This window comes from Chelon labrosus, assembly GCF_963514085.1.
Source record: "Chelon labrosus genome assembly, chromosome: 5".
Classification (NCBI taxonomy): domain Eukaryota; kingdom Metazoa; phylum Chordata; class Actinopteri; order Mugiliformes; family Mugilidae; genus Chelon; species Chelon labrosus.
In genome coordinates this window covers 14,026,745-14,153,330 of record NC_140341.1, presented here as the reverse complement: position 1 = coordinate 14,153,330, position 126,586 = coordinate 14,026,745, and the positions used below count along the sequence as shown (strand labels likewise).

Here is a 126,586-nt window from a genome sequence, read left to right as displayed (position 1 = left end):
ATATAGTCATTAAGATTCATTGATCCGGCCCAGCTGATACGCAATAAAAAGCTGTGCCATATGCCAAAACACATACTGTTAATCCTCAAGCGCTCTGTCTTGCCAAGAGGATATGCAGGTGAGATTATTATTAAAAAAACAAAAAAAAAAACAGCTTTGACTACACTGCTGAAAACTAGTCAGGCTTGTGCCTCTGAATGAGTGGAAAGCAGCTGAACTAGCATGAGCTCTGTGTTTGCAGGTTTAACAATATTATCTTCATCCTGCAAGTGCCTCCTGTCTTATCAGCTGTGTTGTGTTTGGTCAGTGGGTTTAAAACAGGCACATGACTCGCAGTATGGCTCTATAGGCAACGACAAGGGGGGGGATCATGGCGAGATAGTTGCTCTTATGGTGCTGAAAGCAAATTACAGTATTTATCCTCATTCGTGAAGCTACTAATCATTGTCAGCATGCATGGCTGAGGGGTGATATAAAAGAGACAAGAGAGTGTTGCTTAATGTTAATGGGCTGTATATGGAGGGGAAGGCAAGAGATGATTACCTGATTAATTCGTGCTTAAGGCAGTGCGGGAGGCAGCTTACTCTACGACTGATTGTTGTTGAGCGTGGAAAAGTGCTGATCTGAGATAAATGTAATTATATTTAGTGCGGCTAGCGTCCTTCTGCCAGGGATAAATCAATTTTTTCAAAAAATGCTGTTGATTTTGTTTATTGTTGGACAACTTTCAGCATCGGATTTCAGCACCGTGGACAGCTCATGACTGTGGAAGCTGCAGTGTTTTTTTTTAAAGCTCAGATCTGTAGCATCTGAACCTAACAAACAAAACTGCATCCCCAGAGCTGTTTTTGTGTGTTAAGCAGCTTGACAAGTCAGCAGGAAGGGGCAGAACTTGTCAATAGCAGCTGATTTATTAACAAAGTGTCCCACAGAAGGATTCAATTTGCGTGATGTTTTTGAACCCCTGCTCTGTGATTCACCGCCTGATTGTAATGGCGGCTGAAAGTTCACGACGCAGAGGGCCCCCGGGTTTTGGTAGGAGCAATAACTAGGACTGAAATCCTGCGTGGTGGTATTGCAAACATCGGTTGAGTCGTTGCTAGGCGTGCTCAAATGCTCATTCATCACTCGCCGCTCTCGCATATTATGTCACTGCAGGATGTTGTGATCGTGCCTTGAGGGGATAGGTGTCCTACTTCAGCTGGGATTGTCTACTCTGCCTTTAACCGCGGCCGCTCGGTTCCGTGCTCCGGCTTTGACCCCGGCTGTGGCGCGCGGATCTGATTTCCCCTACTCCGCTGGACACGGGGACACGGGCGGGAGTCTCAGAATACCATTTTCGTATCTTCGCCGGTTTGAGCGGTTCAAGCGGATTGTACGTCGGCTCATGAGAGGGGATCAATCAGCAACATACGGAGCGTGTGCCTGGCACAGCAGAGAGTTGTCAGCTTCACACCACCCCCAATATTTTCCTACCTGTGTGTTTGTGTGTGTGTGGGTGAGGGAAGCAGAAGTAGTGTGAGGGCAAGTGAGAGAAAGAGAGAGAGAGAGAGAGAGAAAGGAGAGAGACTGTGAGATGAATGCAGATTACTGGCCCTTAAATCTGGAGCCATCACAGTAACAGTAAGGGCTGGCAGACATGACTCATCCACTATCCGTGCTGGGGAATGTGTATGTGTGTGTGTGTCCTCGCTGAAACAACTGTAGCCTAGATACACGCGTAGAGTTGATTGTATTGTCTCACTGTACTGACGGCTCTTGTCAAATCAAAGGTAATTTGTACGTTTCGTTTCTTGAGTTTCTAGGAATACAAACGCAGGATTTCAATATTTAAAAAAAAAAGAAAAAAGAAAAGAAAAGCCTTTTGTTTCTATTTTTATATCCGTGTCCTGTCTGGCTTCTCAAAGGCACTTGTATTTGTGCCATCCAGACAAAGCTTGAAAAACCTATCTATAAAAAGATTAGCACAATCAAAAATAACCAGGTGGAAGTTGAGTGCCTTTTTTAGTGCTCTCTGAGATGCAGTTTACGTCACTGTCATTCTGATTGAGTATAAAAAGTAACCTCGCTCCAGATTGTTTTCTTGAGATGTGCCAAGAACTGAAGCCCATGCACCCTTGTGTCCATTCTCTCATCAGTGCGGCGTGCTCCCCACCTGTCGGCATTCCTCATGGAGGGAGACGGGGAGGAGGCGAGAGGTGGATGCTTACATTGGACCTGCTGGCAAACAGAGGAGGATGAGAACGGTGACGTGATCTGACCGAGCGCATGGCCGTTCGCCAAACTGTGTCAAACCGACAACCTTCACACCTCCTACACAGCCTGTCAGTGTGTGGAAATGGACATCTGTAAGTGATCCTGTCAGTTAAAGAGGTCCATTTCTTTCTTTCTATCCCTTGTTTGCTCTTCACACCAGACCACAGAAGATGTTCTTCTCGTTGTCTCCTCCTCACCTATTCAGTTTTCCACTTCTTTCTTATCTCCTCTCAGGCATCTATCAGCATTCTGTTCATCTTTTCCACCGCCCTGTCTCTCTCTCCCTTACTATTACCCTATACACAGCTCTTCTGATGTAACCCTTTCGCTCTCTGTTCTCATTTGCCATCGAGCTGTCTTCCTCTTTTCTCCTTTCTCTTTCCGGGCTTTCATCTGTATGACGTCAGAGGGCATTAAGACACAGGCTCAGCATCTCTGATTGGTTGAAGAAGACAACACCCTCCGCATGGGCCGACGATCCTGAGTGGATGTTACGAACTGACAAGAGAACCGTGATACAAGGTAAGCTCAGGAACCTTTGTCTCTAGTCACATACAGTTTGAGATTTTTGAGTTGTTTTCCTGGCAGCCGTTGATTTCCATTCATTTCTGCAGAGTGTGAAAATCAATCAAAGTATTTTTGAAATTTAATTGGCTTAATTCAGTGACAGCCATTGCACACATATGTTAAAAAAAAGCTGTAAATCTGTTTTGCCAGAGCCTTCGAATAGTCTGCACTGCACTTTTCTGGGAAGTATACTACACTGACGAAAATAAAAAAATAAAACGGGCATATGTGCTGTACGCACAACCTCTTTGCACAACCAAAGAAACATTATCAGATGAACAAATACATGGGGAAAAATATCTATTTAAAAATCTGCAACACGGCAGGAGCGCTAGTAAAATATTCCACAGTGATTCCATGGTATTAAATATACTACCTGTATGGGTACACTGGTGTTTATGGAGATCTGTTTCATGATAATCTGATCTGTCACAATAGGGAAAGCACATTTCATTTATGGGTGGTAATGTAATGTAATGGCTTATGACATTTAATGTAACTGAGGCATCAATAATTGCACCCCTTGCTCTCCCTCCTCGGACAAGTCAAAAGCCAAAAAGGTCCGTTGGTGAAACAGATGTACATTGTTCAGCGCACAAGTCGCCAGTGGACTGGAGGGGAGTTTGGACAGTGATGGAGATGCAATCGTGCCGTTTGAGCTCCCGCCCCCGCCCAACACCACCTCCGCCCGGCCGCAGGGTTTCACTCCGGTGATCGATTGGCTCACCCCGATTTCCATTCCAGGAATCCCTAAGCAGCTTATCAACGCCGCTCACTTTCCCAAGGACACTGGCCATTCCCATATCCACAATCCTGAATTCCTGGCCTATGTTCCCACCGTGCAATCTGGATCTCTGCATTCGCTCAGCCCCCAGCTTCAAAAGAAATGTGCCTGTCAGGGAAGACAGCTTTTACCCCGGCAAGGAAACATACAGAATACAAATACATCGTAGAGGAGACTTGTTTGTGTTCACCTTTGAATTCTGTGTAATATCAGCACTATGTGACTAGGTACACAAATCGCTTATTTATACCCCCTTTATGCTTTATGTTATATGTTTTATTTTGACAGACTTCATCCAAGAAGATCATCCAGTGGCATCCTAATAACCATTATGTGCATAAAAACACGGTTAAATATGTGCATAGTGTAGTTAAATGAACTTCTGCGTTAGGGTGTGTGTTAGTCTCCCCCCTCTATTACCCTGATGTTACATCACTGATGGCCTGAGACTGTATCCTCATGCTCTCAGAGTCTCTACACACACTTTTACATGATGATTGCTCTCTCTGGGAAAGGAAAGGAACAGAAGGCGAAAGAAAATGATAATCACACAGTGGATTTAACACTTCTTACTTTAGTTCTAAGAGCATCACAAGACCTTGACTCTTTTTAGCAGAGAGTGAGATATGTATTACAACTTGTAATGTGAAATATTTTTAAACGCTTAGCTGGAATGTACTTCAAGGCTGTGATGCCCAGGATGAATGTGTTGTTCTGTAGTTTCCTTAAAATGTTGGATGTGCACAGATGTTTTAATGTTTTAAGGATGGCAGTGTCTGTGTTGTCAGTAAACCACTTGGTCCAGACTGAATTATTGCTTCTTAATAGAACGGAGTCATCAACTATACACCAATCAGGCATGACATTATTTTCACCCTCCTAATATTGTGTAGGTCTCCCTTGTGCCAAAACATCCCTTGTGCCACAACTATCAGCTGCCGTTATCTAGCAGCTGATAGTTGTTATGGGTTGAGGGGAGGGGTCTCTGTGGATCAGGCTTGTTCCAGTGCATCCCACAGATACTTGATCAGTTTGGGATCTAGTGAATTTGGAGGCCAGGTCAACACCCTGTGCTGTTTTTCATGTTTTTTTTTAGTTGTTCCTAAACCGTTTGTGTGTGTGTGTGTGACTGTGTCAGACTGCATCCTGCTGGGGATGGCTGCTGCCATCAAGGAGTGTCATTGCTACAGGGTGGGGGTGCCTGGTCTGGTCTAGGTGGGTGCTACATGTCTAAGTAACATCCACATGAATGCCAGGTCCAAAAGTGTCCCAGCAGAACATTGTATTGTCACAAGATGGTCAATGTTATTTACTTCTCCTGTCATTGGTTTTAATGTTGTGGCTGATCACTGTATGCTCATCTATATAGTATAGGTAGTCTATTCTATATCCTCTGTATATGCAACAGTTTGTCTGTCTGTTTACTATTGGGTGTGTTGTCTTTCTATTTACGTACACTGGAAAACAAACTGAACCGAAATAAAGATTATAGATTTTATTATACAATTGAATTAAAGTCAACATAAAGGGGATTTACATAAAGTTGTTTTGCAAAGCGCTTCCACTTCCTCCTCCAGATGGGCAGAGCGCGCCCCTGCAACATCAACTTTAGCCTAATTGTAAACAACAGAAGGCAGGGTTTACAGGAACTCCAGGGCTGAGGCGGCGGCTCCACACTCCAGCTGAGAAAGCCGAGGCCCAGCCCAAAGTGTTTATGTCACCAGGCGTCCGCGTGTAATCAACAACCTGCGCTAGACCCTGGAGTGCCTAATTTGTTCTCCATCTTTCTATCAATTCTCACCTGCCAGTCTTTTCTCTTCATATTAAATTCAGCGTACTCAATGGAGATCAAACTGATCTGGAGTGGCTTTTCTCCTGCACCTGCATAGAGGCGTTCATTTTAAATTCACTACTCCTTGTGTGATGTGCGTTTGCATCCATTTTTTATGCGCCGGATTTAATAGGACAACAGACAGAGGACCTCAGATGAACCGTTTATTAATGCAAACCATGCTAAAGGCTCAGCGTGTGAGCAAGGAAACTGAGCCTGACATTTCTTAATGCATTTGCCTCTCACTAATCTGTGCTGTCAGAGAAAAGCACCTTCTGATGAAAGGGATACGTCTGCCCCTGGATCCAACAGGAAAGTGGAAAAAAAATAAATAAATTAATGCATTTCAGCCTTTGAAGACCTGGGAGTGAAGTCAAATCCTGGCTAACGTGGAATCTGCGAAGCAGCCAGTGCCGAGATCCAGTCACCTCTCATCCTGCACGAGATGTTTGTTCACTGGAATGAGCATACAGCCACTACCCAGATTGCGCTTGGGATGGAGCTGGAGGAAGGCCAGTTTAGCTCTGCTCCAATCCCCCTGCTTCATCTCTCTTTCCCTTTCCTCCTCTCTCTCTCTGTTTGGAGTGTTTAGCAAGCTGAGCCTTTGAACATCGCTAGGCAGCCGCTGTTAAAACACAGCTTACAGGGCTAATCACGCTCGTCCATACCAATTTCTTCTTTCAACGTGTCTCCCTCGTGTCATCAGTGTCTTACTGTCTAATTGCGTCACTGCCAGTGTGCCTGTCAGTTGGTGTTCCACCCTTTTAGCCCAAAATGAAAAATAAAACTATTCAGCAGTTGCAGCCCTTATCAATGTTGCTGTAGCCCCAGTGAGAATCAGCTGTAGCATAGCAAATGTTGTAAGCTGACACTCTTAGCCATCAAAGTACAACATAGCCCTAAATGCAGGGGTATAAATACAACTTGAGTTCCTTCCTTAACACTCTCTGTGTGTTTCTTGTTTGTAAATGAAGCCACGGATCAATCGTTATCTCATCTGCTATGCAAAGTCCAAAGCCTGGGCCCGTGTGGCGCTGCACTGTACTCAGCTCCCGCGCCTTCATTCTGCATCATCCATCTCATCACACAGACTGACCGACCTCAGATGACTTTGCAGACACACTCTGCAGTCTACCAGTCACGTGCAAATCTCTCCCTCTCTCCCTCTCTCTCCCTGTGGTGACTTGCTCTACTTCTGATCACAGCACACATCTGTGCCTCTCCTGGCAATCTGCGATCTAAGCCCAAACGAGACAATCAAAGGAGGAATGCCGTCCATTAGCGACAGTTCACAGGTTGCTCTTTTTAGATGCACCCCCGTGGAATCAGTCAGCCCCGCGGCCATGTTAAATGCAAAGAATTTGTCACTGCGAATCGCGTTACTGGCCCATTTGCAGCTCTGCAAACTGCCCCCTAAAAGCAGCTAAGATGCGAAGGAGGCTTGGCTTTCCCACAGCAGCGAGACACAGACACTTCCCTCTTCCTAAACTACCATCTCCCTTTCTCTCTCAGACACTTATTCCTCTCTCTCTCCATCTGTCATGCTCCCCTTTGAGAGAGACTCTGCAAATATCCGTCACAGACAGAGTAAAGTTCAAGAAAAGGTCAAACGTGATCAATTCTGTGCTTTCTTGATCTATCGCTTTTTCAGTGTAAAACCAGGTTTTAAGAACGTGACCGTGTGCTATGGCCTCCGTAGCTTAGACTGTAAGACAGCGGTAAACATGATCTGCCCACGTTTTCCACACCTTTCTGTCAAGCATGTAAACCATTACTGTAGCCATTAAACAGCCCCTCACAGCAATGATGCACGGAAGAACATCAATCCTTCTCGCCGCGGCCCTCTAGGCTCACCGGAGCTGGTGATGCATTGCGCCACCGAGATGTGCGATTTGAAGGAAGAATCCCATAAATGATATGCTGAAATTGTGTCCGTAGTTAAATCAATCAGCTCAAGCAGATCGGCATCATCTGATTTTGTGAGCTCCCATCATACAGCGGGGCAAATTTATGTGGTCAAAGAGGGGGGTGGGGTCATGGCTATAGCTGCAGTGACACACTGTAATCAAGCTGGGGTCCAAAGAGCTGAGGCATGGGGGACATAAATCAACCGGATTAACTGCAGCTAGTGTACAGCCCTGGCTGGTGAGCTAGCACACACACACGCACGCGCAATATGAGACAAATAAGCCATGACTCATTTCACCAGGTAACGTACACTGTCATCAGGATTCGCATGTTCACACACGGTTACGGAACAGCCTGCTCTCTGGTAATTCCTCCCATTAACAGTGACATTTAAGGATATCTCCCCAGTGCACAGCTGCCAGTGTAAAGTACCTTTTCATTAAGCTCTTACTGTGTTGGCCTCGGGGGTGAGGAGGTGCCTGGAGTGTGTACCTGTGACTGTGCGTGTGAGGGAGACAAAGGCAGAGAAACGGCCTGAAACAGACAACAACTAAGAGCCCAGTGTGGAGATATAGAGAGGGGGGGGGAGGAGGAGGGGAGGCAGTAATATATTGCCCGGATTCACAGGTTGAAAGTCTTGTCTTTAAATCAAAAGACTCCCCGAGCAAAGGCTATTCCAGGGTCATATAACTGCAAGGGGTGAGCTATAGGATGCTGGATACGTGCAGTGAATCACTGCACGGACTTGTTTGTCCTGTCCCTTCACTCAATCATTCATGCCCCCGCTTTCTTCATGCAGCCCTTTCCACATAAACGACTGACATGTGCATGAGTAAATATGTCATGTTGCAGTCTGCAATTGCATTTCTCCTGTAATCATGCAGCCACGTTATGTAACTTCTTGTGCACTCTTCTGTTGCACTGAGCCAAGTGATTGTTAAGCATGGGACGAAGGAGGTAATGTTGTTACTACTCTTACTTGCCCCCAGCTGGGCTATTAGTCTGTATTTGCAACACTGTGCTGCAGGATCTCTTTGGAGCGTGACCTGCTGACACACGCTGATGAATAAGTGCCCTCTTCTTGCACTTGCAGCACATAAATCCATTACTTTCAAGGCAATATGATACTTTAGTAAATGTATACTACTCGCACAAGCTCTCATTCTGCTGCAATGCGTGTACAGATGCAGTCTTTGAGAGCCTGTGAGCCCCGATGCCAAGGGAGTCGCTTACGTAATTCTTCTTTCTAAGTTAATCTTTCACTAAACATCTATTGTTTGAATTTGTGAATTTGAGTTGCCAGGTTTCATTTAATAAAATGATCTATTTCACATAATGCCATTCTTCAGCCTTATTTATCTGTTTCATAAAACATCAAAGGCCGCTATCTTCTTGTTCAGTCCATGTAAACTCACACACTCGAACCCGTGCAAACCCACACTCCTGTGCACAAACACACACACACACACACACACACACACACACACACTTATTAAATGAGAAATGAAAGATGGCCTTTCCGTCCCCACAGGATAAAACAGTAACCTTTAATCTGGACCGCAACCCTGTCTGTTTCTACTGGCGACCAGACTCTACATGTCCTCTGGTATCAGCTTAGTCAGGAGTGATCTCCCCAAACAACTCAATCACTTATTACGGGTCTGACTGACCTTCACAAAGTGACTGAGCCTTCTCTAAATTGAGTGAATTTGCTCTTTAAACAGATAGTGGTTACCAACATGACCCCGCATGCACCCAGATTCCTACAGTTTGGCCCACCTTTAGGGACCTCTCCACTTCAGTCAGACAATGCGGTTTCATTTTTCAAGGACAAAGGGTTCTACTTCCCTGCAGAGGCTGAAGTCTCCACAGGCTAAATCGAACACATTGTAATTACAGAATGCCCTTGATATTGCTGCTGACTTTATTTCATGGTTGCGGCTCCTTCACAAAAAGGATGTCCTTCACAGGGAGACATGCTTTGGTTTCCCCCAATGTGAGGAGCTCTGGACACAAGGTAGCTCTTAACGTATTGTACCGTGTCTGGGATTAATAATGATGAAGATGATTACTGTGGTTATGGCGGCTAAGGTGGTGATTGCCTCAGAGGGCTAGTAGTGACATTTCATGAAATATGATTATTCGCTTTCTAGCTGAGACTTGGAAGGGAACATCAATAGCACTCTCGTGACTGTTGTTGCAGCCGGTGATTAGCTTAGCATGAGGTCTATCTAGAGTTCAAACACCTGTCTACTCAGGGGCGCGCCGGCAGGACGGAAAACCCGAGAAATTGTGGGGGGTGGGTGTCCTGTGGGAAAATAAATGAGAAAGGGAGCCCCCAGATTTTGCTAGTTTGGATAAGGGGGATATCAAATGTGAACGTGCCACTGTGTCTACCAGTATTTCTGGAGCTCTGTATATGAGACCTGATGCCATTCTTTTCCGGAAACAGTTAAAGCACCTACTGTCATTGTAACATATATATTTTTAGTATTTTTGTGTTGAATTAAAGCCCTGGTTTGGATAGAGCCAAACCAGCCGCTGCCCCCTGTGACCAGTCTTCACGCCAAGATAGACAAATTGCCTTTAGCTTCATGCACAGGCACAACAGAGGCATGGTTTTAATCTACCAAGACAATTTAAAAGTTATATTTTCCACAAGTTGGGACTATTCTTTTAACTTTAACTGCAATGAAAACTCCAAGACAAAAGCTGGCATTTTTGCTTGCTTGCCTCAAATAAATGGGAAACACATTCTTGGATGAACTGAATTAACAGATCCTCTTGAAGGCTGCTTGATTTAGCAGCTCTGGCAAGTAATGCTACAACTGTGGAGGCTTTTCAAGGATCTGGAGAGCCAAAGAAAGCTTTCTCTGCAAGTCATCTATTCCTCTTTACTTTTGACATAGTGGATAAATGTGCTAATTATCTACTTCCGCCATCAGATGAAGTTGGGAAAACACCAGAAGAAGAGTGATGATGGCTTCAGTACCATCATTCGCGCTCTAAAGATGCTGACGATGTGACAGGAGCCTTTTAGGGGGAAATGGGGACCGCGCTTCCTTAATGCTCTGCTTGTCATTGTGAGCGTAGGGTACACACAGTGAGGGATAAGGAGCTGCAGGTTCTGGACTCCATCGCCTCACATTAAAACATGCATTGCCGTTACACCTTTATTACGTCACTCAGTTTTAAATCTTCGACTCATCACTACTCCCCGCACTTCAGCAACTTGGGAGTGATACATATTACGGTAGTTGTGAGTGAAGGTTTATTTGCAGGAGAAGCAAGGGAAATGTAGACTTCATTACTACCTCTTTTCCACAGGGGTCTCCTAATTGCTGCCTTACACCTACAATATTTTCCGCCCAGTTTATTCCTGGCAGGTGTAGTGCATAGGGCTCTCTATAAGGTCACTATACAACGCAGTCTCATTAAATACTGACAATATATACAACAGATAAATAAGAGCACAGTAGCTCCTACTGTACTCGCTAATGTTTAATGTTGCCCTCCACTGCCATGCAACCTGCATTTGCCCCCTCTTCCGTGTTGTGTCTAAAATGAAGAGTTGCCATTGTGTAGCTGTCCTCGCTGACTCAAACCAGTGCACTGTCTCCAAGGTGACAACACATTTACATTGTAGCCATGGACACCACCATCTATCACCTTATGCATGGCATTCAGCGACTTGCAAATCAAAGGGGCATCACTCCTGATAATGTCAAACGGGCGCAACTACGTCTCCCATGAACCCGGCGTAAAATGCGATGACGGCAGCTCTTACACGTGAAGATTTAAAGCCACAGCGTCGGACGTGAAAAAGATGCTGACTGCTGGAATTATTAACCGGCATCAGTAGCTTGGCTTCTGCATGAACGCCGAGTGCAGTTTCTCATTTTATCAACGGGGAACCATGGCGGCCTTGTTGAATCGTATTCTACTTCTGTGGCGTCCCTTGAAGGCCATCTGGGTGCATGGTGTGAGGTGAATGATAAGCATGTCCCTTGGCCTGATGTTATGATATTCCCAGCCGGGTCATCACAGTCACTCCTCGTCCTATAGCCGCTCTGACTTTGTGTTATTGAGCTTGGGCCCTCCAGCTGTTTAGAGTGCTATATTTCAAGTAATTGAGTCATGGGATACGAGGGCAGCACAGTCAGTGTGTATGAGAGTTTGTGTGTGTGTGTGCGTGCGCGCGTGTGTGTGTAATAGATGTTTTGACTGACATGTCAAAGGTAATTGAGTCGTAGGTGAAGGAGAGCGAACTTGCCAGCTGTCAGTCTCTTGGAAGCTGAATCCGTCAGAATGCAGCGCTCCCTATAACCTAAAGAGACAAGTGTGAGCTCGCCCACCTTGCACTCTGTGAAATGGCCACGGTACTACGATTCAGTTTGTGTTTTTTTTTTTCTCCTTTTTTACTACACAATCTGAATAATGAATGGCTCAGGACACACAAATATTCTTTAAGTCAATCCGTTCAAGCTGAAAAAAAATAGAGTTCTTTGTCCCTATTACTAGCGGTGGCACAGGCACAGTGGTGTAGCTGTTAGCAGTGATGCCTCACAGCAAGAAAGTTCTGGCTTTGAACCTTTCCGTGCAGAGTTTGCGTGTCCTCCTTGTGCCTGCGTGGGTGTTCTCCAGGTCTGAAGGAGTGCTAGTTAGGTTGACTGGTGATTCTAAAGGTGTGCATGTGAGCGTGATTGGTTGTTTGTCTGTTTGTGTTAAAAACCTGTCCTCGGTGTACCTTGCCTCTTGCCCAATGACAGCTGGGATACGCTCCAGCCCGCCACCCCCCGTCCCCCGCTCCTGTACGTTAACAGGAAGACTGTTTGTAGAGCCACTAAACTGTCCTGATGATTTGTAACACAAATGCTACACAAATCGTTTGTGTTGAGCCTTGCTGTGATGCAACCAACAGTGCAACAACTGCCTTCGGCTGGATCAGCTATATTTCTTTGGTGTTCATCCATGTCAAATTGTAACTACACAACTATTTGTCTCAACAATAATTAATATAAATAATCCAAAGGCTTTAATGTGCTGCTTATATTTCTGATAGCTTATGATGTTTGTATCTAACCGAGTAGAAGAGCGTGCTTCATCCGCGGGTGCTGATGCTCTCTTGGACAACACTGTAGCAAATCAACAAACCTCAAGGACAGAGCTGAAGAGCCAACAGCTGTGCAAGTCACCACATAATCTGTCTGTTTCCTCCAAGGTCACGCTAAGTGTGAGCAACATGTAAAGTACAGAAATGCCAATGGACAACCCAGAAAGAGGGAAACTATCAACATATGCTGGTCAAATGAGTGATTAGCAGTGATTTTTCATCGAATTCCCCGTGACAGTTTCCGATTCATTTAATAAATTAGCACGTAATTGGCTGCCAGTTTGACTACATCCAAAATCCTCATTTACCTCACCTTGTAAAAGCGGCTGACGAAGCCTAGATTAAATTGTTGTCCCAGGTAAATAAGAGCTGAAGTGAACATTTTTTGCAGGTTGCCATGCTTTCTTTCATTGAGGGGCATTTTATATAAGGCCGTTTCTGTCAGCGCCTAACCCTACCAGAGTCACAGCTTCCACAAATACACACACTTTGACAGGCCAGGCGACGTGTGTGACAATTCTCTATATAGACAAGACACACAAAAAACACAGTTTTTAAAGTCAGCTGTTCAGGTCACATCAGTAAACACAATAATAATAATAAATATAATAATACTTTGTGTGGGGATCATCCTTTCGGAAGCAAACGTGTTAAAACAATGTTCACCTTTGAGCCCTTTTCCAGGAATGTAGCTCAAAATACAACTAGACCTAAAGCCTATTTGACTTTGTGTAGTGAGTGAAGCAGCCTACAACTCTCTGTTTATTTGAGTACTACAACACCTCACCTGTCATTGCTCAGAAGGCATCCTTATGCCAGTAAATTTGATCTGATCCATTCACCTTTAACCCTGCAAAATTCATCCAGTCTGACTTATAATCGTCCTAAGAGCAGCCCCTGGTGGAGGGAAATAGAGCAGCATGTGCAGTGGGGAACTTTAGATTAAATACCTTTAATACCTAGTCTGGCATGCTGTGCAACACGTTTTAAGTACAATTAGATTTATATCGACATTAGTGGCTACTGCTGCTCTTTAAGTATTTCAACGCGCTGCAACGCTGTTTAAACTGACTGGGGCGGCCCATATGTTTACCCGGAACTATTGTCCTTGTGCTGAGCTCTACACGGAACACAGGAAAGCGACACCGGTAATGCTAGCCAGCTGTTTAGCTAGCCTCGCCGGTTGTTGCTGACAGTCTGCCATTTCCCCTTGCTGTACCTATTTTTTTTTTTTTTGTTGTTGTTATCTGATAAAGAGCTGTATGACGTGGCCGTGTTGTTTCTGCGTCACTGTTTTGCAAAAACAAAAACTAAAAAAAATCTTCCAGCTGAGGACCTAAAAATGAGAGAAGGGTGAGTAGGTGGCTGCCTTGCTAACACTGGTTAGCTAGCAACGGGGGCTAACTTAAAAAGCTACATTAAACAGTGCTAACGGCTACGGCGGGGAGCGAAGGGTAGCTTAACAGTTAGCACGCCCGTTACTAAGCTAGCTCGACTGTGGCTAGCGTGGATTAAAACGGGGGTTTAGATCTGTTTCATGTTCAGCAGCTTCAAAGCTTGGGTTTGGCGTCGTGTCTCGACTTGACAGCTTATTTTGACAGATCAGAAACGGTGTGCGAGTGATGACCCGCCGCTAACGTTTGACGTCGGTTAGCATCATTTAGCTAAGTGTTAAAGCTCTCCAAATGTTAGTGACGGGGATTTTTTATTTATTTTTTTTTCCATCAGGCTGACAGCAGCCATCTCTACATTGTGGGTGGGGTCGAGGCAGATAAGGAGCTAATATTTACTCGTGTGTCTACAGTTTGTACCCAGCAGTGTTAGTTGCTCCTGGAGGAACCTCGTCATTGCATATTCATGCACACACTGTCTACACCCAGTTGAGCCAGGGTTTATGTGTTTAGTGGAGAAGATCAAGGGCTCCCCGGGATCAACAGTGAGCGCCACTGGTTGATTGTTTAATTTGCAGATGCAGAAAAGGTGGTCACAGTTGCAACTGTGCCTGTAAGTCACATGGTGTTTTACTAGTGCTCTTATTGTGGAAATGGACAGTGATGTTTTAAGTGGCTCAGCGGCTGTAAGCACAAAATATTTAGCTCATAGTTTATGGTTATAAGTGTAAAATCATCCATATTTAATAGCTATAAGGGTTTCTGCTTTGATTGGGTTGTTTTATCTGCTGCTTCTTTAATGCCTCAGTGTCAAAATAGAGACTTAAATCAACCTGACTGCATGCATCCCATTATTAAATTAACATTGTCAGTCTTTCTGTTTTAGGACTGACTGGTACATGTTTGTAGCCGGCAAACAGTTTTACTCATGGGTAATAAACATGATGTGCAGCACTGATGCTGAAGAGGTCTTCAGATTCACGAAAGCATTACCTCTTCTTTCTCTTACGCCGTCTCTCTGGTTCTGTTTGCAGAGTGTGCATCTTGTGACTCAGCTCTTGCATAGCCATGGAGAAGCCCTGGAGGCTGTGGGGGGCGATGGAGCGCTGCACCCTGGCTCTGGCCTCCTGGTCCTGGGGTGCCTGCCGAGTCTCCCTTCTGGCCCTCATCCTCACCTTCCACCTGTATGGAGGGTTTTTTCTCCTCGCGCTCATCCTGGCGTCTGTGGCTGGCATCCTGTACAAATTTCAGGACGTTCTCCTGTACTTCCCGGACCAGCCTTCCTCCTCCCGCCTCTACGTCCCCGTGCCCACAGGAATCCCGCATGAGAATGTGTACATCCGCACCAAGGACGGTGTGAAGCTCAACCTCATCCTGCTCCGTTACACGGGCGGCGACACGCCTCCCGGGGTCGCCTCTGGCAATCAAAGCAGCCCCGCGTCCTCTGCCCCACCTACCATCCTTTATTTCCACGGTAATGCAGGTAATATTGGACACAGGGTGCCAAACGCCCTTCTGATGCTGGTCAATCTAAAAGCTAATGTGGTGCTGGTGGACTACCGTGGCTATGGAAAAAGCGAGGGTGAGCCCAGTGAGGACGGGCTGTACCTGGATGCTGAGGCCACACTGGACTATGTCATGACCCGGCCTGATCTTGACAAGACGAAGGTGGTGCTGTTTGGTCGCTCGTTAGGAGGTGCTGTGGCTGTGCGCTTGGCGTCGGCCAACCCTCACCGCGTAGCAGCCATCATCGTCGAAAACACCTTCCTCAGCATCCCGCACATGGCGGCGACGCTCTTCTCCTTCCTGCCCATGCGCCTGCTGCCTTCATGGTGCTATAGGAATCAGTTCCTCTCCTATCGGCAAGTGGCCCTGTGCCGCATGCCTTCTCTGTTTGTGTCCGGTCTGTCGGACCAGCTCATCCCGCCGGTTATGATGAAGCAACTGTACGAGCTGTCTCCCGCGCGGACTAAACGCCTGGCCATCTTTCCGGAGGGCACGCACAATGACACGTGGCAGTGTCAGGGCTACTTTGCTGCTTTGGAGCAGTTCATGAAAGACCTGCTGAAGAGCCATGCCCACGAGGAGAGCGCTCAGCCGTCAGCGAGCGTCACCATCATCTGAGAAAACAGTCGGGGTCTGACTGTTGACTGCAGATCACGGCTGGATCAAGTCGGTTCATTGGATGGACTTGACTGATTTTTTGGAAAGAATGTACATTTTTTTTTTAATGCTTTTGTCTGGGTTTTTATTTTATTTCACTCTTTTTACCTTTCTGTAAATTTAACACGTTAAGATATTTTCACTATTTCAAGGTTTTAATAGAGGGTAACGGTGTCCTCTTGGGTTTTTTTTTTTTTTTTGTGTGTTGCAGCTATGAATGCATGTATTTATGACCTTTTCTGATTGAAGCCAGGGCATTCATGCCCGCCCCACAAGAAATGTCGCAACCACAGAAGAATTTGCTGTAACGAGTCAGTTGAAATGAATTAAAATCAGTTAAGTAGTATTCAGATCATACGAAGGTACGCGGTGCTTTCGGTGAAAATTTATTGTTACTGGAATTTAAAAGGAACTCCTGATTGATAAAATTAGACACTGATGACGTGGGATTACACTGTAAATATATACATCTTTGTTAATAAATTGCACTTTTCTGTTCAGATGTGCCCATCTGTTCGAATGGGCTTTCTTCTTCTGAGCAATACATTGCATACAGACGCTTATATTTTTCTCTTCTTCTCCCCTTTAGGCAAGGAACATGAATATGTATGTGCAGCATGGCATATCATGACATTATAGTGATTAATATTTATACATACCCCTGAAAAGTTTGTCTGCCTCAGTGGCATAAAGCTCACTGTTGAATTATTCTAATCGGCCTCAGAAGGGTTCGCTGAGATGAAGTGGTCGTGGAGATAAGGTGACGTGCTTGATACGTCTGCCTGTCAAAAATGACTTCCCGTGATCTTATTTCCTGCCTGTTTCATTGTGATTAGGATGAGCTGCACACTTTCGCACTGTGTCTTGTTAAAACGCAAGTAGCACACGGAGAAGTCTGTATTTTTGAATCGGTTAGTGATGTTACCGAGTGACTTTGGCCTCTACAGTTTGGTAAGGAGCGCTCTGCTCTGCGTGGTTTATTATTACAGATGAGTTCAGATAAAGTCTATCCGTGTAATAATAAATGCCAGTTCACTGGAAAAGGCGAAGATTGCTGCAATCCACTTGACACTTGAGATGCATTCTTTAACTAAAAACATTGGAAGAGATCAGGGACAAAATACACAGTCCTCTTCTTGTGTATCAACATTGAGCCATTGAGATCATAGGAGTGTTCGTGATTCAGTGGTCCGGGTATGACCAATACACCAATCAGCCGCAACATTAAAGTCACTGACAGAAGAAGTAAATAGGGTTAGGGTAACACTAACCATCTTTAGACAATTCAGTGTTCTGCTGGGAAGCTGTTGGACCTGGCATTCATGAGAATGTTACTTAGAGATGCACCACCCACCTAGACCAGACGTTCAGCAGACATTTGGCAGCAGACATTTCCAGCAGGATGCAGCCTGACACACACACACACACACACACACACACACACACACACACAAAAAACGGTTTAGGAACAACTTAAAAAAAAAAAAAAAACATGAGAAACAGCACAAGGTGTTGACCTGGCCTCCAAATTCACTAGATCCCAAACTGATCAAGTATCTGTGGGATGAACCACAGAGGCCTCAACCCACAGGATCCAAAGGGCCCCACCAACAATATTCTGTTGCCAGACACCACAGGTCACCCTCAGAAGGCCCATGCCCATTCTCAAATGAGTCACAACTGTTTTGGAGGCACAAGGGAGACCTACACAATACTAGGAAGGTGGTTTTAATGTTGTGGCTGATCTGTGTATAATTCAGAGGTATTTTCCAAGATACTGTCTACTGAGTGCGATTGACAAAAGAACACTGTTACCATCTGTTGCAGATGAACAAGGAACTGCACCCTGGCAAATTCCAGAAGTGGAAATATTTCTTTTTATTATTTTTAAAAAAAGAAAGAACTGAACTGAACTTTGTGAAGACGTTTGTGTGAGTGAGACTGCTGAAGCCTCGTGTTGACTGGGTGGATTTTTCACACATTAGTCACACTTGAGTGGGATTTTTGAATGGCCAGTGCAAACGGGAAGTGAGTACTGTAATAACATCGTTTAGGATGGGAAATAAAAAAACAAAAAAAAAACCTGAAGCGCTCCTTTAAGAACTGGGAATAAAGTGTGAACAATCCGAATCAAACGTTGTGATTATTTGTTAGCTTTAATCGTCGGCGTTGTAATTGTTAATTGGGAGATTCACTCGAGCCCACTCTTACGTGGCGTAATGGCTTTAGTCACTCGGAGGGCTTTTAATGAGCTAATTAACCTTTCCTGCATGTCTTCCATGGGGTGGAGCGGAGCATGATGATTAAAACACTATTATCTGCTCTTGCTTTCTAAATGCAGCACGCTGCACTGCAGTGGTATCGAAGCCATTTGAATACACTCAACAGATCTCCTCAGCCATACTTGATACTGTTGTGCAAACAGTGCGCTAAAGTAAATTTGGTCAGACCAAATTTTCTGTGTTACTGTGATGACAACTTCGGAGGGTTGGAGGGAGGGTCTAAAGGCTACGGTGGTCTGAAATGAACTTGTGTAATGATAGTCCCTTTTTTGCCCTTTTTGTGTGTGACACTGAACAGTCTCGGACGTTTTTCTATTAAATCAAATCCATATGCTGAGTACGAATTCAACCCGTGTGACCACACAATCCTTCTGTTCCACCCGCTTTGTTTTACTCCACACTGCTGCTGTTTAATTGTACCGCACCGTCTCCTCATTCGAGGAAAGATCTGGGAACTTGTTGGCGTTCGCTTGATTTATTTGTTGCCTGGCTTGGCCTGAAGCAAGCTAAATAATGAACAGAATATTGAGTTTCGATCAAAGCCAGACGTACTGTTGCCGTCCGACACCCTGTTGATGAAAAGAATCAAACTGAATGTCTTTTAATATTTCATAGAAAACCATTAGCCGGGTATTGTGCGAATGGAAAGTGTTTTCTAAGTTCATGTGGTGAAGAGACAGGAAAAAGCATGTTTCGGATTTTCGATTGCATCGGCACATTTCTGTAATGAACCTGCGCATTGTTGACATGCTTTGTGTACATCTAACACGACTTAGTTGAAGAAACGCTGATAGAGTGACTCATCTCCAGTCATCTCAGCCGGTCCGTTTGAGAGATCTTTTTCCATTTCAGACTTTCTTTTCTATTTCAAGACAATGTCAACGACTTCTTTTGTAAGCACACATTTTCACTTTCTATTTTCTGTACTGTAACATGCAATAAATTGATACATTAAAAACTGGTTTCGTGTTGGACATTTTTACTAAGAACACCCGTTTTTGTTTTGTTTTGTTTTGTTTTCTGACTGTAAGAATCTTGGAATCGCTTCAGCGTTTTGTTTTTCTTATTTCTGGGAATCACAGTTGATTTGTTTTGCGACTTTTATGTTGCCGTTCAAAGTTGAAGAAATTTCTCCACTTCCCTTTTTTCAGTGCATGTCACGGTGTCATTAATTACTTCTTTTTCTCTTTCTCAGTATGAGATCTCTGAGTCTGTCCTCTGCCCACACACTTGCTTTGTTTGCTAGAATGTGGAGAATCCGAGATGTGTTTTTTTTTTTCTTCCTTTTTTAGTTTTTTTTTTCATCGTGATGAAGGGAAAAGGGGAGAGAGATTCAGTGCTGCTGGTCAGGCAGGAAGCAGTGAGTGTGGTTAGCTGAGCGGAACAATAGAGGGGAAGCTGTTTTGCCCTTTTTTGTACAGTATTTGTTCTGCGTAGTCCCCCAGACTACACTCGATCTGGCTGCTGAAGGACAAAAGCGAGACTTAAGGAAGTTAGTCTTGCTTATAGACGGACTTATGGTAATGCTATAGGCTCTTTGAAAACGTATAGCATTCCTGACTCGAGTTAACGAACTTCAGGCGTGAGACAGGTCATGCTGCCAGTGTGAGCTCTTTGTAGACTGGGCCCTGCGATGGCGGTTTTGACAGGTGTGAAGCCCGTGACTGGACCAAGGGCAGGTGATGGAAGGCTCTCCTGGCCGGTTTTCCTGCTGACGCTCGCTGCAGTCACCTCCTCCTCTCTTTCAGCTTTATCACTGTACCAACTTGTGGCTCTCAGAGCCGAAGTAGAGGGACTCAAATCAGAATGTCGCAAGAGAGAAGAGGGGCAAGAGGCCTGGCACAGAGAACAGGTGAGCGAACGAGCTCTACTCCACAGAGACGTGAAAACCCATCTGATTGAGGTGAGGGCATACGACGTTCTAAATGCATGTAATGTGTTTTTCAAGGACAATTCAATGCATGTGCAGACTGAGAATGTCGACAGCAGGAGAAGCAACCAGGAGGTTGTGCACGAACCTGGGCCTGGACATGCATACAGCCTCACGAGAAAGAAAAGAATGACTTCTGGAGCAGAGATGTTAGGTAAGGGTGCACTTGGGCTTGTATAATTTTCTGCACCTTTGTCAAGTCAGCTTTATGTATACAGCTGAAAATCACAAGATTGTATCAGAACTGTTTGGAATCTGTCCACACCATCTGCACTCAGACTAACAGCCAATTGTTAATAGTGCATCAGCTTTAAATACTAATAATGATAATTTTGATATTGTGTGTTGAACAGTGATGCAAATTAGCACAATTTAGCAATCCACAACAGTTTCCCATACACCATACTGCTGAGTTTTGGTCAAAATTAAAGGAGCAATAAGAGCATGTCTAACTTTCTCTTGTCTTGTATCCAAGTTTCTCAGCCTTGCCTGCAGTTGTTGGCAAACAATAGCAGAAAAACCTTCAGCAAAGGTACAGTAAACCTGATCTAAATTATAATCATTTTTATTTGAATTTAGTTTATATGCATTCTTCCATTTCTGTTAAGTTTTCTTGGTTTTTATTAGCTTATCCCAAACAGCAACTGCAACGAACGGCAGCATTTCTGATGCGATGTTATGTCTTGTATCAGAACTTTACCAAGAGCAATACACAGGTATCCCATGGCAGGCTGGGCTGAAGAGAGGCACTGCCCTGGAGGAAGACGGTGACCGCATTTTAGTCAGAGAGGAAGGCTTCTACTTTGTGTACAGTCAGGTGAGCCCGTTTGTTGTCATTTCATTGTTTTTCCATAAGGGGGTGCTGCTAGTCTGCTATCACCAGATTATTATTATTTATTTTTTTCCGCACAGTGCAGAAAAAAAGGGTGGGCATGCACTTACTTAAGAGACCTTGAAGAAAGGTCAGGTATAGAAAAGGGAAATGCAAATCACGCGTGCATGCATAATGAGCCAGGTAGAAAATGCTAACCCAGTGACTCTGTTGTGTACAGGTCTACTACTGGGACAGCACATTTGCCATGGGCCATGTGGTGATCCGGTCGAAGAAGACTGTTGTGGGAGACGAGTCTAAGCATGTGTTTCTGTTCCGCTGCATCCAGAGCATGAACCCTGTTTACCCGTTCAACACCTGCTACACAGGAGGTGAGCATATCCAGCCGTGTTCACCCTTTCATCAGAAGGTCAATGCGTGTCTTCCTCTTCAGTCAGACCAGTGAGCGTGCGAGTGTGTGTGTGTGCGACTGCGCATGTGCGTCTGTGGCTGGGTAATGGTGATCGATGTGTGTGGCAAAGAAAAAGGAAAATGTCAGTTCAAGGTCTGAAGTGGACGTTTGAATCCCCCAGGTATTGTGAAGCTGGCGGTCGGGGACTATTTGGAGCTTCTCATCCCCCGGGCCTCGGCCAACGTGTCCCTACATGGAGATTCCACCTTCCTGGGTGCTGTCAAACTGGCTTAAAGTGTGTCACCTCACACTGAACCCAAGGGACACTGTATAAGAAAGAGGTACCATAGTTGGAGGAGAGGCAGCAACACGACACCATTCTGGTGACCTTGCCCGACTTCTTGTGTGAGAAAAATAAAGGAAGCAGCTATTTCTGCTCTAGCTAAGTGATAGACTGTTTTCTAGACTGTTCACCCTGTGCTGACATGAAGGGGACAATGACTTTAGGTCTTTACTCTTTAACTTCATTATCTTCATTTGTATCACACATGGAGACAAAATATTGCAAAAGTGTTTTTTTTTCTTTTTTCTTCAGATAATCACAAACATATCAAGATCCAGCTTGCAAGAGACGTGCTGCTTGTGTGAAATCCTTCTTTTACCGCGTGCATTAATAACATAAGCTTTCCTTCTGCAGCTGCAGCATTACTCTGCCATTAAAATGGTTCCTCTTATATGCTTTATTTTTCATTAGAACATAGCCAAGAGCGGTCGATCTGATCTGATTGCCATCCTTTGAGTTGTTTCATCTACACATGTCTAACCGGTGTGAAATTTCAGTTGCAATAAAGTGACGGTTCTTGCTCAAGAGATTGTGCTTGGAGGTTGTTGTTCCATTATTGGCCACAAGGTGGAAAGGGTTTTGTGTTGCAGAACGAAAGCAGAGAGAAATCAAGCAAAGGTTGAGCGGGAACAGTGACAGTCAAGCATAACGGCATATTTTTAGCTCGAGGCAAAACTGCAGACACAGGATGTTTTCACTTTTAAAGGAGCCCATCAATGAAACTGTCGTGTAGAGTATTCTGGGGAAATAGGGAAAAGGTCTTCACTGAGTAAATCTTTGGTTTTTAATATGCAAAGATAGAGGGAGGGGGATAGTTTCAACTGAGTCTGGGCATTTATACATTTGTTTTTCCATTGAACATTACATTACATAGCGTAACATTCTGCAAATTCTCTCTATACCATTAAAAATGAATATCAGCTATGTTGCGTGGCGTCAAAAATGAAACACAATCACTTATTTTTCAGGCGGATTCCTTTATGACGAGTCATATCATAAATCAAATACTAATAATTGTAACTTAAACTATAATATAAATTCAAAAATTTGAAAAATTTTCTCCAAAGAATGGCACCAACACTTCAATCATGATGGTTTTTTTCGCATGCTTTACCGTGAATGTGGCAGAATATTAATCTGATGTTTTTTTGTTTTTGTTTTTTTTTAATCTTAACTATTTGGTCCGGTTCTTTCCACATATTATTGACAGGAAAATGTGGTTGCTATTTGGCCGCCAGGGAACAATTATAACCGCGAACACGCGACCGGAAAACCCAAGAGTTCCGCTTTGAGCACAGACTTTTTCTTTGTCGGTAAAATGTCGACATAGTGACCAAGATGGAATGCTAAACCTCAGTTATATTTAAATCGGTTCGTTCAATTCTATTTAAATACAGTGAGACAGTACTCATTTTGTAATTAATAGATAATTCACTTTTGATCATTAGATATCTTAAACCCAATTTGCTCTGAATATTGTGACATTTTTCAGGCAGACAGTGTCTAACTTGTCACTTCAAAGACACAAATCTTTTATCGACATTCTTTTTTCATAATGAATAATGAATATTGTGCATTTTTGTAGAAGCTCCTACTCGCTTGTATCTATCCTGTCTTTTTACATTTTCTCTCTCACAACCAGGCTTTCAGTCAGTTTCGGTTGGGCAAAGAGTTAGACAAAGCCCAGTGGGTGGTCACTCCTTCACCAGGCACTTTGCCCTTGGAGTCATGACTCCATTTGACAAGAAGAGAAATCAAAAGAGGGGGAGGGAAGTAGGACGTCTAAAATAGAAGTCTGAGAAGAAAGATTTCAAATGGAGCTAATGGATGGCAGTAACTATTAGTGGAAGAGAGGAGAAAGCCTATGCGGCTGAAATGCATGGGGAGAGGAAGCCAGGCTCAGGGAACTACAACCATAGGAGTCAGAGAAGCTCTTTGATGATCTGGTAAACAGAGCAGGCGGCTGGACAAACAGCAATTGACAAAAAAGAAGGAGAGGGAGGAGGCTATAAGAGAAGAGGGGAATGCAGCGGAGACCTCTCCTATAAATGTGTCAAGCATGATGCTCCCCCTCCCTCTGGGCCAGAAATGTCTTTGTGCGGTGCCATGGTGACGGCTTGTGTGTTGGCGGAAGCTGATGTCATTGTAGGCTCCGCTCTCAAAAGAGAAGCCAGCATCTGACCGGAGAATCAGGAAATGAGACCTGCTGTGTACACATGCTGGCTCTGTGTGTAGTTCACACACTCACACACATGTTGAGAGTACACAGATGCATAATTAAACATGCACAACAAACGGATATCTTGAATATATAGGGAAAGACATTTAGTATAGCACCTTCACAAAGTGTTTTACAAAAGCAATGTTATTAGATTGAAATTGTAAAAATAGGTTTAAAAAGACAAAAGAAACAAAAAAATAAAAACACAAGTACATAGCTTGATCAACTATAACACCATGATTTTTAAGATTATACCGTACATCTTAGAGATTATGCAACCTGCAAAGCTATAGTATCTTAAACAAGGATCTCAGTCTACAGTACACACAGTACACAGCTGAATATCATCAGCATACAAGTGATACACAATATGGCTTTTTATTTGCTAAAAGTATGATTTAAAGAAAGCATATACAAATAAAATAAGAGAGGACCTAATAGAGAACCCTGGGGCACACCGCAAGACTGAGTTTCAGACATAACGGTCCAAGCAAAATAGAAAAAAAAAAACAGAGGGAGAAAAACCTAACTGCTGTAATTTGCTTTTGTCCAGCCTCTAAAACTAGCTGACTGTTGGATTAATACAAACATGCTACCAACTTGTCATCCAATAAGCACATTTCTTAAAATTTAAAAATTGACATTTACGGCTAAATACCTATCTCAAAAATAAACAAAACCAGACTCAAAACATTATTTTTTCTTCTCCTAAACCATTCATCACAGTTATTTACCCTTCTTTGAGAGTATATATATATATATGTATATATACATATATATATATATTCATCTGAGTGAATGGTTTACTTTAATTTAAGGGAATCTGTTGCAGTGCGAATCTGAAGCAATCATCAGTTTCAGTTTGGTAAGTCCATCTCCTCCATATTCTCATTTTCACACTGCATCACTTGTGGATCTGAGCATCCCTGTGTCCCCATCTGCACTCTCACGTCCTCCTCCTCTTCCCATTCGGTAGCTTTAGGACAGGTTTGACTGATGAGAGGGGCTAAAGGTGATCCCTGAATCCTGATTATAAAACTGAGAATGCTCCGCTTCTGCAACAAAATACGCCTGTACACACAGTGCTGCTTTTGCGAACAGGCATACACAGTTATTCTGTACATATGTGCCTTTACTACCCTCTCATAAATAACAAGAAAATGTGCAGCACTCACATGTTCTCAGTGGCCACTGATATACTGCATGGTTGTTCCATGCACATACTCACATAGTATTTGGGGATTACTTCGATCTGCTGCAGTCGGCCCAAAGTAATCAGGCTGATGCAGAGCCCTCCAGCTGAATTGGCAGCCGCACTGCATGGATTTCTCATTTAAGTGAGGATTTGGTTTATCAACAAACTGCCCTCATCTGCTGTCCACTACTCTAAATTCTAAACACCATGTCCTTTGCTTGCCATGTTGTAGTTTTTTTTTTAATCGATTCAGCTTGAGGAGCCGGTGATCTGAAAAACGTGACTGACCCGGCAGAATAAGAGGTTTATTGGTTTTTAACAGTGTTACCATTAGATCGGGTTTAGTCCCCCCCCCCCCCCCCCCTCCCCCAGTTTCTCGCATAAGATCTGTTCAAGTATAAGCTGATCTATAATTCATACGTTTCTGCCTCTGCCTAGAATCAAACCACAGCAAAACAGCCAGCGTGCGATTTGCATGTGTTCAAAAAAATGGAAGAACATGTTTTTTATAAAAGTTGTTCAAGTTCTGCTTGATGGATTTTGGTTTTTTTTCTCCAAAGCATCTTTTTCTCCAGGACATGAGCCTTTTGTAGACGAGAAGAATAACATCAAATACATGATGAAACAGAGAGAGAGAGAGAGATTTCGGTTTGCCACCATTCTGCCCCGCCACCCTCCTATCTACATGCACTGGCTCTCTCCCACACTCTACTCTGTGTCTCTGCAAGCTCCAAGATGGAGCTTTGGAAGAAACACCAGTAGCGATTATGTCTACACACAGAAACACCAGCAGCAGAGGCTGTAAATATGCACTGTAAATACAAACAGTGTGTACTCGCCTTCGGTTCTTTTTAACCTCATAGCTCAACAATAATAAAAAAAAAAACACTGTATGTGCAAAACCCAAATAAGATACATAACTGTACATAGCACTTGAAACTAAGAACACAGATTATTATTTTTGGTTCTTTCACTTCTCCCCCCCAGACATCTGGTACTTTGGCTGTTTCACTATAATTGTTTATCTGATCAGGCAGGCATTGCAAATTATTATTATTATTATTTTAGGAGGATATATTTGAGCTTGCATGTTCTCCCTGTTTCTGCGTGGGTTCTCTCTGGGTACTCTGGCTTCCTCCCACCCTCCAAAGACATGCTTGTTAGGTTAACTGGTGATTCTAAATTGGCCGTAGGTGTGAGTGTGAGTGTGAATGGTTGTCTGTCTCTCTGTGTTAGCCCTGCGATAGACAGGCGGCCTGTCCAGGGTGTACCCCGCCTCTCGCCCGATCACAGCTGCGATAGGCTCCAGCTGAACACAGCTTATTTTTAGCTTATCAGTAGTTTGAAATAAACTAAAGCACTGAACATTTTGACCGGATGATGGTGCTATACGTCAAGGGCACTCAAGGTCATTTCAGTCCATCCCACAAGTAAGGCAAATTAAGATCCTTCAATAACTGCCGCGGCAAACTATACCTACAGCTACATGACTAAAACTGAAAAGTTTGGTCACAAAATGAACTAAATAACTAACTGTCACATCATCCATGTGTGTACGTACGTCCCCTCTCTGGTTGTGCGTCCACCAGTCTTTGTAAGTGCTGATGAGAAAGAATGGGGAAGGATAAACAGACAAGTTAAGTTGGGAGGGTAAAATGAGAGGAGAAGACACACACTAAACGGGCGTCGTCCTCTGGTCCGGCGCACCTGCTCCTTGCTGCTTTTTGTCTCGCCTTTTTTCCGCTAGGTTGTCACTCCCATTGTTTGAGCGTTTAGTCCTCCTCCCCTACTACACTGCAGCATGCGCTCACTCACAATACAGGCGTAACAGAGTGGAGTGTGTATGAAGTCCTGTGTCACTCATTCTCCGCCATCTGCTTATGGGCTCGTGATAAGCAGCTGTAATTAGAGATTTAAACTCCTGTCTCGCTGGTTTTCTGTCTTTCTCTCACACACAAAAACACTAGACAAACTAGTAAATCTCTCTCTCTCACTCACTGACTCGTGCTTTCTCTCTCTGTCTCTCTCCTTTTTCAACTACTCCCTTTTATTCACCCAAACTGGTACACTCCCCCCTCTCTCCCTCTCTCCCTCCCTTCCTCCCTTTAACTCTCTGTCTCTCTGATGGGATGTCAGGGGAGGATTTTAGCCTATCCTGTAGAAGTAGAGGGAGCTGGGAGTTGATTTCTCTCCGGTTTTCTCTCTCTGTTTGTCAGATCTGTGCAGCTGAGACCAGACTGTCTCTGGAATTTATTTTCTGGCTTGAAAGAAAGCAACTAAGAACTACGGGGAAATGCTCCAGTGAGGTATGCTGCTAATTGTCTCCTGTTTGTCTGTGTGTGTCTTTTGGCTGTGTACGAACACGTGAGAGTTTCTCCGTGTCCGTTGGTCACGCAAGGCCCACACTTTTGCACTTTTGGACCATTTTGTGGATGAAGTGTTCAGGACTGTGTGTTTATTGGCCCTTTGCATCAGTGTTTCCATAACATCTCACAAAGATTCAAATGTCGGACTTAGTTTGCGTTCATTCGAGGAAAAGCCTGTTTATTTTGTCTGTCTGTCGACCGGCCTTTGTTTCTATTCATCCTTACTCTTCTCGCATGTCGTTGTTTGCTGTGAGATGTTTCATGTGTGCCGACTGGCAGTGCACGAGAAGGCAAACAGGTTTGTTGGCTTGTTCACAAACACACACGCACCCCTCCAAAAAAACAAAACAAAAAACCTTTAGGGTACTGAATGTCAGTTGGGAATTGTCCCAGTTTTTCAGACCATGGGGGATTTTCATCTAAACACTGTGCGGTTGTGTGATGTGTGTAGAATATGAGCCTGTGAGTTAAGACAAAGTGAGGGGGGAAAAGGGCAAGAAAGAAAACATGAGAAAGGGGAGCAGAGACATGGGATGAGACGCATATTGCAGTAAAAACTGTGAAGATGCAGGCGGTCTCTGAAGCTTTTTCTCCGCGCGTGACACAACATGGCTGGGCATCAGACGAGAACATAACTCTGGCTGCGTCTCCTCAAGAAACTCTGCTTTTGTTTCACAGGAGCTCACAGATGGCCTCATTCAGACCGAGAGTCTACGCACCCCAGCATGTGTGTGCGCGTGTGTGTGTGTGTGTGTTTGAGAGAGTGAGTGCATGTGGGTTGAACTTGTTGGTGTTAAACCCTTGGGATGATATGATTCAGAGTTGTGACTGTTTAACACCGTGTAAAAAATCAATCACGATGTGCGCGGAGAACTTGCCGATTAAGTCGCAGGCTTCCTTTCAGCATGGTGTGTGTGGGTGAGTGTGCGTGTGTTTGTGTTTGTGTGTGCTACACCCATCTGTCCTCTCGCTCAGCCAGATTGTGGGCCTCTGTGTCTGGCAGCATTGTGTGGAGGTATCATGCTCTTTTGAAACTAAAAAGATTACCTCCGCTAATTCAACAATACGCCTTTCCAACAGTTGCATTACCATTCCTTCCTTTCTTCTTCTGCGCTTTTCTTTTTAGAGTGTGGCGGTGCGTGCCTGCAGAGATGTTTGGGCGTAGCAGGCAAGAAGCTCATGGCTGTAGCCCATTGGCCTGTGTCAATATGCACAGTCCCCTGTGCTGTGGTCAGCTGTTGAGCCACATGGTCTTAAGACTTAGTCACCACCCTCCCTGATAATTATGGCTTGATTTATGAGCTGGGGACGATGACTAAGAGCGGGATGAGGAGATGTGATGGTTGTGCATAGACCTTCCCTTGCCACAGAGGTTTCTGATGGATCTGCTGCTGTCAGAACTCCAGAGGTGTTCAAGGAATATACAGGCCCACCACTGCTTCACTCATGTAAAGCAGCCCACCGGCTGTGTTGCAATGCTGACGCCCTGTGGCTTTGGCAAGATTTAAATGACACCTTTCTTGCATGATTAAGGCGAGGAATTCTTGTTTTGCAGAGGTCTGCGAGGGAGAGAGCGCTGTGTGGTAGGGAAAGTATAGTCTGCGTGCAATTGAGAAAGGAAGATAATGCCAGTACGTTTTTCCTTTTGATTTTTACACGTGCCATATAATCAATAACTCGAGAATCTGTTTTCCAGTCTCTCAAACTGGGGGCCTCATGCCAGCGAAAGCCTTTGTCTGCATTTTTCTACGTCTAACCCTTGGTCCGTCCACCAGCCGATCTATTCTTAGCCGGGACTGGATGGTTACCACGCTTACTGGATTTCCTTTGCAGCTCCTGTGACACACAGCCTCTCTATAAGCCCTTCAGGAAGAAAAAAAAAAAAAAAGAAAAAGAAGAAGTACTCATGCACACATTGAGTAGATAGATGCATTTCATTTGGCTGACGTCAGAGGGCAGACAGCTGACAAGGCAGACAAAAGAGGAGGTGGGATGGGATTAAAGGGGTTACCGTTCATCTGGGGGAAGCCATAGATTTATCTCACCCCCAAATCTTATTAGCGCAAACTGTAATCCATACCAATATGTGCTATTTATAATTGGTGAATTATGACTTGCGGCAAATGTCTGTGGCATTTTACTGGAATTGTGAGGTATCTAGGAAGGGGAGTATGCCAGGGACCGCTCTTTGAATTCAAGACAGTACAGATTAAACCCGCAGGTTATTTTACAACCTATGTATAATACTGTCTAATATAAAGAATCCTAAAATTGTCTATTTTGCCAGACCATAAGCAAAGGCGTTCCTTTTACGGTTGTAAATGATGAGACTATCCACATTTAGCATTGCAGAAAAAAACATAAGAATTGCAACAGAAATGATTAGATGAAAGACACTGATATATTTTGCATTACACACACGTCTTCTTTCCTGCCAAAACATTCATGCATGCATGTCCAGGAATACAATATTTGGAGATTTGTGTGTAGCAGGGTGTTAATCTTCTGTTGTCTGCTTTAATATACAGTTTGTTTCAAAGAGGCTTCATCAGCATGCTCATCTTCTTCAAAAATGTTTCCACGAGTTGAAGGACGATCTTCTGAACTGGGATGATATTCCAGACTATTCACATAAGCGAAACCCATGGGATTGGACAGTTGGCTGGCTCGAACAGCAGCTAAAGCTAATGACAGGTGGTGGGAAACGCTGCTGGCAGCAGCAGCAACAACATGTTATTGGGGAGTGGAAGACTTCCAGCAGGCTAAGATTAAATCCAGCCCTTTGGTCTGAGATTTCCCCCCCCCCCCATCTGATGGAACAGTATCGTCAAAGCAGGCGGATTCACTACTAAACAGGTGGAGCAGCTGGCATGAAAGTTGACCGAGCCCTATATGATAGTCGTGTTTCTCAGAGGAGAGGGACGGGCTGCTCCCCGTGTGACCTCATTTTTTTTATATAGAAGACTTCCTCATATTAATGCCGGCGTGCTGCTGCTGGCATGTTGTGGCCGGGCCTTGCAGACTTTGTTTCCCTTCCAAGGCTGTCATTGGACACTGTCAGTATGTGACATCAACGTCAGGGTCAGTGTCTGGGCTTGTCATGACTTGCTTTTGCTGCGTTTGTGTGTATGTGCATATGAACATGTAGCAGCCCTCACTTGTTTGCGCCACGGACTGGAATGGGGGAGCTATTTTTTACGTGGAAATTGAAATTGAAGTGTGCAGGAATTTCTCCTGGTGGAGAGAGAAAAAATGCACTCCGTAAGGATGCTTGAACATTATGAGGGTAATTTAGTGTGGAGGAGTGGGGGGCTGAAATGACTGAAATCTGTGACATTAGCAGGATGGCATAAGAGGAGGATGGTATTTCTCAGCACGAAAAAAAAGGGCAGGACGGCAAAGAAAAGCAGGGATGAAAGATCGGCCCGTGAACCAGCTGCTTCTCTCCTCAAACGTGCACGAGGGCAGGTGCATGAAATGTAGACGCTCCACTGCTCCCATCGCTGTTCATTCTCGAACACGTCGCATGCACACACACACACACACGCGCGGATCCTCCCACTTTAACGCAAACACTTGTCCACCTTCCAGGTTCTTTTGCCTCCAGCCAGACAATATGTATTAAGCGAGGCGCGTTCGAGGCGAGCTTCAGAGCCATGCTAATGATTTGAACAGAATCGGTTAAGTATTCCCTTTAAAAGCACCGCTTTGATCTATCCGAGAAGCCATGGGGGGAGTTAGCACCGAGATGAAAGATAACGTCTGGCTGTGATGTTTGTGCGCCTCATTTCAAACATGTCATCTCTCACATTTAACCTTAATCAAATTAGGCCAGTGCTTAATGGGGCATGATACCCCCCTACTGACAATGCTGTGATACATTCCCGCTTACTATTTGCGGCAGATCTGTCCTCGAGTCAAACTGTCGTCCACAGAGTGAGAGAGACGTTTTGAGATATTTGGGTGAAATGGCGAGTGTGGGAGCTAGAGAAGATTTACGGCGTAGCTGGATTGATGGTGGAACATGAAGTAAAGGAAAGAGTGTTTGATAAGAATGTGATAATGTGAGTGGTGAGGAGAGACAGAAGGTATTGAAGAAGGGCAAATAAAGGTTGTCGAAGTCTCTGCTCATTTCTGTAAGTGCAGATAAGAGTTATGAATTGAAGGATAACGTCTACGTAAAGCAGCATTTCACAACATGCTGCGTCGGGAATTGCTTCAGATAATAGCTTCCCTCCTCTGGCGTATGTGAATGCATTCTTCTCTAACATTCAGCACACGCTCGCCCCTGAACCCTTCCCACCTCTTCTCTGTGCTACTTTGTCTTCATCCTCCACCTACGTTCTTCCCTCTTACATTTGCCAGTTGACCTTATACCAAAGAACGAGAAATTCGGCGCAGTAGGAGCTCTGACCACACACACGCGCTCTGCGAAAGAGAAGACTTTGAGTAGAAAGGTGAAATAAAGAGCTGTTACATCAGAGCAATGTGTGACATAGATCGTTGCTAATTAGATTTGTTGCTAATTGTGTGTCTGGTCACTTATAAAACCCACTAGAGTTATTAACAAATGATTTAAACGTACGTTTTCTAGTCGTCCACACAAGCTGCACCACTTATGAGAGGTCGCGACCATATGTTCAGCCTGTAATGCTAACACTCATGTTATCAGTGTTAGCGGGGTTAGTTAATATAGCAACGCTCACTTTTCACGAAGAGAAGTGGAAGGTGGAAGGAAACTACAGCACCATAGGTCAGACAATGTTTTTTTGTGTGTTTTTTTAACTGATATAGCATTGACTTCCATGCTGACAATCTGTAAGGCATCATTTTGGTCCAACAGTTTGTAGTGAAGAAGATTTCACTGTCAACATTAGCTTACACTCAACTAGCACCCTGCTCTTCTGTAAGTGTATTTGTAGGGGTGGATAACAGGTAAAAATATGACTTAATATATAACTTAGATTAGCTTCTACACTGAGTGTGTGTAAATTAAAAATAATCAATTTTTGGCTTATACTGGCACATTTACACTGACGTGGATTCTTGTACATTGTTCCTGAAAAACCGACGTCAATTTTTACCCACCTGTCTTAAATGTGCTTTTCAGCTCTAAGGATGCATATAATAGAGAAAAAAAATTACACACATGTATTAACATCTCCCCGTGAGCCTGAGAGGTGAAGACTTTATCGGTTTATCAGACAACCCACCATTAATTATGTGAGAAGCAACCGGGAGATTAAGAGTGACGCGGCGGGACTGATGCACACAGATGGAGAGATTTTCCAGGAGGAAAGCACGGGAAGCTAATTAAAAAACGGATGATGTGTGGAGATACGCAACAAAGAGGAGATACCTCTTCTACAGCGGTTGCCTCGTCTCATTCAGTCTTCCTTTAGCACTTCTTCATTTGCTCAGTAGTTTTTTACCTCTGTTTCTTTCTATCCACTGATAACCAAAGCGACACAAGTGAGGTATCAAATTCTGATCAACCTATCTACATAATCTATACATGGGTTATAAAGACCTTTTATATTCACTGCAGACTTATTTATTTATTGAACCAAACTGGCTTATCTGCCTCTCTTCATATGTGTGGTCGCTGAACACTTTTTTTTAGTTGCTCTGTGAGTTCTGCACAGGTGAAGATTGGGGGGAAAAAGGTAGGAAAGGAGATGCAGAAGAGAAATTAAAAAATATGGAACCTGCCGGGTGGTGAGTGGTCCGACTGAGGAGTGAAACGGTAAGGCAGTGATGGACGCAGTAAGGCTGGGGAGTTTGCGTTGAGAGTGCTCGCTCGGAGAAGAAATGTGGACCGGGGGATTGTAATTGAATGAACAGAGGGGAGGATGATGATGGTGGTGTGTGTAAGTGTGCGTCTTTGTTTGATTTTTCTCTCGGCGACCGTGTTCTCCTCCCCCTTTATCCAAGGTCAATACGGGGATTATTAGCGGTGAAGCACCGTGATAATGACGCTGGAGGTCATTAACTATTCATCACCTCACTCTGTACCACAGGGCCAAGTGTATGGACTGTGTGAGTAGTACATGTTTGTCCAAGTATTTAACTTTAGACTTTAGATGCTCTTGTGTCTCCATTGTCTTACGAGTTCTCCGTTTATGGGCTGTTTCACAAACTATCCCTGTTTGACCACAAACTAATCAGAGCATGTACGCCACATGAGGTGAGTGAGTCAGGCGCCTCCCCCTTCATTGTTGCTGCCTACTTATTTCTTTTTTTACAGTGTAAAAGGGGAGGAAATGGGGTGGATGCTTGTGAGGCTGGGGGTGTAACTGCAACCCTCAGATGGAGTAAGTGGGCTGAGCTCACCGGGGTCTGGAGAGGGGGAGGGACAGAGGGAGGGAGAGAGAGAGAGAGAGAGGCAGATGTAAGAGAATAGACAGCTCTAAGCGGCAGAGTTGCCATGGCTACGGGAAAGGGATGAATGAGTGACATCACAGTGGCGGGGAGGTGAGAGAGTGTGAAATTGATTTGGTAGCGGAGCACGGGGAGGCGGCTCTCGCTGGGTTTTCTTAGGGCAGACACATTTTTCTCTCTCCTCCGTGTCCTGGTGTCTCCCGTGGAAGGGCTCTCGTCGGTAAGGCTACGCTTTTCTTTCTCTCTCTCTCTTCCTCTCCACAGTGAAGACTGACTGTGAGGATGGTGGTGAGTGAGAGTGTGATCTTCAGTTTGATAACTGTCCTCAGGTCTACATGTGAGACGGACATAAAGGAAGGACTTGTGCGTTAATGTTCTTTGGGTGCCATGTGGTGCTCCCGCTGTGTGTCACTGGGAATGAGAGGAAAGGCAGATGTGCCACGCAGTTGTCACGGCTCTAAATATACCACGAGATGCTTACTGTAGAGGAATGCATGTGCTTATGTCTGGGAATGAACAGCTGGTTGTTCAAGAGAGATTTAAGGGTACCGCGACCATGATAAGTGCATGGACCTTCACACTTTAACACAAGCATATTGTGAGTGGCATGTTATCTTGCGACCTTTTTTTTTGAGTTTTCACTATCCTACAGGTAGATCAGACTTAACTCTCGCGACAGGTAAAGTTTTGCTAAAAACCACCGGAGAGCTGCTTTTCCGTCGTTGTGCGTGAACTTGACTCCTCTGTTTTGAGCGCGGTCTCCCCTTGCAATGCGCCGCCTTGCTGAGAGTTTATTTGGCTCTGTGATTAATGAGGAAGTTGACCTGCACTGACCCCTGAGGAACAAATGGCCACGGTTGAAGGGTAGGGGCAAAGTCAGTCAAAATCCTTTGCACTGTTTTTGGTCAGCGTCCAGAAATAGGATTACATCAGTAATCGAAGGATCAAAATGTAGATGATTTAGAAAACATAATCCAGTACTGGCTCTATCAGTTGGTGCACAGATCTGTTGATGTATCTCCAGTCTCGTGTTGTGGAAGTGGAGCTGGTTTGTTTTACATTTTGTCAGTGGCCATATTTAATCGTATTTAGTTTTTCTTTAAATGTAATTACAAGGTGAAAAGGAGTGTTGGGAACTGTTTGGCATCTATTCCACTAAACCGTATTACTAGGACATATTTACACAGAGGTTCTTAAAGGGTTGTTTTTTACAACATGGACCTTATTTCTGGCATAAAATACGATTGTTTACTCACCCATATAACTTTGGTGTCATTTTTTGTACTTCGGAAGATATTTAGATCCAGCGGAGCGCCACGTATATCCATATAGTGGGAGCGACTGGGGCACCGCAACGCAGGCTCTAAATAACGCATTATCTGCCGTAAAACTCTTTAATTTCACCAACATTTTGGTGCTATTCCCCATTGAGTCTGGAGTTACCTGTTATCTATTCGCAGACATTTGTTGTTCTTTGGCCAGCTGTTCCTCTCTCTGCCTCCGCATCCTCCTTTCATCCTCAGAAATGACATCATCCAGGTCAGAGGTTAGTAGGTCGATCTACAGACCCCGGATGATGATAACAGGTAACTCCGGACTCAAATGGGAATAGCACTAGCATATCATAACAAAATACTGGTGAAATGAACGAGTTTCGCAACAGATAATGCGTTATTTAGAGGCTGCGTTTCGGTGCCCCAGTCACTCCCACTATATGGATGTATATGGATGTAAATATCTTCTGAACGACTCCAAATGACACCAAAGTTATATGGGTGCGTAAACGACCGTATTTTATGTCAGAACTAAGGTCCAGGTTGTAAAAAACAGTAGTTCCCCTTTAATTAAATTGCTCAAAGCTGCAAAAACAAAATAGAAAGAAACATTAACAAATCCCTCAAAGTTGCCTAACAAGTAACTTGACCTTTGTGGAGGACACTCGATTGGAGGTGATGCAAATGATTGCATGTAGTACCGTCCCTTGTAATCCTTGTCATCCAGCATACCTTGTAGAGAATGATGTTGTGCTTGTTGTCTGACCTTTCAGACACAAACCAAATCCGTATAATGGAGGCTACACCGGCCTTTGTCACCAGCTCATTCGTATCTTTGTTGCATTAAGAGCTTTTTGCAATTTTATTATTTCCCAGACAAATATTCTTGGTGGTCGTCTTCTTTGTTGTCTGTTTTGTTGTTCTTCTTGCTCTTCTTCTTCTTCTTAGAGGTCTGTTGCCTCCAGTCAGTGCCATTACATTGACTTGTGAGCGCTCAAAATCCATGCCATAGGGCAAATCCAGTCCGTGTGCTTTTTATACCATTTATACCATCCACTGCTCGGCTATGTTTGTGAACCGATCCGGCTGTTTTTGTCTAAAGGAGATTATAACTAATTAAATTTCACGTACTGTAACTGTGATCCTAACCAGACTATACTGTTTTATTCAGCTGAGTACACAGTGTAACGGTAGTAACAGCAGTGTTCGCGAGCAAAAGACAAAATTGTTAGCCATAAACACAGCAGGGGAAGTAGTATTCCCAGAGTAATCGGTTCGTCCGGCCTCAGCTCTGTTGGAAGGCTCTGAGCATCAATTATGAATGGGGGACTGGATGAATATACATGAGACTATTTCACACCGTTTAATTTGAAACTGAGAAAAAATGCCACTGCCAGGTGTAGTAAAATGCGCTGTAGGTGTGTGTCACTACAGTTTCTGTATATCGTCATGACAGGAAAACGTCTTGGCTCACTTTATGTATTCTGAGGAGAAGCCAGCGTGGAAAGTATAAAGCCATGCCGGTATATCTTCTGAGTCACTTTAAAAGATCCACTGTGCTGTTTGGGCAGCATGGTTGGGGGCACAAGTGGGTCAGTAGTGGAGAGGCCGATTTATCTCTCTCTGCTCTGAGAACAAAGCTGCCCTGTAGCCAAAAGCAACCCAACATAGCATTTTTTCCCCCCAATGCTTCAAGTAAATAATCTGAATTCTTGTGTATTGTGTTGTGTTCTGTATCTTGCACTTCACTCCGCGCCTCTGTATGTGCATGAAGAACGTTGCTTAGCGACATAATGAGGTGTGCCTATATCATGCTGAAGTCAGCTATATGTGCATATTTCTGTGTATTAGTTTAAGCGGATATAAAATGTTATTTGATTGTTATTTGAAGAACTACTAAACACAAGTTAGTGTCATTTACATCAGTGATACCTCATTTTTGTCATCCAGTTGTAATATACCTTTCAACCATGTCATGCATCTCTGTTTTCTGTGTTTACTTTTTCACACTCATTGTCCAGACTCACCTCAGTAAATCCAGTTAGATTTTTCAAACTCCGTCAGAACCACTCTTTGTCATTCCTGTTAACCTCTCCTTCTCAAGGAACTGAGCAGGTGGATTCGCCCACTCATTTCCTAAATACTGTTGTGGGCTTTTGCTTGAGAGGAGAAAGTAAAAAGTCAGATTGCATTAATGCGGAGATGTATGATTAACTGCACCTTTCCTTTAGATGGCAATGCGAATTGACACACAGAACTTGGTAATGTTTGTGTAACACTTCATGGATTGTCAATGAATTTAGGGCATCAAATCCTTTTTCCCAACAACTAACAACAAAATACTTGCTGTTCATTAAATGAAGTTATATTCACTTTGAAGATTTTAATGAACTTTTTTTTTTTTTTTTTTTTTCTGGTCTAGCAGCAAAATCATCTCCAAAATGAGAAATGTTTTGTCTTTCATATTGTTTAGATTTTAGTAAAAAATAAAAATAAGTTAATTAATTAAAAAAGTGTCACAGTTCTTCAAATACCTCTTTTTTATTAACTTTAATTTCTTTGAAAATGTCATTTTTATTCATTGCTTTTGTGGATTAACACTGTTAAGGTGTGTGCAACTGACTTGTGTGTTCATTGGGCCATGAGAAGCATTAATACACATTATATTTCAAGCTGATACTGCAGCTTACCGTCAAACTATTTGGCTTCAACTGTTGGGCTCAGTGCAGTACAAAAATGGTCAAGGGTGGGATAAAGTGTCTCTGCGTTGAGTGAGTGGTAAAGTTGAGTGAGTGGGAAAAGAAGCCTCAAAATGTAAATATCTGTTTGCACAGAATCATGCAAAAATCCAAAATAAGATGGAATATCTTAATGAATATGTAACTGGATCAATCACATTATGTATGAAGCTTGAAAAAATGATCCAGCTGCAAATTTTCTGCCCCTCCTTGCTTGTTTGATAACAGTGCAGAGCAGGCATTACCATGGGCATGTGTTAACATGCTCCCTGGGTCTTACATGAGTGGTTTCCCATTACATAGGGGAATATTTCAACCCTTACCCCATGTAGTAGCATTCTGAATGGACACTAACCAGTCGAGAGCATGTAACCAGGGGTAGGACAAGGTGGGGAACTGCAGTTGAAGTTTAGGTTATCTCCATGACTTATAGGTTCAATTTTGCACACGCATCTTCTCGAGTCAAGAGCATTTTACCAGAAGAAGCACAATTATGTCTGATCCCACTTCTAATTCCACAGTCAAAGATGATTGATCAATAGCCTGTGTGCACAAATCTCCATAATGCTATTTAATGTAGAATATCCTCTGTATTTCGAAAAGACTGTTTTGCATATGATGATCGTGGGGATGTTACTTAGACGTGTGCTACCCACCTAGACCAGACCAGGCACAGATTCTGGTCTTGTCTTTCTCTTTCTGCCATTTCCTCTCATATCTCCATTTACCATTTTGCATCAGTACATAGCACTGCCTCAGCAAATATCTCAACTTTGCCAAAAAAAAAAACAAACAGCTGGCTGAACGAGATTGTGCATGTTCTGGAGAGTGCGGAGTGTGTGCGTGTTTGTTCACATTTGCTGACACACGCACAACAGGGAACGTTGGTACATGAACACGAGCAGCTGTGAGTTAAGCACGATAAAATAAGCCGAATGTTGACGTGGGTTAGAGGTTGGAGCCAACTGTACGTGAGTCTGTTAGCTCGCTGTGAGTCACTAATGCAGCGAGTGTGTCAGGCAGTGGTCACTGGTTTCATCCTCTGTCAGCCGGGAGCAGAATAAGGTAAGAGGAGGCTGTTAGAGCTTGTTTGTGCTTCTCTTTTATTTGTCTGGTTGATGATTGTCTCTCGCTGAAGCTTGCATGCATCCTTTATGTTCCCATGTTCTCCGCTGTGCCAGCTGTTTGGAGCTGGGAGTTAGGCGAGAGGGAGAGTACTAAAAGATAGACGAAGGCGGAGAGAGAGTTGGATTCTCTTCCAGTTGGAGGGACTGTGAAGAGGATGAGGCTTTTTAGAGAGGGGCACGTAATTATAGGCAGAAAGTGAGGCAACAATGTGTGAGGGGAGAGAAATTGACTCATGAGTTATTAATTGTTATAGCTCTCCTCTGTCTCTCCCGCCTTTGTCATACACTAATTAACTTCATTAGTCTCTCGACTTCTCCTGACTATGGCAGCTTTTCTCCCCTTTCACGCCAATCTTGCCTGTCCTTTCTTTCTTGCTCCGGTCAACGGTGATAATGAGCTGAAAACTGTCTGACAGTCTTCCAGCAATCTATGGACTGAATGATGCTACATGTGTTCCCTATCTGCCCAGCCCTCCTCTGTTTAGGACAACTGTTGACTGTTAAACTGTGTTGAATTCCGGTTTCGACTAATATGTGGTGAAAGTCGAGCTGACGTCGACTAGTCGATGACGTCACACACACAAACACAGTAGAAAGTAATGCTTTGCAACAATGAAGTCTTTATTCTTGACCTGAATATTGTAGTGTCTCACACAAAAGAAGCTACGGAGGCTTTTCTGCAAGGTAATTGAAGCTTGAACAGGGTTACTGTCCCTAACGCTAATATACGGCTCTTGCTCGGCAAAAAAAAAAAACCCCAAAAAAAACAACCAAACAAAAAAACCCTCTACAAACACAGCAACAGTGTCAACATATAAAATACAACACAAACACATGAGCTTATCAATACTGTGCGCTGCAGATATACTATAAATCGGCACCGTCCGTTTAATAGTACTTCACAGCATGTTGCAAAGAATAAAAAAAATTTAAAAAAAATGCGGTATATCCCCAAAACCTTTTCCGTGTGTACAGTAGCAGCTAAAAGTCTATTCACCATCAAACTGCAGCCTCCTTCTCTCTGTTTCCGCAGGACGTTTGGGGAAGTTGTTGACTTACTACCGCCGAGAGGACTTCAACCGTTCCTCTAGCGTTAGCGCGTGTATTGCAGTAGTACATCTGTTGTATTTCAGGACTGACTTACATATTCTGCATGTCACAGTAGTGTGGCTTCATCTTTAGTTTAGTATTTCCACACACTTGATGAACCGCTGCTAGTTTGCTGCAATTACCCACTGGGCTCCCCACCTGTCTTCTCCGAGGCCTCCGTGTTGTTATTGTCACGTGATCGGCCACTATAGTCGACTTCCTGTTTAAAGCGGAAGGAGTAAAGTCGACTAGTCGGTACAACCAGAGCCCGTCTACGGAGAGCCTTCCCACTCTCTATTAAGTCCCATTGTAACGAATTTTGGTTGCAGTTCCACCAGATTTCCACTGGGGGCGATCGCCATGAGTGCAACATGAATGGGACTCTATGGAGCTAAACGGCTAAATGTGTCTCTTTCACCCGATTGTCGTTGAGAAATCTCAGATTTGATTGTAGGTTTTGCAAGTTCAACATGGGTTATAGGTCAAAAGTTGAATGAACGAGAACTTATGTCCTTTCGTTTTCTTACAGGTTGAGTTGTTGTTGCCCATAACACGCTAGCATTGTGCTAATGAACGCTGATTGGTCAGTGAAGGACTGATTACGACCAGATCCCGCTTGACGGCATCGTGGAATCCGAAGCGGGACCAGAATGTTAAGACGGACTTTTTCGCCCAAGTTTTTTTTTTTTCGGCCCGGTCTTTTAAAACAACGAAACAGAAACTCTTCTAGCACGATTATTTACCCGTGTCAGCTGTGTTGTCCATGCCTCGAGAGAAAAGAAAGTGCAGAGCGCGAAAGCACCAAAGCAGTGACTGAAGGATTGCCGTAAAGCAGTATCTGGTCGTACGATGTGTATGACGTCATTGACATTTTAAAATACTTTTTAAAGCAAAATAAGTGACTCTAAAAAATCTAACACCCAGCAGTGTGTAATTTCTTTGCATCTCCTTTCAAATTCAATATTCAAATTACTGCACAAAAAATTATACCCTGAGAAAAGTGGATTTTGAGGGGTATTGCTCCATAGACCGCCATTCATTCTGCACTCGTCCTGAGAGCGCCCTCATATGGAATCAGAGTGGAACTGCAACAGTTCAGAACCCGGAAGTTCAGTGAGAGAGGAACTTCTCCCCATATTAGACGTTCTCTGGTACAACCCACAGACATCTGTGACATCAACCCCTATTACCTACGAGTAGCTGTGGCATGGGCCGGTCAGTGTAGTTCTTGTGTTGTGTTGCAGAGTTATGATCAACAGTTTAGTGAGTTTTCTTTTTGTTTCCGTTGGCAGTTTGACAGTAGGAAAACCGAGGTAACCAAGGTAAGAGAATTAAGTTGGGGGGGGGTGTACCAGATGTTTTCATCATATCTATACGTCGATATCGTTTCAATATGATCAGTAATACTGTATGTGCTTTGTTATGGGAAGATTTTCAGTATTTTGATATGAAGTTGAAAACTACAGAATATTTTCCTGCAAAATGTCTTTTTCTTATTTGTTTTAATTGAATCATACTATACGTGAAACATTGTAAGTTTGCTTGACATTGACTTTTCATCCAGGTTTTGTTTTGTTTGCCAGTGATTCATCTGTAATCTGTCATCCCAATGATCCATCCATATAAAAGCTGTCGATTAGTCACTGTCAGGCAACAGTCATTCTAAATGCTTAATATTTTCTTCTTTGTACACTGGCATCGTCTGCCTCTGTATTAATGGGATGTGTAACAGCACCAGAACTGAAGCATAATAGTGTGCCAGTGTTCATCCGCTGCTGAACTCACTGGTAGAATTTGTTCGCTATAGGCTTAAAATTCACGGCGTGACATTGTCCGTCATGACTGTTTGGTCCACGTCCGTGAGCTCTGCGAGCACTTGGCTTGTTAACAACTGTCTGTGATTGAGTCATTCATGGGACAGCTATGATCTGCAGATGGGCAGCAGAAAGATTTTTTTCATGGAGCTCATTCTTACCTTCATCTGTTCAGCCGTTGTCCGTGTGTTTCAGTGTGTCTTTCGCTGTAGCGCCAAGCTGCTTAGCCGTGTGTCTGAAATTATAGATCAGTGTCTTTGAAAAGTAATCTAAGAAAACCTCAGACATGTCACTGAAACATGTAGCAAATTGGGGGCATAGATTTGAACAATGTAAATAACAGGAAATGACCAAAAACTGCCACACTGCAGCTTGATTATATCACAGTCTGCCTTCTTACTAAAGCTAAATTAAATGATATTGAAGATATAAATACTGCAGCATTCTACAGGCAAATGCTTGTATCATCCCTGCAGGGCAACAATCCACCTTGGAATTTACAGACTTTGCGGCTAGGCTATTAACTAGTATTAAGATATTTAGAAAGTAATACCTGCTGTTTAGTTTAAAGCTGGACTGAGCTGCTAATTTGCTGTAAAATGGTTGGATTCCACTATAATTCAATCCACAGAGTGATTAAAAAAAGATTTCACACATACACTGCCTGTAGAAAACTGTAGTTGTTTTTTATATATATTTTTTTTCATTTGATAAATTCATCAATTTTTAATGTTTCTGACAAACATCCAAGGGAATTCTTGCATTGCAAATTATTCTATGCTGTTTGCAGCAATACCACAAACAAAGTCAAGAATAGTAGTTGGAAAGTTGGCACTGAAAAGCCTGCATCATGGTTCTTGCTGACCTCTTGCTGAGTTTAGAGTTAACAAAGCTACAGGCTTGTACGTGTAAAACACTGGCCAAGAACAGGAAGGAAAGCAGACAGTGAACTGACCTTCCTGAGCTTGTGTAACAACCAGGTGTGACAACAGCAGGTGTAGAACTGCATCACTACACGACTTCCGTAACCTCAACAGCTCTGCACAGCAATCAGAAGGGCAATTTGTCCTAACCTCGCAAGCAGTAAATACATATGTTCATGTACTCTTGGGCAGTTGAATAGGACACACCTTTAAATCAGCTTTCATCTGATTGTTGGGGTTTGTATTACTAAAGGTTATTTGCTGAGTTTTTAGACTTTCGCATTTGCACTTGGTCATACATTTTTCATTCGTACATTTAGTTCTTGCACATTTTCATCTCTCTCTCATAGTAACAAATATACACCAGGGTGTAACGTATCGTCTAAACTGCACCCTCATTTATGCACGATTTCTCACAGTAATGTGGTGAATGTGATAAAATAGGCCCTAATGATCTACTGCGATTCACTTCATTGGCATACAGTCTCTTTCCAAATATGTCTATCCACCCATCCATTTGCAGCTTACCCGAAGTGTCGTCGCTGTGACAACGGGCTAATGTTATTCAAGTCCCTGTCCCTTGCAACGCGTTATTGTTCATCATGAAAATACCAAGGCTCCTAGGCCAGCCAAGATTTATAATCCTTCAAGAAAATTCTGGGTCTACCCAGACGCTCCTTGCAGCTGGCTGTGCCTTGTGAAGCTCGAGAGAGAGAGAAAGAGAGAGGCACCCAGATGGCATCTTGTCCAGATGCCTGAACCATCTAGATTGGCCCCTTTCAATGTGAAATAGCAGCGGCTCTACTCAGAGCTCCCACCAGATGTCCGAGCCCCTCACCCTATAGGTCAGATTTCAATTCCATTTTTTTCATCACCTTAGTTCATGACCATAGGTGAGAGCTGGAACGCACACCGATCAGGCATAACCAGTGTTGGGAACGTTACTTTAAAAAAGTAATTAGTTATAGTTACTCACTACTTGTTCCAAAAAGTAACTGAGTTAGTAACTGAATTACTCTATAATAAAAGTAACTCGTTACCAGGGAAAGTAACTATTTGCGTTACTGTTAAAAAAAAGTTGCTATATGTCAAAGAATTTGGATTTTTGAGCAGTTTTCACAAGTCAGTTGAAATGAGTAGAACTTACAGGTGTTTGTACATAACTTTCGATATTTATATATTTTATAATTATATTTATATTATATTTATATATATAATATTTATATTTCATTAGGGTTTAGACGGCGAGCTGTCATCTGTGGTGGAGGTGTCGGTGTTTTTGGCCACTAGCTTTGTAGATGCGTGTGTCGTTGTGAGATGCTTCATTAAATTAGAGTCGCTTACAACGGATGTCGAGAAAGTCTTCGCTCCTGGACATAATGTACACATTACATGCACGTTCCTCCCTTTGACCACAATGAATTTTTTTATTTATTGAAGTAGTGCTTATATCTCCACCTTGAAAATGCCAACTTTTCATCGGATTGCTCCTGACTCGCCATCTCTGCTGCTTCTCGAATCTCTGTTTAGCTGTTGTGTGTGTGTTTGGCGCGTGTGCTGGCATGTGTGTAAAAACACTGGCTCTGATTGGCTACCATGAAACATGACTCTGCCTTAGCCAATCATAATCGCTTACCTCGTTATTAACCCACCTCCTCACTAGCGGTGAGCCAGGGGTGCGTTCGGATTACACAGTTTATTCAATCAATGCATAGTAACGCACCGCATTTAACCTCCAGTAACGTTAACGGCGTTGTAACGACGGGAAAAGTAATTAGTTAGATTACCCCGTTACTGAAAAACTAACGTCGTTACCTAACGCCGTTCTTTTAAACCGCGTTATTCCAAACACTGGGCATAACATTATGACCACTGGCAGGAGAAGTAAATAACATTAACCATCTTGTGACAATTCAATGTTCTGCTGGGAAACCTTTGGACCTGGCATCCGTGTGGATGTTACTTAGACATGTACCACCCACCTAGACCAGACCAGGTACCCCCACCCCATAGCAATGACACTCCTTGATGGCAGCAGCCATCCCCAGCAGGATGCAGCCTGACACATGGCACACACACAAAAAAAAAGGTTTAGGAACAACTCAAAAAAACATGAAGAACATCACAAGGTGTTGACCTGGCCTACAAATTCACTGGATCCCAAAGTGATGAAGTGTCTGTGGGATGATCCGCACAGACCCCTCCCCTCAACCCATAGGACACAAAGCCCCCCACTAACAACATTCTGTTGCCAGACACCACAGGACACCCTCAGAAGGCCCATATCCATTCCTTGGTGGTCACAATGTTATATCTGATTGGTGTGTATAAAAATGGACAAAGCCTCCATAACATCACTAATGTGGCGCCTCCTAACTCCTTATGCTCGACCGGTGTAGATGGACCAAGTCTACCTGTATAAACCTAATAAATGTAGAGGATCTTAAATTAAATCTCACCTTACAAGAAAAAAAAAAAAATACATAAGCAGACAACGGAGCAGCTCAGTTTTTCATCTGTCCCTCAATTACCATCAATATACTGTATGTGATACTCTAATAAAAACAACAGCAGTACATAATAATAAAACCCAATGTAGTGAAAAAACCAAAGGGGGGCTGTGGTTGTTAAACTGAGTTTACTGGAGCAGAATTTTACACTCTGTATACTGGGTTTAATTGAGAACCCCATGCGGAACAACATTAAATATATATACAATATTGCTGTGAGCTTAGCAGTCAACAAAGTAACTTTGATTGCTTCTGGAAAACAGCCACAAGGCAATCAAACTACCCTGACAGTGTGTCAGCGTGTGGAAGGGAGGGGTTAAGAATAAGACAGAGGGAGGCGCTGGTGATAAGATAATCAATAGGAAAGCACTAGATTAGCCTGAATAGCAGTGTGTGTGTGTGTGTGTTGGTGTGTGTGTGTGAAAGAATTTGCCATTAACAAGAGATTCTAATCACATAGTCCAGCCTCTACACACAATCCATAATTTATGCAAATAGCATTCAAAATTTAAAAATTTGGACTCCTAAAATAAATAAATATTTATCTGTGTAAATATATCACTTAGGATAAATAATTAATTCAAAGAGGTCCCCTTTCATATATAATGCATCACCCCCAAACATACCAAGTGCCTTTGGCTTCACTGTAATTGGGAGCACTTCCCGCATCGGGCGCCCTGCTCCGTTCACATCAGTTGAACGGGTTACATGCGAGCGCACATAAGCGCACACTCAAGGGTGGGAACCGCGGAAATCACGGCGCTGACACGGCCGTAGCGCTGATTGGTACCAGAGGGTGATGATGATGGCAGTGTGACAGCTGTGTGAAAGAGAATGAAATGTGTCATCTCTTGGGAGTCAAAAGCTGCTACGGCGAGGAGCCGCACAAGGATGCAGCACGTGTAAGAATCTGCAGCTGTAACGTGTTGCATTTATTCTATACAAACATACACTAAATCACACAGCTGGTCAAATTGAGAAAGAAAGTGTTGAAAGGGTGTGTCTTTAAAAGCGAAATGCTGCTGATGAACCTCTTTCTGCTTTCTGTTTTAGCTGCTTTCTTTATTCTCTCTGTGCCCTCTCTCTACCTCACTGCTTAGGTGCTTGACCTAGTTGTAGTAGAGTTGTGGAAATTTTTAGTATGTGACACAAACCCATTATCCTGCCGCTGTTACACCACAGATGAGCAGATTTGCCTTCTAGCTGGATGTCTCACATTGAGACCTTGTTTAACCCTTCGTCCCAGTGTTCCTGCACGTCGCCACGTCCTGACACGACATCCTAAATGTCTACCGCTGCAGGCACGGCTGCAAGATTTCACACGAGCCATTACCGTCTAATGACATTTAGATGGAAAGCATGACATTTTCTTGTCAGGTCTCCTGCTGTGAGGTCTGGATGTCACGAGTAAGGTGTTAATGTGGTAGTCGTTTTGTTATCCTTGATATCCAGAAATGCTACAGTACCCGATTAGAACCATTGGCGTGAATGAGTCTGCTGTCCATGTATAGTTAGCCGTTGCTATATATATTACTTGCTTTATTCAGGCATATGTTGGAGTATTTGTTCTAGCAGCGTTTTGCAGAAGATGCAGTAAGTCGTGTGTTTGACCTGATTTCCTACGACAGGATTTACTCGAGCATCCAGTCTGACACACACACACACATCCACCTCCCAGCCCGTCTTATCTCTCAGCCGCTTTCAAGCCCACTCTGTTGCTCCTCTCTGCTCATCGCAGAACGAAGCTCACCTGACTCTCACGTTCCTTTCTCTCATCCCTGCACGCTCGCGTTTGACAGCGGCGGCGAAGCAACGGCTCAAAGTCTCGCGCTGAAAAGATTCCGCAGCCTTCGTCGCCCGCGGATGTGCGAGCGCGTACCATCGTTTTAAAATGTGTGTCAGGATCCTGCTTTAGTCACACGCCGCACACCCCGTTAAAACTCTTTCACGGTCACGCGTTGCTTCTCCATCTCTTTTTTCCCCCCTCCTTTTTCATTCACTCTGTCTTCCTCATGCAGCCTCACGTTCTCTCACCCTTCTTGGCAAATCCTCCTTTTAATGCACAGCTTACTTATTCATGTATGCAAATCAGCCTTAAAGCACAAAATCATAGAGGTTTGCCCTACAGACACACTAACACTGCAAGCACATAGATCATATTGCGTCACTCTGTGTGTGTAGTATGTGTGTGTGTGTGCTGCTGCATGATAAGTGCATTATAGATTGCCTGTTAATGGACTGGTCCCTACCCTTACCGTTCTAGTAAACTATACTTATCTGTAGTTAATTTGGGCCCAGTTTAATACCACTCATGAGCACTTAACCTGTCACCGCACCAAAAGCCGCACTGCAGCAGCGTTGCCTCTCATCCTCTCTTTAGCTGTCCTTCTTCAAATTTAAACGCTCCCCCTCTCTCCCCATTTCCTGCTACCTCTTGCTTGTTTCTCTTTCTCTTGCTCCCCCTGCTGTATCTGCATCCCCTCTGTTTTTTTTTTTCATTCTAATTTCTGTTCATCTGCGCTCCCGAATAACCTCCCTTACCATCTCCTCATCTCTGTCTTTGACTGTTACATGTAAGGATGCTCGATGAAAATCCCCCTTTTTTGACTCAATGAGCGAAGGATAGTCGGTAGATGTGTGCATCTGTATGAGTCACTGCATGTGTGTGTGTGTATTTGCGATAAGAAAGACACCGCGAGGGGTGTGTGTAAGGAGGTGAAGAGCATTGCGTCATTGGGGGTGTGTTGAGCGGGAGGAGGGCTGAGCCGGCTGTCAGTCAGTGACGCCAGTGGAGCACGTGCGTCGGCTATGGCTGGGAAGACGTTGAGCGGCGGTGATCTGGCTGTAGGCGAGAAGAGCTAGGAACAGCCGCAGCTCCCTCGTTGCTGACGGGTTGACCGAGGGAGTGTGTGTCTGCTTGTGTGTGTGTGTGGGAGTGTGTGCGTGCGCGGTTGTGTGTGTGTGTGTGTGAAAGAGAGGGAGTCAGGGAGTGTGTGCATGTAGATGCTGCATGGGCTGCAACCGGAGCTGCTACTGCTGCTGGTGAATAATGCAGACAGGGGAACGGAGTTTGGATAGCATGCAGGGAGCCAGATTAATAATGCATCGTGCCGGTTACGAGCTCTGCATTAGTTAGTTTATCCGGAACCTGTAGCTGCCTACTATCTATCCGCCTGCCTGCCTGACTCACTGACTCCCTGCTTACCTTTCTGCCCTTCCATTTGACTGGCGGACAGTCTGATATACTCAGAAAATGTCTCACTACCATTTCATCAAATGTTGTAAGTATCCATTCAGCAGCTTGATATTTATGCATGCAAGTGTACTCGTGTCTGCCTCAGCCGTGGGTGTGTATTAGCACTTACTATATATATCTATATATATATATATATGCAGGATGTCATACTGTATGTGAATTGGGTTCTTTTGCTGCAGCAGAGTCTAAACTTCAAATGGCTATTGGTGCATGTGTGTGTGTGCGTGCAGTAGGTGGGTGTGTGAGCTTGCTGCAGAGAGCTGCCGCAGATGTGTGAAGTTGACCGGTGGATGCGGCAGGTAGCAGCAAAAAAAGGGGGTGAAAGATGAAACATGACATTGAGCCCACAAACATTTAAATCCCACGGGCGTCTGGCATGCCCATAACACAGTAGCAGGCGGACGGAGAGAGAAAGTCGTTTCACAGGGAGAGGGAGGGACAGATGGAGAGAAAGCGAGGGTGATTTAGAGGAGCGCCGGAGAGAGTGAGGGAATGGCAGGACTGGAAAATGGAAAGGAGGTGAGGACGGGATGAGTGACATATTAGGAATGCGGCCAAGAGTGGTGAGCGGATTCACGGAGGAACGGGGGGGGGAAAGAGATGCTGGTATTTCTTGAGGTAATGGCAAAGAAGACAGGAAAGAGGGAGAATAAAAAAAGAGGACAGATAAGTGAGCTCAATCATAGAGGTGACAGAGGCTGTCAAAGTCTCTCCTTGACACTGAGAAGCATACCTGTCTCACCCCCTCATCCATCCCCATCCCTCCCCGCTACACAGCTTTCATTTATGGCATCTGCAGTTTGCATCCTGTACGTGTGTGTGTGTGTTTGCGTACGTGTGTGTGTGTGTGTGCTATTTTCTAATTTACTACCCCTTGCAGCCTTGTCAGTGTTATTAGCTGGAGCCTGCACGGGATGTTCTACATTCAATCAATAACTGATAGCCAGGAGATGGGATGGCACAAGAGGAAAGCTTTCCCCGTCTCTCTCTATATGTTTCCACTCACTCCATCCCTCTCACATTCATTCAGCCCTGTTTCCCTTCTGTCCTTCCCCACTCTCACTCGTATATCATCCATTCGTTCACAGCCATTCATCCAACAGGAGCGATAATTATTTTCTTTGACCAGTTTGGTGCATTGGGGCGCTGTGCTGCTGGACGTGGTTCTGTGCAAATATTGACAAAGAATTTGAACAATTTGAGCGGGTATGGTTGCAGGTGCTTTAAGCTGAGGCGGATCTGCACGCTGTTTTCACGTCGAAAAATGGAGTTCCGAGCATTTATTGGGTGAATTCCCATTCTTTCTTATTGATTTTTGATGTTACAGTCAAAATAAGGAAATGCTCCTGGGGATGATCTGCTAGACCAGTCAATATTTTTGTATTTATAAAGCATTTAGCTTCACTGCATACAGCAGATTATGACAAATCAGGTGCGACAGATTTATTTTAAAATACAACATCATGTGCATGCACTGAACCTCAAAGCACATATGAAAGTAGTCAAATGAATTAGTATCGCTTCATGGAAATATCTTTAATACCATAATGTTTCTTTACTTTAGGTTGGTTTGCTGCTTTTGATGCAGAATTTTCTTAATCCATCTGCTACTCACTGTATACACTTTAATGTCTCGCGTGTCCGCGCCAGTGTGTCACCTCATGGGACGTCCATTGTGTGCAGGGGCCTTGAAATCTGCCTAACAGGTGATGTATGAAGGTGGCAAAGAGAGTGAAGGTTAAACGCCAGCCAGGCCAAGGAACGGGTAACGGATAGCAGCCACAGCGAGGGCATGGAGGGAGATGGCGTTCACGTTGCTGTCATCTGTGTGACTGAACCGGCAGAGCTGCTGTTTCTACCGCTACTTACCAAGTAGAGTGTGCACTCCTGTGTGCCGCCCGTGTCCATTCTCTCACAGTTTAAAACTAAACAGCCAATGGAAGACAAGTCACGGTGAAAAAATAGTTTACAGTATCATCAAACTTCAAACTGTGACCAATTTCTGCTTTTGTTTCACTTCTTTGAGCTCTGTACTCACAGTAGTTATCCAAGCTGTGTGTGCATGCAGTTACTTTGAGCTTAATGCACCAGGAGCGGGTATCTATGTAGTTTTAGCCAGGTTTCTACCATATAAGCACAATGAACGCAGACAAATATAAAGGACTGAAGGGAAGAGTAGGGGAGAAATATGTGAGACTAGATGAGAGAGCGAGCCAGGAAGGATGCTGGACTGTGGAGAAATACAGCCGTGTGATATTAGAAAAAGCAGCCTATGCTGAGCGTGTTTCTCTGTTTATGTGCGAGTGTCTGCAGAACTGGCAGCCAAGTTCCCGAAATAAAATACAGTCGAAGCACCTGGCGTGAGCAGTGTAATAATGACCCCCTCCTCCTCCTCCTCCTCCTCTTGTCTGGAACCTGAATATAAAAGAACTGTTTTTACATGTCTAACCAGAGCAGATGGCACTGGTGTATTGTGCAGGAGGTGTGTGTGTGTGTGTGTGTGTGGCAAGAGGGTGGGGTGGGGGCAGGTGTTTGAATGAATGCGTGGATCTATATCAAACAGCGAATACAAATCGCATAAAAACACAGCAGCGCCTTTTTGTGTGTGTGTGTGTGTGTGTGTGTGTGTGTGTGTGGATGTCTTTGTCTCTGCCTGATAGAGATCTAGTCCGAAAACACACCTCAGCCCCCTGCGAATGAGAAACGGCTGAATACTGTACAAAGTAGACTCAGGCCGTCGTCGGTACGCTGGTGTCCCCTGGGGCCAAGTTTGGAACATCTTTTATTTTTATGTTGTTTTACCCTCCCTGAACGTTAACGCTGCCCGAAGTGGAGCTTCAGACACAAATTTCACGCCACGTCTCTCAGATGCCAGCACCATTGCCAGGCTCATTGGCACCACTTCTGTTTTTTGGCATAAAACACCGTGTATTATCCTAGAAACTATTTTAATTAGCTTACCATCAGATACGAGCATATTTCTGATAATATTAAGGACAATAGTGTCTTATGTGAGGTACGAGTGCAACACTTGTTTAATGCAAATGAGATCATGCACCAGGAGTATACTCCTGAGCAGCTAAAATAATGGTTTGTCAGCTAGTATTTCTCAAAGAGAAGATTTTGTGATTTGAATTCAATAGAAGCCGTTTCCTCTTCAACAATGAGACATACTGTGTTGAGTCTGACACAGAACTCAGCTATCTACCTTGCCAGACTATCCTCTCTTGATGGTGACAGCTTGTGGGAAGAGTTCACCTGCTTTCCAGGCAATGCGAGAGAGCAGTGTGCAGTTTAAAATTTAGTTTTTAAGAGATTCGCTGGGTCTGTCTCAAAACTCTTCCTAGGCTGAGTGAATATGTGAGTGTCTGCAGAACTGGCGGCCAAGTTCCTAAAATCCGCAACTCTCCTGCCTTCTCCACGTCGTCTACATGTTGCTCAGCGGCTGTGGGTACACAATTGACCAGGTTCCAAATCTAGCTGCTGTTATTAATGTGACAATACAAACAGCTGTGACGTTTTTGCGGATAGGTTGCCCTCAATTTGCCCAGATCCCCTTGCCTACGGCTACGTCTCTGGCTACCATTTCTAAAACCACTCTTTGCATTAACTTGGTGGTAAAATGTGACAAATCAGTCAAACGTCTGGATGTAGTATTCGGGGATATTTCTAGAAATGGTGAAGTGGCGAGAAAGAGGCGAGGGGCTTGGTCAACACGCACCGCTACAAAAATATCCCGCTAATGCAATGCTTAGTAAACAGAGAACGTGGGCTCGGTTATACTAAAAGACTCAGGAGAAAGGAGCGAGACAAAAAGGAAAAAGTGTTGCATTAAAGCAGATCAATGAACAGACAAAAAATGCTCCAAGGAGGGGAGAATGATAACAAAATGGGCTCGGAAAGACAAGAGCAACGAAAGAGCGGCTTTGAGTCTGATAAAAGAAGGAATGAGATATAGAGACAGCCGAGCCATGGAGACTTGAAGAAAAACACACCATGCAGTCATCTCTGCAACGTCGTGTCTCGTCTAGACTTTTTATTTTCCCGGTCCTTTGGGCTGACTATGACCTGAATTTGTCAAATTATGAGTTCTTATCAGATTGCACTCACACTACTTTAAACTTAAAACTCACTGCATGTAATATTTGAACCCTCTCTTATCTCGCTCTTAGCTCACCTGCTGCACAGTCAATGTACATCTTAATCACCTGAGCAGACCATAATAGGCTCGGCAGCTGCTTCGTGATGAGATCTGTTTGGCTAAGTTCCACTGAGAAGCGGGGAGATTATGCACAGTCAGGAGAATTGCTACACTCTGGTGGGACAGGACAAGCAACGCATAAAGCGCTGGGACGCCTCACTCAACCCGCCGCAGGGCTAAACCGACAGCAAATATCCTTTACAGTAAATATGCTAAACGGCGGGCCCACACGCAACTGGGCAAACTGCTGATGCAGACATGAAAGCTCACTTGCGTGAACACAAAACAATAACCCAGTCACACGTTTCAGCCTGAAGGTGAACCTGACAGCGATAGTGTGCTTTATCACACGAGCCCTGTCTCATTAGCTCAGTATCAAACAATGTGGAGGAAATACTAGGGACTCAGATCTCGTGTGAATATATTTCATTTGTTTTCTTTGCCACTACGTTATTTTCTGCCACCGAACGTCTTTATCATTATCTCTTTTTCTGCCTTTCTCTCATTCCCACCAGGCTGTTTCCAACTATGTAATGTCTTTCGTCAAAACATGGAGATAGACCAGTGTCTGCTGGAGTCTCTCCCCCTCGGCCAGCGCCAGCGGCTGGTCAGGAGGATGCGCTGTGACCAAATCAGGGCGTACTATGAGAGGGAAAAGAGCCTTCAGCGCCAGCAAGGCGGCATCAAGGTCCGAGCCCCGTCCACCCACCGGAAGAAGCACCGCGTCCGCTTCAGCCTCGCCGACGTCATACAAGATGCCGTCATTCGCCATGACGACAAAGAAGGTTTGTGTGTTTGTAATATAGTGTATGTAGACGACTGCTTTCTAGATTTTTTTCATGTTGTCACCTACCGGACACACGCAATCACACACATATGCAGCTGCTTTTGTGCTGCTTTGCTCCAAGTCACACGATTTGTTCTGCTGGAAGTCGCCCACTTGACTGAGGAGAGCAGAGTGAAGCTCTTAAGCTGATACAAACAGTTCTCAGAGACACAAATACCTCACCAGAGATGATGATGTCGGATGATGGGAGCAAACTATAATTGTCCTGGACTCCAGGTTTGCTTTTGTTGTCTTCCACCCGCGCCTGTTCTGCGCCGCTGACGGTTGGATGAAATGTTCTTTAAAGATTAGCAAATGCAAAAATATCAGCAGAATACATGACACAGCTTCTTGCCTGGTTGCCCTGATGACACAGCTGTGAATAACAGTGTGCTTGTGGGCTCAGGATGTGTGATTTCATATTCCAGCATAAAACCAAGTGATGCATCAGAACACATATTACCATGTTTTATTACGAGCCCGGGAACAATGAATCCTGGGCATTGTTGAGCAAGCAATTGGTGGCTTGCCAGTGCTTGAATTAATTTTGTTATTAAAAACGCATGTGACCTTGAAAATAATCGTCGGTGGAGCATTTAAAGACGGTTAACACCTTTTTTTATGGCATCAGAATTGTTGTGTTATTATAATGTGTAAATTTGTCACTTTTTACACTGGTTAATCAGTCAGTGTTTAATGGGAATTGCAGTAAAGTGAAGCAATGACTTCCTCAGTTAGTGCAGTGCTTACCAGGATGCACTGCATGTGAGCTACTCACTCTCAGTCTCCAAACCCTACCCAGCTCATTGAGGTTTCAAACCAGGTATGTCTTCCAGCTTTGTGTACGTTAGACATCTGAAATAATGTTCTTCTTCTACTACTATTTGTCCAGAACGAAAAATAAATGATTAGATTACATCTGTGCAACAAGAAACCGCTCAAATAATCTGTAGATGTAACATTACTCACTCTTAGTCCTTTTTGGGGGGAATCTTGGAGAAGGTCTCTGACCACCTCTATGTGGGTGAAGACAGTGTTGTAAGACAAACATGGTCTTCTTCAGGGTTGGTGTCAACAACAGTGTCCAACAAAAACAGCCCGCACTCATCACGGCAGAAGAATGGTTCACCTTCTGTTGGAAATTTGAGCAAAAGGCACCACCAGTCACACTTTGCTTACTTCTCTTGCAAAGCTAATGCAGCTGCAGCCTCTTCCTCTCTCCACTGGAATGATGATTCCTCTCGCTGCTGCATTCCTTGTGCAATAAGCTCTGGCTCAAATGCGCTGACTGACTACCTGAGTAAACCAATACGCTGAAAGTACCCTTGTCCATAACTTCCTAAAAAGAGAGGCTGTAAAACTGCAAAGCGATCCACTGTGTGCCTTTTTGTGTCCCCTTTTGTGTCTGAGAATGTTTCCGTCAGTGTATCTGTGTGCAGTCCTCGTTCGCTCGTTTATCCGCTGTCACACGGAGGAAAGCTACTTCAAGCTTTTCAGACTATAAATTGCACCTGCTCTCAGGCCGTGGGCATGAGCAGGATTCCACTTTGTCTCCCAGCAAAAATACGATGATTGCCACGTAGTTCAATAAACTCATGAGATTTAAAGGGACTTCACATTTTCCTAAGTGCACTGATTTCCCAGCCATCTCACGGCCTTTCTTTTTGTTTATGCCAGTCACTTACCCAGTTGTCTGAATGTATCCATGCCAGGGCTACCAGCAGTCTTTACAGGTCAGTGTGTTAATCTCTGCTCCCTTGCAGCCAGTGAGATTCAGCTGGGGTCCGTGAGAGCAGCTGGTGTGCCATTGCAACAGCCAGCCTGAAAACAGGGTTCCTTGGCTCGGTATGAATCAGATACCCCCCATGCCTAATCGTCCAAGCTCAACCATGACACTGAACTGGCACCAGGCTGCCATTTTGGCTTTGCATCGTGAAGGCCTTCTGACCCGGGGTTCAAGGCAAGAACTGGATCTAGATTAAACGAAGTAGTAGACTCATGCGCAGAAGTCCCAGCATGAGGGACCAAGTGTCAAGTGTGTCAAGGGTCTGCCTAAAAGCCTGTCTGCTCATGTCATGTTGGCCTGTCTTGTTCTTTTCAGTAGATTTCTGCATCAACTGTTTTAGGTGGATCAGTTCTTGGTACATCTTGACAATGGAACAAGTGTACTCTGGTGCTCTGAGTGAACTGTTTTTCTCACCATTGCTGCTTTGGTCTCTCTTTTGAAAAAAAGGGATAAGACTTGCCTCAGGCCTGGGCCTTCCCTAGAGTTATGTGGGAACATTTTAGATCTTTTCCGCTTAATACAAGCACAATTTAATAGAAAAGGGAACGTGTACTAGCAGGCACTGCAAGGAGAGACTGAAGTATGGTATTTAAACTAACCTCTTTTGTTTGGAAAGGACACTGCAGCAGAAATATTAAACAGGAATGTGTGACAGTGGCTAACTTTCTGTTAATTTCTTGATTCAGTCGTTCAAGCCGTTTTGTCATATCTATTACAGATATAAATACCATAGGAAAAATATGTCAATTTATTGATAATTGCTATGCTTTCAGTATTATCATTAAGACTTAATCTCATGGATTCCACCAAGAGTGACGTGCGTAATGAGACCGACAGACTGTGTCAATAAACGCCTCATAGCTGACAATTATATTCTCAACATTGCTGTTGTCTTGGATAAACTGTTTCAATTTAATTTGTTTTAAATTATCAGTAGCGTGTACCCCCAGACCATGATGGGTTATTAAAAAAAGAAGAAGAAATGGAAAGGACTCATTATTCTTTTCAAGAAATCGTGACTACAAGATAAGCAAACTAAAAGAGAAAACAGCAAAAGGAAGGAGGAAAACAGAGCCAGACAGCAAGGTTGGGTGGACTGATGCTGTCCTAATTAAAGCCTTTTTTTTTTTTTTTTGTAAGCTGACTTCAGGTTTTAGATTCATAGAAACTCAGCTGCTGACACTCTGCTGAAAAGGCGGCCATGTAATCAGGGATATCACGCACACATACAGTATATACGCATGCGCAGTCAAAAAGGGATTTATTTTCTTATCAGCCATCTCGTACAGGAAGTAAGATGAAGGACAATGAGATAGAGAGGAAAAAGGGTAAAGAAAAGGGGGGATGGGTGAACAATAGTGAGAAAAATTGGGGGGAAAAAAATAAAAAAAATTGAATAACAGCAGGAAACAGCGTTGGGTTAGGCAGGGTTAAGGTGAAAAAAATATCAATAACCCACAGGCCTGCAGTTAGATTGAAGTCCACTACAGCTCATCTCCCGTCTCCATCCCTATCCGTCATATGCAAACATCTGGCTCACTTACTTTTTTGACATTTGGTGAAATTGCTTTTCCCAAACCAATCTTTTAACTTCATAAAAGTGAGAGGCAAGTGGAACAGCAGCAGCTGTCGTCCTTATAGCCATGAAAACTATAATCAGTTTTTTTAATCATGTTTTCAATTTATCACCTGAAATACTTATATTAGTTGGCATTTTGTGTTTGTGGCTATAACTTAGATGAGGATTACCACAAAAATCAATCTACGTTGAAATGAGTTATCTAATGCGACTGTAAGAACAGTCAAAACACCTGCACACCATCATGGGACTTATCCTGAGATAAATGGTGATGAATGGTTCATCTTGTAAGAACTGTGCAGTTTAGACTTTACTGGCACTAAATGTCTACCTCTAAGAATGCTCTTAAGCACTGAAAGTTCATTACCTCCAGATTTGCAGTCTTCTTGAGACTGCATCCTGATTCCTCTTGTGCATTAATCACACTTTACATAGACAAACAAGTCTTTAGTGTCAGTCTTATAGTGGCTTGTTGCTGTGTAGTCGTTTTTTATTCAGCACAGTCTTCAGGTGAAGCCATTTTTTTTTCCTACTGGCTGTAAAGATCGCCTCGACCACATAACCAAAGGCATTTGTCTTTTTCAGCTGTGACACCAAACTCAACCAGAACTGTTGTTGGTGGGATTGTGCCCCGGTCTCCGCATTCATGTTGTGTGATCTGCTCAGTGTGCACTTTTTGGAAGTGTAATTACTGTGCAAGTGGTTCAGTTCCTGTCTAAGCGTGTATGTGTGAGTGCATGCACATACCCAAACGGTTTTCTGAACAGCCACCTTTCATTATCGATCAGCGTGTATAGATCCGTCCTGCGGCCACAGCACAGGGACTCTCATCAGTTCTCCACAGTGAGGAAGTGCAGCAAGTATAGGTAAAAGTAATTGCTTTCATTCTTGTGCAGCGGTCTGGTGCACTGCTTTAGACACAGTTCATAAAACTGAAACACGGCGTGCTTAAGGTACATAAAGTAAGAACAACACATATATTATGTGCAGTGCTGTGCAGATAATATATGTGTTGTTCTTAGTTTTTATAAAGCTATGCATTTGGTCTTAAATGAGATCAGTGCAGCAAAGCAGTTTAATCTGTCCTGTTGGCTTGAAAAGATGGACCTGTAATAAATTGAGATACATTTAAATTATCCTGGTCTAGCGTGAAGCTGTGTTTATTTAGACCAACACTATATATACACAGCTCAGCCACAACATTAAAACCACAGACAGGAGTAGTGAATAACACTGACCATATTGTAACAATGCAACCTTCTGCTAGGAAACTTTTGGACCTGGCATTCGTGTGGATGTTACTTAGACATGTACTACACACCTAGACCAGACCAGGCACCCCCACCCCATAGCAATGACACTTCTTGATGGTACCAGCCATCCCCAGCAGGATGCAGCCTGACACAGGCACACACACAAAAACGGTTTAGGAACAACAAAACAAAAACATGAAAAACATCACAAGGTGTTGACCTGGCCTCCAAATTCACTAGATCCCAAATTGATCAAGTATCTCTGGGATGATCCACAGAGGCCCCTCCCCTCAACCCATAGGACCCAAAGGCCCCCACTAACAACATTCTGTTGCCAGACACCACAGGACACCCTCAGAAAGCCCATGTCTATTCTCTGATGAGTGTCTGAACAGTGTATGCCCAGATATACCAAGAAGCAATATCTTTCTTGTTCTGTTTTTCAAAGGAACTATTCCCCTGTTGTCAAAGTAATACAGCTGAAGCTGAAAATCTATGTACAACTTACCTCTTAGCCTTCCATCCATATATTTAATCTCCACAGATGGTGAAACTCAAACCAGACAGGAAAGGACGATAGAGAAATAAGTGAATATGAATGTTACAGGAATATACTGACGCTTCTCAGCAATATACCCAGCTGGGATTAAAGACATGTCAAATACCTGTCATTTTGTGACAGGACTAGACCCAGAGATGTCGCGATGTCTTTTTGCTGCGATCCCATTTCAAACCCCATGGCGCTCCTTTAATGTCAGCTGCGTCATCAGACAGTTCATCGAAAAGTTTCCCTGGCAGAGTTTATTTGAGCTTCTAATATTAAACTTCTGGTTCAGCTGATGACTCATCGGGGTCCCTGCAGTGGTTTGGCCGGGTTAATGTGAGAGGGAGCAAATGATGTAGGAAAGCGTGAAAAATGAAAGTACTTTGTGAACTCGGTGCTCAGTTTGAAGTTAAAATTCAATTTAGATGTTTTCTTTCTATGTTCGAGTATTTTAATTAACACAACATGAAGGAAGAGAGGTCTGTAATCACACTTTTTCCCCAAATATGACCAACCTAGAAAACGGATTAAAACACATTCACTCTGCAGTTTCAATTTTCTTTAATTGCCTTTTCCTGTTAGTCTGCAGGCTGGATTTTATGAGAAGTCTTTAAGCAGCAGAAAAAGAGAGAGCAAAAAAACGGCCAACAGCTTTACCAATAATTGCTGAAAGGAACACTATAGCTGCAGTGCAGCTCTACAGTGTGCAGTATCCATTGTAGTACAATACAACTCTGATTAAAAGATCTTTTGACCTTTGATTCTACAGTGAAAGGCTGAATAAAGGGGAATTGCCGTTTTTTACAACCTGGACCTTATTTCTGGAATATTATACGATCGTTTACTCACCGATGTAATTTTGGTGTCATTTGGAGTCATTCAGGAGATATTTAGATCCAGCGGAGCACCGCATATATCCATATAGTGGGAGTGACTGGGGCAGCGAAACGCAGCCTCTAAATGACACATTATCTGCCGCGAAACTCGTTCATTTCACCAATATTTTGTTATGATACGCTAGTGCTATTCCCCGTTGAGTCCGGAGTTACCTGTTATCATCATCCGGGGTCTGTAGATTGACCTACTAACTTCTGACCTGGATGATGTCATCTCTGAGCGCCGTGCGCACCCGCGATGGTCGCCTTGTTTACCAGTCACTTGCTACTACAAATTTTTTGCAACATGGCTGAATATTTTTCTGAAGTTGTAGACGACGACTTTGTTTATGATGGACGTCCTCACCGTCTTGAGCCAGAGTATGTGGATGAGGAGCTCGATGAAAGGAGGATGCGGAGGCAGAGAGAGGAACAGCTGGTCAAAGAACAACAAAACCGCTGCGCATCTGCGAATAGATAACTGGTAACTCTGGAGTCAACGGGGAATAGCACCAGCGTATCATAACAAAATATTGGTGAAATGAACGAGTTTCGCGGCAGATAATGCGTTATTTAGAGGCTGCGTTTCGGTGCCCCAGTCACTCCCACTATATGGCCATATGTGGTGCTCCGCTGGATCTAAATATCTTCCGAACGACTCCAAATGACACCAAAGTTATAACGGTGAGTAAACGATTGTATTTTATGCCAGAAATAAGGTCCAGGTTGTAAAAAATGGCAATTCCCCTTTAATTTGCACTTCTTTGATCGAAAGTGGCACTTTAAAATACTTTGTCAAATGCATTCTTGTGTGAAAAGGCATTATCACCCTGGTGTGCTGGCATGTATTCTGTTATTACATAGACTGACGTCTGTAAAATACCACACTTCATGTCTGCACAATTGTGCACGAGAGGCCTGTTCACGATCTGCATTTAGAGTTGAGCCTTATTGGAAAATTCTACAGCACCCTTTGTTTTCAGGATTGAAACCAAAGGCAAAATGTCAAAGCTCATTTCAGAAACATGGGGCACTGAGGTGAGACGGTCCCTCGTGCGGCTATGACTGCGTGATGAGGGCCAAAGAGACAGCTGCATTTATAAAGGTGAGGGATTTGAAGGGAATCTCATGCGGGGCTGACAAGGAATGATGCTTAGCATGGAGAGAATACAGCATGTCTGGTTGTCGTATGAAGAAAATTGGCAATAATGCAATGTGATTGAGAGTGCACTAGAGATATTTGATCAGATTCATAGAATATCATGGTCCGGTAAGCTACGGAAGAGCAGAAGAATCAGAAGAGTACACTTAATTTTCAGAGTTCAGAGTTCACATCTTATGTACTCTATTTCATAAAGTTCAGCACAGAATAATATTTCTATGGCTTGCTGTACAGTCATCTTGTTTGGTACAGGAAGAAAGCATATCTGAAGCCCTGCTCCTGGGTTGAGAGGTGCAGACTGAAGAACACTGTAAAGAGCTCTTTGTAATTTTCTGTGTAGGCGAGAGATCCTGATGAGCTGTATTCAGATGTTAAACACAAATACAGGTTCAGGACAGCATCACACTGACAGCAGAGGTTTTGTAGGTGAAGATGTCACGAAATTGAAAGCCACTAATTAACCTCGGTTTCAGATGATTTGTCATATATGGATGTAACTGTGAACTTGCTCCGAGATCAGGTATTAAAGGTGAGGCAGAATGTGGATATGTTGGTAGTCTCGATAGTGATTCCTGAACCACTTTCCTCTGTCAATCTATACCTAATTTAGGTTTCATCCTGCACTCTCTCTCTCTCTCTCACTCTCTTCCACTCTATCTGCCGGTTCCTATCCGGTTGCCATGGAAACTCCACATATGTCTCGAACAGCTGTTTTGCAATTTTCCACAAAATGACAGCCGACTTTTCTTTGCGCCCACTCTCCATTTCCCTCCCGGCCACCTCCTGATACGTAAAGGGGGGCAACACACGCACACACAAGACCAAAGCCTAAGATCAGCGTATGATCAAACATCACCTGGCATATAAAAATTTAACATATTAAAAAAAGTGCCCGTTGTTGCTGTGGGACTAACGTATCTTTAGCCCCTCTCCTGTACGTTTATAAATCATTCAGTCCATATAAATCTATGTGATTTACAGCCGGGGTTCCTTTTCCCCTTCAGTTAACATTACTACAGAGATAAACTCTGTTGTCCTTCTCTTTAAACATGTGTCACAACCTTTTGCTACTTGTACCTAGTAGTAGTTCAGCACTGAACTGAACACACTGAACACAGCAGGCTCTCCGTGCTTTCTAGTATTATCGGTACATGCGTATTTTCACCTTTAGCCAATCAGATTGGTTGCCATTTCCAGCAGCTTTAGCACTTCAAGACAAGAATGACATTTGGTCCATTTTGTTTAATGGTTTTCTCTCTTTGTGGTTGCAACCGGTTTGCCTAGGATGCTTGCTGAAATTATTGAGAACTAATTGCGTTGTCAAGCTATAATTTTAAAGACAGGTTTACACTGTTTATTCTTTCGTCATTCATCTTTATTTGCTGCAATCATACAGACATTTAAGAGATCCCTTCCTAAGGCGCTGCCATTTGAAGAGATGGAGAATAAAATCCAGAGTCCTTGTTTTTGTATTTCAAGGCTCTTCTGAAGCTGATGTGAAGGCTGTGAACTACGAGGCTTTGTATTTCCTCTTAACAGAGTGTCTGTGTTTAGTTGCTGTGGATTGCAGGTGACATGAAGAGGGGATGTTGCAACGAAAAGACAGCAACTTCAGATGATATCTACATAATTTGTTAAGTAAGAACGGGAGGAAAGATTAATATTGTGTAGGTCTCCCTTGTGCCTCTAAAACAGTTGTGACTCATCAGAGAATAGACATGGACCTTCTGACGGTGTCCTGTGGTGTCTGGCAACAGGATGCTGTTAGTGGGGGCCTTTGGGTCCTGTGGGTTGAGGGGAGGGGCCTCTGTGGATCAGCTTATTCAGTTTGGGATCTAGAGAATCTGGAGGCCAGGTCAACACCTAGTGATGTTTTTCATGTTTTTTTGAGTTGTTCCTAAACCGTTTTTGTGTGTGTTCCTGTGTGAGGCTGCATCCTGCTGGGGATGGCTGCTGCCATCAAGGAGTGTCATTGCTATGGGGAGGGGGTGCCTGGTCTGGTCTAGGTGGGTGGTACATGACTAAGTAACATCCACATGGATGCCAGTTCCAAAGGTTCCCAGCAGAACATTGAATTGTCACAAGATGGTCATTCTTTGATCATTTTTGCTCAATTACCTGCAATATTTAAAACATTTGTTTTGTTTTGTTTTGTTTTTTCATTTTTTAGGAAGACAAAACATGTAAAATTTCCTGTGACTACTTCATTATAAAAGTCAACTTGTGTTGTACTATTGATTCCTAATGGCCCTATAGCCAGACAAATGGTTTTCCTTTTATACTCCCTCAGGGTCAATATGTACATCTTGACCTTTGACCCCTCTTAGACTAATTCAATAATGTGCCATAAAACTCAGACAGGTCTCTCTATCAATGCCTCACACTAAGTAGCTCCAACAGATGGGAGGTTTTACTGACCAGAGACTGCCCCGGCCAATCGCATGCACCAAAATTCAAATCATAGTTTATCTTTATCAGGAAGCAACTTGCATACATACCTAAAATTGCTTCTCCGGGTTCACTAATGAGCGGCCTTGTGATATACTGTTTCTCATAGACGAGAAACAAAGACCATTATCTATTCCCTAGTAACTACTTAAGAATTAGATGGACCTTAATTGGCGCTTCCCTGCCCAGAGCCCATACAGTATATTGAGAAATGGGGAGATAATTGTCCTGATTGGCTCCAAGGTTGGTCTGCTTGTTCCTCATCAACCATTTAAAGGCCGTTAATCACTGAAAGCCATTAGTAGACTGTAAAAATGTCTGCGTACGCTATGCGTTTGGCCTCTTTGGTATGCCTTCATCTGGAAAGCTTCTGAATTGCTAAGTCAATCCATTGATTTATAAACTAACAAGAATAATAAACCAATAAATATTGATTAATTGATGTATACATAATTTGTCGTAAAGAAACAACATTTGTTGGTCATAGCTTCTGGAATGTGAAAATCTGTTTCTCATAGTGATAATCAGATAAAACAGGATGGCTTGCAAATTGTAGTTTCTGGATCAAGATTGTTGGGATAATAGACAAATTAAATTCATTCAAACTAATTATTTGACTTAAGTGATGTTTTGATTTGACTCAAACTGAATTAATAAATTAAGATTCAAATTGTAAAAAGCTTTTTTTCCTCCTGATAAACTGATTATTCCAAACAATCACTCAAATCAGCTCAGTTTTCCACGTATATATATATGCACACACAAGGAATTTCCAAGAGAGCCCAAGTGAGCACGCTTGGGCACTTGGGAGTGGGCGCTCACGTAAGGTGCCTTGGGAGCAGTTTGGGAGTTTTTAGGTGCTTGCTCAAGTCACATCAGCCACAGCCAAAGAGGGAACTGAACCATTGATTGTACATAATATAGACAATGCGTTCCCACTTCCATGCATTGGCCAAACTGTCGCTATGGGTGGCGTAATCTTGCAACTTTGGAGCCAGAGTCTGCGCAGTATGGACCAAGAGTGGAGCCACACGGAGTCACGTTATCGAAGACCCGACCGCACTTCTGCCAGACGCGCTCTGCTCTACCTCTACCAGTTACACGGAGGTGCTGGATTATACACTGTATTTACTTATTTATTTTTTACAGCTGGTCCTACATACTGGTCCTAACTACCTAAAATGACAGAAACCATCCTTGAAAAACATTTATTTGACAAGTATTTTAGTGTTTTAATTTGGCCCAAGTCCTATCCACTAACATGGAGGAGGTGGGCAGCCAGACACCAGGGGGAGCCCTACTTGCTTTGGCTTCCCTTTTGAGGAGCGGTTCCGTTGTCCATCTTTGTACTGTCTACAGTATGGACTGAACCAGTGACCTTAAGGTTCAAAAGCAGCTTCTGTAATCACAAGGCAACAGCTATTTACTGTCTCAAAAGTAAAGGCTGTATGTCTTTTTACACATTAAAATGTCTGGTTATATATGTTCCTGAATTATAAATGTACTGCAGGCAAATTTATGCTTTATTTTTAACCAAATAAACCAAATAAAAAAAAAAAAAGGAAGGATTTATGTCAGAGCAGTTTAAAAAGACTAAATTAGTTTTGACGGGGGGTGCGCAGGTCAAACTGTTCCAGCTGAAGCCTGGATAGTATGTGTCCATGTGTAAGATGGCTCAATATTAATGCGCCATAAATATCTTGTTCAGCTGTTATTATGACTGTGCTGATTTTAATACCGGCTAGTTCAGTCATTTAGGCCGTATTGTGTTTTTTAAAATGGCATTGCTATTGGTCCTCCAGTTTATGTATTTATTAGTAGTTCAGATATAAAAAGATTACCTGCATCTGCTGTGTTAAAACACGCTGGTCCGTGTGCGCATGTCCTGCTTGTGGGTTACTTAAGAATATTTAAGTGTTAAGATCTCAGGAGGGTCGTCAACAGGGTTCATTATATAGAATTAGTGTTGCTGTTTCCAGAGCCGTTGGCTTTGCTTAATGACTGTAGTGTTTCCGTGTGTGTGTGTGTGCGTGGATGTGTGTGACAGTGGTGTCTGTCTTGGTGGTATAAAGGTCTTCCAGGGGTGAGTCAGTGTCCATCTAGTGCTGTCAGTGTCACTGAAATCACATGTGTGCATGACCACAACACCCACCATCCTCCCTCGTTACCCTCTCTTGTTGTCCATCACTCTCTGTTTATCTGCCACACACCCCAACAGACACTCTCTCACTACCTCCTGCATTTGTTCCCTGACAAAATCCATTAATTTATATAGTAAAATGACTTTGTTTAACCTGCGACTGTCTGTTTAAGGCTGACTGTGTGAACTTGTTGGCCATGTTTTGGGTTTTCTTCAGTAGATCTGTGTCAGTGTGTTACTGGGTTGTGCGGCTCGCTGGAGGTGATAGTGTGCGATGTGAGTGCGTGTAAACCCAGAGGCTTTTTGACCCGCTGCTGCAGGGAGGAGCCACCAAACACCCGCACACTCAGTCTTAACACTGATCCACACTGACGCGTCAAGGACACTCAGAGGACACTCGGCACATATCGGTTTTGATAGTGAGTGGCACAGATCGGGTTTTGTGCTTGTTCCTGCTGCGCGTGCCTCTAAGCAGACTGCCTACAGCAGGTGTTAACATATGTACTCTGTGTGTATTGCGTTGCAGTGTTGCGACTCCTGAAGGAGGGAGCAGACCCCAACACTCCCATTTCCTCTGGGGGATCCTTGCTGCACCTGGTAAGATATACCCAAACATTTTTAACAATAACGTGCAATGTACTCACATTCCCTGGGATTTACCCAGATTGAATCCATAATATATCATTATGTGTCACAGTGTTGTCACTCCTCTAATATGTTGGTGTCCTGGTGACCCTTTTCCATACCCTTACCATCAGCATTTTGCAAATTCCCCTGTAGCAATACAAGACTATAATTATTCCCACTTCTCCCCAATCCATTTTACTCATGCATTAATTATTATTCCATATGCCCTGAACCACTAATGTGTGTACAGTTTATAGCTGGCAGTGCTTCTGGAAATACACCCAACTAACACTGAGGTGATTTGCATTCTGCAGTGTGCTCGCCACGACAACGTGTTCGCAGCAGAGCTCCTGATTGAGCGAGGCCTGAATGTCAACCTGCAGGACGAGGACCAGTGGACAGCGCTGCATGTGGCGTGCGTGTGTGACCATGCAGACGTGGTGCTGCTGCTGCTGGTGGTGAGAAACACACCAATGCCCTTACCACAACTTCAGGCTCACGCAAAAAACATGCAAGGAGACACTTGTTTGATGTGGTTAATTTTCTCGTTGATCCTTGCAATTCCAAGTATGTCAGCCGCAGTGTTTTGGATTAGCATCGAATTAGCTTTGAACAACTGGCTCTGTTCGCATTAGTCATCAAAAATGTTGCGTCCAAGAGGATGCATCTTCCAACGATGAAAGATTCTGTGTCATCAAGGGTCTGAAACACAACTTTCCATTCTCTCACAAACCCATCTCTGAAAATGGGAATATTTAGAAATTCCACATTAGCATGATATCAAAGAGAGAAGCTATTCTGCGGAGGATGTCTCGACAAGAGCTGTGGTAGTACTGATTGGGTCCATAATGAGAACAGGGCCAGCTGCAGGGGAGGGCATGCATATGTAGCCCAGTCACTCAGTGGGCTGGGCCTGCTTCGCTAGTGTTGATTAGACCCAGGGAGGGTTGACCGTAATCTAGAGCTCTGTAGAATCCTGTGCAGCTTGGTTCTGCTGATTGGGTCCTGAGTACTTGCTCCTGCCCGTCTGCGGGGCAGGAAGGAGGTGTCCCTGAGAGGAAGGGACATGTTTGAAGTGCTCCCAGGCAACGAGTGCGCAGAATGAACACATCAGCCAGTGCTGACTTCTGGACTGTTGGGTTCATGAATATGAGTGTTTGTATATTTGCATACATTTAATATTCCTCCAAGCATAAATTCATGCGCGCCGCCTAGTTTGTAGAGGGGTGTGTGATATATGTAAGCCAAATACAATTTAATGCAGTGAGTTATGCTTTCATGGTGGGCAATACCATGAGAGAGGGGGAGACAGATTTAATGATTCTAAACTAAATGTCTCCAATTTACTACCGAGAAATAACCAGTTCCTGGTAAATTAGGCCGTATTGACACAGAGCTCATTTCTGTCTTGAGGAATGAAAGAGGAAGAACATTTCTAAGAAATTCTAAAATCTGATTCATCACTTTTGTTTTTACGGCTAAGTGTTCTTTAACTATTTATTTGTTTGACTCTGCCTCTACTTCTGTGCGAGTGTGCCCTTGTGCATGCTTGTGTGTTTGATTGAAAGGAAACAAACCAAGTAAGACAATACTTCAAATGTTCCGGTTTTCAAAATGGTGCAGATTTGCTTGGGGTGCATTTTTCTCTTTCTGGTAAGATAAACACTTGAATTTCTTTTCCTGGTATAATCAGCAAGGGAAGAAAGGAGAGCCCGAGGCTCTTCCTCTGTGCTAAGGTAAAAATAGCTTCCGTCAAGCCATATTTCCTATAGAGATGCAGTATCCCTTTTCTTCCATTTATTCATTCTGACACCGATCTCCTTTGCCACAGACCCTTCCAGTGCCCAGTGTTTCTGCTATGTTCTCAAACCGCTGTGTCATCACGGCTGCAAGTGGGAGATCTTCCATCAGGATATAACGGCTTTAAATTTTAATGAGAAATGGAACAATGGTCTTTCTGGAGGAGCTTGACAGGCACCCTTATCTTTGATTGGCAGAGGAAGGAGTAGTGCAGCTAATATGTACTAATCTATTGTGTCATACACCATCTCTTTCTCCATTTCCCCTCCCCTCGTCCTCTGCTTTACTGTCCTTGATTTCCTGTCTCCAGTTTCTACAGAGGAACAGAGTGGTTTCTGCTGACAGAGATGTTACCAAGCCTGTCTTGTGGGGAAAGTAGTGGGGGCTGATGAGAAGTCTGAGTGCATGGCTGCTCTGCATCCGGATTGGCAGTAATTTTAATTCTCTTATCTCCTGCCACCAAACAGCACGAGAGCCAGCCATTTCTGAATTCTATCTTCCCCAACTCATTTCCCGAACAGATTCCTGAACCTCTGTGGCTGCAGCTCTGGTTAATGTTCGTTACCGAGACCCTGGTGGGATTAGCTAGCGGTAGCAAATGAAAACATGGCAGGGTGTGCAGTCCTTATAAATGTTTCCACAAAAATACTACCACAGTGTAATATATACAGTGGAAATAACGGATTATCATGCATAACCAAACAAAACTCTTCTCGTACTGATTTCAGTGGCCAGGACTTTATGAGACTTGGCTCACGTGCATACATCAAGATGCCTTAACAGACTCTCTTCTTTATGTGTCTATTAAAAGCCGCAAGATTCTTATGAAATCGGATTTCTTCTGGTGGCTCATTATGTTATTTTCTCATTTCATCAATTATAATATCCCAGAAACAAACATATGGTTATTGCTTCACACTAATTGCAGACCTAGTTCGGCTAGCTTTCAAGACAGCACGGATTATAGGGACTACTGAAAAGGTAAAAAAAAAAAAACAACAGTTTGTTGTTCTTATGAATCATCTTTCCTTTTTCATATTGCAGTGCCCTGTGAGATGTTAGCTTTTAGTCCCTGAAGCTGTGCTGGAGTATATTGCAAGGATGTGATCCACAGGAAACAGGCTCTGTTCCAATATGTTCAAAATCCAGCGGGGGTACAGTCGTAGAATTGACCCACTTTCCATGCTGGCAATTGATGAATTTACAACTCCTGAACTCTGAGTCCTTTGAAGTCAAACTATTAACAGCAAGCCCCTGGCTGTACTAAACTGCACTTCACACCAGTCGAAATTTTTTATTTTTTTTTATTTTTTTCTGCTGATCATCTAACTCTCCTCCTAATCTGATAGTGGTTCATCAGGTAATTGTTGCGCACCCCTGTGGTGTGAGTCCAAAACCTGGTGAGCAAACTCATGATTAAACGTAGAAAAACCTAGTTATTGCTGTTGCTAAGGCACACGTGAAGGATTATTTATTTTGTGAAGAATATTCAGCTATTTATAGAGTCAATTTTCATGTGCTCATATCAGCTTCTGCTAGTGTTTAATGTGCAACAGCAACAAAGGTACGTTGCACAGAGAAAGGAGGTAAGAGTGACAAAACGTGCATGTAACTACAGCTTATGACTCAAAAAATAGCCTTGATATTTTTTTCTATAGCCTAAATAAGCTAAAAATAAGTGCCAAGTCGCTGCTACGCATGCACGAGAGCAACTGGCTGCGTAGACAGCTGGACTGATTAACATGGAAACCTTTAGTTTCGTTTAATGTGCATGAGACGGACGACTCAGTGTATGGAAGCTGCTTGTGTTGGTTAGGTTTTCTCCGGCTCTGCAGTGACTTCCCAAGGGACAGCTTCCCGTAACATGCCTGCTACTAGTTATTGATTTTCTAGCAGTCGCTGGGCTTTAACAACTGCCATTATGAACCACAGGGAGCGTGGTATTAACAGATTCCCATCTCTGGCACTTCCCAAGACGGATCCATCATATCGCGGTCGGGTCGCGTTTGGGTTCAGAAGTCAACTTGTTAACCCTTTCCGGCCCGCGCGACTGCCAACCCGCACCAACTCGTTAGTATCTGTCAGCTCTTATCATGTGAAGCGAACACATGATTTATGTCTCTGGAACCGTGATCCGAGCACAATGCTTCCAAAAGACACGCCGTAATCTGTCTGTTGATCTCAGAGGTTTGTGCATCAGAATGGAAATTGGTTTCCTTCGAACAGCAGTTTTGTTATTGTCCGAGCATGTACAACTAGCCTCGGGAATGGAAAGCGTACTGTTTTCACATTATTTGCTGGCTTGTGATTGTTTCTAAGAAAACAGCTTCACTCTTGTATGAAAAAAATCCTTTGTTACATCAGTCTGTCGCAGGATTAAATCAGAAAGTACAACGTAAAGTCTGAACCTTTTTAGAAAGCATTGCATAAAGTTTTTTCAAGCTGTACTTTGTGGAGCTGTAAGTAAAGGTGGTCAGTGATGAGAGTGGCCTCCTGACTGGATGAGATAAATGTTTCTGTCAACTGATAACTTCATCCTGCCAGACTCCTATTGACTTTTACTGGACCTTGAAGTGATGTGTCTGGGTTAGCACACCTCTTCGCCACCCACTATGTAACACACACATACACGAAAACGCACACACACATCGATGGAGGTGCCCCGAGAGGAGCTGTCAGGTTTATGAGGACGTTTTGCGCATCACTGCTCGGGGCCAAAGCTCATATCTCAGGAATATGAATGGAGTGGTCCAAATTTGACATCGTTAGGGGGCCGATGGGTTTGTGTATATGCATGTATATGTGGTAGAGGAGGGGTTGGGCCGAGTTGGTGTAATGTTGCTCTAATAATACGCTCTGCCTCTGACTCCCTCATCATCTCATCTCTCGCTCTTCAAGCTGCGTTTTGCATTGTGATAAGGCTTTCACGTTTTTTCATGAATAGTCATGAAGCGGCAGCTGATAGTTGTTAATGTTAATTAATTCTCTTTGTTAACCCCTAACTAACCCGCATAAGTGAGTGAAAGCAGCTCCCTGTAGATAACGTGCAGACGGCTGCACAATGAAACCGCAAAGCCTCCCTAGAACAGATTCCCTAATAACTGGAGCTGAAAGCATTGTGCTGCTTTCGTCAAACTGCAATGTCTCGCTGTTTCTTGGCTGAAAAGATGTTTCTTCTGAATATTCCTCAGAACATGTTTCGGATCAATTGAACGGCTAAATGTTGCTTTGAGGTTTTTAGGCTAAACAGTCGAGCGGTTTCGCTGACTGGGTTTTAAAGACCATTAAGTTTAACGGCTTTTTGTGTTCTTCTGTCAGCTGGCTCCCTCCTCGCATTTCCAAACCTCATCTTTCCATTTATTTTATTTTTTTTCCACTTTCCCCACCCCTTTCTTCTCTGTCTGCCTAAGGACTAGATCGTAAATCTCTTTTTGCCGCACTGCAACCGGGTAGTTAGAATTCTATTAGCTGTAAATATTAAACAAGGGCCCCTCACTCGGAGTCTTCCATCGCTGTTATCAGACCCCGTCCAGCTAGGATCGTTACACAGGCTCATCTTTTATGGTTTAGTCGAACAACAGGAAGTAATTCACGGTTCGGTTGCTGACAATCGCCACTTGTATGTTTAATAACCCAAAGAGGGGAGGGTAAAAATGAAAAGGGCACTGCAACTGAGGTATGCGTTACTTGGCTTGCACACCTTTCTGATTTTGAAGAGGTGCATCATTTTTTACAAATAATGGCTGCAATAGAGTTCCCCCAACGCGAAGCAATCAATCATAACTATACTGTGACCAACGGCTGTGCTACTGTCAGGGTAACTGTCATTAAAGGAGCCAAAGGGACGGCCTCTCGTGTTATCTCCTGCTGCGACAGAAAACTGCTGTGGCAGGGTCTGTGCTGAGTAAACACACATTAATCTTGTCACGCTAACCCAGACGATCCCAGGTAACGGTAACCACTGCACCCCCTCCTCTCTTTACTGCCCCAACCCCCAGGCAGTTATTTAATGGCTTCTTTAATTCACTGTGTTGTCTGTTAACATCTCCATGGTTCTGTTCGGGTAGACGCCGCTGGGAAGCCAAGATAATTAGTCCCACTTTATCATGGATTCAGGTCTGATGAATGGCCCAAGCTGAAACAGTTTGTGTGTCTTCTGCTTCTTTTCTTCTGCCCCGCGCTCGTAAGGCCGGAGTGAACGTTTTGCTGCAAGACATCAACGGGAACATTCCTCTGGACTACGCCTTCGAGGGAACGGAGACCAGCTACATCCTCCGAAAGCACCTGGAGGAAAATGGTAAAACTTTGCCTCTTGTTCACGAGACGTTTCACGTTTAATTTACGCTCAACTGCAACAATCTGGTGGCTCACATCCATGTTACAAAAAGAGGACAATTGCGCATGATGATTATTTCATTTCACCTTCCGTTTAGGAAGCATTGGGATGTGAAAGGTTAGCATGAGGGTAAACGTGAGGTTTTCCACGTGTATGTGAGTGAAGGTGAAGAACGCCCACGGGCCTAACGGCGGCAGATTGTGATTCCACAGAGAAAGGAGAAGGTCAGCGGGAGGGCCGGGAATGGCACAGGGAGAGGAACGTCAGGAAAGCGGTAGAGGCAGAGACATGGCGACAGAAGGAGACGTGCCAAAGAAATACAGAGAGACGCGCGGAGAAAGAGGAACGGGAACCATGCTGACGAAGCTGGACTGAAACAGATCTAGACAGTGATGAAGGGTTTTCCCTCATCCATCTGCCATTGGCCACACATGAGCCCGCACCCGATCACGTGACAAATGGAAGCTACGGACTGCAGACAGCTAACTCATCAAGACTCAGACCACCACCACCCCCCCACACACACACACTTACACGCACGAATTCTGTAACTCTCCAGCCACACTTTATTTTTTACTTGTCTGTCTGCCAGTCCCTGAGGGGCATTCAGCTCTTCTGACGCACCCCTGCCTCCTCCCTTCGGCACACAGGGCTTTGCCACCATGAAACGTACTCTTACTCTCACAGACTCATCCAACCTCTGTTGCTATAGTAACTTGATTGCATGCTCCCTATCAAGTTTGTGTGGTGATGTGGAGAAGGACCGTCCATGTGTCTCTACGCCATGAAGGGGGAATAAAAGAGTTTTTTTTTCTTTAGTTTCAAACTGAATTACCTTTAATTGTCTAGTTTCTTCTTGCTGTCGCTTATGCTTCATGTAATACTAGTTTCCTGTGTGTTTTGGAGCTGTGGAGACTGAATTCTCTTCTGGTAATGCTCCCTCAAGTATGTCTCCAATACCTCCAAGCCCCGAGGCTCTAATTTGTTTACCAAGTCAAACTTATTGATTGAACGGCTTCAACCAGTCCGTTTGGAAAAGTCCCATTACTTAGAGCCCTGGAGCTTATCTGAGTGAAATATGGATTGACTGATAATCAATCTACTACGGTATTACAATAACCGAAGTTCGTTCTGCTGTGTGTGAAGGGAAATGTGTTAGTTAGAGGAACACGTAGAGGTCTGTCTGATTCCCTTGAATCATTTAGGTCAGTCAAAATAGTCTAGCACGTAATCTTCCATAAAAATGCTTTGGATCAGCTAGCACTTTTACCTGTTTACTAAGCTACCCAGCTCCATCTTTGGTTTTAATGTCAATATTCTCATTGAATTCATGGTGAGAAATATGGTTATTTTCTATAACGTCAAACGGTGTCTTTAATCGTCAACTGAACAACAACTAAATATGTACTGCAACTCAAGCGTCTCACTGGAGTGTTGGTGTTTTTAGGCGTAGATGTGGCATCCATGCACGCCATGAAGACGCAGAGACCCAGCACCATGTTGTCTGATGTTCGGCAGCTCGTAGCCACAGGGGGGAACCTCAACCAGCCCAACGATGATGGGGTCACGCTGGTACGTAGGGCCACGTGTATGTTAGTGTGTGCGAGTGAGTTGTCCCTCCGCTCCTCGGTCTGTCAGATGTTGCAGTCTTTTTGCTGTGCTTACGTTTTGTCTCTGTTTCCATGAAGCTCCACATTGCATGTGCCAGTGGTTACAGAGAGGTGGTGTCTGTGCTACTGGAGACTGGAGCAGACCCTCATCCTGCTGACAACAACTTTTGGACCCCTCTCCATCTGGCTGCTAAATATGGACAGGTAATTTATTTATTTTTTTATTTCTTTATTTTTTTCCCCATGCACATTTTTTATTTTTATTTTTATTTTTATTTTTATTTTTTAATATATTTTAATATATTTTATTTATTTATTTTATTATATTTATTACCCATACTACCTTTGCAAAAACATGCAAATATATAATCCCTGTAATTCCTATTTACCTTTGCACTTTATTCACAAATACAAATAAAGCTTTCTGAATCTGAATTTGAATCTGAATATGCACATAAAGTTTTTTGCATTAATTAAGTAATAATTTTAGCTTGTGTTTTTGACCCAACGTTGCAGCGTCTAATGAAATAATGAGGAAATTATTGGTATTGCTCCTCAGAAGCACTTACCTCAGGTTACTTTGCACACACTCCGATCAGCTGTTCTTTTTGGGCTGATATTGATCAGAAACAGTCAAACCACAGCCACAGAGGAGCACTGTATATGTATTTGTTACAGCATTTTAGCAGTTTAATGGTCCTCTGTTAGAGGAGATTGATTTCCAGATGAGCCGCTGGAACAGAAAGGATCTAGTGGTTTGGGAGGGGTCCAGCCACGAACAGATCTTGCTGACCCAATTAGATATTTAATTACATTTTGGTCTGTGTGCTTAGCTGCTGACAAAGAGAATGTATTCATTTGGTATTTGGAGTTAGCCTCTAGTTCTTAGTTCATCTTTGCTCGAGCCGTGTTTTCTTCCTCACTAAAATGTATTTTAGAAATGATTTTCTGCCTCTCGGTTATTGGCCCTTTCCATTTCATTCATACCGATCTTGTGCTTTTGTTTTATTTCTCTCCTCTCACACCCTTCCTTTCTTCCGCTGGTAAATGATCAGATAATAGCTAATCAGTGCATCACAACGTAAAAACCCAGACAGCATACAGTATGTTGTGAAACTGAATATTAATCTCCTCATGTCTCTTTGTTTTTAGACTTTCTGCATATACGATTACACTGTGTGTGTGATATGTAAGTGTATTTGACTCAAGAGTGGCAGAATCGATTAGCTTTCCCTTGCAGTGCTAAATCACCTCAGCCATCAGCTCTTTTACAAGTGCTTTTCCTCCTGAATGCAAACCACTGCGCCTTCTTAACGTTTACCCTCTGTCACCTTCTTCTTAAAGCTAGTCCGTGACAGTGACACGTCGGTGTCTGTATGGGCTCAAGATGTGTGTGTATGCATCCAGCCAAGTGAATCTCTGGTTCCTCTAATGGAAAGCTTTTCTGAGATGAAGCCGGAGGAAACTAGTTTCTTAGAAACGCTCGCTGGCAACAGTAACGCCAGCTGCTACATTAAACCCGAAGACCCCTGCTGCAGCGTGGCATACATACTACCCTGACCCTTTAAGAAGATGTACGACCCTATTACTGTAGCTAATTAAGCTTCCCTCTCTTAGTCTTGTGATAAGTTTGACCCCGGCTCTTTGCTTCCATGGTTTGAGTCAAGGTATTTCAACTTGTCTTCTCTTGAGGGAAGAATTTTGAAATAGTCTTGTGTTGGATTTCCAAACAAAAATGGCAGGGTATTAAAATACTGCCAGGATGGGATTAATTTAGTTGGTTTTATAATTAAAGTACACGCAGAAGCCGCGGCGATATACGAGATTTATATAACAGTTTCATTTTCTGAAGCACTTAAATGCTTAATGTCTCAATATTACCTTTTGCATCTGATGAATATTGCGTTGGATAAGGACTTTTGTGCCAAACCGCCCATTTCAATCTGCATCAGCAATGAGTTCGCTTCGAACCCGCTGATCCCAATGTACTTTAGACCTTTTCCTGGACCTCCTATAAACTTTGACCCACTGAAGAGTTCAGATCTTGCGGTGCCGCTGACGTGTTGTTAGTATTTATAGAGTGAGAGCGCTCTTGATTAGGGCACTAGAGACACTGTAAATTCACAACTGAACAGCTGCTGGCGTGGTTCAGGGCTGGTCTACTGAATGTGCTGAGTCACTTTTCCCCTGTACTCTGATGCTGTCTTATTACCGTGCCTTATTGCATATAATCTAGTCTACTCCCAGACCAGTTTGAACTGTACTGTACTGTACTGTACTGTATAACAAAATTTGTTGTTGGACTTCCATAAAGCTGGCATGGGTGTAAAACACTGCAGAAGAAACATCAAGAAAAAACAAATCCTGACTATTCCCTTACTTGATAGTTTATTAGACCCTCCTTGTTTAATAAATTCCTTCACCTTTTCCCCCAATGTGGGCTTTATTTATTTTAGCAATGTGACCTCCAGCTCCCCAAGCTAATCTTCAGATTTACTCCTAATGAAGTAGGCTATAATGACCTTGATGTGTAAAATCGTCGGAGTGACCTTTTATTCATTTTTTTTTAAACAAATTTGATTTTACTGAAGAGTCTCGAAAGTCTTTTTGATACAGCAATGTGCTGAGAATCAGTAATACATTATGCATTGAATTATTTTGTTTTCATTAAAGGGCACTCACAGCAGTTTTACTGGATGATAACACAGCGCGAGCATTATTATGAGGTTCTGTTTAATGTACTGTCTGCAGCGGCGACTGCAAAAAATGTAAATATGTCTGAGGCATGCTGATAGTGATTGGCAGTATAAAGCAAAGAGGGGTGCTGAAAGAGAGAGTGTAAAAAGACTTTAACAGAATAATGAGAAGAAAAGGAGTGGAAGTTTGTGTTAGTCTAATCTGGAAGGAGAACCGAGACAGAAGAGTAGAGGACGTGGAGAAATGAAGGTACACAGCTATGGGGCTCCTCCACTGTGACATGTGATGGACGATTGGCACTTTATTAAAGGATCTCCTTGGTCAGAGGCATCCTGTGTCAGTTATCTGTGTACAGTTTAAATCCTAGGTCTGTGTCAAAGCATGCCATACTACATCTACATATACCCTTCTATTGCTACAAATGTCTAAGTATTTCCTATGACCTTAAACCGGAGGATCTTCAAAAACAACTACAAATCTGTAATGATATTGCTCTCTTTGTGTCTGTGTTTTTTCTAGGATTTAATGAAAACGATGTGAATGTTTCTCCCATTTCTTGCAGACAAGCATTGTTAGCCAGCTCCTGAGGCACGGAGCAAACCCGACTCTGCTGAACTGCAACCAAGACAAGCCCTCCGGTAACTCATTCCCCACAAATGTACAAGCGTTTTAGCACGCACACGCAAGACACGGGGCAAAAACATTTTAGCATGTGGAAGTTAATGATGCAAAGAAGCGGAGGAATGAATTCCGACGTTTTCAGTCGGCGTATGCATCTCCCTTATGATCATTCTCTTGTGAGCCTTTTTATATGTAGCTGCACCTCATTTATTGATGAAGGAAAACAAAACCAATGTCCCAGATAAATACGTGAACACTTGTGCAATGATTAAATTCGGTGTCGGCGGTAATAATAATTTCCTAATGGACATGCAGGTTGCGTATCCCTATCTAAAAGCATCAGTTATTTTTAACTAATGGAATAATAAGAGTTGAACATAGCTCCGAATTAAGACAGTTTGCACCAAGTGCATGTTCAGGGGTGTCCGGTTTTGATTTGACTAAGTGATTACATCTTTAGATACCCTTTGAATCGCGCCTTGCATATTAAATTTGTTTTAAAGTACCATGTAACATTTTTGGCTTTGACTCTTTCAACAAAACTAATAGTTCTGCATGTCGTGAGGTGCTGTGGATATTTCTGTCTCTCTGCTCCAACGCTCTCGGCTTTACTGCTGCATGTCAGTGCAGTCAGCTAAAGAACAGGCCGCAGCTACTGAGTGTTATCTACAATTCAGCTGACAGAGCTGTCAGGAGGCAGACGGCAGTCGGCAGTCCTTGAACAAGGCACTGATAATTTCATTCACTGTTGTGGAAGAGGTTCGCCCCCTCCGAGATGATGATCGATGACACAAAAATATGCACGCATTTCGACCGACTGCGGAGGGCTGCGGTGAGACTTGTTGTGCGTGCACGACTGGTAACGACTCCTCTGTCATAATCTAGGCCCGTGTGTCAAGGCGCGTAGTCTGATGGTGAATTAAACTAGCGTCTACCTCAAAGACAGGCCATGTCAGGGCTGATGTTGCGGAGATGATAATACTTCTAGTCTGCAAAACCATGGGAAGATTGCAGGTTTCACATGTAGCTTTTAGAAAATATATGCGGACTACAACGAATGCATGTGTGCCTCAAGAATCTTCAGAAACACACATTAAAAACATTTAATTTCAATGCTAATGCTGGAATATAAGCCATTATTGGCTGATGATCATGATCAGTGTTTCAAATTACCCTCCCAAACACCCCAACGAGCCATGATCTAACTACCTTTTGAACCAGACTCTAATATAGTTACTGTAAATGTTGGTGGTGTTTCTTGTGTGATAGTCCAACTATGCCATACCTCAAGGGCTTTGGGTTTACCTTCTAACTTCTCCGTTGTGGGATAGAATGCAATAGCAGTCTATAACCACCTAGTCCCATGGTTTAATCACGCCTCCGACTGCCTCGTTCAGGTCTTAATCAATAGCCCCTTCTAGCATGAAGATGTAGAGGAGATGTGAAACAAGCCCTTAGAGACAATCCCTCTCTTTTTCACTCGGAGCCCCGCACTCCTCCTGTAGCATCCACACAACGAAAGCAAGAGATGGGTGTCAAGGGGACTGTCTGTCACGCAGACATAAAAAGACAGGATGAAGCCATCCCCCTCCCTGGTGCCCTGTTAGGCCTCATTACAGAAAGGGGGGGGGGGATCTAAACTCCCCCTTCCTCCGAAGCACGGTTGGATTGATCCACAGCGGAGTTCACATTCTGCACCAGTGAAGCGAATTCCACACGGGCCGGGGAGGAGGGTTAGCATGACAAAAGAAAAGAAAGGTGTAGCTGGGTGGAGTGTTATGATCTTTTGCTAACAGTTCCCACACTCGCAGTGTCTTTCCACCAGCGTCTTCACCATAACTAAGAGATAAATGTCACAGCGGTGCAGAATGGTGGGAAAATCAATTTTGGAGCTTGCCAATTTTTTGCCAGTTTCCCCTCTTAATCAAATTAAACAGAAATTTAAAACCAATCACTCCACTGATAAGCTCATCCCTCCTCTCATGTTGTTAGACATTGCCGTGTCAGAGCCCATAGCAGATATGCTGCTGAACGCAGAGGAGAGCTGGCTGCAGAGGCTGAAGGACCCGTCTGCGCCTCCACCCTCCACTGACCAACGCTACGACGGCGGCTCGCACGACCTCAGCACCCCTGTCAAGAATCTGTGAGTCGACCGTTTCATGAGCACGGCTGTTGTCTTTTCTCGCTCTGCTGTGTTGTTTCCTCTCTCACTTCCTATCCGTCTATCACACAGGAACCCCTTGGGCCTCTCTATCTCTAAGCGGGACAGTCTGCTGGAGAAGTGTGCCATGTTCAGAGAGGCGGGCGGAGCGCTGAGCCGACAGCCCTCTCAAGATAACGGTCTTGATGGCCCCTTCAGCTCGGGGGCCAGCAAACTGGAGCAGGTACGTTGTCTTTACACAGACCCGGCACTACATAAAAAGCACACAGATAATCCTACATATCCAGAGGGTTAGAGGAAAAGAAGATAGACTGCATGTATTCTACCTTATTTTGTTTTTAATAACAAAGAAGTGGTCACTCACCCAAGAAACTCAGGTTTTTTGTTTTTTTTCAAATAAAATGCATGATTAGAGCACCTTGTGTTATAGCAGCTAACATTCATTCAAGCCTTTCATCATGCAGAGGAGCTGGCACACCTTGTGTCTGCTTCATACATCCATTTGCTTGCCTCACATATGAAACGTGTGCTAAGGGTTATCTGTGGGCCCCGGTGTACGACAACTAGAGACGACACCCGGCTTTTAATTCTAATTAACCGTATTTTCCCTCAGGTCAAGCTAATGCCTCCGGCACCCAATGATGACCTGGCTTCTCTCAGCGAGCTGACCGACAGCAGCCTGCTCTACGAGATGCAGAAACGCTTTGGCAACGACCAAATCTACGTAAGACTCCCCCGTCCTCATGTCACTTGTCGAGGAATCCCTCTCAGCTTTAAACACGCCGCGCACGCAGTGTACATAGAAAAAAACAACTACATTCTCTTGCGGGCATAACTGCGACTACCTTGTTCTTTTTTGTTTTGTTTTCAAGCGAGATATTGTAGTGTCTCGCAAATCCAGTGCCTAGAACTAAGCAGAACATGTCATTGCCAAGGGCTAATGTTTTTTTCCCCATGTGCAATTCACCTCTATTTACAATAGTTAAAAACCAATAAAGGCACCACTAAAAGCGCATCAGTCAAATTGCTTTACTACTCCTACATTGCAAGTAACTCAGTGATACTTTACTGTTGTTTTTGTTCATGTAGTATTATCATGACCTTTTTTCCAGGTTGTTTTAGTCTGCTGTTTTGCAAGAAGGTCCATACAAACTGCAGGCAGAAATTCATTTTAGTGTATTCAGCCAGGAATAAAAGTCACTCTTGCAAGAGAGTCCTGGAAGACATCCAACAGAGCAGGACACATGATTACGATAATTCTCGTGAAAAGAACAGAATTACAAAACTCAATTACAAAATTCAAGAGAAATGGGCGCACTATGAGTCAATCAAAACATCTGTGGTCTATATCTACGGTGAGACACGCTCCATAGGGTTTACAGTTTTTTTGCAACTGATTTAAGGCAGAGCTAGCTGCATTCTTTACTTTTTAGATTTTTTTTAATCTTTTCGATTGACTCATATTTCCCTCATTTTAACTTTCTTTCCATTACTTGTCGGTTAGTGAATGTTTTGTGATTCTGCTGTTTTCTTGAGAAAATGCCATGCATCAGATTCATCTGGATCCGCAGCAGAAAATGGTGACTGACAAATGCACTGTTTACTCCAGTCTGACTAACTTTTTCTAAAGAAAAAAAAAGAAAAAATAGGGAAGCCAGAAAGTATTGAGAACTTCGCCAAAGCACTGCAGGCTGAATAGTGAACAGAAAAAATATAGCAGAGAACTGGTCTTAACCTGTCCGTATTGATCAGTCTCCGAAGCCTGCAGATGAGACTGTTTATGATCTGAATCTCTTCCCTTTTCTGTCCCAGCCTGCCGACTTCTGTAAGAAGGCTCCCTAATTCTAAGGAGCGCACACGCATGCTTACACTGGTGACAATTGCAAAATCAATACCATTTATATCGACCGCAAAGAAAAATCCTTAACCATATTCAGGAGTAAAATGCCTTCATCTCGGAATTGGTCCATTTTATTTCCCTGTCGCTTTCTCCTTCTTTTTAAAACTCTGCGGGGACGGAGCTCTACAAAGACTGGAACCGGATCAATGTGGTGCAGTCGGTGCAGTCGCTTTTCTGTGAAGAGGCTCTGTCTGTTATTACGGAGACCCAGATGGGAAGCAGACATTAGGGTTTAGCCACAGCGGGGGGACGGAGATAAGGGGACGACAATGAAAGCTAAGAAGAAGAAGTGGTGGATGGAGAAAAGAGGAACGATTAGAATTCGGAATAATGAGGGCAGGATGCATGAGGGCGAGGTCCGTTTGGAAGAGGTGGTGAAAAGAAAGGACACTGAGTTAACAAAGTGCAGCTATCATGGAGATATTGGGACATGGCTGAATTATAAAGTGGAGCTGCATGGGACAAGAAAAGATATTTTGGAACAGAGCCACTTGTGCAATAATGGCTCGGTTTTAAAACATAAAATTTGCCGCATAGCATCCATCAAACGAGTCAAAAACTATTTTATCTTACTTATTTCTAAACCTAATGTACTGGACCTTGCGGAGTAGAGTGAGTTTTAAGAAAGAGGTGAACGGAGCAGAGATATGGTGAAGGACAGAAGCAGGGGGAGAACAAAGGCAGCGAATGCTCCATATGTTCCCAGCAGGGTGGTCAGGCAAGGGGCCTTGATGAGTGGTCGCTGCCTTCTGCCAGGATAGACAGACCAGTCCACCGCTAAATCCCAGAGGAGAGAGGCAAGACACGGAGGAGGGATGCAACAGAAAACACTGATAAAGGCTGGATTACTGACAAGCATGTCATGAGATTAAACAGCAGAGTTATTGGGCGAAAATGGCTTAAACTTCTCCCCGGACAAGTTTCACCTATTAAAAAAAAAGAAAAAGAAAGTAATGCTCTGTGTCGTCGAGCAATGGGAATTTGTTCAAGTCATTAACCTTGAGCCGGGGCCTAAGGACGGGGACGCATGGTACAGAATGTTAGCAATGCCTCCCGTCTCCCAGCGGACAGAGCATTAGCTTTCAAACTGCCTCCGGGCCTCGTCGTGAGGAACAGAGGGTTAGCAGTTAAGCGGCAAGGGTCAGAAATTGGGAGTTGGTTGTTTTTTATCTAAATGGCCCCAGGGCTGGTGTGTGGGAGGGCTGATTTGTTGTCTTTATTAGAGAAAGGTCGTTGCTAAGGTTGTCACTTGCGGCCCCTTCTTGACCTTTTTCTTCGGTAACACTGCCATATTCCTATAGCTGTAGAAATTGCCCTCATCAGAAATATTGTTAAGGACAGAGTGGGACATCACTTCTGTTTCCATGTAAGTGTTTGCTTAAGGCGTTATGTGAGTGATTTTAACCCATCTTCATCCTGTACGTGTTCAAAACGGAATCAAAATCATCAAAGCAGAACCGTGCCGCCTCACATTGAAAAAAATAAACTGTACGTTGAGTTTGGAGTTGCATATCTGATGTGTGTTTTTTCTTTTCCTGCTCTTTTATAGACTTATATTGGACACATCCTCCTGCTGGTCAATCCAAACAAAGAGCTGCCCATCTATTCCAATTTGGTAAGCACTGAGTCATCTCACTTGAATTCTGCGTGAGCTAACGGGGTGTGCCGGGTTCAGTTTGCAGGTGTACATACTGCATCCATGCTTTTATGTTTGCTAATCCGTGTACTGTAAATGCAAAATGTTAAAAGCATTTTGCCCTATAACAAGCAGGACGTGAGCAGATGAAATGGACCCCGTGGTTGATAAATAATGCAGCCTTCCTGTCAGTGATACACAGCATAAGGCTGACTCCGCATCGGCTACCAGGAGGGATCCATTCACACAAGCAATGTGGATGATTATGGCATTTATAAGCCTCTAATTCTTAATTTGTTAAACGTCGGCAGCAGTGCGTGTGTCACTTCATGTTGAAATGGCAGGCAGCTCATTTCGAAATAGCTGAGTTAATGCCAGGAGGAGTTACATAGAGGAGGAGGAGGAGGAGGAGGTGGTGGTGGTATCCTCTCCTGCGGTGATAGAATGAAGCCAAGCCCCCCTGAGGCTGTCCCATTCCTGCCCGTGTCTGGAGCCACTCCAGGCATCTACACCGGACTGAGGGGATGTGCGGAGGAGCGGGGAGGAGCCAGTGTGAGAAGGACATATGTCAAAACATGTGTGGTCTGCTGGCCGTCTGTCACCCCTCTCTGGCCCGGCGGTCCGCAACCCCCACCGCCCGTCCCGTTTCCACAGCCACAACACAACACTGGCACATGCCTGCTGGACTGGGAACAGTGTTATGGACAGTAATAGTACACTTACTGTCACAATGTTCCAAAGTTAATGCCCTGTTTTAATGTTGCTAAATAGGCGCGAACCGGCGTGTGCAGGCAGGATGGAGAGAATGGGTGGAGAAAGGTGATAATAAAACGAGTAGGTTTCCTATGGGTGTGACCAGGATGGATAGGATCAGGAGTGGGTACATCAGAGGGACGGCTCATGTGAGATGTTTCTGAGATAATTAGTTGAAGGATGCTGGGGTTAGAGCTGCCAGGCAGGAGGTCTGGAGGAAAACCAAAGAGGAGGTTTATGGACGTAGTGAAGGAAAGTCATGAAGGTAGTCGGTGTGAGAGAAGAGGATACAGAGGATAGGGTGAAGATGGAAGCAGATGAGTCATTTAGACACCGGAAAAGATGAAGATGAATCCATAATGATAAAGAGCAACGTGGTTGTTATAACATTTTCCAAGTAACGCAGCTGAACACAAGTCCCAAAATAAACATCTCCACGACTACTTTGATTAAATGCCCGTTCCTGTGCTGCACAGTTTACAGCGCTGTCGGAGGATTTTCAATTGCACCCCGTCTGGCAGTTACAGTAAATCATATCCGGGCCGTTATTCTTGCTCACATGTTCATTTAAACTGATGTCACTTTTAAGTCTTTCGGGTTGAATTACACGGCAGGCAGTGAGTGGCAAACGACACCTTGTTAGTCAACACGACACACGCACACACAATCACACACATGCATAGAAAGTGATACTCAGTGCGGTTTCACTGGTTTGCTGAAACTCTATCCACTGAGCGGCTGATGTGCGTGTCCACGTTACATAAGCTCTGCTTCTCTTTTTCCAGGTGAGTCAGTTGTATCTGAGCTCCACGGGCCGGCTGTGCTCCTCTCTGCCGCCTCACATCTTCTCTTCAGCGGAGAGGGCTTACCACATGATGCTGCAGGAGAGGTGCCCTCAGTGTTTCATCTTGAGGTACACCCACCTACACACGGCACGCGGACATAGTCTCTGAACCACACGTGCCTCTGAATTTACGAGAAAAAAAAATGGCAACAAAGTTGTGTGAATGATAGGGAATAACAGCTTTTGCTTGCCCACCTGGTTTGTTCACACCCCTGCGCCACACACCTGTTAAACACTGCCTGAGAGATTAATAGCTCTCAGTCGGAGCCGAGCTGTCGACCTGTTCGGTGTTCGCGCAGAGATGAATGTTTGCTGGGAGCGTTGCGGCGTCCTGCTCTTTGTCCTCGGTTGGACCGAGGCAGCTCCCTGATTGCAATTAAATCCCGTTCCGGCTCTCCAGTGACATTCCCGCTGAGTCGTAACCAATCTGGCAGAGAGTTAATGCACCCTGGCCACAGGCTATCCATCTCACTCACACATACAAACACACAACACACACACAGACACTGTACTATACACTCTCATGTACGCATTCTCGTTTCCTACAGTGCGCTCGCTAAGTTGTACACATTCTCGTTTCCTCGACGCTCTCCTCATCCTACTTAATCATTCCTTGTCTTGTTTCTCTTTTGCTCAAGCTTTCTGTTACACCGTGCATCTCCTATCGCTTTTTGACACACACACACACGTGTGCCCAGAAGCGCGCGCACGCTCCTACACGTTTGCAGGCAATCATCGGCCAAGATCCCCCGAGGCGAGTGCTCTAACAAAATGCCCTTGAAATCTAATAAAAAACTGGTAAATGAAAAGACAGTGAGTGGACCTTTGGACTTCACACTCAGCAGGGCTGTTAGTAGGAAATATAGCAACACACACACACACACAGTCTCACGGCGCACCACAGCATACTGCGGTCATTAGTAAGGGCTTCTGACCTCCTGAAGCCATCTGCTTGGTGTTACGACGCAGGTCTCAACTCTCTGCATGTCGGTGAGTGTCAGTGCATGTACTGTACAGGTACCGTATGTCAACTTTAATATCCACACAACAGAAAATTATAAACAAGCCCCCGGTACCACATAAGTTGTGGCATTTAACAGTGTGTGAAAAGTGGTGCTCAACGGACCAGTGCTTGTTTTTTTTTTTTTTTTTTCTTTTTGGCGTTACAAATAAAAGATTGTGGATTTAATGGGAAGAGATCCCAGAAGGGATGTTGTCAGGCGGGTGGAGACATTTGTCAGAGATGACAGATGTAAGAAACAACCCAGTGACTGACAACTCACACCAATTCTCCTGAGACACACTCAGAGCAGTGTGACAATGCTTGGTATGTGTAACATCATTTGCTTTAATTTAATTTAATTGAACTGTTGTTTCATGTTTCCAAAGAGGTTCCAAAGAAAAGAATAAAAATATGGTAATTTCAGAAAAATGCAAAAACGTTGACAGCAGCAAAATGTAATATAGTACAGACACTTCATGTAAAAGGGTGATACAATATGAAATTAATATTATTTGCATAGCACAGTATCTTATACACCAATCAGCCATAACATTAAAACCCAAAAAAGTAAATAACATTGATCATCTTGTGACAATACAATGTTCTGCTGGGAAACTTTTGGACCTGACATTCATGTGGATGTTACTTAGACATGTAGCACCCACCTAGACCAGACCAGGCACCCCCACCCCATAGCAATGACACTCCTGCAGCAGCAGCCATCCCCAACAGGATGCAGCCTGACATAGGCACACACACAAAAATGGTTTAGGAACAACTAAAAACAAACAAATATGAAAACCAGCACAATGTGTTGAGCTGGCCTCCAAATTTACTAGATCCCAAACTCATCAAGTATGTCTATTCTCTGATGAGTCACAACTGTTTTGGAGGCACAAGGGAGACCTACACAATATTGGTAAATGATGTAACTGCCCTTGCAAAACACTACAATGCAACTTTATTGCACATCTTAACAGAAACTCTGCAGTGAGGCCTGTCACGAATATTACATCACCTGATTCTAATTATTTGAGCTGACTGCGATCACTACATATAATCCTTTGCATTGTTTCCATTCACCTGTTTAGGCATCGTTGGATTAACAAAAATGTCGTAATTCCATCATTATTTCCATATTGTTTTCCACCATCTGACGTTTGACTGGTTGCATCCCCTCCTTCTGTTGCTGTAATGGCACCTCAGGGGAGAATTATAGCGGCAGCAGGTGTTTAACTCCTAATATAGTGATGGTTAGTAGCCAATTAACTGTTGACTTTTAATACAATCATAAAAGAGGCTGTTAATGTTGCAAAAAACCCGACAGTCGCAGTTTATTTTCACGACAGTTAATTGCCGACAAATAATCCCTCTTTGCGAAAGCCCTATACGGCGTTAACATCAAAGCCGCAACCTTCTGTTTCGTCCTGTGTCTCCAGCGGTGAGAGCGGTTCTGGGAAGACAGAGGCGTGTAAGCACATCGTGAGACATCTGACGGCTCGGTCCAGCCCCAAAGGCTTCATGCTGGAGCCCAGAATGAAACATGTGAGTCTGGAAGTCTGGATGGGCCTGTCTGCGACGTACCTTTGAAAGCAATCTGTGGGCTATGTGTCCTGATTAAGAAACGCTTACGTGGTGGCTCTCTCGGAGGCAAAATGCTAGAAAAATATCCTTACAATGCACTTTATTTTTGTCGTTGTTGTTTCTCCCTAAGTTTCCATTGACATCATAACTGTGTGAATGTATCCTGCGTTTCCTGTGCTGCTGTTGCTGTTGTTGATAATAGATGTATGGATCAACAAATGCGTTTCCTAGAATAGATACCACAGAGGAACATATAGTATATGGTGACATTTTTTTTCTACTAAAGAAGAAAGAAACGCTTTAGGTCAGAATTAAGTACACCAGCAGCACACACTGAATATGGAAAAGCGAATTGTCTTCGTAAAAGGCCAAAGTCGTCCAGGTCAACACTTAGTGTATCGCTGCCTGTTGTTTTTTTTCCCCAGTTGCTGTGGTTTAGTTTTACTAAGCAGATGATTCACCTGCTTTGCACTCACCCCATCTATCAGTCAGTCAATCAGTTGTGTAACAAAGCAGCGTGCAGCCTGGAATGAAGTCATCGTTATGTAGTCGATATCTGGGTCAGCCCCCTCTCTTATCATTTGGGGACACACAAAAAAAAATAAATAATTGAGTGTCCCAATAATGGGTGTACACTGACATCTAGCGGTAAAAAGGGGGAATGGACGCAGGATTACTTTTTGTCTCTGGTCTGTAAAATACTATGAGTTGGTTAACTTTTGCTCTGCAGTGAAAGTATTGTATATTAGACATTGTAATTCACTGGCAACATGGCCTTTTATGCTGATGAAATACGCAGGTGAACTGTATTCTTGAAGCCTTCGGTCATGCAAAGACTCAGAGGAACAGCAACTCAAGCCGCTTTATTAAGCTGTTGACCCTCCAGTACTGTGATAAGAGGAAGACGCTGCTCAGAGGTAATCTGTCTTTTACTCTTGGACTGATTTGGTTGTCTGTCTGTGATCTTTACTCTATTTTTTTTTCCCCATTCGGCTTTTATTCCACACAAGAGGCATGAATTGTCAAAACGTAATGCTTGATTCTGCAAAAATATCTGTATTCTGGTTTTGTTTCTTTATCCTTTGATTGTTTTTATTCCACGCATTTATTCTGGCAGATAATTTGTTTAGAAGAATGTAATATTTATTTTATAGTTATCACAGTGTCATAGTGACGTCCATTAGTTTGCAGATGCAGTGTAGTGAGCCGCCAGCAGGTGGCAGCAAAAGTCCAGATGTTCCTTCTTTTTTTTTCCAATGCATTTGACCTTATTTTACTCCAGTTTATTTGATCAGCGAGCACTAGCCATACCGTAGTGGCCACAGATTGAATATTCGCTGCTATTATTATCAGCGCCATTGGAATTTAAACACACGTGTGTAAGTGAATTATCGAACCCATTTCCCTTTTAAAGCCCACGTGTACGCGTACATGCTGGAGAAGTCTCGCCTGGTCCACCTGCCCCCTCAACAACACAGCTTCAGAATCTTCTATCTGATGGCTGAAGGCCTTTCACCTGAGGAGAAGAGTGCACTGTACCTCAACAATGTCCTGGCTCATAGGTATGTGGCCGCCAGATTGAATCACATGGTGCAGAGAGATTATTTGTTATGATCTGTTTGGTTTAGTGGTTCTTCTAAAACGATAATATAATACATTCCTGTGTGCGTCTCTCCGCGTTTGCTCATCAGTGTGGAGGTTGATTTCTTACATTTAATCATATTATTAAATTCAGAAGCTGTGCATATTCTCATTGGTTGATTCAGTTACTGTTTTTGCCCCAAGAATCCAGTCTGCATGTCTAGTCTGATAAAACGCTGACCTCAGTCTCTGCTGGTTTGAAGGCTAGCAAGCACCCTAGACCTTCTAGCACGAGACCAAGACATAGTGTCTGAATATGTCTGTGCTCAGTGTGTGATACCGTTCAGCAGATTTAAAACCGCGTTCTTCTTTTTGCACCTTACCCAAATCATTCTCCGTGCTGTGACTAGCACAGCGTGTGACTGTGTACAGAGCTGCCTCATAAATCTACCGGTTCTAGGTCGTCTGTCATACCTCACCAAGGCCTCAGCTTGTTCTCCGTGCTCATTTCGTTTTTGTGGTTGTCTGAAGTGTTTATCTAAGCTGTATCCGTCTTTCTGTCCTTATTCCAGGTATCTTAGTGGAGTTCTTCCTGGAGAGAGCCCTCCAGTTGCAACAGCTTCTTCCCAGAGCAGGGAACATCTTGCGGCAGTCAAGCAAGCCCTACGAGCCCTGGGCTTCAACAAGCAGGTATTGACTGGCACTCTGTGTGCAAGTAAAACACCTGCATCCTTTTGGGCGCAGTAGAGTATTGTGCAAACGGCCGTTGCCTCAGCTCAGTGGTTCGCCAACGATGAATAGAGCTGTTTGTTGTTTGAGCAGCACGGCGACAGGACACAGGAGCTGGAACATACAGAGGAGTGAAGTCTCTTACTCATTGTAAGTGAATGTCGCCCGCAAAGGAGGGTCCTTCTAAGGGCCTACAACTGCAGGGGAAACCTTCAAATCCTGAATCAGAAGAGAAAAACTACTAGTTTTAGGCCTCTGATCAATCTGTAGAGATGTTTCAGCAATACCTGATAAATAATGACAATTACACGTCATTAATTTTGAGGACTGCCCACAAACTAAATAATTGACAAGTGACTGATGGCTTCCACTGAAGGCTTCCAATGTATGTACTCCCAGTTCGGGCACAAGCATCTATCTAAAGACCATACGAAATGCGTGACCAAGTGCATAAGACAGGACGTTGATCTAGACATGTAGTATGCACTGGTACAGTCCGTTCCTGTGCGCCACCAGCTGTGCTCCCGGCCCATTATCAGGTCCTATTCTTAGATTTCCCGTCAGTGTCTATCAGCAGTGAGCGACCATCATCTCACCTTTTAATCCCGCTGCAGTCAATACATGCAGACAAGACATAAGGGACGGGGGAGTAGAGCGGCAGATATTGGTATTATCAGAGGGCACTACCGTCCACTGGATAAGCGACCAAAGGACAGAAGATGGGGTGGGGGAATAGGAGGGGAAGTGATGGACCACCCATTGGTCTCTGTCTAAGCTCTCATCAGGGGACAACTCCCAGTCCAGACCCAAAGGTCAATCGTCATTAACGCTCCCTATCGCTCCTTTTCCCTCCCTTGCTCCCTTTCTTCTCCTCCCTAAGCGGGAGGGTCTCTATGTGTATAGAGTGTCAGACAGAGACTAATGCTTGTGTTTATCTTTGAGATATCAGCTCCAATATCCTGCCTTGCGAGAGTGTGCACGCACACACACACCCACACACACGGACACATATATAAGCACACATCCTCAAACTCAAACATCCCCCCTCTCAGAGATTCAGAGCGGTCGGTAATGGGGTATTCCATTAAGCGTCCTCTACTCAAGGGCACAGAGGAAGGGAGAGTGTGACAGAGGGAGAGTAGCGTATGAATGGAAGGAGGAGGGCTGGTGCATGATAAGTGTTAGATTATTAAAATATCCATACTTTTTATTTGCAGTCCACCGAATGACTAGTTATTCCATATTTCCGTTGTTAGCAAGAAAGCCCGTGACAATTCAAAAGCAGCAATGCACGGATCAGTTTCTCGCCGCTGTCCAACTTTCCTCCCGGTCACACTTAGTTAGAACCGAGATCATTTGTTCCTACTGAAAATGGAAATCTTCGAAAAATGGGTCACAAACACGTCGCTTCAAAGCCAAGTCATTTCCCTTAAACGGTGGAGCGGGGCAGTTTTTAGCAGCATTTTAACCAGAACATTTGTTGTTTGACTATTTTCAGTGCGTTGTGTGTGCTCCAGGGGTTGTCATGACGATGAAAGAACCTGGTGTGAAAGTGAGGTTTATTTATGTGTTGCGAGCAACAATTGAGGTCAAAGAGGCAAAGAGGGCTAAACTTAATAAGGCTTTGGCAACGAGGCTTGTTAGAGGGATCCTTCGGTTAGCGGGATTAGTTTTTCGGTCTTTTCATGGGATTTGTTGACATCAAGTTATGTAAATAAAGAATATTGCCAATTGTGTCCTTTATAAGAGGTTTAGCGGAGGTATTAAAAACAAATCCCGGGCCTTTCATGAAAAGCAAGTTGGTACTGAGCTATGAAAAATGTTTCTGGCCGATTTTTGCACACTTTCACTCGCTAGCAGGTCACGTTTTATTCCCCTAACTCCCCACTTCCTCCTCTTTCTCTCTTTCTCTCTGCTAGGAGGTTGACTCAGTGTTTACGCTGCTGTCTGCCGTGCTCCATATTGGCGACCTACGTTTCACTGCGCTGACAGATGCCGATTCGGCCTTCCCTTCTGACCTGCAGCTGTTGGAGAGAGGTCAGTGCGCCCGTCACAACCGGGGCCCAGGTTTCCTCCCTGTGCGGAGGCGGGGCGGTCGGGGAGGAGGGGGAGCATCACACCGACTGGTCTTGTTTACCTCGTTGTCATAGCTCCTCCCTCTCTCTCTCTCTCTCTCTTGCTTGGAGTTCTGCTTGGCTCCATGCCAGGAATAGCTAAAGGCCAGACAGTCACCTGTTTGGTAAGCCGCATTTTGTGCCAAAGCGTAACCATGGTGAGATCCTCTTGTACCCACTTTCCCACTATCGGGGTCAGTGTTGTTGTTTTTTTTCTCTCTCTCTCTCTTTTCCTGGCGCCCTCTCTCATTATGCAACCGCTACATGTGTTCCTGCGACCTCTGACCTTTTGCGAGATGGTAAACAAATGACTTCAGCGCCCGAACGGGAAGGAGCCAGTCGTTGTCAGGGAGATGTGATGTCACGGCCAGTGATGTCAGCGCGGGGTCTCTGGGTTTGCCGTCACCTGTTTTCGCTGCTTGTTTATGGGTTCTGCTCAGAAATCCAATGATGACTAATCGCTGCCAGCTCCGCCGATCGGTAAAGAGGGAATCATCCGCGGCGGGGTTCGGCTTGTTGCGGTGTCAGCGTGATATCATCAGAGCAGACTGGGTTCTGGGACGTGATCAGCACTACATTTCTGACGCTCGGTTAATGTTTAATGCTCCATGTTACTCATCATGTCACTGTCACTTACTCTTCCCTCTCTCTTTCTCTCTCTTTACCTTTCTCACCGTAGCTGCTGGATTATTGCAGGTGTCCCCGAGTGATTTAAGCACTGCCCTCACTTCTGATGTTCAGTACTTCAAAGGTATTGACTTACCCTCTTTATTGACCTGTTCCTTTTTTTTTTTTTTTTTTTTTTTTGCACAGACACGTAGAGGACAAACCTGAACACTGCTGAGGTGATAAATTATTCCCCTAATAAGGTGCAGAAACAGCAAGCAGCTGGGGTGACTCTTAAGTGTTTGTCTCTGGCTGATACTGGTAGAAGACCCCTTGGCAGACCCGCAACATGCTTGAGCGATTATAAATATTTCGTGAGGCCTCGGAATGGAGCTGAGAACATTGCTGGGGAGAGAGATATCTAAACCACGCTGCTTAGCCAACTTCAGATAAACCCAAGAGAACTGATGGATGAATAGATGTGAAGGCCGTTCTTTAGAAAGTATTACTCTCCAGCTATTTGTGCTTCTGCGTCATAGCCAGGCTGTAGATATGGTATAAGAAAAGAAATGCATCTCCCCAGTTATGCAATTATACATCACAGTGTGAGTCAGACTGCTACCACTGGTCGAAATTAATTTCCTCACCCATGTCTATGATTGGACGCACATGCACAGGAAATTCACCCTCAGCATTTGTTCAACTTCAGTTCCAACTTAACCCGCTCAGTTCCAAGCAGCAATGTTTGAAGTACACCAAGAAACTCAACACAACTGACTGCCATTTAGAGGCATAACTACAGGATTATTCTGGCACATCAGGTACAAATGCTAGGCCACCAATCAGGCATAACATAATGACTACTGACAGGAGATGTAAATAACATCGACCACTTTGTGACAACTCAATGTTCTGCTGGGAAACTTTTGGACCTGGCATTCGTTTGGATGTCACTTAGACATGTACCACCCACCTAGACCAGACCAGGCACCCCCACCCCATAGCAATGACACTCCTTGATGGCAGCAGTCTTCCCCAGGAAGATGCAGCCTGACACAGGCACACACACAAAAACAGTTTAGGAACAACTCAAAAAAACATGGAAAACAGAACAAGGTGTTGACCTGGCCTCCAAATTCACTAGATCCCAAACTGGTCAAGTGTCTGTGGGATGTACTTTAGCAAGTCTGATCCACAGAGGCCCCTTCCCTCAACCCAAAGGACCCAAAGACCCCCACACCACAGGACACCCTCAGAAGGCCTATGTCCATTCTCTGAATAGTCACAACTGTTTTGGAGGCAACAACAGAGACCTAAACAATATTAGGAAGGTGGTTTTAATGCCTGATTGGTGTAGTGCCACACAAGCCATGCACATATTTGTTGTGGGAGTATAAATGAAGCGTTAGTCTTCTTGCGGTAGAGAAGAAAAAAAAACTACCTTTGGATACATGAGGACAAATCTCTGGTAACTTTTACCCTCGTCTAAATTGTCAACTACCAGTAATGGTGTTTTCTGTCTGTCCTGTACCGTAGGTGACATGATGACTCGACGGCACACAGTAGAGATGTCGGAGCAGTACAGGGATCAGCTCGCCAAAGCCATCTATGGACGCCTCTTCAGCTATCTGGTCAACAGTATCAACGACTATCTTCAAGGACAGGACGAAAGCACCGGGTAAAGCCGCGTGTGTGCGCGCGCACGTGTGTTTGTGCGCTGGGTGTGTTCAGTGTAAATCATGGGACAGAATTCTTTGGAAGCTCTCGCTGTTGATGTCTGCAGATCAGTTATCACAAACACTACCAGTGAAGTCCGGTGCGTTGCTCTCAAGCTGTCAGTCATCCAAGTCCTCTGGAGTGACAGAGCTAACATTGCAACACGGTGCATAGTTTAGAGTGGACGTCTGTTACAGTTTGCATTGCATGACACACATGTTTAAGTATGTACGCTGAAAAAATAACACTAAACGGTGGGGAAGAGATGGAGGACGCACCCAAGTTTGCACGGAGGTCTCAGAAAAACTTAAATACACACACACTCCCTGGTGAAGGTCACAGGATCCTTGGTGTTGTTGATGTTGTGAATCCTTATCACACTCTGACAGATAACCCAGGCTACATCCTCTGGAATGTGTTTGTGCTTTGCCTTGTTTACACACCAACCACAGAATGTAATAAATTTGTCAACCGCGTACTCGTGGCACACCCCCTTGATGCTATTACACACACCCACGCACACAAGCATGATAGTTCTTGTCATAGTCGCACAAGCAGGAGCGTTCTTATGTGAACCCTTGAAAATAAAAGTGATAATGTCGTAATGGGTTTTCCTTTCTGTTTATTTTCTTCCAGTGACCCTGCCCTGGAAATTGGGATCTTGGACTTATTTGGGTTTGAAGAATTTCAGAGGAATGGATTTGAGCAGGTGGGACACAGTCTTCTGTGTGTGTGTGTTCCTCTCCCCTTCAAACGGATTGTTTACCTAATCAAAGCAAATGCATTCTCCACGCCCCACGTCCTGACCTATAGAAAGCTCTCTGAAAGTGGTCATTTCAAACAGATCCTAATCAAATTGTTAAAATATTTGGAGCTCTTATCTGTTTCAGGCCCGGAACATTTTTGTCTGTAATTGTAATGAATGAGGTGAGGTCTGCGGCTGACTGTGGCGTGATGTTCTGCTGTCCTCAAGTGAACTGAAGGTTGACACAATGACTGTCTGTGTGCAACATGTTAGCGTAGCGGGACGCTTTAAATCAGTGTGTTAGGGAGGGGAGTACTGCTTCTACAGCAATGTAATTTTTTGGTTTTTCTCCTAAAAATTTTAAGAGTGTTGATCTAAAATTGCGTCTTGGTCCAGTGTAGTTGCGCCTTTATTTGTTTTCTAAATAATTCTGTAAGAAAACTGCACAATTCCACATTTTGGTTTTGGTTCACTGACATTTATGTTTGGCTAAAACCACACAAGACACAAAATATCCCCTTTTGGAGCAGTTATATTAAACTGCATTCAGCAGGGCTGAAAACTGGGTGACACAGTGAACTTTCTTCAAAAGTAGAGCATTTAGCAAGAAGTGCTTTGGCCGCGTGCATACATGTGAACGCTGAGCACCTGCGCATACGGTACATGAAGCGCTCAGCTTGTCTATGATGAATGTCAGTGCGTGATTATGTTTTATGTCGTACAGAAGACAACATGTGCAGCTCTGCACCGCTCACCTGTTAAGGGTTGTAAATCTGCCACGTGCTCATCCAGCTTGCACTGTTAATAGACTACTCCACTATAAGACTGGCAAGGATCAGGCTGGCAAGTCTGTGGATGTGTGTGCCTCTGTGTGTGTGTGTGTGTGTGCTGTCTCAGAGTGTAATTCATTGTGCTAAAAAGTCTTAAGTGCTTATTCCTGCTACTCAGAGCTTACACTTCCTCCCTGTGGAGTTACTGGTTTCTCCCAGCTTTTATTAAGGACAGAGTGTGTTTGCCTTTGCTTTTGTGTGCATGTGTGACTTTGGTGTTTGCGTGTACGTAAGAGGAAGTGAGGAATTACATAAGCTTTTCTCTTCAGGTCACAGAAGGTATCAGAAGAAGAAAGTGTGGAGCGGGATGACAAATCTGACAATTGAACTACCTCTTCTGTTTAGACGTATTCTCCAATGAGAACCGCCTGTTAATATGAGCCAGAACACACACAAATTACCCACCACGCACAGAAGAGAGAAAAGGGGGAGCGGGTTCTGCATAAACACACACAATGATCGCTTACAGTAGATGCGGTACATCAGTGACAAACAAGCTCTGACATGTTTGTACACACATGTACACATACGCAGGAACGTACACCGGCAGGCTCCAAATGCGCGGCGTGATCAGGGCCATTAGAGCTTGTTAATTAGAGCTGTGTTTGTCAGGGATGTGTTGTACCTGCTCAGCACTTTGCTAATGAGCTAACTCAATCAACCACCTGCTGGGACTAAGCCTTTAATGGACTAGACTAGCTTGAAGACAAAGAATAGACAAACACGACTACAGCCGTCTGCAGCCGTGAACAACAGCACAGCTAGATCAGCGCTTTAGTCGAGGGTGGTGGGTTAAAAATGTGGGTCATGGCACACATGCAGCAAATCACCTTTCTTTTGAAGAAAGTGTTGTATTGGTTCTGTTTTTAATTGACTTCTGTGCTCCCTCGCAGTAAATTGTGCATTCCCCTGATCAATAAGAACAGTTAATAAATGGGCAGAATGGAGAGACGTTGATGCGTGATACTACTGGTACTTGTTCTGTACGTGCTTTCCCGTTACATCAACGTGACAAGTCACACTTGAGTCTCGCCGTCAAATCTCCACGCACATGTGCCAGACTAACCCGTTTGATTTACTCCTCCTTTCTGTGTTGTGACTGGATGACTCCTCGGTTGGGAAAAAATTGCGAATCTCAGCGGGAACACCGTGTCCATGGCGTGGCGGAATAACAGACGCCACACAGAGAGGCTTCCGTCAGCGCGTTGCATGAGTCGTCCCTTTAAACGCTCCCCATATTTTCAGGGTCAGTTGCGTTACGTGAGTGGTCAGGTCATTAAAGCCCCACTGGCTTCCTTATTGGTGCCACAACAGGTTATGTTTGAGACTGTAATTGCGCATGTCTCTGAGGAGCTGCACCGTGCTGAACTGTGTGTTCACGGGTTGGTGTGCTGTGTGCCTTCCAGCTGTGTGTGAACATGACCAACGAGCGGCTGAGGCAGTACGTCTCCGAGGTGCTATTCCAACAGGAGCAGGCTGAGTGTCTGCAGGAGGGCATCGCCATGGAGACCCCCCGGTCCCCCAGCAACCACTCGGCCGTTCTGGACTTCTTCCTTCAGGTAGTTTACGCGTCTGGTTTGGACCAGTGCAGTCCAGTTCTACCTCTCACGATGTAACCCAACTTTACAAGCCCATTCAGAGCTTTCAATCACCAATTTTAACACATTGTCAAAATTGTACTATCACAAATTGTATGGTTCTCCATAAATGAATTGTGTTTTGTTGTGTTTCTATCAAGCGTTTGGAACATCCAACAAAAGCATAACAAAAAAATGCATATGACATAACCTCACCATGTCTTCTCACCACATAGCCTCCTACCCATCCTTTTTCTTCATCAGTAATGGTCTGAAATAGAATAGAGGGTCAGCCATACAAATTGAGGGTAACTGCAAGTGCCACAAGGAAATAACATAAAACTGCCCTGTGTAAATTTGAGTGGCATAAGTAATATGTGAGGGTCCGTTTGTTCCCTGTGCAGAAGCCTCAGGGACTGCTGTGTGCGTTAGACGAGGAGAGTCAGAGCCTGCGGCCAGTGGAGCAGACCCTGTACAAGAGGCTGTCTGCTCAGCTGGACTCCAACCCAACTCACGCGCTCTCCCTCACCACCAAGGACGGCAACGGCAACCCCCCACCCAAGGACCAAGGCCCGGCCTTCACTGTCAACCACTATGCAGGACAGGTCTGTATGTAATACACGAGAAAAATGACAGTGTGATCTACAGTATGACCTTTATACGTGTTTACTGCAGTCGAGACATTTACACAGAGCAGAACAGAATTATGGCATGTCTCTGGTTTAGTAATAACCGTGGCATTATCTCAGGAACACCTTGATAGGATTTCTTCCAAGTTTGCCACAGATCTTCACCGACACTCAAGGATGAAGGTCAAGGTCATTGTGAGATCACAAACCACATTTTGCCCCTTAAAGGGGAATTACTGTTTTTCACAACTTGGACCTTATTTCTGGCATAAAATACGATCGTTTGCTCACCCATATAACTTTGGTGTCATTTGGAGTCGTTTGGACGATATTTAGATCTGCGTATATCCATATAGTGGGAGTGAGTGGGGCACCGAAACGCAGCCTCTAAATAACGCATTATCTGCTGTGAAACTCATTCATTTCACCAATATTTTGTTATGATATGCTGGTGCTATTCCCCGTTGAGTCCTGAGTTACCTGTTCGCGGAAGTGCAGCGGTTTGTTGTTCTTTGGCCAGCTTTTCCTCTCTCTGCCTCCTTTCAAGAAGCTCCTCATCCGTATACTCTGGCTCAAAATGGTAAGGACGTCCATCATAAACAAAGTTGTCGTCCACAACCTCTGAATCGGAAAAATATTCAGCCATGCTGCAAAAAATTAGCAGTAGTAAATTACAGGTAAACAAGCCGCGTGGGGTGCGAGTGGCACTCAGAGATGACATCATCCATCCAGGTCAGAGGTTAGTAGGTCAATCTACAGACCCTGGATGATGATAACAGGTAACTCCGGACTCAACGGGGAATAGCACTAGCGTATCATAACAAAATATTAGTGAAATGAACGAGTTTCGCAGCAGATAATGGGTTATTTAGAGGGTGCGTTCCAGTGCCCCAGTCACTCCCACTATATGGATATATATATATATATATATATAAATGTCATCCGAATGACTCCAAATGACACCAAAGTTATATGGGTGAGTAAAACGATCGTATTTTATGCCAGAAATAAGGTCCATGTTGTGAAAAACGGTAATTGCCCTTTACCATATGACATGCCAATTATGGCAACATTTCACTGAGATCTCTTATCGGACAGAATGGTAAAGTGTTGATATTTAATATCCCCGAATAAAATGCAAAAGAAGAAGAAGTCTTCAAAGTGTTTATGTGTTTTGAAGAAAGAAAAACTCAGTGCAGATATTCTGAAATGCATATAAGCAGTTACAGCCGTTCTGTGCGTGAGGAGTCGTTATCAGTCGTTATGGAAATTGTAATGAAGGATATGCTTCAGGTTTTATGATCTTCTGTGGAGGAAGAAGATTAACGTGAATCACACAATATTCTTTGAGGAAGATATATTCACCTTCGAAGCTTATTATATGCCCCTGGTATCTTAATGATACTTCAACAGAGTCACATTTGACTTGTTCTATATTTGCGTTGGTGATCCACTGAACTGTTGTGATGCACACAAGTAGATGCGCATATAATAATACTAATATACAACTATTTATTTACCTGTTTTGGATGTGAAAGGATGTGATCCTGCCTACAGAGAAGGCATTTAAAGGGATAATGAATAAAAAAATACATTATTGTTGTATGAAATGACAGTGAATGATGTAGTTTAATGATAAAGTTACGGGGTTTCTTTAAATAAAATTGGCAGCAATTATCATCTTCCAGAATGCAACACACACCGTGTCAGTAAGAAAGAGAAAAAAAACTGAGAAAGCACAGCTATGTCAGGTCAGCAGCCTCATACGGGAAGGTGTTTTCCACAAAATGAGTCATTTTTATGCTCTCAGCTCTAGGTTCGATGTAAATTGGTGCACTGACAAATAGCTAATGGTCCAAATAAGACTGAATGTTTTGTTTTTCTACCAGGTTTCATATGACCTCACAAGATCACTCACAAAAAACAAGGACTCCCTTCCTCAGAATCTCCTGTTTACGATGAAGTGTAAGTACCCAATGAATAACACGCGCATGAGCACATTGTGGCGTCAGAGCACACTTCATCACAAAGATGCCCGCTCGTGTAAACAAACAGCGCACAGAGCCTCTCCTTGTCTGAGCGTGGTCGAGTTTGCATGTGTGTGTGTTTGATCCCGTACGCGGCAGACAGCACCGTCTGTGTGTATATTGTCTATAGAAGGTGCCAGATGTGGGGTGTTGTGGTTAGCGGGACACAGGCAGTCGTTGTGTGACTGCCAGGCTAGTCCTGCGTCCAGCAGCCTAATTGCTATAATTTCCATGATGAGGCTAATCTTCTAAAGGCTAGCCCTTCTCTCACACTTGGCTGTCATCCCCTCCGTCTGACGAGTCGATGCATCGCTGCCATTCATCCGCACAGGGACGATGTGTTTTTTTTTTTTTCTCTTATGGGTGCCGTTCTGTCCTTACTTGTTACTTAAAGTTGAAGCTTTAACGCTAATAGGATAACTCTGGAAGTAACGTGCAAAACAAACTTGTTCCTTTTATCACTGTAGATAGTTCTCTCAGTGTAGATGCCTCTCTGATGGCATTGCATTATGAATGAGAATGTAAATATCCAAAGTGCCTTGTGCACAGTACTGTGTGTCAATATTCAGGGGGAGGCAATGATTGCTCTAAATGAAAAAATAATCACCCTTGAAGCTGTGAGTAATTAAGTCCTTAAATTAGTTCTGGATCTATATTCGCTTTTCTGTGTTTATTATGCCTGTACCTGCCATCATCCTCTATGCTCTCTCTCCCTCTTTCTCTATTAGTTGCTTTGTTCTCTCTGTCTTTCCTTTTCTTTCTCTCAGGCTTTCAGATGAGAGCCGCACACACACACACGCACACACACACACCCACGTTCACTCACGTGTTGTTTGGCTTTCTGAATGAGCTCATTGTTGTTGTGGACCGCGCCACGTGTGGCATGGTCCACCCGCTCTTGTTGCCTGACCGATTGTTTACATCAAGTTTTTTGCCTCTTCCTCCACCCTCACTCCTCCTCACATCCTCCATCCCTACCTTGTTTTCATCGTCCTGACTATGCTTTCTTTCTTTCTTTCTTTCTGTCTTTTTTTTGTACATCCCACCTCTCCTCCACCCCCTTTTTCCACCAATAACGTTGCTTCTTTCACACTTATTTTCCTCCCTCTCTCCGTGCGTGTGCTTTGTGCCCGGCAGCCAGTGAGAGTGTGTTACTGCAGCAGCTCTTCCAGTCCAAGTTGACTCAGACTGGTTCCCTGGTGCCAGCAGCCCATGGCCGCATCGGGCTGAGGGGGCCTAAAGCTGCCTTGTTGCTCCACAGGATGCCCCCAGCCAACATTGTCAATGCCAGCTCTGTCCCTCAACAGCCCCGGAGGTACCATGATCTTACCAAGGTACAGTTCATTGTTCCCCAGTGCACTGTAGGTACATCCAACTTAATGAGGAATTTAAATTCCTGTCCTTTAAATATAGTTTTCGCGTTTGGCCACTATATGAGTGAAACATTTGTGCAAAGTGCACACACAGCCATTTGAAATTCGATAAACACAGTCACTAACAAAGTCACGCAGTCAGTCAGGAGCTTCTTGTTCCACTTGGCAAGCGACTGCTATTCCAATCAATAGAAGTACAGGGATGGTATTTTTGGAGGAAAAAAAAAAAAAACAGGACTCTAATTTAAGCTTCTTCCCACTGCGCTGCTATATATAAACCTCTGGGAATTGAATTTTGTTTGTACAACAAAGCAAAAGATAAAAACTCCCAGGCATGCTTCCACATGCTCGGAAAATCAGGCCCCAAATGTGCATACACAAAATCATTAAAACACAAATGGCATAACTGACAAGTATATATAAATATTAGATAGCGAATCTCCTTGTTTAGTAAATCCTTCCCTTCTTTCTTTTTTTATCTGCCTTTCTGTTTCGGAAAATATAGTGTAGTGGTGCACATATGTGAATGAAAAAGGGCTTGCTGGTTGTGTAACCTCCAGGAGGTCCGGTCTGCGCTTCCTGTAGCTCATTAGCCATCTAGAGCAAAGGCTTGCATAAAGCCCATTTCACTTCCCTGCTCATTCCCAGCAGCCTTAAACGGTCACATTAGGTAATATTTCTGCGCCACTCAGGGTGTAAATAGATAGTAAAACACATTAGTGCCTTGAGTCTTGTTGGCTTTAAAGTATAGACCAGTCATAGCTAGGCCCAAAGCGGGAGTGTTCAGTGTGATTGCAAACACCTTACACAGCATGAAAGACATCATGATCATCATGTTTTTATCTCTATTCACTGACTCTCAGTCACATATAATGATACGGTACATCATATTCCTCAGTGTCCACCCCCTTGAAGTAAGATGCTCATTTATATAATCTCTCCATTTTCCCTTTTGCTAGATCTTAAAGAAAAAGGGATCAAGCTCCTTCCTTCAACGACTGGAGCGTTGTGGACCCATCACAGTGTCAGTCCAGCTGAGGGTATGAACCATTCCCATTACATACTTTTGAAAAATGTCCAATGCTGCTGTTTGCGTGTCTTCTGCGGGAAGAACAAAGTAAAAGAGGATGACACTGAGGCAAAACATTGACAAAGCCTGTTCCTTTGCGTGATTTGTGGTGACAGTGTGTTTCCTAGTACCTTCAAACATCTGGATTGACTTTTACACTAATACAAACATATGTTGTTGTAGGGATCTGTGTGAATTTAGTCCTGATCTCGAGAAATCACTGCAGCTTATGTGCGCCTCACTGCCGTCCTTGCACCCTTTGCAAACAATATAACCCTAAGATGTGTTTGGAGTGGGGTCCCGTGATTTCATAACCATATAAATCAACAACAATCTTCAGTTAGAGGAGAGCAGCTCACCGTCTGCTCGTGACGCAAGAAAGCTGAAATGTGGTTCATGGAAGCAGTACCTTCGGTTTGAATGAAACCAGTGTGTTGCACAATCAGAGTTGTGGTCGACGAGTCCCTCGGGGAAATGGCAGGGAAGGAGAGAGTGGGCTGAAGAATGATGCTGTACCAAGCCAAACATGAAGCCCTATACATGAATGAATGAACAATGAACAACAACCACTGTGTGCTGTGCATGCGCACAATTAGAGGGAGGCTGGCAATGTGAGGGCTAGTAGTGGCGTTCAAAGATGAGGGGTGAGGTATTGAGCATTGTATCGTTAGGGCATGCAGTGCACAGACTGACGTCAGTCGGAGGAGGGGCAGAAACACATGGTTGCGTATGTGTCTGTGTGCGTCCGGATGCATCATCTTTGAATCCAAGGTTAAAAGACTCACGCACTGGGAGTAAGAGCAACAAGCTGTGTGTGTTTCTGTTTCCTCCAGGGGCAAAACACAGCCCCGGAAAACAGACCACTTTGTCACAAACAGAATCTCTGCAGCCAGTGTAGCTCATAAATCCAGTTACACCATCAAACGAAGCCAGGTCTCTACCTCCGTCACATAAAAGCAGCCACAGAGCACCTCCGACCCAAAGGCTAATAACCTAATGTTAATTTTAGTGCATCTTGTTGCTCATTTATAACCAGTAAGTGCATCTGAATGCATCTCTTCTCCTTTTCTTCTTTCAGAACTCTCTGTCAGAGGTGATCAGCAAACTGCAGGCCAGTACTCCGCACTTTGTGGAGTGCGTGCGGCCCAATTCCAGTGGCCAGCCCGACAGTTTTGACAGCTTCCATGTGTCCACCCAGCTGCAGTACATCGGGGTGCTGGAGATGGTGCGCATGATCCGTTATGGATACCCCGTCCGCCTGTCCTTCCCAGGCTTCCTCAGCAGGTCGGTGCCAAAGTGTGCTGTATGTATAATTCAGAGCTGTTCACCGTGTCCTCTCAAGGAACCGCTTTATCTCTTAATACCCGCGTCTTCTCTCTCATCTTCTTCGTCTCCGACAGAAAGGTCTTAAAGATGATGGATTGCTCTGTTTTCTTCTCTTTGTCTGTCTCACTGATCTCAGCTTTACGCTCCCAGCAGGTCGCTGCGATCTCTGTCGCTTAAATACGACAGGTCCAGCAGGTCAGAGTAAGCTGTTGCAGCATGAGCATTCTCTACGTCCACAAATGAATGCATGGGCACTCACACCCAGACTGACACAGTAGGACTGAAAAGTCACAGCAACCCTCATTGTTAAAAGTGCAATATGACCTTGAATGTCGTTTTTTGTTTTTAAGTGGAATGGTAGACAGTTGCTGCTGATGAATGCCGCTATCACGTTTCCTATGTCAGCGTGACACACAACCATTAACCAGTCAGTTGCGTGTAAGGTCACTCTACCCCGGACTTTAATTTGACATTGTTACTCCCAATCACCTGCTTACTTAACTCCCTTACTATGCCCCTTTCCTTTCCTGCACAGACCATACTTAATTCACTCCTTAGCTCTCACTAGCCTTTGCTGTGTGTCACTGGTTTTCCATTTTTATTATTATTATTTTATTTTTTTTTTTGAGAAGCAGAGGGGATTATGTGATTCTGTAATGACACCTCTCCTCCATGTCTTACCTCCTCTCCCTCACAGTTTGTCCGTCTCTCTCTCTCTCTCTCTCTCAGTGAAACACTGAGTGGATTCAGTTCAAGCCCCTCTTTCTCCCATCCTCATTCTTTCCCTCTCAGCCTCCCTCGCTCTCTGTTTTTGAGGATAAAGGGATTAACGTGAACATTCCTGCCAGATAATAAGGGACGACAAAGCTGGTCACATGATCTTTCCTAAAAGTTTCCACTACTCTGCTGTAAACACCGTCTCTCTCACACACACACACACAGAGTACTATCTCTCTACAAATCATCTCCCCCTATCCAGACTTTAATAAAGAGAAGTAAGGAATGAATCAGGGTCCTGTATGTTACAAATACTGACTTACAAACAAGAGTACATCACTTAATCACGTTGTACATGAAGCGTTAAGGCTGCCGCACTAATTCGGTAAGTGTAAGGGTTTTTTCATCTGTCATCCAGTAGTGAATTATTTTTATTTTTGTCTGGTATGTGGCATTAAACCAGTAAATGGGTTAAAGAAATCAACAATGAAATGACGAAAGTTTGAAGCGTTTACTGCGGTCACAGATGTTTGTTTAGCTCGGATAATAGACTTTCCTGACTGGAACCCTCAATAGAGAACTAAATCTGGAGAAGTGTCATATAATCAAAGTAATAGCTCCAATTGTTAGTTCCCGCAACCGTGAGGGGGTTGTTACGCCCTATATGTACAGTATGTGTGTGAGCACGTCCATGTGTGAGACCAGTATGGGAATCTCTGAGAGGCAACCAGGTGTTGTACGATGATCTCCGTGTTAGCAGTAGGTGTCTCCGGCAGATAACGGAGCCTCATAAGAGCCAGTTGGTTTCCGGAAAAAGGGAAACTTTGATTAAGGCGGTCATATACCAATGTGTAAAGAGTGACAGCAATAGGAAAAAAAAACTTTGTGTTAATGTGTGTTTTTCTGTGATCAGATAGACGGTGAGGTGATTCTGACCTGCCCAAAGTCTGTGACAAAAATGGAATTTCCATTCACTTTATTATGAACTTAAAGTAGCAGCAACAGATAGGTCAGTAATAAATGCAGAATGTTTCGGAGTGTAGTGTTTTATGGGTCAAAACTTCCTGTTTCTGGAGTCATGGGTTGAAGAGGAACGAGACATCAGATGTTCAGCCGCCACCTAAATACGCTGAGGCCTGTAGCACTCTGTCCGCTAATTCCCGTGCCGGTAAACCCAACCCTCCTTAAATGCAGCAGACACCGTGTAAAGGACACCATAATATTACTTGTTGTCAGTGAGCTTAGCGCATTAAAAATGCACCACAGACACCCAGTTTAGGAGTAATGCAGGCATGAATATTGCACCGTAGGCTCAGTCGCCATTGTGTTGCCTCATTAGGCGATAGATAGTGACTTAAGACACATTTATTTTAATGAGGTTTGCCACTTCAAGACCACTTACTTAATTTTAATATTCCTTCCAGCTCCTGTGTCGACCTGACATGACCCAAACCAGTGTGTTCAGGAAACACTTAGACATACAATTATTAACAGTCTCACCTACTTCCCGGTACACCTACAGGAATCCCAAAGTAGGATTACGTTACTGGGCAACCGTAATTTCATTTCTAAACTCCAAATTGTAATCCTACTTCGGACTGACAAAGGAATCAAATTACTCTCATCCTGTTTTCACTAATGCACCACTGCCCAACAATGGCTTGTTGTGTTTTTATTTGCTGTGTTTTGTGATCACACAAGTGAACCCTTTGTGCGCGTCTCAGTTCTGCTGTTTACGCCTAATTTAAGTGGCTGCCACTCACAAAGACACCAGTCAGCCCAGCCCAAGTGCCATTCATCTCTCTCTCTCCTCCACTGGGTTCAACAGAGACACAGCTGATGAATGAACACAGCATCGGCCGAGGAGGGAGCTGCTACAGAGCTGCGGGGGTGGACTGAACTGCTGTCTTCACACAGCTCTTTCTCACTTGAATTCCCATTCCCTCCTCACATGCTCTCTCTCTTCTGAACCACCATTTTAATTTTTTATTTCATTCTCCTTCCTTTCTTTCTTCCTTTCTCTCATATATCTCTCATGTGTATGCTAATTTCAATTTTGCTCTGCTCTGTATTCCTCTTGGTTTTTCTTTACGCGTGCAGCTCTTGTTAGGCGTTGTGTGCCTAATCAAAATGGCAGGTCAATAAATCAGCCGTTAATTTTGATCTTGATCGTGCTACCTTCTCACAAACAAACACCCCGCTGTGTATAGTACACAAAAAACACGCGTGCACACGGGAGCCACGCAGGCCACTTCACTAGGGCACAGTGGCTGCCTGAAGGAATTACATTAGTGTCCTGGTAACCAGAGTGATTTATGAGGAAATCTATTTTACTGTTGCTTTTATTTGTCTTTTATGATACCCTATGTGGTTTGTGTCCGGGTTTATTTTCTGCCAGCGTGTAAGGTCAAATGCGACCGCTTGAGCCGCGTTTCTTCAAATCTCAGCCTTCCGCGTGTGTTTGCTCTCCTTAGTGCTTGATTCTTAGAGAGTGGCTGCGAAGGATGCATCAGTGTTTACGGAACAGGCCACAAATGCGGTTCACAAGCGTGTAAGACGTATTTTTATATGGCTATATTCAAGTGGGTCCTCACTGTCCTCCACTGATGGATGGACAGACACATTTCTGGGTTGTTAAATTATCTATAGAGGAATATCCATCATTCCGTCTGACCACAGAGGGTAAATATCTATCACCAAACAACGCCAATAAGCTCTGCTTGCCATTACCCGCTTTGTGACGCTCAATCACAGCGGTCAGTGATGGTCCTTTGGTCGCAATGATCAGCGTCAGCACAGCTCAGACCTCCATTTAAACTCTTATCAAAGGGGTTGTTTCACTTCTTTGACTCCCCGTGAAGCCCCCCCCCGGGTCTTGTAAAAGCAGGGACCATCGATGGTTTTCATATCCTCATAGGGAAGGTCGTGGGTTTACAGAGTTCCTTTGTGTTTTATGGGCCCAGGGGGACAGCGCGTGCTGTCTGCAGGACCGGTGTTGCCATACCGCGGGAAGGTTAAGGAGAGTTCACACAGACCCCACTTCTGCAAATCAAACGCATCCCACATTCACGTGCACTCACTTCCCCGCTATTGACGAGACAAGTGGTTTATGCTTCCAGCCATCTGCTTGTTTTATTTGCCTCATCAAATGTGTGTGACGTCACCAGCTGGACCTTGCTCTTCGAAGACAAGCAGACAAATCACCGGATGACAAAATACGCAATTCTTTTGTTCGTTTTTTTTTTTTTTTGATGATATTCTTAAAAATGGCTGACTGATAGGTGCACATACGGAGTCAAATATTCCTATATAAATTTCACAATTGATGTCTGACCGATCTTCTTTGGCTCTTCTTTGGTCACAAGGCTGTGCGGCAAATACAGGTCCCCGTAAAAAGCCAAGCCAGCTACTGTTATCATCAACTTTTAGTTTAACCTAGCTGTATTTCCAGACAAATCAATCATACTTACCCTAGAAACACAGGACTAAAATCTGTTACGCACACAAAATAACAACTAAATGCAAATTTGGTTACAGATTATGCCTGTTGTTACATTTCTACTTCCCTGGGAGATGCATTATACATCATTATTCATGGAAAATATTACTATATAATATAATATGCTGAAGCACTTGATCATTTCTTTATGACTTAATAGTTCAGGGTGTTGCCATATTACTGTATAATTAGTATCGTGTACGCCTATGATATTAGTTACACCTATCCCTATTGCTACAATGGCAAGTCGGATTAGAAAAAGTCTTTGGTATTGACTGTTTATCTTTCTACTTTCCTGTCCTCTTAATTTAAATGAGTTTATAGTGTAGTTGTAATGTATAAAGTCTATAGTAGTGGGTTAGGGTTAGTGGCATGTGCACACTCTTCTCTGTGAGGAAGAGATCTCCACCAGTTGTCCCTGACAGGTGGTAATGCTCTAGACTGTGAAAGCTGAGCCATGCCCGTGGAATATGTCACACACCCACATCAATGTCACCACGCCCAATATGGCAGCATGGACGAGTTCATCACTGCTGCTGGGAACGCGCACCACAGTTGGCTTCGAAATGTATATGCTTGTATGCACTTTAATCGACCTAAATTTAGGTCATCTTAAATCTACCTAATCTAAATCTAGGTTCAGGTGCTGTATGTAAACAGCTCTGTAGGTTTTTACTCAGCATGGCTCGCTGTTTCTTTCTCCCCCACCGTCCCACAAAAAGAAAAAACAACTGACTCAATTCAGCTGACCATTCCTAGCAACGGTTGCCCAGGACAGCACCAATAGGAACAGATGCCGCTTGGCTGGTCTGCCGTATGACCCCGCTGACCTTTGAACCAATTGTTTCCAAAAGAGACCATGCCACGTCTTAATTTTCAAGTTCAGCAAGTTTGTCTCCGCAGTTCTAATACTTTACGTCATTGTTTCCAGGTATAAAGATCTTGTTGTGTCAACTCTGGGAGACAAGAAGAAATTGTCCCCGGAGGAGAGGTGTCGCTCGGTTCTGCAACAGTCCAAACTCCAAGGATGGCAGGTGTGTTTGTGTCTGTGCCCCCCGTGCCTTTTTCCGTCTCCATCAATAACAAAAGCTTTGTCAAATGACTTAATCCTCGACCCTCCGTTTGAAAGATCCCATGGAATCTTGGCAACTCGTTCCAGCTGTCCTGCCTCATCATAATTCTGCTCACACACACACGCACACAGCAGCAGCAGCAGCAGCAGCGTGGACCCCTCCAGCCCCCTCTCTGTCCTGTCTGCTAGACTGCTATTGTGTCTGAGTGTGTGACCCTGCAGGTCACACACGCATGCACACTCCTCCACAATGCCCTGCAGACACTTTTCACGCAGCCCCGCTTTGCGCACACTACTCTTACAAGTAGCTTGTGTTGGAATGAATAGTGCTGTCTGTGCATGTGTGTCACTCTCACAGTTCCATGCACCTTGTATAGAGTGACCTCTGTCACCGTGCAAATGCCCCCTGAGTCCAGGAAGCAAATGTATTGTCAACATGCAAACACACACCCAGTCCACGCTCCACACCCTCTTACTATCATAAATCATTGCCACATCACTTGTCTCGCATCTATCATCTAGCAAGCCACATTCCTCTCACAGAGTCTGCTGGCTACTCCTTGAAGCTGACAATAATGGCAAAGATTATGCATGTTTTTTATCACTTACATGTGTTTTTGTTTGTTTAGATGGGCAGCAGCAAAGTGTTTCTGAGATACTGGCAGGCAGACCAGCTCAACGACCGCTGCTACCAGTTTCACAAAAAGATCATCACCTGTCAGAAAGGTAACCAGCATCTTGTTTTTTTGGGTTTGTTTGGCAATCTTCTATCACTTCTGATGTCTTTGTCTTCTCCCCGTGTCTCAGTGGTTCGCGGCTGGCTAGCCAGACAGCGGGTCCATCGCAGGCTATCTTCCCAGCACAAAGAGGAGCGCAGCGTGCAGCGCTTCCTGCAGGGGGCGGAAGACATGGGACTGCGAACCTACGACCAGCTGGTGATCCAAAATGCGTCCGACATTGCGCGAGAAAGCGACCGCCTGCGCTGCCACGGCAGTAGCCTGCTAGGCGCCCTTGGCAGCAGCCCGCCGCTTGGGGAGAGGCCCGAGCCGGTGGGCAAGGAGGAGGATCAGCCGGTCAGGAGGTAATTTAGCGCCTCCAGAACCTACACACTTTAATTCAGATCTGAGGACAAACGCGCGTAACCAGAATTTTATTATGACGTTGACATGATCGTTTATATTTTCTCTGCTTCTTACTTGTATTGGGTCTACTTTTTAACCGATCAAAAAGTTCATGTATTGTTTTGACAATAGATTTCCAATTTTCTCATGGATGCAGCTTAGTACTTATTCAAGAAAATAAATCCATGCATTTGTTGGTTAAAGATACTCAGATGTGATGAAGTGATGCTCTTCCTCTTTATGGCTGATTGTAAAACTCAATATCCTTGGATTCTTGACCGAAGCAAGCAGTTTTCAAGCAAGCATTCTTATTCCTGTGAATGAAAAAAGAATTAATTGCAGCCACACTACTGGTTAGTTAACTCTAATATGACATAAGACTAAAATTAAGTCTTTATTACTCACTACATTATAATTCGTAATACCACACATTGTGATCTCATAGTACTGAAGCATTATTTTGGCTGGAGAATAACAAACAATCTGCAGTGGCTGTTGTTCACAGGATTTATGACTGCATTCAAGGAGCATCTGATTTTATAAACATGCCTGTTGTTGTGTGTGCGGGTGTGTGTGTGTGTGTGTGGGGGGGGGGTGCGTGTGTGTGTGTATTCATTCATGCGTACGTGTGTCTCTGCTATGTCTGCACGGCAGGTGTTTTGTGATTAATGGTGTTATTGAATACCTGTGAGCAGACTTTTAATTGTAAGTTTCATGATGGGTAGTCAGATAATGAGCTGCTTTATCAGATTGTATCGGTATTGTGTTGCACGTATAGAACACTATCCTCGCCTCCACCTCGCCTCATTTCAGTGTAGCATGTTACGGCCGGAGAAAATGGAATAACCCTGGAGGGCTGGCATAGAGGGTGACAAAACGTGCGGATGTGGGGCTAAATGAATGATCTTCCCGAATAATTGAAAAATAATGGATTGACTGAGCAATCCGAACATTTAAAAAGTATATATATATATATCACAGTTAGTCAATGAAACACATGCGGGGGTAGGCTTTAAAAGGTGCCTAAGAATAGGCAACACATTGGAAAAAACTGTCACACAGAAATTTCCAATCCAACCAGCTGATACGCAAAAGTGTGAAATGTTATCACCCAGCGCTGACTGCAAACCAACATAAGAAACATTATTTCTGTATCCTCTGTGTGTCCTTGTGAAAGTAACATCTGCTACTGGGAGTGGAGACACAAGCTCGGGGGGGGGGGGGGGGGGGGGGGGTGTCTAACAAGAGAAGGGTTGACTGGGAAAGGAGTCATGCTTACCGTAGTGCAGAGGGGATTAAAAGGCACTTACATGCACACATTCACACAAAGTCACCTAATTTCTCTGCAGGTTTTTAAAATGCTTTCCCTCATCACCTCCACGCACTCGTAGCCACCCCCCCCCCCCCCCCCCCCCCGCATGCGGTCGAGGAATTAACAGATGGCTCACCCAGATTAGGCTGGAAATATCAAACTGGATGTTATCAGCAAACTGCAAGGAGATTATATTCAAAGCATAATCTGTTCATTTTCCTCCAATTGCCCTCTCCAGCTCGTATTTCTGGAATGACAGTCGAGTTTGGGGTGATGATCCAAATTATATAATTAACTCGGTTTTAATCAGAAAATAATTGTGATGGGATTTTTGTCCTGTGGCTAGAGCTTTTGTTGCGTAGCTACTTTTATGAGATTGAGCACAAATGAATGAGTTCATTCAAACGGTAAAACCTTCATTTGGTTTTTGCATACGTTCTGTAATTCCTTTTGTAGGGTGGTGGAGAAAAATGGGAAAGTCATTGAGGGCCCTGCCGGTGGGGGAAGTCGAGTTATTCGCCACTTTCGCTCCAGCTCAGTGCCCATCCCTCTGGCCATGGAGAACATGGTCCATTCCTCTGCCAGTCCCCCCATCAAACCGGCCTTGCAGCAGGTATCCCATACAAATGAGGATGGAGCAGGTGGGGGAGGTCTTTCCTCTCCTCGGAAGCAACCTCCTCCCAAACCAAAGAGGGACCCCAACACCCGCCTGAGTGCGTCTTATGAAGCGGTTAGTGCAGGGTTGACGATGGCTGCCAAAGAGAGCTTCACTCCAGAGGGTTATGGTTCACCAGCTGGAAGCCCTCCTAAATCCCAGCTGTCCCCCACAGACCCTGCAGGTATATCTTGTGCGATTGTCTTTAGAAGATACAGCAGATGGTGACTTTTGGTGCCTCATTGTCGTTGCATATTGCTTGTACTTTTTCTGTGCTAAAAAAATGCTTATTTTGTAATTTCCTCAGCCTTGTCCAAGCCCCGTCCCCACAGCGATGACTACACAACTATGAGAAAGGTGCCACCCCCCCAAACCTAAGCGCAGCCCCAACACTAAGCTGACAGGCTCATATGAAGAGATTAACGCCGTAGCGCCCCACCTTCACCAGCTGCGCCCCGCTGATGTAAAGCTGGCCCTGCTCTCCCGTGGCGGGGGATTTTCAGGGTTTGGAGGCTTGATGCAGAGAGCAGCCTCTATAGATGCTCCACAAGGTGTAGCACTAAGCCTTTACAAAGGCCAAGATGAAGAAGATGTGTACATAGAGATGTTGGGGTCCCAGCCTCGGGCTCGGAGCCTTCAGGAGCCCCCTGATAGCCCGGACCTGGCTGATTCAGAAGCCGTCTACGAAGAGATGAAGTATTTCGCATCTGAAGATGGTGGAACTCCTGCCACTGTGGTCACCAAGGCGGCCAAATTGGAGGCTCTAGGCTTGGGCCTGGTAGGACTAGGGACGTCGCCGCCTCAGACTGTAGACGCCAAACGTCTGGTTCTAGGGGTGACTTCCGCCATGGACATTGCTCAATCACAAAACACATCCAATAGCAGCACTCCCAAAACGCAGCATGGCAAAGATGGTAGCTGTGACATCCCTGCTCCTTTCCCCAACTTGCTCCCCCACCGTCCACCTCTCCTGGTGTTTCCTCCCTCTCCCGTCACCTGTTCTCCTGCTTCGGATGAGTCACCCCTCACCCCCCTTGAGGTAAAGAAGCTGCCTGTGTTTGAGACAAACCTGAACTATGCCACTGGCCCAGACAGCCCTTTGTCCCCACAGTATGCCCGGCAGAGGGCTGACTCTTCCCCTAGCCTCACCGTCCTGATGCCAGAGAAGAAGTCCACGCCTCCGCTCACCCCTCCACCTCCACCTCCTCCCCCCAGTGCCCCACCTCCTCCCTACAGACCTCCTTCACACTTCCCCTTCCCACCTGAGGCCAACTTTTTGACTCTGACTCGAGCAGCTTCTGTCACTGGAAGCTCAGATTCCTCCAAAACATCTTCACAAAGGGCAGGTGGCGAACCGCTGGGAAAGCCACCTCCCTATTCCCCTGTGAAGATGTCTCGCCCTGAGCCTCGGAGAGCCCACTCGTGCTCCTCCTCCCCCTTGCTGTTCAACCCAGCCAATGGTAGACCCTTGACAAGCCCTCTCGATGAACTCAACACCCTATTCAGCTCTGGACGCAGCTTGCTGAGGAAGTCAACATCAGGCCGCAAGATGAGAGATGGAGGTTTGTCAGTTTTCTCCCTTTCCTTCTAACTGTGACTGTAACCACTTGTTTCTAATTGCGTCAGTATTCACAGGTTGATTGTCTACTCAGTGTGTTCTGGGAGGTCCCAGGCAAAGATGAATGTGCGGTATCCCCCACATAACCCAAAATAGCAATATCTGTCATAGTGTAGCCCTTGAGGCCCTTGGGGTTGGTTTTCAAGTATTTTTAATCCGGGCTCCAAGGATTAGGACAGTAACTACAGTTTTTGTCGTTTTGTGTTTCATTTAGTTCAGTTTAAATCAGTGGGAGGGGTGTGTTTGTGTCTGTGCGTGTGTATGTATGTGCAGAAATGCAGGTGTCCTTTGTGTGTTCCGTCTACTGAGATGAGTTTATGATCAAAGTCTCAGCCTGTGATGATTTACTGGATACCAGGTGATTACCTCCTGTACAACAGGAGTGGTGTGGGGCTGTAGGTATGTAATAGCCCCATGTTTTGTGTGTGGGTGTATGACGCACATCTGTATTTGAGTGGTTGGGAGGTGAGATGCATCGGTATCCGGCTCTGCATTTGTAAACCCCTTATATTAATTCTGGTGCAGTAGCCAGCCGCACTCTTCGGCCTGCTCGAGGCAGACCATTTGTTACAGCCTATAGTGCAGTGCCCTTTGGCTCCTGCAGCTGTCTCCTAACATGTTAGCTAATGAGCAAGCTTGTGTAGGCCACTTAGCATCACAGTGCACTGTAAGTGTGTTCTGGCTGTGCTGTTATGTGCTGGAGCTCCGTGCACCACATGCAGAGTGCATATAGACCGTGACACTGATGCAAAGGTTGACCTTTGCTAAAGGAGGACAAACATATTTGTCACACGTAGCCAATGAAATGGGAGGCTCCTCGGGTCAGAGGTTTCAAAGCCACAAAGAGATTACTTTGCAGTGCTCTTATGAAAGTACATTTAACGCTGATATTCCATCTTGAGACAACATAGGCTTGTCAGCAAAGATAGAAAGTGTGTTATCCCACTGTGTTTTCATCTGAGCCTCTGTTTCCTCGAAGTGTATTAGTTGTGGCCGGGTTAATAATGCATGAGCAGGAGAACGATGAGGATAGGTATCAAATATTTAACAGCTCACTTGTGTTCCACTGATAGGAGTGTGACTGGTCAGCAGCAACGAACAGGACGTCCCGGACAGTTGTCTAAGAGAAAACATACCATCAAATGATTGTGTTAGATATTATTATCAATAATTAGTCATCTTGCCAGAGGCATTCTGGGGAACTGCTTGATTTGCGTAAGAAACTGTTGCGTCATACTTCTATAAGTGTAACGAGTTCAAGGGGCCCGAAGCTTAACTCCTTATAAGAGACGGTATGGGAGCAAGTGCATATGCTTACGCAGTTTCCTCACGTGACACCTTGCACTTGACTCTTCGTCAGCACTTGCATAGGAAGAGCACTGGCGTCATGGAAACAGTGTGTGTGACAGGGAAACTGGGCACTGGGGTATTTTGAGTGGGCAAAGCGAGGCGGTCCTCTTAGATCAGGGCGCAGAGGGATGCCGATGGGCTTAGCGGGACGACCTACTTCCGTTCCCTCTCGGCTGTTATATGACTGAATGTGATACCTGACGCTGCGGGAGTGGCCAGGGGTTACAGTTGCTATCCCAGACATCTCTGTGAAGAGCAGCTGACTCCCCTTCCTCCCCTTACCCTTCCTCGTCTTCAGGGAATGAGAAAACCACAGGAATGCCAGGGAAAGAGGGCAAGTGGTCTTGGCAGGCTTCAGGAAATCGGCATCATATGACGCCATATACCTCTACGGCAACATGCAAAGTTCACAAAATTAAATAACTCCAGTGTTCACTGTACAAATCCAAATACTCCATGTGACTTATCTTTCAGAAACACATGTTCTGTCTCTATATACCTGGCCGTTTGTCTCTCACAAAAAAAAACACACATCTATCCCATGGTGCCTGTCGTTGACTACAACTTATATTTAGCCATCTTGTGACCATGGGGGGACCGGGAGGCACACATTCTCAGTGTGGGACAGCAGCTGATGAATTCCCATTCACACGACCACACACATATGCGCCCACAATCACTTACTCATGCAGTGGGAGAGAGCATGTGGGCTGCGAGGAGCTGCGGTAGTGGCAGCGGCAGCGGCAAAGAAAGGTCATGTCACCTTCCAAACAAAAGTAAATCTGTATGAAAAGCTTGTAAAGACTAGGATAACTGTCCAGTGGTGATAAAAGATTCTGAAAATGAGCCCATGATTAACTTTTAAAATAAAATGTATGGAAAATTATATCTACAAAGAATGTGTTCCCTGCTCTTTTTTTTTCATATTTGCTCTTCTTTAGGCTGTGATGCCTGCAGTATTTGACGTGTATTGATATTTAATGTGTTCTCCTCCGATTATGTTCCCACCAGGATTCAATTCTAATATCAATCTGCCAGGGAGGGAAGAATGTGGCTCTGCCCCCACCTCACCATCTCTGCAGCTACAAGACAAGAATGCCAACAACCACTCGCCGCACTCGCAAAGCCCCGCCCCTGTCGAGAACGGCAACCAGATCTCCAATGGTAACAGCCCAGCGCTGCACAGTAAAGATTCAAATCACAGTGTTTCATAGTGGTGACTTGCTATATTGTTTCATTTGAGATATTGTTCGAGGTTGAAGCAGTCGATTCCCACCAAACCAAAAACAATCGCTCACTATAGAACGTAAACATTAGACGAATAGATTTCTGAAGGATGCACACGTGCACAGTTGCAAACAGAATATGAAGTTTGGTGAGCAGTCTATAATCTGTGTGACGAAGTAAAGTGACCTTGTGTTTAGACATATGGGAAGTTCCACAATAAACAACATTCAGATAACCCTGACTGCACCTGACCATAGAGGTGACACCTCACAGTTTAGTGTGACACACGATACAGGGCTTTCGCCATGGGCTGAGGCCACTGCCAAGTTTTCAGGGGCTAAAGAAATGCGGCGTGGGTTCCTCACATCCTGTTTACGAGTCACATTTACCTCTGTTTTCACAGCGGTGAAAAATATTGTGAACTGTGGACTGCGTTGCATTATATTACGCTACATCACTGTTATGCAAGTGTCGTGTTAGTGAGTAGCTGTGCACCTATAAGAGCAGGGTGATGTGTTTCTATATTTCTTATGGGTAACAGTTTTCTAAATAAGCAGATCAAATAATGTGAATAAAGTGAAACTATTTAGTTTCACCGTTCCTACGTGTGGAATAAAGCTCTGCGAAGCTGCAAACTCTCACAAATTGACTTCTGTTTATCTCAGATAAATTTAAAGCGTTTTGCAGACAGGGAAGATACACAATTGGCAATGGAGGTACAAAGAAAGAGAGGGAAAGTGCATCATAATCCAAAATTTCGTCTGCAACCAGGGTGCAGTTACAATAGTCCCAGAACAGATTCACAGTCACATCGTCTTTCTTCTGCATCAGAAAAGATTGTTTAACTACTTTCCAATTGATTTGAAAACTGAGCCGTCCTTCAGCCTGTACCTGCCTGTGTGTGGGAGGACTTGCAATCAGATATTTGGAGTTTGTAATAAGCTTCTGGTATTGTGTGTTCAGGGTCGCTGGAGGATGAGAGTCACAGCAAGTCAAACTCCGCCAGCACCGCCTCTCTGCACAGACACTTGGACAGCCATCATACTCAGGTAAAAAACACGAAGACGGGCGCTTAAATACATACATAAATATATGTTGTGTAATTGCATTCCACTTTTCGTTTGTTGTGTAACTGTCGCATTCTGACAGCAGCGGGTATTATTTCTTTCTGTTGCAACCTCACTTCCCAACTACCTTATGTAACAGATGAGGCGTTCGCATCTGTTTAAAACCCTTGGCTGACACAAATACACAAACACACTCACACAATGACAACACAACCATATAAGGTTTGCGTTGTGTTTGGGGCCTGTTGACATTTGGAGTGGACAGGAAAGTGCCCCCCTCGGAACAAAACAGATCCCTCATGACATGTGAGCTTTTTCTGGCTCTACAGACAGGTGTACGGTTACAGGATTGAATTTATTGTCCTGCACCCAAGCTCATGCACATGCTAACATGCATGCACGTGCACACAGACACACACGGCCTCACTGTATGGAACTGATAGCACTGATGACCAAGCAGAAAGTGGAAATGCAAAGACATACTGTTAACTGATAAAGTGAAATACGTTAGAAAGCTTTAATGTTTGAAGGATATAACAACATAGGGGCGTCCCAGACATATCACACTCTCACATAAATTGTCCAGCATACGGTTATTAATTATTATGTGCCGTACCTTCACCTCAGGCAAAAACACTCATTGGGATTTGTTTTTATCTGTAAAGACCAGAGTCAAATTCCCTTTATGATCTTTGCTTTTCTAAGTTTACTTCATTAAACAGTTGCCCTGTGGCTAATACACATATAAAATGTGTAAAATAAAATAACTGAAACAGCTCAATTCATTTCTTAAAATTACCATTAGAATAATTTCGTTTTTTTGCCAGATCAGCTCACATCTCCGAAGCATGAAATTTACTCGTGAACGTCTGTAAATGTCTACATATGCTGGAAATTCAGTTAAATACATTTTTAATGATGTGTTGTCTTGACGCATAGAAGCAAATCTTCTTTCTTTTTCTTTTTTGCATTTGTTAGAGAAAAAAAAGACGGGAGGTTGATGGCTCGTTAAACGCCACTCAGGAATGTTTTCTTGCTCCTGTTGTCTGACGAACGGGAGCAAACGCGAAACGTTATCACGGCTCATAAATGCTGTGCTGACCAGCAGTCGCCTCCAAACTGCTGGGCTGCAGTGGAGAGTGCCTACATTTACATTTAAAGTGAATCATGGCAGACAAAGTTAATGACAAAAAGTGATAATATTTATATTTAAATCTGTTCCATATTTAAATGAGCTGAGAATATACATCGATCAGGCAGAACATTATGACCACTGACTGAAGTGAATCACATTGACCATCTTGTGGCAATACAATGTTCTGCTGGGAAACATTTGGACCCCAACCCCCATAGCAATGACACTCCTTGATGGCAGCAGCAGCCATCCCCAGCACGATGCAGCCTGAAACAGGCACACACACAAAAACGGTTTAGGAACAACTCAAAAAAAAAACATGAAAAACAGCACAAGGTGTTGACCTGGCCTCCAAATTCACTAGATCCTAAACTGATCAAGTATCTGTGGGATGATCCACAGAGGCCCCTCTCCTCAACCCATAGGACCCAAAGGCCCCCACTAACAACATCCTGTTGCCAGACACCACAGGACACCCTCAGAAGGACCATGTCCATTCTCTGATGAGTCAAAACTGTTTTGGAGGCACAAGGGAGACCTACACAATATTAGGAAGGTGGTCATAATGTTATGTCTGAGCAGAACACAACTACATGAGAAGTGTGAAGGCTGAAGAACAATGCTCCGCTTCTTAAAAGCAGTGACCAAACATGAGTGCAGCGGAAACACATCTGTTTAGGACCTGGCCATCATAACAATGCTTGATCTGCAGATTTTGCCAGTGGAGCTTTACTGCACAGTTGTCCCCCCCCCCCCTCACGTTATTTTCATCCGGAAGTCTTTTAAGAGTAATGCAGGTCACACTGGAGGTAAAAGGTCTCACACCGTATAATGGTGCGTACACACTGGAAATGCTCTCCTCAAGTGTGTGCCGCTGTACCGCGTGTTTCAACACGTGGAAACTGACTGAGATTCATCACAGGCTGCGTTAGTGAGTGACTGAGTGTCACTGTCAGTGTTGCATGAAGCTCAAGAACAAGAAAAGGGCACAGTGTCCTACTTTCAAAGGAGCTCCGGACCCACCATTCACAAGACTGCTCCACTAGAGATTCGAAGGCACGCTGTGTACCCACTTAACAATCCACACTTTGATAAAATGTTGTAGCCCCGCATTCCCAGCTTGGATAATTTCACCTCATGCATCCTCTGTAGGCTTGTTTGTGTATGTGAAATAAGATATTACCGTGCCAGCACACCCTATTTAAAGTCTATTTTAAATGAGTCTACTTACTATTGAACTTTTTTGACTGACTCGGTTTATGTTTCCCTTTGTTTCTAATGCTCTTGGCTGTTACTCTCACGGCCCTCCTTTATTTTCCAGAGGGGTCATCTCAACTTTTCTCCTTTCGGTGCGGGGGCTGCCCTCTAAAACAGCGAGGGGGGCAAGGGGGGCGGGCTCACTGGGAGCCCTGTCCACATGTAGAAATGTGGTGAGTGCACGTTATGCCACGCTGCCCTCGACACTCAGCAGCAGTGTTTTTCATGGACGTAGTCTGAAATCATGACATTCGTGAACAATAAGCCTTCCGAGGGTAAATTAAATTAAAAACAATCCAAGGCTTTTCTTTCATTATTCATGAAAAAAATAAATAAATAAATCAAAACAGAAGGTGATCAAAAATTCAAATCTTTTGGAAACATGGTTTGTTGAAGGATTCTTGAAAACCACTGCTTGTGCAGGACATCATCCTTTTCTTTACTGTGCTTGTTCAGTCAAGTCTGATCCTTGATTCAAGTGATGTTGCCGCTTTTCACTCCTTTCTTTTTTTTTTTTTTATCCCTCATTTCTGGAAGGAAACTGCAGCTCTTGGGTTCGGCTAGATTTTTTTTTTTGCGTCAGCATTCTTGCATACCGCATGTGGATGAATCATTTGGTAATTACAAGTGTTCCTTTTGATGCTGCCCCTGGTGCAGCATATGCTGAAGCGCACTCAAGTGAGAATGCATGCCAACATTGACACCTGTGGATTTTACTGCTGAGACGCTCAAACCGGAGCTGCAGTTTTTGTGGGTCCTCATTCACATTCGCTGGGATTTTGTGTTGCTGAATCCATCACATGATTTACCCCTTATAACCCCTTTTCTCATTCCAGCATTGTTGTCCTTGGCTTTACATCTAACAACATTTATTAGCAAGACATTCCAGATATTCATCCTAATGGGTTAGATTTGATCACTGTGAAAGTTTGCTGTTACCAGTAAATCATGGCATGAGAGACTCTTTTATCTTGTCTGCTTATTTTTGGAACAGGTTTGTTAGCACGAGTTCATTAGGGACATGGGAACAATACTATTACCCAGAATGCCTTTCAATTAGTTGTAAGGTAACATTTGCAATGGGATGAATTAAAATGAAAGGTTGAATTAACATGTTGGAGTGAATGGACTGGTGTGCTTTGGCCCCTGTTACGCGTCTAGACACCAACAATGTAGACTAATTATATGAAGAACTGACAGACTACTAAAGGTCTGAATGGTATAAAGATTGATAACTCTGTTTGTTTCCTCCGACAGTGTCTTGGCAGAGGTTATGACACTCAGCCGCTCACATGTTTGCTGCTGGGAATCGTGTGGCATACTCCTTCTCGTTCTTAAAGTATTTGACACAGACATGACACAGATGGCGAGGTTTTGTTTTTCAAATCAGATCACTAGAACAGGCTGACCACACTGTTATTTGCAAGAGATCAAGTCGGATTTGTGTGTCCGGGTAAGGACATAATTGTCAGTAACTATGTAGCTGGTGGTACGAGTTTAAAACGTCTTCTTTGGTAGATTCCTACAATTTAATTCAGCATCTGTCCCCAAAGTATTTTCTTCTCCATTTAATTTTATGTAGCACCCATGGATTTTGCTTAGCTCTTTGTCACTTTGTCTCTATGTATAAGTGTTGCATTGCAAGTGACGCAAAAGAAGACACAAAGCAGGTCAAGTGTCCCGGACTGAGATGCATCTGTAGGAATCAAAATATGTCCACAGTCTCCTCTACAGTGAATCTGTAGAATACAATTTCAGTCTAAACAAGGCCTTTGTTTGACTTTTGCTCAAACTATTACATTCCAGTTTATTATCTCCCGTGCCACTGTATATGATGATCTTGCAGCATGGAGCGGGATCAGTCAGAAACCTAATATCTGTGCGTACATGTGTATGTGCGCACTCAGCAGCGTGCATAGTCCTTCAGACACTGGAGTGCATGTTTTTTATGTGAAAAAGCTGTCGCACTTTATGCCCTCAAGACATCCAGCCCAGCCTGTGAGTGACAGTTTGGGATGACCACTAGTCATCCTGCATTATCATACTATTACCATAACATTACCAATCCATTAACATGTTGGTATGGATTTTTGGACCCACACTCCACATAACAATGGAACGTGGGGGATGGATAATTAACATCCTGTTTCCTCAGTGGGAAAATGTTTAATTTAGGCTGCTTCATGAAATTTAATGCAGGAATTTTGGAAAAAAATTTGATTATTATTAGCATATTAATATTACTAGCATCAGTGGACACCATATCTTATTCTACAGCTTATTAAATTATTTTTGTGTCTCTGGTGATGTGACGGCCATGCCAGGACACATCATGCAGCCCCCGCGTTTGTGATTGTTGCATCTCTGGAATGCCTTGAGAGAATTTCTTCAAATTTGGCACGACGTTCAGTTCAGCTGATTAGATTTGGAATTTTTTGGCCATAATTCAGGTTTTTGTGAGTATATTTTGACATATTCAAACAAAAATGCCTAATAGGATAAAATGATGAATTCATTACATTTTTAAATCGGAAAAGGTCAAAGGTCATTTTCACTGCGGCATCTAATTCCGTGTAAGCCTTCGCTACATGCAATGTGTTAGATGAGTCTGGACAGACACGAGAGAGCTGTAACTTTACTGGCTGGTGGACGCATACAAGCGCAAGGCTGTAATTCTAATTTGACACGATTTCTAAAAGCAGCGTTGCCGTCTTAACTTGAGGCCGTGACGACATCTGGAATTTGGGTATTAAAATCTTTTACGTTTTCACACATCAAGGCCACAAACTATGAATGCCTCCAAATTTTTAATGGTCAAGACTTTATTTGATTTTTATTACTTCGAGTGTGTATGCGTGTGTGTGTGTGTGCGTGTCTGTCCATGTACAGTCATGCATTGCAGAAGGACATGGTGTTCCTACTTGTCTACTGTTCCAGTAGCTGGTGTTCCTGGCTGGCGCCGCTGCAGAGAATAGCCTGGCAGGGAGGTGTAAATTATGGATTAGGTTGTTCAGTATTGTGCTGGTGGAGGAAATCTATTTCTGTGTGCGTTTGTGTACGTACGCGGCTCTCCATATACGTACACTGTGTGCATGTATGTATGTTAAAAATGTGGACATTTATTGGTGTGTGTGCGTGCCTGTGGCTATGTGGCAATGCCTGTGTGAAATACATCACAGAATGTCCTGTATGCATGCCATGAACAAGTTCATACAGTTTACATTTATTTTATAGGCACGTATAAGTACTTCTGACATGAGTTAGCTCACTGGGGCAAAAGGAAGCAACTTTTACAGAAAACAGCTACTGAAAAACTATAATTAAAGATACAGATAAAAAAAAAAAAAAAAGACATTTTTGCTCTATGGGTGTCCAGACAAATACTTATCAGTATATATTCCATTGTGATCAGCATTTATTATGCACGTACATTGCTGAAAGTGACAGCACTGATGTGTTTTACAAAATTACTAAAACTAAAGTTAATGAACTGCATTTAAAGATTGGCATTTTGAATTAAGAGTCGTTGCCACACAACAGATTTTTGGAGGTTGGTGTATAGACCATTAAAGTACCATAGTCTACTTATAAGACGTGGGGAACTTTCTCGCTGAGTCTGATTCTGATAGTCAGTTCCTTACTTTTGAAATGATCTTTACTGTAGATGGCTGAAGGCCGATCCTGCGAGATGATTGATCTTGGCTCTAAAAGTTCAGATCATGATTGCTAGCTTCACTTTTTCCCTCTCCTTTGAATCTCATCTCTGAGCACAAAGGAATCTTTTTTTGCCCTTTAACAGCCCATCATGTGCCACTATTACAACCCCCTCCCCAGCTTCTAATCTGGTCTGGATCATCAGGCCTCGGTCCTATTCCTGGCATTACTGACTGAGGGAAATTGGAATTCCTGTCTGATTGATTTACCTGGGTATTGACTCTCAGATGACTGATGATGTGCTCTATACAGGCATGTTGTGCGTGTGTGTATTTTTGACCTGAGTGTGAGAAAATGGAGGGGCCACTTTAAGGCGAGGTCTTCTTGGAGGTGATGTATGTGGGCTCCAGAGACAGAATATGGAAATGAGCGCTGTTAAAGCTGTCAGTCAGAGGATGGGGTTTCCCCCTAATGTTTCCAGCTATATCAGCCCTCATCAGATGGCTTAATGCTCGGATTTCATCTGTGTGTTATTAGAATGATTCATGAGAAAAAGTGGCCCAGCTGAAGAGAAATGTCTGTTGCCTCTTGAAGAGTCGGAGAAAGCGCTGGCCTGGTCTTTTTGTTGTGCAGGCCTCGAATAGAAACATGATTTGAACAAGATATTTAAGATGTCTCTCCTCCATGTTTATGATGTTTATGCAATAAATGGTAAAACCAAGTGACTTTTTATAAAAAAAAATAAAAAAAAAACGCTATTTCTCATTTCCACTCCTTTCCAGTCATAGCTTGGTCATGTCAGCTTCCAGTCATTGATGTCGGCTAATGTGTGTGATTCAAATGTACACATGCTCTGAACCTCGCTTCCTTTCCTGACTCTAACCCATCTCCTCTCTGCAGGTGTTCCAGCGGCTACGTCTGTCCAACGGGGATGAGAGCGCCGCCCTCGGGGAGCTTCTGCGATGGCGGCGAGTGCAGTGTGAGGGGCGGAAGGACTGGAAGCACCGCCCACCTCAGTCTCCACCCCTGCCCCCCACGCTGCTCTGGACCAATAGGAAGGCCTCTCCTTGACGAGGGGTGGTGTGATGTAGTCACATGTATTGGCTGTGAAGTTCCTCCCTATCTCTTCGGCCATTTGCACTTTTTTTTTTTTAAATGCAGGCCAATGACCTCAATGCCCATGGACTACGCTGAAGCTGAAAGTCTGAAAGCATGAGCCTAGTCCCTGGGCTGAAGGTCCTGCCTCTCCTCTTTCTACTCGACTGTGGCCGATGCCCCAACCTATACAATATAAACTCAGCACTGTGTGACACTGTAAAGTGTTACCCTTTAGAAAAGAAGCCACAGCAGAGGTGGGGGTTCATTTGTCATCAAATATTTTATTAAGGAAAAGACACAGACAGGGAAAAAAAAAGGAATATCACATGGCTATTTATTTTCAGTTGTTCTCAGATAAACGGTATGATGTCCATCAGTGGTAGGCTGAATTTAAGTAGCGGTGTTGTCAAGGTGGGGAGATATTGAACGGCCCTCTCATTCTGTCGTATCCTAGCCTATCATGATGCAGTGTTGCACACGAAGGAGCTCCGCCCCAAAACATGGTGCTGATTCTACTTGACGTGCTGTCCTGTGACGTTCTCCAGTGTGTACGCCCTGAGTCTCGGACCTTTAAAGTTTACAAGTCAACCGACGCCTTTGGAACCCTCCACTGACTTAGACTTGGGACCTTTTTTCAGGTACATAGCTCTCGCTTAGCCTCTCACGTTTGGGCTCTAAGTGCTACTGCAGCCCTGGCAACGAGCGGCCAGGGGTCAGGGTAACCTCAGTATCATCCCAAGGTGCACTTCGCTTCCCCTTTGTTACCACCAGCCTTTGAGGAACAGAACCCTCTGGCCAAATTCCCAACTACTGCACTTACCTTTACTACGAGAAGGGGATACAACATATGAGCCTGCTTTGGTTTAAGGTAAAGCTAAAATAACAAAGCTTTAGCAGACAGGTACATGTTGTGAACATGAAACTCTGTGCCAAAGTGATAACGATGCGTGAAAGATGTGTTTAAACTGACAGACTGTCATAAATGACCAAATTATAGCTGTTACCCTGGTGATTCTGTTTCTAAGTGGATCAGAAGGACAAAATAACACTGTATACTTGTTAAGTAGCAATTTAACCTGAACAGGTTCACGTGATTGGTGGAGACCTCACACAGACATGAACTTGATTATTGTACAGATTCCTCCATCATGGGTGTATCCTCACATTCACCAATAACTTGCGTATATATATATACATATATATCATCTTCTCCTCATTTGACCCCGACAAGTAGACCCCATTTCCCCCCACTTGACCCAGTGGATCAAACCGGCTTTACGGGTGTTTCCATGGTAACCACAATGTAAATAGTGACCGGTGTCGTACATTCTCGCTTTTTACTATAGTACAGGAGCACCGAGGTTGAACTGAAAGGACAAGGAAGAGAAGAGATAATACTGTCTATGATGGTGGAACCGAGATTAAAGAATGTCCTGGGTTAGATGCAATGACTGAGGTAAAGAGAAGAGGTTTATTTTAAAATGTGAATATCTCTTTTTCAGAATGACTATGTCTATGGCTATGAAATTCTTTATACTCTATTTAATATTATTTGTTTACTCCCCTCTCGGCCGTGTTGTCCTGCTCCTCCGACGCAAGGCAGGCGTTTTCAATGTATATGGATGTTTTATTGCACAATGTTTATGTGGTGTTGTGTTGACTCCTGCATTGGGCCAGGTGCGTCTTGATAGGCTGTTTGATCTTCGAAGATCGGTGTGAATTGTCAGTGCCGCAAAGTATCAATGGCCCTAATTGATTTCTCATTCCCACTGATCACCCACAGTGTGTCTGATTGATTTAGCCTTGCAAATTAGCAGCACCATCCCCGGATCGATCTCTGCCGCCGTTGATGCATGAAGGTGCACAAATATTCAAGAGGAATTACCGGAGACCGCTGATGTTCACAGAAGATATTGGCGAACGAGCTGGGCTGCATTTTGTTTTTTGTTTTTTTTTGACTGACTGGCTGAATGTATAAATGCAAATTTTTATTCCATGACCCATGCACATCACTGAATCCCTTTGTATCTTATTACCGGATCATGCGCCTGTATCTAAAGAGTGTATCTAATTGCTTAATGTGATTGTTGTCTTCAGAAGTTATGTATGCAGTTAATTTTTCAAAGCAAGTTAATTAGGTATTGATTTGCTCCGTGATTCACACCCTGTATGCTGTGATTCGGGCTGCATGAATACTGCAATGGAAAGCTAGTATGTCAAACATTTTCACTCATCTGTGATCAAACGAAACACAGTTTTAACAGATCAGTCTTGCCAATACAATACAGTGAGGGGCTTTCTCTTGCCTCCTCATTATGATCGCAGTTATGTTTAGTCACGTGCGGTTCTGTGTATATGGGAGTCATTTTTGTTTTAATTTAAAGCATATCAGTATTTTTACCTTGCATGAC

General features: G+C 44.0%; 3 protein-coding genes across 5 annotated transcripts; all 3 read left to right on the top strand.

Annotated features, from left to right (window-relative positions):
• Positions 1 to 13,659: 13,659 nt before the first annotated feature.
• Positions 13,660 to 19,180, top strand: abhd13 (abhydrolase domain containing 13). 2 transcript variants are annotated; one of them, XM_084544862.1, is made up of 2 exons: positions 13,660 to 13,812; positions 14,885 to 19,180. In XM_084544862.1, exon 2 carries the CDS (start codon positions 14,919 to 14,921, stop codon positions 15,972 to 15,974), a length of 1,056 nt encoding a protein of 351 aa, XP_084400988.1. In that variant the 5' UTR covers positions 13,660 to 13,812; positions 14,885 to 14,918; the 3' UTR covers positions 15,975 to 19,180. The 2 variants fall into 2 exon arrangements, with proteins under 2 accessions (XP_084400988.1, XP_084400989.1); XM_084544863.1 differs by lacking the exon at positions 13,660 to 13,812 and adding an exon at positions 14,204 to 14,463.
• A 350-nt stretch (positions 19,181 to 19,530) lies between these two features.
• tnfsf13b (TNF superfamily member 13b) lies at positions 19,531 to 22,322 on the top strand. Of its 2 annotated transcripts, XM_084544022.1 has the most exons (7): positions 19,531 to 20,147; positions 20,244 to 20,379; positions 20,701 to 20,757; positions 20,918 to 21,042; positions 21,278 to 21,428; positions 21,630 to 21,789; positions 22,044 to 22,322. In XM_084544022.1, the coding sequence occupies exons 1-6, from the start codon at positions 19,929 to 19,931 to the stop codon at positions 21,740 to 21,742; spliced, it is 801 nt and encodes a 266-aa protein (XP_084400148.1). In that variant the 5' UTR covers positions 19,531 to 19,928; the 3' UTR covers positions 21,743 to 21,789; positions 22,044 to 22,322. The 2 variants fall into 2 exon arrangements, with proteins under 2 accessions (XP_084400148.1, XP_084400147.1); XM_084544021.1 differs by having other exon boundaries at positions 21,630 to 22,322.
• Positions 22,323 to 48,682: 26,360 nt separating this feature from the next.
• Positions 48,683 to 124,263, top strand: myo16 (myosin XVI; the record flags this gene model as incomplete). Its single annotated transcript, XM_084545362.1, is given in 36 exon segments — positions 48,683 to 48,710; positions 53,402 to 53,671; positions 66,026 to 66,096; positions 66,441 to 66,584; positions 72,115 to 72,223; positions 73,710 to 73,834; positions 73,951 to 74,076; positions 77,132 to 77,207; positions 79,183 to 79,333; positions 79,424 to 79,574; positions 79,965 to 80,075; positions 82,801 to 82,866; positions 84,426 to 84,553; positions 86,927 to 87,032; positions 87,871 to 87,988; positions 88,486 to 88,633; positions 89,225 to 89,342; positions 91,301 to 91,418; positions 92,175 to 92,246; positions 93,638 to 93,779; positions 94,454 to 94,526; positions 96,799 to 96,951; positions 97,374 to 97,574; positions 99,488 to 99,563; positions 100,763 to 100,959; positions 101,958 to 102,038; positions 103,146 to 103,351; positions 108,541 to 108,643; positions 109,311 to 109,407; positions 109,489 to 109,762; positions 111,571 to 111,953; positions 112,077 to 112,132; positions 112,134 to 113,331; positions 115,749 to 115,901; positions 116,928 to 117,013; positions 123,978 to 124,263. Coding segments are annotated over 36 exon segments (5,886 nt in total). The 3' UTR covers positions 124,149 to 124,263.
• Positions 124,264 to 126,586: the final 2,323 nt, after the last annotated feature.

Coding starts and splice junctions, on each gene's coding strand:
- tnfsf13b (XM_084544022.1), top strand. CDS start 19,929: ATGGCGGTTTTGACAGGTGTGAAGCCCGTGACTGGACCAAGGGCAGGT. Junction 20,380..20,700: donor TTCTGGAGCAGAGATGTTAG/GTAAGGGTGCAC, acceptor CTTGTATCCAAG/TTTCTCAGCCTTGCCTGCAG. Junction 21,429..21,629: donor CAACACCTGCTACACAGGAG/GTGAGCATATCC, acceptor TGAATCCCCCAG/GTATTGTGAAGCTGGCGGTC.
- abhd13 (XM_084544862.1), top strand. CDS start 14,919: ATGGAGAAGCCCTGGAGGCTGTGGGGGGCGATGGAGCGCTGCACCCTG.